This window comes from Vipera ursinii, assembly GCF_947247035.1.
Source record: "Vipera ursinii genome assembly, chromosome: 2".
In the NCBI taxonomy this organism is placed as follows: Eukaryota; Metazoa; Chordata; class Lepidosauria; order Squamata; family Viperidae; genus Vipera; species Vipera ursinii.
Window position 1 is genome coordinate 159939278 of NC_139513.1, and position 141895 is coordinate 160081172.

General features: G+C 41.8%; 1 protein-coding gene and 1 long non-coding RNA gene across 4 annotated transcripts; both read right to left on the reverse strand.

Annotated features, from left to right (window-relative positions):
- Positions 1 to 13061: 13061 nt before the first annotated feature.
- NCKAP1L (NCK associated protein 1 like) lies at positions 13062 to 110327 on the reverse strand. 3 transcript variants are annotated; one of them, XM_083352758.1, is made up of 31 exons: positions 110111 to 110276; positions 105954 to 106064; positions 104769 to 104861; positions 101430 to 101486; positions 96349 to 96491; positions 94086 to 94176; positions 93771 to 93908; positions 89969 to 90017; positions 88471 to 88627; positions 83155 to 83211; positions 80838 to 80934; positions 77439 to 77542; positions 75371 to 75503; positions 74457 to 74538; positions 73610 to 73668; positions 70930 to 71075; positions 68771 to 68903; positions 68041 to 68160; positions 66057 to 66196; positions 60928 to 61059; positions 58998 to 59216; positions 58424 to 58554; positions 56971 to 57068; positions 56481 to 56574; positions 55411 to 55493; positions 55168 to 55248; positions 35552 to 35645; positions 29829 to 29945; positions 26955 to 27064; positions 19002 to 19091; positions 13062 to 13722 (listed from the first exon to the last, which is right to left on the reverse strand). In XM_083352758.1, the coding sequence occupies exons 1-31, from the start codon at positions 110210 to 110212 to the stop codon at positions 13597 to 13599; spliced, it is 3387 nt and encodes a 1128-aa protein (XP_083208884.1). In that variant the 5' UTR covers positions 110213 to 110276; the 3' UTR covers positions 13062 to 13596. The 3 variants fall into 3 exon arrangements, 1 of the variants encoding a protein (XP_083208884.1); XR_014491225.1 differs by lacking the exons at positions 13062 to 13722; positions 19002 to 19091; positions 26955 to 27064; positions 35552 to 35645 and adding exons at positions 49118 to 49390; positions 49594 to 49646 and having other exon boundaries at positions 29931 to 29945; positions 110111 to 110327; XR_014491224.1 differs by lacking the exons at positions 13062 to 13722; positions 19002 to 19091; positions 26955 to 27064; positions 55411 to 55493 and having other exon boundaries at positions 29889 to 29945; positions 110111 to 110327.
- Positions 110328 to 132266: 21939 nt separating this feature from the next.
- Positions 132267 to 135995, reverse strand: LOC310636578. Its single transcript, XR_014491751.1, has 3 exons — positions 135975 to 135995; positions 134635 to 134709; positions 132267 to 132352 (listed from the first exon to the last, which is right to left on the reverse strand). It is a non-coding gene; the product is annotated as an uncharacterized lncRNA (long non-coding RNA).
- Between the last annotated feature and the right edge of the window lie 5900 nt (positions 135996 to 141895).

Genomic DNA, 141895 nt, shown 5'->3' on the forward strand with positions numbered 1-141895 from the left:
CAAAGGCAAGAGTCTTAATTAATTCTCCAAAACTCTCCAAAGCAATCCTGATTTTGGAACCTTTGAGAAAGCAAACGAGGTGGGAGCCAGCCCAATTCCAGAGAGAGGCTATTCCATAAAGTCAGCATCCTCATAGAGAAACACCACCTGTGAGCCTCAGCCTTCCCATATGGTGGAATTCATCACAGAGGGTACTGTAATTATAATCCTTGCCCATTTTAAAACGTTGCACTTTCCCTGTCTCTCTCTCTCTCTCTCTCTCTCCCTCCCTCCTTCATGATAACTTAGAATGTCAAAGACAAGGTTGATATATATGTCTACTTATTTAGATTGCAAATAACCCCCTCTGTGCTCAGATGCTTGGTGATAAACAAATACAGAGTGAGTAATTAAACTCATCAATTGTTCCTGGCATCAGCTGCCTGTATCTGGATAGCAGTGCTTTCCAGTGAACGAATGAAGGGGATGGAGCTGCTGAGCGCCACCAACTTAACAATTTCATTTTTATAGGCATCTTTTTTTTGCATATTTGATTTGATGCACAGTGAGTTCGTTCTTCTGTGAAAAGAGGCTCAAATGTCCCTAAGTGAAAGTAGGTAAGCACTCATCATGGAGAGAAATGGCTAGAAGGTTCATAAGCAGGTAATTCAGAATATCAATTTCCCTCTTTCCTCAGCTCAACCAAACCCAGGTTATAGAATAAGGTTGGGAGTTGAATAAGCATTGGCCCCCTTTTTTAGTTGCTGAAGCCGAAAACAGGGACAAGTTTCTGTGATGACAACATGCCAAGAGCTTATGAAGCAAACATGAGAAGACCTCGGAAATTTTGCAGTTTTGTGGGTGGGACCAAATGCACTCCTCCTTTGTCTACAGAGACAGTTCAAGCGGCAGTTAAATCCTACTGGGGATGAGAAACTATATTTCATCCCATTGAAAATGATTAAGGAGGCTAAGATCAGATGCCTTTCATCTGTAGAATATGATAGCTAGGGAGTTTAGAAGGAACAGTCAGAATTTGATATCCTGAAGGATGTGGTCTATTAGAGAAAGGCCTTACTCTATCTAACAGTAGGGCTGATCCTGGAATTAAACCAGATCACCCTAAATATAAGCATTCCTATCTATTCTTTCTTAATGAAGAATTCCTGTGAAATGAGCTTGACTCCTGAAGTTTCATAGACACATTGTTGTTGTTGTTGTTTTTGACAACTATACAGAAGTGATTTGATAGTGCCACCTTCTCATATCATATTGGCCTTCCCCGTATAATTTAAAGCTTGGGATTGCTCATCCAAATATTAATAAGGCCTAACCCTGCTCAGCTTCCCAGCTCAGACAAAGCTGAGTCAGATGTTGCTGTCTGAATGGTCCTGCTTAGTTCAAGAGTGCATTATTTAATAATAAACAGCAATACCTCTAGATCAGTAGAAAACGCCTACATTTCTTTATCATTAAATAATTTCTATAACCTGTTCATCTGGGATCAAAGAAAGTACTTCCAAATTTTAGAATATGCAGTATACATATATATTTTTTGGGGGGGGGGAAATACCCACTTTCAGAAATACAAGGGCTGACACTGTATTTTGTGCTGAATGAAATGGGGCGGTAGGTGTCAAGATAGTCATGACCCTACAGTAAAAGATCAAAGTCCCACTCTTTTTAAACATGCTTTCAACGCCATTATTGCATGGATACAGTCACGCACGGACACACCAAAACCTCTATGCTGCTTGGGGACATGACAGTGTTGGGTGTTCAAACCTAACAAGATTAGATAACCATTCGAAGCAATTGTTTTAAGCAACTGAAACAATTCGGCAGATTCAAGGTAATCTCAAGAAGATCAAGGCAGTCAAGTGAAGTCCTCATACAAAATCTGCTGACCATTTTCCCAGGCTGTAGGACACAGATTCGTGGTTTTAAATTGTAGGAAGAGAAAGTATTCACAAAACTTTCTAGCAGCCAGAATAGTTCAAAGGTGGAACCAATTACTGAGGAATAGGGTTAATTAGTTCTCCTTCGCTGAATTCATTTCTGGAGAGGATGGGCAGTCACTTGTCAGAGATTCTTTAATTTGGATTCCTACACAAAGGATTGGGCTCAGGTTTTCCAGCTCTACAATATTAGAAAGCAAGAAGCTTTAACTTTATACGGTACTTCAATTTCGGCCCATTTCAACCCTACTCTGCTTTAACACATCTGAAAGCTATGTGCTGTCTTGCTTGCCACCGTTCAAAAAAAAATGAAGCAAATGCTTACAAGAAAAGCAGAGCCTTGTCTGCTACGCACATTTTTCTCGCACGCCTCAGCATTCATGGCAGGTACTGGAGATTGTCTTAAAAATTCACTCTCCGCAGAAGGTGTTTCTTTTCTATGTTGCTTCACACTTCTCCTCTCTTAACATCCACCTGCCCGTCCTCTTCCTTGTCTCTTAGGCAGGACTGCTGGAGTCCACTGCCAGAAAGACAACAGGGCTGTTTCCAGCACTATGAAAAGGCATGCAGGAAAGATCTTTCTCTTCCTCAGCATGTTAGTGGTTCAGGAGTAGACATCAATGAGATGGAGAAATATATGAATCAACCTCAGTAAGAAACTACACAGATACTGTACACCTGATGTTTTGTAGGTGAGCCATTTCCCACAGAAAGACAGCCCTGGATGAGGTTGCTGTCATAATGCTGGGCTCAGCCATCACAATAAAGCCTACTGTCATAGGGTTGGTGACATATTCGAGGATGGGAACTGCCCATCTCCTACTAGCTATTGAAGATTGTAATGGACACACATCTTCAACTGCCTTGCTAGGGATTGCCCGACATGACTATTTTGGCTTGGGCACAGAACAGAGGCAACACCTGGTTCCCGTAGAGATATCTGCTTTCTTATTGCCTGCCCAGTGCCTATAGCATCTTAGGAGAGATCCTAATAATTGTGGGCTCAACTTTCTTCTGAATGAGCAGCAATCCTGTGCTGTATTTGTTTTAACAAGGAAATAAGAGCTGGGTTTGCCAGGTATGTGACGCTGTTTCTATCTTCACATAAAAGGTTTGTCATTGCGTCTGCTGACGCACTTTCCCACAAAAATATTTTTACTGCTTCCACTACTCTTATTTCTGACTCAGGCACGAATTCTGCATTAATGACCCTGATTGCCCTGTACTTCCTTGGCCAATATTATGGAACTGCACTTCTCGGGGCTTACTTGTGCAATGCTTTCTTCAGTTACTTTTGTGTGTGTGTGTGTGTGTGTGTGTGTGTGTGATAGCACTGCCTATTCCATTCAAGCTTTGATGGCACTCAGTGCCATATAATGTCTGTTATTATATGCAGGCCAGTCATGATGATGGCTATCTCCTGGCTATCTCTTGGTACTACCAGCCCCAACGATAGGACTCCTTGGCCACTTGCTGCCAGCGCTGGCATTCCTTTACACCATTCTTTCAGAACAGAGCATGATTTCTGTTGACTGCTCTCTTTCTCCTCCCAGCATTCAGAAATAGACGCACAGATAAGACATAAGGGTCCAGGAGGTGTTGTGTCTGGTAAGGGCATTGAAATTGCCCCTACATGTACACCCTCTTTAGCATTTACCACCTCTTGGTTGAACAACTTGATAGTGTTCTGTACCAGCCTGCTACCGGCCCTGCAGAAAAAGCAGGGACAACCCCTTTACAAACGGCAAGAGGCTGGAATAAAGCCTGCCAAAATTATTAACATAAAACAGCAAAACAAGACACCAACCATGAAACAGGAGCTATAAAACAAGAACTATTCAAGGGGTTGCCTTCAGCAAACCAGCCCTCCCACACATTCCCCTTTTATACAGTTCAGGGCGTGGCTTCTCTCTGCCTCCTTTCGAGGTGCCCCATTGCCTTCCTCTGTTTACTCCTGATTGACTGCCTCCTGCGTCAGGCGTCCTTGAACAGGGCCAGCTGTGGGTCATCTTCATCCATGCTGTCAGGCTCACACAGCTGGGTCTCCGTCGTGACCAGGTGGGAGGGGCCTGGCTGAGGGCTCTGCGGAGCCTCAAGGCCATCATCAGCAAGCTCTTCAACACCCCCCTCCTCCTCCTCTGAGTCGTCCGACCCAACTGCCGAACCCACAGGCTGACCCTGAATCACAACAGATAGGTGACTATACTGTATGTCCTAAGCACCTGCCTGTGGTCATCTAATCCCACCCTACTCAGTGTTAAGGATCAGGAAATTAGTTGGAGGAACTTAAAATAGAGGAATCCTATCAGCCTGATTTTTTTAACTTGGCCAGGAGTCGGTCAGTAAGGACAGAACCATTCTCTGGCTGCATGCACATGGCTGAATTGGGACCTTCAATGAAGCAGTATCCTATATGCCAGCATACCTTCCTAACAGCTACGCTACCTGAAAAAACTGAGACTGAATAGGCAGAACTGGTCGAAGGCTATTCTTAGCCATTTCGTTATAAAGTATGGAATTTACAATAGGGTGAGTGATGGATACAGTGGCCCCTGTTATGTTACTGGCTATATAGGGTTTCAATTTAGCCACTTCTTTACCTTGGGCTGTGGCAAGTAATAGCATAGGATCAAAACATGCGCAGAGTGTTTCATCCCTTCCAAAATATGAACTGCAAGAAAAGGCTTTGAGCAAATGCTTCCATCTTAAGCTTACAGGAAGCTGCCTTATCTTAAGGCAAAAGCCTTCTAAATTTGTTCTGTACAGATCATACTAACAGGCAGAGACGTTCCAAGATTAAGCCAGGAGTCTTTCTTAGGCCTTCTTGGAGAATCCAAAGCCTGAACTCAGGTGTTCTACTCTGCCGTTGCTCAGTTACAGCCCAAGCATCTTTTAGAGGAATTTTCAGTGAATGCTTGGCATCAAGAGGAGAAACTCACAGGCCATCTGTGGTCCCCAGAGCCACCTTTTTGCCTGTCACTGAAATCTGACCCCAAGTTTATTTGCAATCAACATCAGATAGCCAAGTGGTTTTTAGGAATTTTTAAATATGCTTGGAAGAATTTCTGGTTATTAGACAGCAGTAGTGAGGTTTTCATGTGCCCCATGATTATATCCCTTGTGGATATAATCTGAGCCCTCTTTTATACACACACACACATAATGTAAATTTTTAGATTTACACAAATATGAGCTGTCACTGTTGTGACTACTGCCTGTGGATGGCCTTCGTTTAGGCTGAAACAGGAAATAAAGATTTGTCCCATGTTTGGGGCCTAGCAAGGTAATCTAAATAGTTAACAAGCCTTTAACATCTTAATCTTACATGGGAAAAGACCCAAATACGCCAAGACCTACATATATATAAGTGTGTGTGTGTGTGTGTGTGTGTGTGTGTGTGTGTGTGTAAATTTTTTGGATTGCTAACAAAGAATTAAAGGGAGACAGATATGTTAGCAATCCAAAAAATTTACACAAATATGAGCTGTCACTGCTGTGACTACTGCCTGTTGATGGCCTTGGGTTAGGCTGAAACAAGAAATAAGATTTGTCCCGTGTTTGGGGCCTAGCAAGGTGTTCTAAATATTTAACAAACACTTCACACACACACACACACACACACACACACACACACACACACACACACATTTATATATATGTAGGTCTTGGCGTATTTGGGTCTTTTCCCCTGTAAGATTGAGAGTGTCTTGGCGACATTTTGAAGAGGTCCCACTCGTCATCTTCAGGCTGGTCTTACATGGGAAAAGACCCGAATATGCCAAGACCTACATACCTGTATATATATATATAGCATCTTATGACTATAACTTTGTTGTTTGTATCTTATGATTTATGTTGACTGTTTTTATTAGTATTCTATTATGATTGTGTTGATTGCTTTTATTTAGCACCCTATGGCCATCACTGAGTGTTACATCTGATGACCTATGATGATTGTATTTTATGATTATGATTATCACTTGTTGCTTGCGTGTACACTGAGAGCTTATTCACTGGAGACGAATTCCTTGTGCGTCCAATCACACTTGGACAATAAAGAATTCTGCTCAACAAAGAATTCTATTCTATAGGCAGGGCAACACTTGGTGAAAAAGGGTCAGTCAGCTCCACTGAGAAAGTAAGTATTGGGTTGCTCCTTTCAACACTTGGCTTTTGTTTAGCATGATGGTGCATGGCTCTCAAAGCTATTTGCAATCTACAGATGTACCTTTCAGTCTGATGATTCCCAAGTTAGAATGACCTCCTATGCTGATTGTATGCCCAAGAGTGTTCTGCTGTCATTTCTGTGTATGCCAGCTCTGTTTCTTTTGGTCTTCCTGAATGTTTTTCCCCTCTCCCCAAAATGAGTCAGCCTTAAATAGACAGGTTTACAATTCATGTAGAATGGCTTGTTCTGGCTGCTCTGAATTATTGGAATACGGTTGCTAACACCTAGAAGAGTAACTCCACACTGACTGCTGGATATAGTTAGGGTTAGAAGAGAAGGCATGCAAGTTTCTTTAGAGGGTGGACCATCTTTTCTTCTTTGAGTCAAGGACTTTTCAAAAGATAAATCTTCCTGTGTCTGGTAGTTTTTAGTTCATATTTTCAGGCTTTTGTCTATTTCTAGTTGTTCTTTTGTGAATTCAGAGTTTTAAAGGACATGGAGATTCATGTTCTGTTATACTCCAGTTGCCAGAAAGATGCCGGAGGGAGCCTTAGAAATGGAGCATTATAGAGATGTTCCTATCCTGCACCTGGAAACATAGCCTGACTGTCTCTGTTTGTTCTTTGGCAGAATCAGGTGGTTGGGAGCCAAATTAACTTGGGAAAGAGGGCCATTAAGCCAACTACCTTCATCTATTCTGATCCCAAATAGGTTCACTTTCCTGATAGCACCAGAAAGGGATGGGCAAGGTGATGGGTGCTACTATCAGGGTCTGTAGCAGACTGTATGTGCCCCAGATACACAAGAATAAAGACATATTTGTCATTCCGCCGGCTCTCATGCATAGCTGCTGGGAGACAATGCAGTTGTTGGTTTAAAAAATACATGTAAACATGCCGGAAAGTTATCACAAAATATTTGGCATAGCAAGCTGTAAAACATCATTCCGTTAAAAAAAAAAAACCCTCTTCTTTTCTCCAATGGCCTATCCAGTTAAGAGTTCATTTTCAAGTGCTGGAGTACTAAAAATGAAATAAAATGCTCTTGTATATAAAACTCTCTTCTTTTCTCAAGTCTGCTTTTCTACTCTAAAAGCACCAACATCTAAAACAAACTTCCTATGGACGGTATTGATTGCTCTCATATCTATTTTCCCCAGTCGAAATAATATCCTTTTTTCAGACCGACCGACCAAGTGTAACTATAGGCTTTTCAGTGCTTCTGGTTAAGTTTTGTTTTTGAACGATTCATGCAGTTTCATGAGAAACTGGTTCTTTCCTAGCAGTTTTGAGGCGTCCTCAGCCTTTGAGGGGACGCGGTGGCTCAGTGGGTTAGGACGCTGAGCTTGTCGATCAGAAGGTCGGCAGTTTGGCGGGTCGAATCCCGAGTGCCGCGTAACAGAGTGAGCGCCTGTTACTCATCCCAGCTTCTGCCAACCTAGGAGTTCGAAAGCACGTAAAAATGCAAGTAGAAAAATAGGGACCACTACGGTGGGAAGGTAATAGCGTTCCGTGCGCCTTTGGCGTCTAGTCATGCTGGCCACATGACCACGGAGATGTCCTCGGACAAGCGCTGGCTCTTCGGCTTTGAAACGGAGATGAGCACCGGCCCCTAGAGTTGGAAATGACTAGCACGCATGTGCGGGGGAACCTTTACCTTTACCTTACAGCCTTTGAACAGTATAGATATGGAGAGGAGTAGCAGAAAGAGGCAGTATAAAATATTGATGGAGTCACAAAGAAAATGTAATTAAATTCATATTCTATGTAAATAATGCCTGTTCACCAGATACTTAATAACTTACCCATCTGTCATATTAAAAATGATCCAAAATTACAACTTTGAAAAATGATTTATTTGAATGAAACAAATTTTAACAATTGAATTTAGTTTCCAATCTGTTATTTTTTTTAAATAATATATTACTGAATGTTCACAAAGTAAGCTGAATTATCTTTGTACATAGTAACTGCTGCAGAGAATATGCTTCCTGTTAGATAGTAGACACAGTTTCTTCTGTAGAAGAATAGCTAATTAAGTGCTGTGAATGCATAACAATAACCAAAATTTCACAATTTCAGCAGTAAATGAGACAGAATTTAATTTCCTTCAGACATTAATTTTGGATTGTCACTCTATGTAAGGCCATGTATCACACTGAACATCTGAGTTTCTGTTAAGATAGTGTTCAATTGCTCAGGTAGAAATTACTGTGATTCTTAATCTCATGATTGTTAATCTTGTGATATTTTTACTTTTATATCACTTAGATTTTAATAATTTTTAGTATTTAAAATTATATAGTATATTATTTAAAACTAATCAAATATTGGGAAAAATGGTCAATTCCGTGTTTATCCACTTTGAGATATATTTTTCCTTTTAGCCACTTTTCTTTGTATGTGTCAAGGTTCCGATGAATGAGACAAATCAAACAAATTGCTGGCATAATTATTTATCTAAAAAGTCTTAGTAATGAAACGAAACATCGGCACTCATGGAGGGATGCCAGAATCTGGAATCTCCTCCCCACAAACCCATGGTAACACACAGACAAACCCTGCCCTTATCTACACGTTATAAATCACATTATCCAATTAGTTTCACATATGAGGTCTCTCCTCCCATTCTGTACCTGGGCTTCTTATCTTCTCAAAATAGCTATTAGAAAATTCCCTCCCTACAAGATTCAAAGTGAAGCAGTTTAAACAAAAGGCTGTCTCTTACATTGTTGGTGCAAAAACTTGTCAATGTTTGCAGCATTGACAGTCTGCATGTTTGTATTTTTCTTTTCTTTTTTTCAAATGTATCACCACCACCATCATCATCTTAAAATCCAGTAACAATTTTGGGGAGGTACTTAGGATGCCTGTAGTTGTAGACTGACAATTTATCATCTTTTAGGTGAGGAGGACAGATTTCTATTTGGAGCAATGATGGTGAAGCTTTTGGACTCTGCATGTCCACAATTTGGTAAATGTCTTACTTGAATCTGTTGGCATGTCTCACACTCATTCAGACACACACACACACAAACAAAAGAGAAGCAATTCTCTGTCTCTCCCCCATCTAGCCCATCCTGAACAGGGGCATTCAGTGGCAGCACCAAGGCTGGGCCTGAGGAAGATGCCTGAGCTTTGATTTTAGCCCAGGCCCATTGCTGTCCCTCAAAAGGGCTGCCTCACGCCATTTTGCAAGGCACGTGAGCCATGGGAAACAGCGCAATTGGCATGCAATTCAGCACTCCCCAGGATCTGCCATGTGCCACTTACCTTCAGACGATGTTCTCTTCCTGTGGACAGGCCCTGTGGCCTACCTGATCTGGGTCACATGAGGAGACCATGTCTTTGCACATCCTCAGCGACCTCCAAGAATCATACAAGAATGAAGTATGCTTTTACGTGATTTTTGGAACTTGCAGAGGCCAGGAAAGACATTTTCTGAAACAGTTTTAAGAACAAAGCTGTTTCAGAAAATGGTCTATTCTTCCCCAGCCTCTGCAAGCTCTAAAAAAAAATCACATAAAAGCATACCCCATTCTTGTGTGACTTTTGGAGGTTGCTGAGGATGTGCAAAGACCTGATCTCCTCATGCGATGTCTGGAAGGTCCAGAGGCTGTGCAAGAGCACAGCCCACTCTTGTGTGGCCTCCGCTATCTCCAAAATAGCACAACGACGCGGTGTATGTTTGATAATAGTTGCTGCCTTCACATCCTGAATAAATTGTAATAAAATGGTTTTCCTGTCTTGGTCTGTTTCATTGGGAAAATACGCATACTGAGGCACGAATCTAGAGCCAGATCTGTCCTTCAGCCAGGTGTTGGTGAAGGTTGGCATGACACCCCAAATGTCATGGCATGTCACCTTTCACACGTGTCATAGATTCACCATCACTGAAAGCCTGCCATTCTCTTTCTTGCCCTTCTTAAAGCTACACTTACACACTGCTGGGACAAACCAGGGAGCAACGATGACCCATTTCCAAAATCTTGCATTTTTTATCTTAGGGACGGGGTGGGTGGGTGGTGGCTAGGAAGGTGACTATGCAGTGGGACATATTAAGAAAGGATAAAATTATGCATAAGACATATAGAACATTTCCCTCCCTGCCCCCTGCATGACGAGACGCCAAAGGCGCACGGAGCGCTGTTACCCTCCCACCGTAGTGGTCCCTATTTTTCTACTTGCATTTTTACGTGCTTTCAAACTGCTAGGTTGGCAGAAGCTGGGACAAGTAACAGGTGCTCACTCTGTTACGCGGCCCTCGGGATTCGATCCGCCAAACTGCCGATCTTACTACCAAAACTCTTGGGTCTGTATTGGAAGGTATAGGACAACAATTATTGAACCAATAGGCTTACTTACAGAAGAATGCCAGGAGTCCTGTGGGAATGAAAATTTGGGAAGGTTGTGGCCATTTCAATGCCATCATGCCTTCCAATCATGCATTATAGCAACCTGTAGGCCAGGCCTTTTCAACCTTTTCACCCATTGTACCACTTTTAGGATATGGCAACATCCAAGTACCACCAGTTGCCTAGCAAGGTGTCAAAAATGTGATGACCAAAAAAAAAAAAGGAAAAAAGTGATGAAGTACAGGTAGTCCTCGACTTAACAACAGTTCCCTTAGTGACTGTTTGAAGTTATAATGGCACTGAAAATAGTGCCCCCCAAGCAAGCCACAGCCGAGCAAGACACCTGCCTGCCTGCCTGTGCTCTTCCTCCTGTCTGAGGTTTTCATTGTTGTGAGCATTTCTGTTGAGGATTGGCAGGGTGCGGGGGTGTTTGGCTTTTATTTCCCCGCCCTGCTGGGTGATTGCAGCATGTTTTGGTCACTTCATATGACCCTGGGACACTGTGACTGTCATAAATATGAATCAGTTGCCAAGCATCTGAATGTAAATCACAAGACCCTGGAGATGCTGCAACATTCCAGCTGATCGGTGCTTCTTCTGGGCTCAGCAAAAGCACCGGGATCAGTACCGAGCTCCAGCTGGAGCCTGGCACTGATCCTGGCATTTCCACTGAACCCTGACAGCCCCAAAGAAGTGCCGATCAGCTGGAAAGCGGCGCTGATCCTGGCGCTTCCGCTGAGCTGACAGCCCTGCAGCTCCAGCCATCTCTCGCTCAGGCTTGTGCGGTGCTGCCACCAGTTCAGCTCATTCCCCTCCCCGCTACTTTTCTAGGATGGTCGCATACCACCTGCCAAGTGCCAATGTACCACAGGTGGTACCCGTACCCTGGTTGAAAAGCCCTGCTGTAGGCTGCATGGCACAAGGGAAGATGGGAGGAAGGGATATATCCCCACCCTCTCTTCTCTGGATCCAATCAGCTGGTGGCAAGGCCCAGCAGGCAAGCAGTGACTGGCTACTTTGGACAAGCCAAGTCAATGGGGAAGCCAGCAAGAAATTGGAAGTCATTCCCACTGCTTTTTTGTCCCTGGTGCGGTCATTCCATTGTTCCCTTCCCCTCAGCAAAATCTCTCACCAAAATTGGACGGGTGGACCAATTCCACCTGTCAACTGAGGAGTCATTTCCAATGCTTCCTGCTGGCTTCCCACAAGCAGAGTCAGTGGGGAAGCCAGCAGGAAGTTGGGAATTGCTCCAACTCCCGCTACTGTACCCAAATGACTGGCAGCAAGGCCCAATGGGTGAACAGTGGCTGCTTTGGAACAGAGGCTGAAATATGAAATCTCTTACCGGCAGTGAGCATGGATGGAAGAATAAGGGATCGACTGGGATGCCTGCTTGAGAGGTAGGGGCTGTTCTCTTTCTCCCTGGAGAGAAGTGTCCTTTGGGATCTTGCTGGAATGGACAGATGGGATGCAGTTTTCCTCAGGGTCCACAACTCCCTGTTCCCTCTGCTTTCAGCAAAGTGGCAAAAAGTTCCAGCCAAGGATGAGGAGGAGTGATTTATTACACTCCCTGCCAGCTTCCCATGTCAGTGGGGAAGCCGGCATGAAATTGGAAGTTGTTTGCCCTCCCACTCTTTTTTGCCTGCCTGTGGTTCATCCTGTTTCTCTGTTTAAATAAGAAAATATTTCCAAAAGGTTGCCGTGTGTGTGTGTGTGTGTGTGTGTTCATTTCAATGAATTTTCATGTTACACAGAACAAATATTGTTTCTTTTTTTATCCCCAGAATCACATGGGAAGAAAGAGACCAAGAAATTTGAGGGTTTCCACGTTTATTATTATCCAAAGTTATCAAGCATGACTAAAGGATCATTAAGGTTCCTACCATCCTTCTGTTGTGGCTTTTAGATTAGTTTTGTGTGATCCAGCTATGGCTGTTTAAAAAAACTGTTAGCAAGTGTAAACCTAAATCATTACACCCTATCATCAGTTCAGTCTAAATGCTTTGGGCTGCAGCTTCTACCTCAAGCCAATGCATCAATTGTCATTCAGGCTGGGAAGGGCATAAGGGGTAGATAATATAAGGAATGTTTTCCTTTTTGCCTTGTTTACAATTCCCATGACTGTTTTCAAATAAAACAAAAAAACAAAAAGAACAATCAAGCTGATTAAATTTTCTGACACGCTCGGAATACAAGATTCTAGGCTGTTGCTTTCCTCAGGAGGGATTATTGTAATAATTGATAGCTTTATTTGCAGACTGTACTCTTTTTACAAAAATTGGTGCCCACCCTAGCTTACAACCTAAACCCGTGGTAGCGAACCTATGGCACGTGTGCCACAGGTGGCACGCAGAGCCCTCTTTGTGGACACGCACGCCATCACCCCAGTCTTAGGCCTTCAGCTGGGTTTTATAAAACTTTTTGTTGCTTTAGGCCTCCGCTGCTGTGTGCAAAAAAAGAGAGAAAAGGTTCAATCAATCAATTTCAACTTCTCGCAGGAAAAAAAAGATCTCGCAAAGTTGGCATTGATTGATTAAACTTTTTAGTCTCACCCAGTCTGCCGTTACCACCGCAGCCACGCCCACTCAATGGGCCATGCCCACCTGGCACCCGACGATACATAAGTGGGTTTTCGGTTGCAGTTTGGGCACTCAGTCTCTAAAAGGTTCGCCATCACTGACCTAAACTATAGAAATTATAATTGGTGGACTGAAAGAATTAATGTGTGTGGAAAAATATTTAGACTTATTTTTTTCTATAAGTGACTGGAATGACCCATTTTGGGGTTTATTTGAGGGCTGGTCAGTCCAAGCAGACATTTTTAAAAGGCCACAAAAGTGCAGCTGGTAAAACGTAGCACATTCTACCAATAAGTATCCAAAAAAACTCTGATGGCCACCATCAAATAGTTATACGATTTAGACTAGTAATAATACTGGCCAAAACAAAGGTCACCAAATGTTAGCTAAGCACTCAAGAAGCTGGGGTTGGTTCTCCTTAGACAATAAAGTGAAGGGTCAAAGAGATAACTTGGCCAAAACATCTACTATCCTTCCTCTCCACTCCCACCAAATATTCTGCATTTATGCATCAGCAGGGAACTGCAATCTGAGTAGATGACCAGAAGGCAAGACTTTTCAATGTGCAGGGAGACGACTCAAAAGTGAATTTCGGGAGATTTCACGGTAAGCATTTCGCAGCAGCACATAAGGGAAGCAGGTCTCCAGCATATCAATGGTCAAGAAGGATGATTCTTCTACAAGCTGAAAGAGATAAATCAGAAGTAAAGCAGAGAAATAGTTTACTGGGTTACCTAAAATGGCCACCTGATAAAACAGGTCTGAATCAAGCATCCCGCCTAATAAAATATCCAGATTCTATTCTGGACTCTGGAAGAAGCCATGCTATCCCTTGTGTCTATGGAGGTTCTCAATCATCTAGGTCAGGGGTAGGCAACCTTGGCTCTTTTATGACTCGTGGACTTCAACTCCCAGAATTCCTGAGTCAGCATGGCTCAGCTTGGAAACCTCTCCCTTTTCCCTCAGCGTGGCTGGCTCAGGAATTCTGGGAGTTGAAGTCCACAAGTCATAAAAGAGCCAAGGTTGCCTATCCCTGATCTAGGTCATAGTTGCCTCAAAGGTGCTTTTTCAAAGGGCAACTGGACTGTATTTCCTTGAGGAAGAAGAAGATATTTTGCTTCTCATTCAAAAAGCTTCGCAACTGAAGCTTCTTGACTGAGAAGCAAAACCTCTTTTCTTCCTCAAGGAAAAAAAAAACCAATAGTCCGGTTGCCTTTTGAAAAAGCACTTCTGAGACATGTTCTCTCTTGTAAACAAGAATATATATCACATTCACATTCAGAGCTTGTTTCCCGAAGACAAATTCATTTGCTTTATCAGAGGTGAAGGCGTGGCACTATTAAAATATTATTTCAGAATTGCAAAAATCTGTTGGGGCCGTAGACAGTAACATTAACAGAGTTGGAAGGGACCTTGGAGGTCATCTAGTCCAATAACCCACTCATATAGGAGACCTGTGCTATTTCTGACAAATGGCTGTCCAGTCTCTTCTTGAAAGCCTCCAGTGATGGGGCATCCATAACTTCCAAAGGCAATTTGTTCCACTGGTCGATTTTTCTCATTGTTAGGAATTTTCTTCTTGATTAGTTTCCATCCATAGTTTCGTGTCTTGCCTTTAGGTGCTTTGGTAAATAACTTGGCCCTTTCTTCCTTGTGGCAGCTCTTCAGGTATTGGAAGACCCGCTATCATGTCACCGCTGTTCCTTCTTTTCACTAGACTAGGTATATCCACTTCCTGCAACCATTCTTTTGTGTGTTATACCTTCCAGGCCCCTAATCCTCTTTGTTGCTCTTCTCTGAACCTTTTCCAAAATCTCAACATCTTTATTTTTGCCTTGGGGGTGAGTAAAACTGGTTGCAGTATTCTAAGTGTGGGTACACTTAAGACACCAAGCAGGACAAACGAAGTCCCATCTCAAACAATTGCCAACTCTTGTCAATCTACAGTCTTGTTGGATTATGAAATGTATTCCTTATTCCTGGTTTCTATGACAATTCTACAGGTTTTTTTTTTAAATTCTATTTGATCATTTTCTGAAAATATCTAGGCCGGGGATTGAAACTCCCATTTCTTTGTCTGTTGATTTTTGGCTCTGTGTGTGTGTGTGTGTGTGTGTGTGTGTGTGTGATACAATCTGCAGCATTCTTTCTCCACTATGGACACCTCAGGCATTAGAACTGCTGACCCTCCAGTACATCTCAATGATCAGCAGGAGTTACCGTAGCAATGGGGGCCCTGCCAAAAGGTGATGCTGATGAAGCAGCCGTACCTCTTCTCCAAGTGGGATAATGAGTGAATGCCAGGCTAGGCTAACTCGTTCACACACTCTGGAGGGTAGTATTTGCATTTAAATTGATTTGCTGCAAAAGCTATGTGGCCAGTGAAGAATATCGAATCCCACCCAGGAAGCCAGGCCCCACCCGGCTGAGCTGTCTCCTCCCATCAGCAAGAAAATCAATAACCATCTCCTGCTGCCAAGGGAGCTCCTAATGGAGATGCATCACCTGAGCTGCTACAAAGGACTACTTTGCCATCTTTTTTCCAACCATGGTAGCAATTTTTATCAACCTAAGATGTCCAGCCCAGTAATTGTAAACCCCCCCCCACCCCCAAGAAGGAGTAATATTTGCTGATCTCTATCACTGTCATTCTTTCCTGCCACCTATCCTGGAGGAGGAGAAGAGGTTAGTACAACCAAAAAAGAAAAAAAAATGCATAATAACTATTGACCAGTTCCCCTCTTTGTAAACGAAAAGATCTGACATCTAACAACTATTTCCTCCTATTGTAAGTTATGTCATGTGGCTTGGCTTATTTGCTGCAGATTCTATGCTACTTTATGACAATGGAAAATGCTTTTTAAAAAATGGGGCGGCAGTTTCGGGTGCAACAGTTTTCATTACAGATAGTTCTTGACTTGCAACTGGTTGCTTAGCAATTGTTCAAAGTTTATGACAGAAACGCACACGCACACGCACACACGCACACACCGGCCCAAAAGGTTCTTATCACCAATTCTGAAGTTCCAACAAGAGGGGGAGGGTTCTCAGTCACATGACCACATTTTTGGCCCTTGGCAATCGGCTTGAATTTATGGCCATTTGGAGAGTCCCACAGTCAGCTATCTGTGATTTTATGATGTTTTTACGGGTTTTTTTTTGGGGGGGGGGAATTACCCATAGTGAACAATAAATTTGCTGAACAACTGCAGAATTCACTTAACAACCACTGCAAAAAAAGTCATAAAATTGGGTTGGTCGCCCATGATTCGTTTTATCACCATTATAGGTCACCCATGATTCATTTTATCACCATTATGATTAACAGGCTCAATTGCCTGGCTCAATTACAGTCATAAGTTCAAGACTAATATACTAGGTGGATCTCTTTGTGATGATTGAATTCAACTCCATCCAATGGCCTAAGGCAGGGGTAGGCAACCTCGGCTCTTTTATGACTCATGGACTTCAACTCAGGAATTCTGACTTGCTGACTCAGGAATTCTGGGAGTTGAAGTCCATGAGTCATAAAAGAGCCGAGGTTGCCTATCCCTGGCCTAAGGGACTCTTCTCCCCACATCCAAAGGCCTAAGCGACTCTCCTTCACGTTTCTTTCCAAAGTAGGTTTCCTTGAGTAGCTTTCGTTCAATTCATCATTCATTTTATGGTCGCTGATCAAGTCTGTGTACAGTTCATAAAGAGCTACAACACTTAAAGACATCTCTAAACAAACGATGCCGATTAACACCAAACAAGCTCAAATATCTTATTCATGCATTATCTAAAATACTAGGAAAAAGGAATAGAAGAAAATGCTTAAGACTAAATTGTTAAATAAACAAAATACTAACATCCTAATATACCAAATTACTGAAATGCCAAAATGCTATATTAATACACTACTAAATTATTAAAATGTTTAAGGTATAACCAGATTTATCAGCCAGACAATCTGTCTCTTTATTACAGTTACAGGCCAATGTCAATTATTTAAATGTTCATGAAAACAATACAAAAAGCAGTAACTCTTATCTGTCTTGATTTATGTTCCTCCTTATAGCAGCTGTACCTGGCACACTGCCAAACAAAATTAGGCTACTTCCTCTGCCATATTAAAATCTTTATCTACAAGTAGATAATGTACATATAATATATTGAGTACAAAGGGAGGGGGGTTTATATTAGGAGGCTCTTATCTAGATTCAGTGAATATCTCTATAAAGGAGAGAGCTTAGAGTACAGACTAGCTTTTCTAATATTACATTCCCACATGGACAGAGTCTTTCATTGATCAGGAAGTTCTTGTATCTTCCCTCAGGGATTTCTAAAGGAAGAAAGTTGAAATGTTGCAACCTTAAATATCCGTTTGTTGTTGTTAGTCGCGAAGTCGTGTCCGACCCACCGCGAGCCCCCATGGACAATGTTCCTCCAGGCCTTCCTGTCCTCTACCATCTTCTGGAGTCCATTTAAGCTCACACCTACTGCTTCAGTGACTCCATCCAGCCACCTCATCCAGCCAAAGTATTTCAGTTTCCACTTCAGGATCTGGCCTTCTAATGAGCAGTCAAGGTTGATCTCCTCTAGGACTGACCGGTTTGATCGCCTTGCAGTCCAAGGGACTCACAGGAGTCTTCTCCAGCACTATAGTTCAAAGGCCTCAATTCTTTGGCGCTCAGCCTTTTTTATGGTCCAGCTTTCACTGCCATACATTGCAGCTGGGAAGACCATAGCCTTGACTATACGCACTTTTGTTGACAGGGTGATGTCTCTGCTTTTTAATGTGCTGTCTAGATTTGCCATGCCTTTCCTCCCCAGGAGCAAGCGTCTTAATTTCTTGGCTGCAATCCCCATCTGCGGTGATCTTGGAACCCAGGAAAATAAAATATGTCACTACCTCCATTTCTTCCCCATCTATTTTCCAGGAATTGAGAGGGCCGGATGCCATGATCTTGGTTTTCTTAACTTTTGCGGTCTCAAATATCTGTTTACACACAGCCAATTACCCTATGTACACACAGACAAATCCTTACACAGAAATATGATTCTCTGGATCACTTGAATCTAGCTGTGTGGCTGTTAGAACTTGAAAGCAACTTGATGGCACAAAATAAATCAATCGGTTAATCAACGATCCTCTGGTCCTTTAATTTGGAGCATGTGTATTACCATACCAGCCTTCAATGTGGGTGCCACCACCAAGCTCTAATCAAAGGAGGGTGCTAGAAAGTGATCTGAACAGCATAGACGTTTCTCAACAATATTTATCATGAGTATTAATGTCCTCTAAAAATTCACAGCTTTTCTAGAAAGATGACACTTTCATGTGCAAGATGCAAAAAAGAAGGAATGAGGGAAGAGGGAAAAAGAACAAATTATGGGGGGTTTGATGGTATTCCTTAGAATAATTTTTGGATCAGATTTTATTCCTGGTACTCGGCAAACCTGTGCTTTTAGTACAGAAATAGGCACTGTCTGGCCTTTCAGCTAATACACTGCAAATAGCATCCTTCAGCACTGTTTGTAGTAGTTTTAGTTGCTGGGAGATGGTTGAATACATTTTACAGGTCACAAGTTATTCACTTCTACCTTAAAGATTTTTATTTCTCTCTCCAAATGCTACCTTGAAAAACATGGAGCAATCTAACTATATAAGTCTTTATTGATTAGCCCTTAGGCCATATCAAAGTACAAAGTTCCAGCAACAAATTGTTACTAAAATTTGATAAAGGCAATTTAAAATGGAATTTAATAAAATACAATTTAAAATGGAATTTGATAAAATACAATTTAAAATGGAATTAAAATAAAATACAATTTAAGATGAAATAGTAATAAAATACAATCTAAAATGAAATTGTAATAATGTACAATAAGTTAAGGAGCAATCTAATCTGATTTTCATTTATTTGAGCCACAGTATGAAAGAGACACACGTCCAAATACCTAACCTTTCAGACACTCACCAAGTACAGGAGCAATGAGATGGATTCCCAATTCTTGGCTTTCATCCGGTCAACTTCTTGCCCTCCCTGTGAGATGCTAGCAGAAGCCAGCTATGAACATAAAGGGGGAAAAAATAACAAACTTGAGCCAGTTTTCCTATGATAACAATAACTAGAACTATGAGGTTCTAGTTTAATCATTTCAATTAAAGTTTAAACTGCAGGTCTAAATTCTTTTCTGAAAGAGACACTGGTCAAGTTGAGGAAATTATTAGACGTCACAGAACAAGACACTGAAATTACTTTTGTGGGCTACAAAATGCACTCATGCTTAAACAAAAGATAACCCGTCTTCCTGTTTTAAGGACCAAGCATAGCTACAACGTTTGTCCCATTTATTTTCAGATGGAAACCACAAAAGTGTACATTTTATTTATTTGTAATTTGGATTTATAAGGCTGTCCGAATCAACGTTGACTCTGGGTGGTGTACAGATTAAAAATAATTACCTAAAACAAAGAAATAACATAAAAAATAAATGTAGCAGAGGAACAGACATATAACCAAAGAGATACTGCACATCAGCTGGGCACACCCCAACCTGTCCCAGAGGTTGAGGAAATATATAGGTTTTCAGAGATAATTTAAAAGCTTGTATGGGTTGGAAGAATTTAAATTTTTGAGCATTCCAAAGGGCAGGTATGTTTCCTACATCACACCAGATCAGATTGCTTAATAGATGAGACACAATCTGGGCCTATTCTGTTGGATTTGTATATGGTGGGCAGAAATGATAGGACAAAGCTGGTCCCAGGAAGGTAACCAGGTCATGAACGGTTTCATAAGTGATGAAAGCATCCTGAATTCCATTCAGCAATTAACTGGTAACTAATGCAGCTAGAGTAGTGGAAGTGTTGCATGGGCATACCAAGAGTCACCTCTAACTGCTCATGTTTCTATGGATCATCAGCACACGGATGATGCCTGACCTCCTGTCGAGAAATGACCTCACCCAGCAATTTCATGTAAAGGTTGAATAGAGCCCCGAGGCAACCCACAAATCACAGGCTCAGGCTGGACCTCTCTCCACCTGTCAACACCAAATGGAAGCAGGACAATCACAGCACCACTGTAACATCTTGTCCACAAGAATGTCATGATTGATACATTGATTGAGAGTTCAAGAAGAACAAAGACAACTGTATCACTCCCATCCTAACTCCAACCAACAAGAGGATCCCCAAAGGTGTTTTTTCAGGAGGCAACTGGACTTTGTTTTTTCTTTGAAGATGTTTTGCTTCTCATCCAAGAAGCTTCTTCAGCTCTGACTGGATGGTGGGGAATGGGAAAGATTTCTATTCCTTGCAGACAGCTGGTCATTTGCCTTCTTTTAGAGAGTCGTTGAGGCCATTTGGAGGTTTATCTGTGTCCTCGGAGTCACCTGAGTAGTGCAAATGTGTGACCCCGAGGACCCAGATAAACCTCTAAATGGCCTCAATGACTCTCTAAAAGAATGCAAATGACCAGCTGTCTGCAAGGAATAGAAATCTTTCCCATTCCCCACCATCCAGTCAGAGCTGAAGAAGCTTCTCAAATGAGAAGTAAAACATCTTCAAAGAAGAATAGGAAAGTCTAGTTGCCTCCTGAAAAAGCACCTTTGGGACAACCATGACCTGGATGAATGAGAATCTCCAAAGACATTCAATGCCGGGTCTGTTCTGTGTCTTGGCCTGAAAACTGACTGAAAATGGTCCATTTTATCTGTCTCCTCAAGGGCCCTCTGGAGCCACAGTCTGACCCTTTTTTTAACAACCTTCCCCAAAAAGGGAATGCTAGACTGGATGAAAATTATCCAGAAGTGTTGGGTCAAGTGATGGCTTCTTGAAGAGGAGGCAGGCAAAACCACTGAATTTACCATCACAGGTCACTTGTCACCTCCTATGAAGCCTTCAACAACAAGTGACATGGATCTAATAAACATGTGATTGGACTGACAGTCATGAAGATCATTTCCAATTTCTCAAGAATCGCAGAATGAACAATTCCTAGTTAATAGGACAAGGTTGTGTCTTGGCCAGTTTGTCAGGACCAGCCCAGCTGGTATCTAACTCAGAGTGGAACTAAATGACTTTATCCATCAAATGCTATGGTAGTCTTGAAGTACATATTTGGCAACTATTAGTAAAACGTGAAGAGGAAAGCAGGAATGCATTGAGAAAGAAGATTATCTGACCTTGGTGCTCTTTGATATTAAGATGGGAGGAAGGGGAATAATGCTGTCAGACTTTCTGCTATTACACCTGTATTTATGAAGTATACATCTAACATTTCTGATGATGATGTTTTCCAACTTCAGATCATGTCTCAACTGCCCCAAGACAAAAACCACATCTAATATGGGACCACCTGTAAGTAGTAAGTCCTCAGTTCCCTAGGTTGGGTCCCTGGGGCCAAGATCTCCAGAGCTGCATCAAATTCGGTCACGCGAAGACAAACAAAAGTCTCCCAGAACTATAAATCTTGGATAGTTGCCTAGCTCAATGATAGAGTTGAACAACCTAAGCAGGGATATCACTGGGTAGAAGAAAAAACATTAGAGCGGCAACAAAACTCAACTGTTCCCTTGGGCTCAACTTCAGCCCCATGGCCTCACATACATTATCTGCAGCTCAAAAACTCTGAAAGCCACTAAGGCTTCCTAGATGAGCTTTCTTCCTCCTCAGCATTGCTCTTCCCAAACTGCTTTCCTTTCCCCTGGGGAAGAAGAAGAGATCCGTTTCTCTTCTCCTCCGAGATAGGGAAAAGCACTATGGGAAGGGGAGGAAGGTTTTTCTTACTACTCCTGTCCTGGGCTCTGTGAAACCTTTTCCCTCTGCCAGTGCTTAAACCTGCTGATATTTCATTTATTTGCTTATTTTTATCCCACCTTTATAATTTTTTTACAAAAAACTCAAGGCGGCAAACGTATCCAACACACCTTCCCTCCACCTGTTTTTTTTCCCTCCAAACAACAAACCTGTGAGGTGATTTGGGGCTGAAAGAGAGTGACTGGCCCAAAGTCACCCAGCTGGATGGCTTTCGTGGTTTTACAGGTAGCTTTGAAAGCCAGAAGGGACTACCTAGCAACATTCAAACGAGAGGCCAATTGCTTTCTCTCTCGCATACTATTATTCCCTCCAAAGAGCTGTGTGCGTGGGTTTTTTGGAAATCCAGGATCCCATTCAAGCAACTAAAATGTTTGTTAGACGGACTTCGCTGACTGTATTAGAACTTCTCCGTAAGCAAGGGTTGTCTTCCGTTATTTCGAATTAATTCCCTTTAATATTTGAGAGAATTGACTAAATTGAGAGAGTTCCTTTGGGGAGATGGGGAGCTTTATCAATTTAATACCTGCGTAAATTGAAATTTCCCATTAAAGCCTTCCTCGCCATGTAAGACTGCAAGGTGTACTGCTCATTCTTAGGATTACAAGATTTAGTTAGGTTCCCGACTCAGCCTGGCTACTAGCAGCCGAATTTCATTTTTTTCTCCTACTGAAAACATTCAGTCAAAGAATGGTGGAGCAGTGGGCTAATGCCTCCTTAAGTAACACCAGCTGCCTGCAATTAGTGCAGGTTCGCATCCCACCAGGCTCAAGGTTGACTCAGCCTTCCATCCTTCCGAGGTAGGTAAAATGAGGACCCAGATTGTTGGGGGCAATTAAGCTGACTTTGTAATAATGCCGCTTGGGGGGGGGGGAAGCCCTAATAAGCAGGCATATACATAGAATGAAGGCTATTGCTAAGCACATTTCATTTGTGCTTAGATTGTAAGCCGCCCTGAGTCTTCGGAGAAGGGCGGGATATAAATGGGATTAAAATAAAAAAAATAAAAAAAATAAAACCAATTCTTGCTCTGAGTCTTTAAGAGCACCCCACCTGCCCCAGTCCTTAAGTGTAGCCTCCATCAACAAAATATTGCCTATCCCATCTATTTCCCCCCCCCCCCAATCCTTCAAGTGGAGCTGAGTTCAGGCAAAATATGGAAGTTGACTGCTGCTTCCTTCTTGGATGTTTTTCAACCTCCCAGTCTATTGCACAGTATTAACCAAACCCAACATTGCTTAATCCTCAAGCTCAGACAAGTCTCCTGCTCTCCTGCTCTACCGGCTAAGTAGACCTGACCGAGGAACCAATTCACTGGAAGGCTAAAGCTATGTTGACCGATGTCAGCTGTAAAGAGAGAAACTTGCAAGTCCGACTGGGCTGTACCCTGTTTCCTTCTTCCAATCCAGAAAAAATCAAAAGATGTTCCTGCCTCAGCTATTTCCAAAAGCAATCTCATTTGCTTTGGGCTTGAAAATGCCTCAGCCTCTTTTGCCTAGGCAACAGTTTCTGCATATCTCTGACAAGGTCATCTGCTTTTACTGCCGGCCACACTTGAGATACTCGGTTCACCAAGTAGGCTGATGCAGAAACACATCCCTTTTCTCCGTTGCTGTATTTCCAATCTGGTCCGTAGGGAAGGCACTTAGCTAGCACTGCAACGGAGCTGATCCGTGAAGACGGAATGGAAAAACCTGCTCTTCCTCTGTCAGTCCTTCCGTTTGCTTGCATTCCAGGTGGCTTTTGACGACCAGGTAAGTTGCTAAATACAAGGCTGCATTTCCCAAACATATTCAGAAATCAGCAAGCGCCTCAGCTCAGGAAAGTCAAGGCCTGTGTCTTTTCCCCCCCCCCCTCTTTTTAATTAATTTAAAAGGTTCAATGCATGCACATTTTTTTCACGGGTGTGATTAAAATAATGAAAATCACTTTTCTTTAAACAAAGAACATTTTAAAAAAAAACACGGTAAATTCTGAAGGAAAAAAACACACACACAACCCATTCGTCTCCTTTTCAAAACCCTGATAAAAAAAATCGCTTTTCCATTTGTGTGATACGTAAATTTAATCAGTTAGAAACTAATGCATTTCTACTTGATTGGGGTAACCTCTTCAGGGGTTCATCTTTTCTCACACCCTGAAACAATTAATTACAAAAGCATAATATCTCATGGGGGAGGGGCGTTTTAAAGGATTCACAACAGAGACTCAACTGGTGAAGAATTTTCCTTTACTGTGCTCTCCCAGTTGAATTCCAGTCTCCTAGGGCAGAGGTCTCCAACCCCCGATCCGTGGACCAGTACCGGGCCGCAGGAACAAGCAAAGCCCCATCCGTGGGATGCAGGCAGATCACAAAACCACACACCTTCCTGTCCACGGAAAGACCTCTCTCCATGGAACCGGTCCCTGGAACCCAAAAGGTCGGGGACCTCTGACCAAGGAGAAAAGGGGTAGCAACGTTTACCTGCAAGGTGCCAGCTCAGGAACCGCGTAATAAAGCTGATTGCCCACAACTGCTTTCCTCATTTCCGTGACCCCCTTTCGCCTGGCAGGATGGCAGAGTGAAAATCCAGCCTGCCCTGGCATCTAATCAACAGATATACCGATTCCCAGAGGCCAGAAATATGGAAGCGATCACGCTGAGTGGCACCTCTATCCATCACTAATAGCCAGTGGGTTTACCTTTTTTAAAAAACAAAAAAACATTTGTGTGGGATGACACAGTTGCGCAAGGTGTGAGCCACTTGAAATATTAGCATGGAGAAATGTCTTTGATCAAGGAGTATTTGCAAGACCATGGAACTGGTCCCTGAATAAGGGGGTGGTAGACAATCATATCCAATTTGCGAATGTCTGTCCTCTGGGAACCGGAAAACAAATCTCAAGAAGATCATTTGGTCGGACCTCTCCATTCTTTGTTTTCTTTTATTAAGTAGCAGCCCAAAATGTCTGCCCTGTGTAGGAGGCAGTTTTTCTGAGCATGGCCTGCGGGAATTCTTCCTTTCACAGATCGGAAGGAATCAGAAATTTAAAGCAGTTTCTTATCAGAAAGACATGAGTTTGAGGAAGACCAAAAGGGAATGGCCAGCTGTTAACAGGTGATAAGGAGCACTAGAAAAGCTCAAACTCTTCTTGAGGCAATATTGTTATGACAGCAACTGGAAATCTACAAAATAGTTGCGCACGTTCAGGTGTTCCAAGAATTCTTTATCAGGCAAGATGATCCAAATAAGAAAAATGGACAGAGGGCAAAAGTCAAATTGGGCTTAATGTTCGCGGTGTAGATCTGGCTTTCACTTCAACCGCGTTTCCCCTCCTCCTTTTGTCCTCTGGATTTTTAATCACCTTGATTGATGAACAAAACATTGAAACTTGAAAGCCAGAACATACACAGCAATTGGCACAGTAAATCTTCAGGTGGAGAATAAAAGGTGTGCCTCTTGGATTTTTGTTTTCCTCCTAGCTAGCCTGTCTATAGTACTATTGTTCTTCACATGCAGTACCGCTGTAAGCAATATTGAACAAGCCACAATGACTTGGCATACAATTAAACAAAAGTCGTTCTAGACATATATACAATTTCAAGTATTAGGTCCTTAAAAAAAACTAATGAAATTGATTGACAACGTATTTTCCCCCCTAACCATAAGAATCAGATGTATATCAGATGTAATAAATAAATAAATAAATATATAACTTTTGTTGCAGTGAACATAGTTTATAAAATGGAATCATGATTATCAGCCTTAAATCTGACCAAATAGGTTTCTCTCCATCTTTCTGCAGCAAATGAAAGAGAAATTACTTTCTCAGTAAACAAATTATTCTCACTAGCAGTAAAAACAGAAAGAAACAAACCACCAATTTTCCATAGAGTAAACCAAAAGTGGATGCAAGGAGACAACAAAGGGAGCAATTCAGATATTGCCCTTTTATAAAAAATGACACCGATAATGAACATTGTGTGCAACCGAAGGGATTGGCCCACAGTACAAATGCAGTATCTTTAATCGTACATTATTGTATATTTAATCGTATATTATTGTATATTTCGATCTTCCTTCCTTTAATCGTACATTATTGAACATTTCGATCTTCCTTTCCCAGAATGATTTTTAAAAATCAGACAAACAGCATTCATGAAAATGAATTGCCATGCTCCAATTTTTCAGAACATGATATGCAAGAGCGTATTTTTAAAGGTGAACAACATTGCAAGTGTTTTGTTATGAAACAGGTATTTTTTTTATTTGATTTTTAAATCAAGCTCTAGCAAAAACTAGTCCTTAGGTTATTTTTAAAAGAATAAACACAATACAAACTTTGAGAGAGAAAAAATAAGGAAAGTAAAGAAAAATTAGGAGGAAAAAATGCAAAGAAAGGAAAAGGAGAGGGGAGGGGAGCTGAGGGGAGATGTTGAGGAGAGGAGACAGGAGGAGAGGGGAGGGGAAGAGAGGGGAGGGGAGGGGAGGGGTTGAGAAGAGAGGGGAGGGGAGGAGAGGAGACGAGGAGGGGAGGAGAGAGGGGAAGGGAGGAGAGGGGGAGAGGAGCTGTTGAGGAGAGGAGAGGAGAGGGGAGGGGAGGTGTTGAGGAGAGGGGAGGAGAGGAGAGGAGGTGTTGAGGGGAGAGGAGGGGAGGGGAGGGGAGGAAAGGGGAGGGGAGGTGTTGAGGAGAGGGGAGGAGAGGAGAGGAGAGGGGAGGTGTGAGGAGAGGAGAGGAGAGGAGAGGGGAGAGGAGGGGAAGAGAGGGGAGGAGAGGAGAGGTGTTGAAGAGAGGAGAGGGCAGGGGAGGAGGAGAGGACAGGGGAGGTGTTGAGGAGAGGGGAGGAGAGGAGAGGGGAGGGGAGGTGTTGAGGAGAGGAGAGGGGAGAGGAGGAGAGGAGGGGAAGGGAGAGGAGGGGAAGAGAGGGGAGGAGAGGAGAGGTGTTGAGTTGAGGAGAGGAGAGGAGGCTCACAATCTAGGGACCTTTGTCTTCCACTAAGCTGTGGCCCTCCTAATGTTTACACAAATAGTTGTACTGATCTAGAGAAATGAAGGAGAGAGAGTCAGGGAGTCCTAGAAAACCCATGGAGGAAGAACACACGCAGGAAAGACCAAGAGTTCCACTCACAACTAGAAATTCCTTGAGATGGCCCTCAATATTTTTGTTGTAAATAGTGAAGAGGGCAGCCGACACCTGGATGATAGCTTTGGCAAGGCAGTGGATATTGTTCCTATAACCTGCAACAAAGAGATAGCAAGAGCTGAGTTCAAACAATATACTGGACCACGGTACCCTTAGTAATGATGGACATCCTACAGCTATTTGGTTTTGCCCAAAATACTAGGCTGGGAGGGGGCAATATTTCAGGGCCTGAGGATATAACCAAACCTCCTAACAGTCTAAAAGGCTGCAGGAGGTCATTTGATGATGATCTTCCCCTTGTGTCAGTACAGGTAGCCCTTGATTTACAACCACCATTGGGCCCAACATTTCTGTTGTGAAGTGAGAAATTTGTTAAGTGAATTTGCCTCGTGTTACGACTTTTCCTGCCATGTTTGCTAAGTGAATCACTGCAGCTATTAAGTTAGTAACATGGTTGCTAAGTGAATCTGGCTTCCCCCATTGACTTTGCTTGTCAGAAGGTCGCAAAATGTGATCATGTGGAAACACCCCACCACCAGGGACGCTGCAACCATCATAAATATGAACCAGCTGTCAAGCATCCAAATGTAAATCATGTGATCCTGGGGATGCTGCAATGGTCATAAGGGTGAAAAATAGTCCTAAATCACTTTTCCCAGTGCCTTTGTAGCTTCGAATGGTCACTAAATGAGCTGCTGTAAGTCGAGGACCACCTGTAAGGTTGTAGAGGTTCTTTGCGTTTGTTTTGAGAGGGATATTCCTGGACTGCAGAAAGAATTCCAGGTACTTTTGCAAAAGTAAAACTGTATTCTGCTCTGTCAAGTGGACTTTAAAATTGGAGGGGGCACCTGTACTGCAGAGCAATTACAACAGTAAGCGCCCAACAATGCAAGGATGTTTCCCAATTTACCTGTCTCCATAACGCAGTTACAATCCTGATCTTTGGCTGCTTTTGCTAAAGAAAGGGAGGGGCCAATGTCATCGGCTAAAAATTGTACTGTTGCTACCCTCAGGCAGCATTTAAGAACAATTGCTCGGACCAACGTGACCTAATTCAAAGCTATCCAATGAACTTCCATGGTACAGCCAATGAGGGATAAGGAAGGATGAGTAAACTTGGTCTCGAACTCAAAAGAAATGCAGCTTTAGACTTATAATTAGAAGTGTTCAAATCACCATCATAAAAATTATATTATGGCAAGGGGGCATCAAATGCTGGAAGGAGCCCAGAGCTATCTCTGACTATATCATTGCCTAACGCTGATTCTTAGTGAAAGCCTTTTCAGCTTCAGCCAGCAATATTTTTTCAGGCTAAACTTACTCCCTAACCCTGGTGATCCCAGATAAAACGGCTGTACTTTGGGCTAAGATCTGCCTCCTCATTTGCTTAGCCTTTAACATGTTGGGAAAGAGATGCTGAACTGCCCCAAGGAGAAAGGAAATCTCATTTCATCCACCCTCTGGCCATCGCTTTCCCCAAACAGAGGCCTGGTTCAACCAGAAGAGGAATTAGCACTTCAGGTATTCTCAGACGTCAAGATCTACAAACATGGTTTTTGTTTTAAGGTAAAGGTAAAGGTTCCCCCGCACATACGTGCTAGTCGTTTCCAACTCTAGGGGCCGGTGCTCATCTCCATTTCGAAGCCGAAGAGCCAGCGCTTGTCTGAGGACGTCTCTGTGGTCATGTGGCCGGCATGACTAGACACCAAAGGCGCACGGAACGCTGTTACCTTCCCACTGTAGTGGTCCCTATTTTTCTACTTGCATTTTTACGTGCTTTCGAACTGCTAGGTTGGCAGAAGCTGGGATGAGTAACAGGCGCGCTCACTCTGTTACACGGCACTCAGGATTCGACCCGCCAAACTGCCAATCTTCTGATCGACAAGCTCAGCATCCTAACCCACTGAGCCACCGCGTCCCTTGTTTTTTGTTTTTGTTTTAGCTAGTCTCTATATGTGAATCAGATCTGTGACGAAGGAGAAGGGAACAAAGTATGATGAGGAGAAATGTAGCTGCAGGAGTAGAGCTATACTTGTGTTCTCAGAGCATAGATAAAGCTTAACTATATGTAGACCTCAACCTAGATCCAGTCATCACATTGGACTGTGTTTTGAGTATTATATTAAGTACTCCCTAATTGCTTATCTCATTAGATCTGGCAAGAGAGGCATGCTACAGGTCCTGTTTCTCAGAGAACTACGCTTGGCAGCCCGAGGAGGTGGGCTTTCTCTGCTGTGGTAGCCATCTTATGGAACATTCTCCCCTCTGAAGTGAGGGCAGATCCATCCCTTCTTATTTTCTGGACTACAAGACCTGACCTTGTCATCAGGCCTGGCAGTCTAAGGGGACTGGTGACATCTAGAGATGCTATGTTGCTGACTGAATCTCTCTCTGTCTCTCTTTCTCTGTTCCCCCCCCCCCCGTGTGTGTGTGTGTGTGTGTGTGTGTGTGTGTGTGTGTGTTCAATATGACTGTGTCTGACATGTTTATTATTTTAATAGGTGTTTTTCTGCTGTACAACAACACAGGTTACTTCTTGTGAGATGGGCAAGACATATAAATTTGATAACTAAATAAATATGCAGGCAAGCAAGCTTAAGTCTTCCACAACATGCTGCCATAATCCAGGCAACCAGTAGATGGCAACAAAAAGTCATTTCTGGCTCCCTGGATTTTTTGCATCTTAAAACAGCGTTAGGGAAGCTGCGCCAAGTCAGGATACAGATTGTGTTTAAACTGCTACAACTTGAGTCAAAATACAGTACAAGTTAACATGTCATATAAACCAGACAGGACAGCAAACAAGCCTATTAGCAGACATTGGGAGAGGTTGCTCCATGCTGGTATTATGTCTCTTACCATCTATCTCCGTGAGGTAAATCGAGGAAGGATCCGAGACCAGGAGTGGCAGAGACACAGCTACGAAGACGAGGAGCAAGCAGGCTATCTTGTAGTCTTCCTCGGGGGATGAGCTGTCTATCAGGAAGACAAAAAAAGGGATGATGTACACCAAGAGATTTCAGAAATAAGTCTGATTTACATTGGCAGTTTTGTCTCCAGCTCAGCTGCTCAGAAGGCTTGCCCCCCCCCGCCCCAAGAAGGGGGGGAAAAGCAAGGAGGTGAGAATTTTTTTAAAAAAAATGGTGGTTCTGACAAGCCAATAAATTAACTGATGGAAGGAGTTGGCTAGCTGAACAGAACTGACACTGCTCAGCTCTGCTTCAGTCAACACGTTGTGCATCATAAAGAAATAAATAAAAAGAAGACACTATTAGAATAACGGGTGGTGGGATGGGAGGAGAGGAAAGGAGAGGAGGGAAAAAAATCCCATAAATTCTACACATCTCATTATTGTTCCTTAAACTAAGAGGGAGACCAACGTGTCTCTCTGGTGCAAATTATATATTTGTAAGCATGTATATGCAAGAAGGAAGAGAAAGCTGTTTTGATTCAGTTCATAATACGGTATAAAATGAATATCAACATTGCCCTCTTCAGGCCTCATTAATCCTTAATAGGCCACCATATTATACAGAGCAAAGCCGTGAAGCCTCAGGGAAAAAAAGAGGCTGGGTTCACAGGCCCTGCCAAACTTTAATGTGGATTGTGCTTTTTTGAGACAATGTGTAAACCCACTCATTGGAAAACCTCAGGGTTTTTTTTTTCTTATTGCCTGTTCCAACGTACCATAGTTTAACCCAAGCATGCCATTGCACTATGTGTGTGTGTGTGTGTGTGATTCTTGGGAATGTAATTATTGTGGCAGGAAAAGATGACTTCGACTGAATGGTGCCACATAACTATGGTTTCCTGAGCCAGCAGGAAGAGGAAGGAAGGAAACTTGCTGGGATTGAAAGTGAGATGCATAACAGACTACAACGAAGTCAAAGTTTCAGCTTGAAGCTAGCATTGTAGACACCAGGCAAATAATAACTTGCTTAGTTAATACAAATACTATACATCTCAGTAAAAAGGAAAATGTTCAAGACAATTAAGGTAGCAAGAAGATGGCAGTCCCGATCTAGCAAATTCACAGTTTTGCAGGTCATTTTGAAACAGAGATGATCCTCTTATAATTCTTTACATCCTCATGCAGAGAAGAAAGGCATACGCAACTGCAGCATCAGATGTTGCCCTTAGTTAAGCATTATCCCTATGCAAAATGTCTTTATTTTCTCGGAAAGGGTCACAAAATTGCATGCAAGCTTTCAAATTACTCTTCAGAAATTTTCACCCAAGAAAATGCTAAACAAAAGAAAGAGGGAAAGAGGAAAAGTGACGGATACTTAAGCCACGGAGTCTGCCTTTACAGTAATTAAGGTCTTCAGATGGACTAGAAAAAAAGCCTGCAGACTTTCAAATTAGGTTCAGTCAAGTATTGAGGCAGTTTGGGATTGCATTGGGGACTCTTCCCAAAAGCTGGAGGGAAGCGAAGGAAACGCAAACAGAAGCAGTAGAATGCAACTTCCAAGATCTGCAAGTGGACATCCATCGCCCACTGTCCAGAGACTACCATGCAAGGACAAATCATGTGCTACAAGGATCGTTTGGAAGTGGGAGAAACTTCAAACATAATTTGCCAGATTCCCTGCATGGATGGCTCCTGCAGCTATGTGGGAAAGAGGGGGAGGAAGCTAACCACCAGACTGCGAGAATAAGAGTGAGCTGCTAAAAGAGGAGACCCTAACTCATTGGTAGCCTCACACTGCAAGGAACAAGGACAGGCATTCAATTTTGCAGCTACTAGATTGTTGCCTGAATAGGAACAAAAATAGCCTGGGAAATGATGGTAGCCTGTGAAACCGGTTCCTTGTCAGTCAACAGCAGTGTTGATTTACCACCAACTTATCAGGTACATTGGAGCTGAGGGGGAAATGGCACAAGGAAATAACAATCAGTGACTTGATAGCCAGCCATCCACACCCTAATTAAGAACTAGAAGCTACATATAACCAAGCACCATATAAGTACAACAGCCCAGTGGACATATTCTGGAGAGAGAGAAGTTCCCTGATGATGGGCTCCAGCAGAAGCCCAACAGCTTAGAAGAATAAATCTATAGTTCCAGTGTCTGACTCAGACTGGACCTGGCAACATTATCCTGCGTCGTGTATATTTATCTTCATTTGCAGAACACAAACTGTAGTAAATCTTCGTTTTTTTTAAAAAAAAATTCTAAACTGAAAAAAGTTATAGAACAGGGATCAGGAAAATTTTTCATCAGGGTATCAAAATGAAGGACAGATCAAGGCTGTTGCCAGAAGCTGGCTTAGATGCAGTCACTGTCTTTTTGGACACCGATAGAATGATAGGAGGAGTGTAGTTTTGCTTAGACACTTTCATGATATGAAAGCAGCCATCTTTTTGTGGAGAAAGCAGGATTTATGGGCACACCAAGAAGCTGCTGGGTCTCTGCTCCTTTTTTCCTGGCCACCAGCTGAGCTGTTGCATTCACAAGATGGAATATGAAATGGAACCTTCTTTATTGTCCAAGTGTGATTGGACACACAAGGAACTTGTCTCTGGTGCATATATATATATGTATGTATGTATGTATGTATGTATGTATGTATGTATGTAGGTAATTGGGAATTCTACGTGGGGAAAAACCCGAATGACCAAAGATCTACATACGAACACCCGCGAAAACCTCAGAAAACATATATATATATATATATATATATATATATATATATATATATATATATATATGCAAATTATTCAAATTGCTAATAAAGAATTTGTCATACCCTTTATCTGAGATTCGAACCCGGGCTGATTGTATATCAGGCAGTGTTTTAACTTCCTGAGCCACGGGGTTCTTTCTCTCTTATATTAGCTGGAAGGCAAGGCAAATGTATGTTTAAGTATTTGTCAAGGCTTTTTGAATGGACCTTGCTAATTAACTCTTTCATTCCTGTTTTGGCCCGGCTCAGGGCTTATCCCCAGGAACTAGTCAACTTATGACAGCTCATTATTTGTGCAAATTATTCAAATTGCTAATAAAGAATACAATATACAATCAGCCCGGGTTCGAATCTCAGATAAAGGGTATGACTAACTGATGAGAACATAAATGAGTTCGAAATGATCATCTTAGCCTCCCAAATTCTTTATTAGCAATTTGAATAATTTGCACAAATAATGAGCTGTCATAAGTTGACTAGTTCCTGTGGATAAGCCCTGAGCCGGGCCAAAACAGGAATGAAAGAGTTAATTAGCAAGGTCCATTCAAAAAGCCTTGACAAAATACTTAAACATATATATATATATATATATATATATATATATATATATATATATATATATATATATATATGTGTGTGTGTGTGTGTGTGTGTGTGTGTGTGTGTGTGTGTGTGTGTGTGTGTGTTTGTGTGTGTGTGTGTGTGTTTTCTGAGGTTTTCGCGGGTGTTCGTATGTGGATCTTTGGTCATTCGGGTTTTTTCCCCGCGTAGAACTAAAGGTGTAGGAGCAACGTTTCGACGGAATCCCATCCGTCATCCTCAGGCTGGTGGCTTCAGCATCCTTCTTCTGGGAGAAGCATGTGGTAGTGGCTGTTTGTTCCTCTTTTTTAAACTGCCAGAGGGGGTGTGTTCTGTGGGTGGAGGTGTGCTCTGATTGGGTGGGGGATTAGGTGTGTTCTGATTGGGTGGGAGTGTGTTTTGAATGGTGGGGGTGTTCTGATTGGGTGGGGGTGTGTTTTGAGTGGATGGGCTGGTCTCAGCTGCCAGCCTTAGACCTGAGCTGGTGAGTTGTGCTGCTTTTGTTCGGCTTCGTGTTTGTGGTGGTGCCATGTTTTTATAGTGGGTGTCAGTTTGCTTATTGTGTGCTTTGGAGGGGTTTAAAGTGGCTGATGTTGCAGCTGTAGTTAGGTTTCTGTTTTGTGGTTGTGCATCGTTATCATTGTGGGTTCGGATTTGCTTTTTGAATGGTTGTGTGGTGGTGATGTCATGTGATGTTATCATGAGTTTGGATCTGGTATCATTCTTGGTGGTTGGGACTCGTCTGTCAATCAAGGCGGGTTTCCAAATGGCTGGTAGGTGAGAGGTATCATCTCGTTTGTTCATGCTGTGGGGGTGTTTTTCTATCTCAATGGCTTCTCTGATTATTCTGTTGTTAAAATGTTCAATTTTGGTGATAGTTTTGGTTTTTTTAAAATCAATTTCATGTCCCGTGGCTTCAAAGTGTTGGACCAGGGATGAAGTTTGTTCTCCCTTTCTGAGTGAGTTTTTGTGCTCTTCAATGCATGCACTTATTCTTCTGTTGGTCTGTCCGATGTATGTGGTGGGGCAGGTGGTGCATGGGATTTCGTATACTCCTTGGTTTTCTAACCCAATTATATATATATATAAATCTTTATTTCCTGTTTCGGCCTAACCGAAGGCCATCCACAGGCAGTAGTCACAACAGTGACAGCTCATATTTGTGTAAATTTTAGATTGCTAACAAAGAATTAAAGGGAGACTGATATGCATTTCAAACTTATTTGTTTTCATCATATATATATGCAAAATAGCGGATCATAAGTTTTCTCTGTGCAGATCAAAGAAGCTGCTGTTCATCTCTGACCTACGTTGCAGCAAAGGAGGATGAAAAATAGACTGCTGGTCATAGAATTAATCTGCTGATCAAAGAAAAGTATGCACTTCCATAGCAATTGAATTTACTTATTGTAGCAATCTAGTGCCTTGAATTATTCAAGGCGTGCAAATGGCAACTCCACTCTGATCTCCTCTACCCAAATTATCTAGGTTTTGAAAATAGGAAAGAGAGAAGAATTTTTTTTTTAAAAAAAGCGCTCGTAATGTCTCTAATATCTATTAAATAGGTTAGTACCAATGAAGGAGAATATTTGTAGCTCAGGATTGAAACGAAGGGTCCTTGGTGCTCTCTGAGCTTGCTTGTTTACTTGCAAGAAAACGAGCAAGCTCAGAGAGCACCAAGGACCCCTGAAATATATCAGTTTCTAATTAGACATGAAGCCAGCCGATAACCTTGGGCCAATAACTTTTTTCTCGGACTTAGGAAGGAGGCCATGGAAAATCACAAGGGACTTGTCCAGGCAATCCGCACAAATCTAACATGATTGAACGGAAGAAAAAAAAATCTCTTAAGTACCAGACTGCATACATCTCACCCACAGAGATGTTCAGAACCCGTAAATACTGTTTATTACACATACTAGACTGCCCCTGCCAACTGAGAAAGGCACAGGAAAAAATGCTGGCTAGCTGCATTTTCTTCGCAAGGATCTGGCGGTGGGCCCTTTCAGTACAAACAAACCAGCAACGGCATCCAAGCAGTGACAGTTCCTGGAGACAAGAGATGAAATATTTTTTTGCCGAGTTGATGCTCAGCTTGCAGAGATTCCCTGAAAGAGGATCTTTCCCAGCGCTAGATGACACAGGATCTTCCTGTATCATCTCGGCAAGTTTCCAGATAGGGGAATCTTTCCCAGTGCTGGGGAAGATGCCCTATCTAGAAACGTCCCTAGATGATACAGGACGGCATGGTGCAGCCTTAGACTTTTATCTGAATGGGGCAAGACAGATCAATGTTAGTAAGGTAAGTATCCTTACCTTTTTTCAGGTTGCAGAGTGCAGAGACCAGGGCTGGGTCAATGTCACAGGGAAGCCCTGCAGCTGTGGCCAGTTCGAAGATGCTCAAGGTCACCTAAAGAGAATGGCAGAACCAGGTCTTATGAGAGGGACAGAATTGCTGCTGGACTTTGTTCCTCTCTTTTTCTCTTTCTTATAACGTTCCCTGTCAACATGGTGGACCTGGTCTACACCTCATTAAGTAAAGAACACGGTAGAATTCCGGTAACTGTATTGCTTCTGACTGCAGATGGGCCATAGCATTTTCCTGTATTGCTAGAAAGAAAGCAACATAACTCTTCATTATTAAAAAAAAAAAGATCAGGTATCTTCACCTCCCGCTGGTAGGGTTTTTGTTTTGTTTTAGTTTTTTACAAAAAATGGATTCACGCTTTTTATAAAATCAAAATAAGGTTTGTTCAGTTTTGATGTAAGCTCAAACCAGAGTAAAATTGAATCTGATATAAGGCAATGTGTGATCCTCTTACTTAAAGGAAATAAAAAAATGAGACACAGAAGAATGAGAACTACTTATATTCCCTCAGAACTTTGCTATTTCATTTCCACTTCGTGCTATTTAATTTTTTTCATTATAATAAATGTACACACGTGCAAAACGTATACAGTATCTGACACTCAGCCATTTCCAACACATTATAGCTCTGGCTGTAGGAAACAAAGAGACTCATGGTGTAATGACACAACATCACAAATGGAGATTTGATCAGCATCACTTTTTGTCACTGAGAAAACACCTCACCTCACATTAAAATGAAAAGGAAATATTAGATAGTTCAACATTGCTTTGTCCATGGTTAATCTAAGACAGGTTGTCTCTATTGCTCCATCCTTATTAGTCTTTTGTCTCGGTAACGTTTGCAGATTCAGGAACTAAACCAATGAAGCAAAGCAGCAGGAAGCAAAACCAGAGATATCCATAGTAATTGCTACGGTAGACCGAAAATAAAACGTCATGTAGGTCAGTACTATTTTTACTGTAAAACTATAATAAAGGAGGCTTGCAAGTCTGAATCTTCATGACAACTAAGGAGAGTCTCATTTACTCAGGTTACATTCCTGTCCTGGACACAGTCCTCTTTTATCTGACCACTTTCTTAGTCCTCCTGTCCTTCAAGGCCATTCTCCCTTCCCTCTACAGTAATTAAATATGTGTGGCTTTGTAATTTTTATCAAGAATCGGCCCTCTGAGAAGCACCAAAAGCCAAGGGGCAAAAATTCAGACTTCCAGGCCTGTGGTGGAGTTGGGGCTGAGCGGAAAGTCATGCCAACTCACAGTTTGTCCAGAGTTCATGACCAGCAATCCCGTTGCTCAATGAGGCACCAAATCAATCATCTGGGTCTTTAAAATGCATGAAGCACTTCTGCCATAAACTATCCCAAGTGATCCACCCATTCGGCAATAAAATGCTAGCATATGTTATACAGTGACTACTGTATGTTACCCAGTGCTTTACAAGAAAATATTACCCAAAGCAAATAGAACGAAGGCAATCCGTGACCCTGTCATCCCAGTTCAAAATCTAATAGATATTATTCAAACAACCAGGCTTGGGCAAAATAAAGCTGGGGCCAAATCTCTGATAAGCGATTCAGGAGTCTCTGTGCAACCAAGTGAGTTATAGAAGTAACGAAGTTGCTTGTAGTGTGTTGACCTTCCCTTTGGAAAATATGTCAGTGCAGCGTTAGAAGAAAAGATGGCAGCTAAAAAAACAAGCTATCGACATAAGTGCCATCACAAAGGGCAATAATTATAGCAAGAAGAGAAATAACATTGGAGAGAAGCCAAGTGTGATACTGATCTAGAGAAGACTGTAAACATGGAGGAATTTGAATCGAGGTTTAAAGAAAAATGCAATGGAAGCGGAAGTATTAACACTTTCTTCCATACATACACATGCTCCTGCCACACTGTCTTCCTCCATTAGAGTTTCCTAGATTGAAGTCTTCATAAAACTTCTTTGCATTGTCATTTATTTGCCACAGAAATTAAGACAATTAATACAGTGGAAAGTTCTCAAATCAGAGGAGACCCCCATGCACAAAAGACAGATCAATGACGTTTCTTTTTACTGCACCCTATGGAAGCCCCTTCATTTATTTAACCATCATATCTATGGAGCTTCTCAGTCATCCAGCTCATGGTGTCCCAAAGGTGCTTTTTCAAAAGGCAGCTGGACTTTGTTTTTCCCTGAAGATGTTTCTCTTCTCATTCAAGAAGCTTCTTCAGTTCTGGCTGAATGGTGGAGGATGCTAACAACCGGATGACTGCAAGGAATTTAAATCCTTCCATCCTCCACCGTTCAATCAGAACTGAAGAATCTTCTTGGATGTGAGAAACGTCTTCAAGGAAAACAAACTCCAGATGCCTTTTGAAAAAGCACCTTTGGGTTTAAACATCACGGCTGCTTCTTTCTTTCCTCACCTTCGAACCTACTTCTATTATAAATCCCCAGTGATGCTTGCTTTCAACCAGTATTCAATTTCTAAGTTCTTTGGCCACAAAGGTCTAGAATACTGTGCTGTTCTACTTAATATGCTCTGCCTGGTTTGTATTAAATGGTGAATATATTCATAGAGTAGGAGGAGGAGTGGCAACAATTTAAACCTTTAAATAATAAATTCAAGCAAATTCTCAACCTTGAGAAAAAGCAGATGGCATTCTATTGTACTTTTATTACCCTGAAATTCCTCCTTGCATGATATAATTGTCCTCTCCACACTTTGCATATAACCATATGATACCCATCTCACACACATACACACACACACACACACACACACAGAGAGAGAGAGAGAGAGAGAGAGAGAGAGAGAGAGAGAGAGCTCTAAATGGGGAGGACTTCAGAGCGACCCAGGATATTATTTCTTCAGGATGAAGTCCTGAAGGTTTACAGCATCCAGGAAGAGATACAGTTTTTAGTTTGAATTTTAATGTAGATTCATTATATTAATTCTCCCAAATATATGACTATGACTATCCAGTGCCTTGTGCTGAGGACGTCTTATAAAAGTAAGGCAAATAATGTGTCTGTACTTCCTTACTGCCCATGTTGCTTCCCTGCTGCACAAATACAAGATCGAGTGGGAAGAGGAGGCAAGATAGATGTGGTTAATTCAGGATCAGTGGGGGGAAAAAAACACAATTTCCCCTATTACAATTGTTCAGGCAAGATCTTGCCCCTCTAGGATGCTATTTCAGTTCCCTGTATCTCCATCTTCCCAGAACCTGGTCTCCACAACTACAGCTAAATGCAATTCCTTTTCTTTGAGGAGGAAAAAACATGGTCCTTTGGGCACAAAGGTTGCCTGCCTGCTCACCTGCCTTGTGGCAAGGCCACTTTGCATTCCTGCTGCTCTATTACTGAAATAGGGCCACTGACTCTCTCTAAAAACGTATGAACTGGATTTAAATTCCCAGTTACTTCCAAAAGCCAGAAGGGAGAAGAGAGGAGAAGAGGAATTAACTGGCTGTGAAAGTCTTCTGCTGATTTTATGTAAAGCTGACAGAGAAGGCAGCTGGGAGCTAAAGAAAGTATTAAAACATTTACGGTTGTTTAAAGCAGAACAGGTTGGCTCCTGCTACCTTATGCCCACTCTATCAAGCATCTCTATGATATACACAAGCTGGTTTAAGTGGAGAGGCTTATGAATGACAGAGCATCCACACTCCCACCCATTTAAGCAACCTGTAACAATTCAGCACTCCTGCAGCAAACACAGGGACTTGTTTCTACAGATTTTTTTTCCAATTCTTAATTCCTGGCTGTTGGTTATATTCTATTTTCTACAGCTAAAACACAAGATTAGATAACTTTGTAGACTGGAAGGGTATCCTTGTGCCAGGAATCCAGGGCAAATTAAAATGAGATCCCCTTTCATCTTCTTGGAAACAAATAAAAGAAAGGCTATATCACAGCTGCGAGGCTCAAAAACATATGGCCCTCTGTGTGCTTCTCACCACTGTGTGTCCTGAAATAAATAAAAGCATTGTGAAATCACGTGTCCTATTAAGCCATAATTTATTGATCAAATCAAAACCAATACAGAATACAGATGAGCAAAGTAATTTTCACTTGCTTGGACCATTTTTGGCTGTTATCCTTACTCTTATCATGATGCAGTTCTGAGCTGTTAGAGGTCTGGATAGAAAACAAACCAGGAATAAGGTTGAAAGCTGCAAACAGTGTGCTCGGCTTATATATCACACCAAGCTACAATTATAATTACATTCAACAAATCACAGTTGCAAATATTGGTTTTGTGCTGCAAAATTAAATCTTTTTTTTTTTACTGATTCCGTTTGCATATTGTGTTAAGAGAAAAATAAGGAAGTCTGCATTATGTGTAAATTGTAAGTATCTTCTCTTTGGAAATTTCAAACCAGAGCATTTTAAATGTTGGTTCCCCAAAAGCTTGGTTTCCAACTATCCAGTATCACATAATAACATACCCACCAAATATATTAAAACATAATCAACCTAATAACTTACAGATAGTCCTCAACCTACAGCCACAATTGGAATCAGAAGTTTTATCACTAAGTGAGGCAGTCATTAAGGGAGTCGTGCCTGATTTTACTACTTTTTTTGCCACAGTTGTTAAGCAAATCAATCAATCAGAATAGAGCTGGAAGGGACCTTGGAGGTCTTCTAGTCCAATCTCCTGCTCAATGAATGAACCTTTAATGTCAAAGTACAACCATGTATACATTGAGATTGGCTGAGTCTCCCTTCGTGCTCCCCACCACAACAACTCACAGTGACGACAAACCCTCCATCTTGTTACACCATGTGAGCTAATTGCATAACACAGTGGCCTCGCAAGTCAATCATACATAAAGTTATTTCCCGTTCAAGAGCCTGACAGCCCATGGATAGAAGCTGTTCTTCAGCCTGTTGGTTGTTGTTGTTGTTAGTTGCGAAGTCGTGTCCGACCCATCGCGACCCTATGGACAATGTTCCTCCAGGCTTTCCTGTCCTCTGCCATCTTCTGGGCTCCATTTAAGCTCACGCCTACTGCTTCAGTGACTCCATCCAGCCACCTCATTCTCTGTCGTCCCCTTCTTCTCTTGCCCTCAATCTTTCCCAGCATTAGGCTCTTCTCCAGTGAGTCCTTCCTCCTCATTAGGTGGCCAAAGTATTTGAGTTTTAGCTTCAGGATCTGGCCTTCTAAAGAGCAGTCAGGGTTGATCTCCTCTAGGACTGACCGGTTTGATCGCCTTGCAGTCCAAGGAACTCGCAGGAGTCTTCTCCAGCACCATAGTTCAAAGGCTTCAATTCTTTGGCGCTCAGCCTTTCTTATGGTCCAACTTTCACTGCCATACATTGCAACTGGGAAGACCATAGCCTTGACTATACGCACTTTTGTTGACAGGGTGATGTCTCTGCTTTTTAGTGTGCTGTCTAGATTTGCCATGGCTTTCCTCCCCAGGAGCAAGCGTCTTTTAATTTCTTGGCTGCAGTCCCCATCTGCAGTGATCTTGGAGCCCAGGAAAATAAAATCTGTCACTACCTCCATTTCTTCCCCATCTATTTGCCAGGAATTGAGAGGGCCGGATGCCATGATCTTGGTTTTCTTAATGTTTAGTTTCAACCCAACTTTTGCACTCTCCTTCTTCACTCGCAACAAGAGACTCTTCAGTTCCTCTTCACTTTCTGCCATTAGAGTGGTATCATCTGCGTATCTTAGGTTGTTGATATTTCTTCCAGCAATCTTAATTCCAACTTTTGATTCATCTAGCCCTGCCTTTCTCATGATGTGCTCTGCATATAAGTTAAATAGGCAAGGCGACAGTATACAGCCTTGCCGGACTCCTTTCCCAATTTGGAACCAATCAGTGGTTCCGTGTCCAGTTCTCACTGTTGCTTCTTGGCCCGCATATAGGTTTCTCAAGAGACAAATAAGATGTTCTGGTACTCCCATCTCTTTAAGAACTTGCCAGAGTTTGTTATGATCCACACAATCAAAGGCTTTAGCATAGTCAATGAAGCAGAAGTAGATGTTTTTCTGGAACTCTCTAGCTTTCTCCATGATCCAGCGTATGTTGGCAATTTGATCTCTAGTTCCTCTGCCTCTTCGAAATCCTGCCTGTACTTCTGGTAGTTCTCGATCCACATACTGCTGGAGTCTAGCTTGTAGGATTTTAAGCATAACTTTACTAGCATGAGAAATGAGTGCAATGGTGCGATAGTTTGAACATTCTTTGGCACTGCCTTTCTTTGGAATTGGAATGTAAACTGATCTTTTCCAATCCTGTGGCCACTGTTGAGTTTTCCAAATTTGCTGGCAAATTGAGTGTAGCACTTTTACTGCATCGTCTTTTAAGATTTTGAATAGCTCAGCTGGAATACTGTCACCTCCACTAGCTTTGTTGTTGCTCAGCTTTTCTAAGGCCCACTTCACTTCACATTCTAGGATGTCTGGCTCGAGGTCAGTGACCACCTCATTGTGATTATCAGGGACGTTAAGCTCATTCTTGTATAGTTCTTCTGTGTAATTTTGCCATCTCTTCTTAATCTCTTCTGCCTCTGTTAGGTCCCTGCCATTTTGGTCCTTTATCATGCCCATTTTTGCATTGAACGTTCCCTTCATCTCTCCAATTTTCTTGAAAAGATCTCTGGTCCTCCCTATTCTATTGTTTTCTTCTATTTCTTTGCACTGTTCATTTAAGAAGGCATTCTTATCTCTTCTAGCTATTCTCTGGAATTCTGCATTCAATTGGGCGTATCTTTCTTTTTCTCCCTTGCCTTTTGCTTCCCTCCTTTCCTCAGCTATTTGCAAAGCTTCCTCAGACAGCCATTTTGCTTTCTTGCATTTCTTTTTCTTTGGGATGGTTTTGGTTGCTACCTCTTGTACAATGTTGCGAACCTCTGTCCATAGTTCTTCAGGCACCCTGTCTATCAGATCTAATTCCTTAAATCTATTTGTCACCTCTACTGTATATTCAACGGGGATATGATTTAATTCATACCTGACTGGCCTGGTGCTTTTCTCTACTTTCTTCAGTTTAAGCCTAAACTTTGCAACAAGAAGCTCATGGTCTGAGCCACAGTCAGCTCCTGGTCTTGTTTTTACTGACTGTATAGAGCTTCTCCATCTTTGGCTGCAGAGCATATAGTCAATCTGATTTCTGTGTTGACCGTCTGGTGATGTCCATGTGTAGAGCCGTCTCTTGGGTTGTTGGAAAAGAGTGTTTGCTATGACCATCGTATTCTCTTGACAAAATTCTATCAGCCTGTGCCCTGCTTCATTTTGTACTCCAAGGCCAAACTTGCCTGTTATTCCGGTTATCTTTTGGCTTCCTACTTTAGCATTCCAATCCCCCATGATGATAAGGACATCATTTTTTGGTGTTAGTTCTATAAGGTGCTGTAGGGCTTCATAGAACCGGTCAATTTCATCCTCTTCAGCACCGGTGGTTGGGGCATAGACTTGGACTACTGTGATATTGAATGGTTTGCCTTGGATTCGAACTGAGATCATTCTGTCATTTTGAGGATTGTATCCCAGTATTGCTTTTCCTACTCTTTTATTGACTATGAAGGCTACTCCATTTCTTCTGAGGGATTCTTGCCCGCAGTAGTATACCTGATGGTCATCTGAATTAAATTCACCCATTCCTGTCCATTTTAGTTCACTGATACCTAAGATGTCAATGTTCAGTCTTGTCATCTCTTGTTTGACCACGTCCAGCTTGCCTTGATTCATGGATCTTACATTCCAGGTTCCTATGGAGAAAAAATCTTTACAGCATCGGACTTTCCTTTCACCACCAGACATATCCACAGCTGAGCGTCCTTTCGGCTTTGGCCCAGTCGCTTCATTCTTTCTGGCGCTACTAGTACTAGCCCTCTGCTCTTCCCCAGTAGCATATTGGACGCCTTCCGACCTGAGGGGCTCATCTTCCAGCGTCATATCGTTTTGCCTTTTGGTACTGTCCATAGGGTTTTCATGGCAAGGATACTGGAGTGGGTTGCCATTTCCTTCTCCAGTGGATCACGTTTTGTCAGAACTCTCTGCTATGACCTGTCCGTCTTGGGTGGCCCTGCACGGCATAGCTCATAGCTTCATTGAATTACGCAAGCCCCTTCGCCACGACAAGGCAGTAATCCATGAAGGGGAGCCTGTTGGTACGGATGGCTATACTCCTGTATCTCCTACCCAATGGTAGGAGAGTAAAGAGATACCGACCAGGGTGTGAGTCGTCCCTGAGAATTTTCCTCACTCTTCCAAGGCAGGGAGCCCTGGCGATGTCATCCAGTGGTGTCAGGGGACAGCTCACAATGTCTTGTGCTGTGCTCACTACCCTCTGTAATGCTTTCCTATCCACAGCTGTCAGACCAGCATACCAAACCACAATACAGTATGAGAGGACGCTCTCTATAGTAGACTGGTAAAAGAGGGTCATAAGCCGTTGTTCTCCCCTGTTCTTCCGCAAGACCCTGAGGAAGTGGAGTCTCTGTTGGGCCTTTCTGGCCACTTGGGTTTTATTAACTGTCCAGGTAAGATCTTCACAGAGGTAGACTCCCAGAAATTTAAAGGAGCAAACTCTCTCCACACAGCCCCCTCCCCACGATGTTAAGTGGGGCAGGTTCCTCTTTTTTCCTCCGGAAGTCTAGCACCATCTCTTTCATCTTACCGATGTTCAGGTGCTCCCCCCTGTATGCTGTTTCACCTCCAAGCAGGAGAACCTATACAATTTGAGACAAATGGCTGTCCAGGTCTCTTCTTAAAAGCCTCCAGTGATGAAGCATCCACAAGGTCTGAAGGCAAGTCGTTCCACTGGTTAATTGTCTTCACTGTTAGGAAGTTTCTCTTTAGTTCTAGGTTGCTTCTCCCCTTGATTAGTTTCCATCTACTGTTTTTTGTCTTGCCTTCTGGTGCTTTGGAATCAAAGCACCAGAAGGCAAGACAGAGTAATCAGATATTGTGATTTAGAATCGAAAATCAGAAATCAAATCATGTGAATCAAATCACATTGTTGTTAAGGGAATTCAGCTTTCTCCATTGACTTTGCTTGTTGGAAACTGGCTAGGAAGGTCACAAGTGGTGAGCTAGGATGCTGCAACCATCAAAAATGCATGCCAGATAAATGCATGATTTAAAGGGGATCCAGTCACGCTTGAAAGGCTGAAGCCTGAAGGGCGGGCCAAAAGTTCCCCATCCATAACATAAAGGCTTCTTCCATCTGGCCCTTTTGAAAAAGGAAAGGGCACTCCAAAGCCATTTTTATGGCACCATGGAACTTTACCTGATAATGTGTGTGCATGTGTGGTGGTGGGGCTTGAAAGAGGCTTAGTGTTTTTCTTAGAAAGACAACCTGTCCCCCGCTGCCACCAAATAACTCCCAGAAAAAATCAGTACCATGCTGAGATCCTCACGTACTACTTTCCACACTTTATTTATTTTTATCCCGCCTTTGTTATTTTTATAAAATAATTCATAAATTCACAATTCATAAAGCCATAGTTTCACTTGGGAAAATGTGACAATCCTAGACCAGGCCAAATCTCAAAATGCTAGGGAATTTCTAGAAGTCTGACCCTCTAACAAATCAGCCATCAATAGACACATAGACATTAGCAATGTCTATAGACTATGCAAAAGAGACAGTCAACCAACCCCAAAGAGAAAAAGACTCCAGCACTTCTCCACCAGTAATCAGCACTCAGATCAGCATAGAATAGACTAACTCCAAGGTCAACTTCACAGGGACGCAGTGGCTCAGTGGGTTACGACGCTGAGCTTGTCGATCAGAAGGTCGGCAATTTGGCGGGTCAAATCCCGAGTGCCGCGTAACAGAGTGAGCGCCTGTTACTCGTCCCAGCTTCTGCCAACCTAGCAGTTCGAAAGCACGTAAAAATGCAAGTAGAAAAATAGGGACCACTCCGGTGGGAAGGTAACAGCGTTCCGTGCGCCTTTGGCATCTAGTCATGCCGGCCACATGACCACAGAGATGTCCTTGGACAAGCGCTAGCTCTTCGGCTTTGAAACGGAGATGAGCACCAGCCCCTAGAGTTGGAAACGACTAGCACGCATGTGCGGGGAAAACTTTACCTTTAAGATCAACTTCAGACCAGCAATCAAGTAGTAAGCAATACCCCAATCAAAAAACTGCCAAAGAGCCATTAGTAAACAACCCAACCAAAGAAGCCCTAAGACCGCCCCCACCCACACAGACAGGCAAGACACCAGAATATAAACTGACAGCAAACAGCACTCCTTATTAGCACTGATGATGTTACCTAGTTAGAGTAATGAAACATCTACAAGTAAACAAGCACGCTCAGAGAGCACCAAGGACCCCTCAAAATAATTCAAGGTGGCAAACATATCCAACACACCTTCCTCCTCCTATTTTTCCCCACAACAACAACAACAACCCTATAAGGTGAGTTGGTCTGAGAGAGTGTGAGTGGCCAAAGTCACCCAAGTGGCCTTCATGGCTGAGGCGGCACTAGAACTCATGGCCCGGTTTCTAGCCTGTTGCCTTAAACTAGTAGACCAAACTGGCTCTCAGTACCAGTTATCGGTCCTGGCAGAAGTAAAAATGGCTTGCTTCAAGGCCTGCAAAGGCCTGCAGAGTGCCCAATCTGCCTGGGATCCTGATTTTTCTCCACCTGTGCTTCCCTTGTTTCTTGATGGCTCCCGATAGCCTGTGATTTGTGCCTCCATTTGTCATTCCGAAGAAATGTTCAACAGTTCAAATTTCTTTCTTCCTATATTCAAACTTACCAGCTGGAAATGGGAAGTCAAGATTCCTTCTGTTTATTCATAGGAATCCCACTACTAGTAATGATTGCAATTAAGTCTAATACAGCCGGGGGGGAGGGGGGAGAGGTAGGAAGCAGAGAACAACACTAATTAGTTGAGCTATGAATTTAAATCAGTTTCATCATTTACATTCTTCGTGTGCACTGCCCGCTGCTGCTGTCCTTATCAAGGCAATAGAGGGACAAAAACAGGATTGTAGTTAATACCGTAGTGAATATCTGCCCTAGCTGGTAGGACTAGGCCCAAACCACAGGTCTGCAACCCGCGGCTCCGGAGCCGCATGGGGCTCTTTCAGCCGTCTCCTGCGGCTCCCAGTCCTCTGCCATGTGCAGTCCCCCCCCCAAAAAAGTAGGACTAAAAAAGTTCAACCAATCAATTCAAATATGCAGGGTAGGTGCATATCTCGCCTTGGCTCCACTCTTCAGTCAAACCCTGTTCTGCGCATGCGCGCATGTACACGCATGCGCACACATTTTTTGCAGCTCCCAGTTTTTCCTTTTGTGAGGGAACCGGTTCCGAGTGGCTCTTTCACTGTTTCAGGTTGCTGACCCCTGGCCCAAACCAAGAATATGTGTTCCATGGAGTGCACACAGAAAGAAATCCATGACATTCAGACAGTTCCTCAATTTTGGAATTCTTTCAAATTACAAAATGCAAGGTGGTGCCATTGTGAGTAATCTCCTAAAATGGGAGCCTCTATGCCAGAACACAAAGGAGTATTAGGTTTGTTTGCCAATTTGAGTTACCTCAAAGGTGCTTTTTTTTTTCTTCAAGAGGCAACTGCACCATTTTTTCCTTGAGGAAGACCTATCCTTCCATTTCCCCCTGCCCTCAGAACTGATAAAGCTTCTTGGATAAGAAGCGAAACATTTTCTTCTTCCTCAAGGAAAAAACAGTCCAGTTGCCGATCAAAGAGAAAGAAAAAAAGCACCTTGAGACAACTATGACCTGGACCAGCGTTTCCCAACCTTAGGAACTTGAAGATGCGTGGACTTCAACTCCCAGAATTCCCCAGCCAGCGTAGCTGGCTGGGGATTTCTGGGAGTTGAAGTCCACGCATCTTCAAGTTCCTAAGGTTGGGAAACGCTGACCTGGACGACTGAGAATCTCCACAGACACCCTGAGTTATTTATAAAAAATAAAAAGGCGGGATAAAAAGAAGGAAAAGAACATGGACAAATGGTTCAAAAGAACAATTGTAGTTTTAAAATATATATTCCTGATTTTCTTTTTTTTAATTTTAATTTTTATTCACTTATAAAATATGAAAATACAAAAGCAAATAATAAGGAACCAAAGGCAAGAGAAAGGGGGAAAAAAGAAGCATGGAAAAGTGGGGGAAAGGGGGGAAAAAGGCATTGACTTCTGACTCCCTCCGTTGCAGTAAAATAAGGCATTAACTTTGAACCTCAACCTTTTACATTTCTATAGTAGGTATAAATTAGCCATTTTTTATCAACAAATCAATCCAATCAGTAAAACTCAAAATCAAAGTATCATTTTCTCCACTTCAAACACAAAGTCCAGAAGCAGTTTCCAAGTAGAAACAAAAGTACTTATATTCTTTTTTTTTTAAATCAAAACAGTGAATTTAGCCATCTCTGCTAATTCCATCAACAACCACAATAGCATGGGATTTAGCTGAAAACTACCTACTTTATTCCACATTTTGTTCTTCTACGTGCAACATTTCCAATTATTGTGAACATATTTATTGCACTCGGGAAAAATATTTTCCTATTTTGCAATATAGATTGTTCATAATTGTGGGTCTTTTATTTATTTATTTATTTTATTTTTATTTTTATTCCATTTATATCCTGCCCTTCTCCGAAGACTCAGGGCGGCTTACAAGCTTAGCAGTAGCCTTCATTCTATGTTATATGCCTGCTTGTTAGGGCTTTCACACACACCCCAAGCGGCATTATTACAAAGTCAGCTTAATTGCCCCCAACAATCTGGGTCCTCATTTTACCTACCTCGGAAGGATGGAAGGCTGAGTCAACCTTGAGCCTGGTGGGATGCGAACCTGCACTAATTGCAGGCAGCTGGTGTTACTTAAGGAGGCATTAGCCCACTGCTCCACCAAGGCTCATTGAGCTAATAATGCTATTTTTTATACCTAGTTTGAAGTGTCATACCAATAAGAACTGAAGCAAAATCCTCATATTTCCATCGGCCCCTGTGTGGGCATACGCTTCCAACACAATATGGAAAAAATATCTAAATATCCCCTGAAACTTTAGCAAAATAACAATTAGGTTGCAATCTATATCAAAAATTAATTCATAAACTGAACAGCATTGGGGAAAAAAATCCCCATTTGGGGATTATGGTGAGAATGAAAATCAAGCCGCAATGCTTAAAAATCACCATTAATATCAGAGAGCTATATTGGGGCATGGATACATGTATCATGTACAATATAGCTCATTTTTAAGTTATACAATGGTAGTTCCATGTATCAAAATATGGGGTGAGAATTTTTATTGCAAAAGGGGTGAAGGTTTGGTAGAAGAGACTTTTAGTGCTAAGAAGAACAACTGCAGTGAGCACCATGTTCCAAGGAAACAAAAAAGCAAGTAAACAAGGGACAGGAGACATGGCTAGGTAATTTTTTGATAACTGAGAGCACCCTCCCACTCCTCCATCCTTTTAAACCTTGTCCAGTAATCGTGTGCCTAGAGCCACACTATAAACACAGAACGAATTGTGAATTTTATGAATTGTTTTAGTTTGTTTTACTTCATTTACATTATTTATTTGCTTAGTTTGCTTTTATACCAGGAGCTCTGGTGGGGCAGTGATTAGAATGCAGCATTGCAGGCTGACTCTGCCCACAGCCTGGAGTTCAATCCTGACAGGCTCAAAGTTGACTCAGTCTTCCATCCTTCCAAGAATGGTAAAAGGAGGACCAGATTGGCTTCTGATTTGCGATTGCGGCGCCAGCGGATATCCAGGGCGATCGCTCTCTCCGCCATCTGGTTTTCTCCCGCCAGGGGACCGTGAAAAGGGTCAGAAGTCGCCCTGGAGGGGTGACGAGCGTGAAAAGGACCCCCAACTGATCACAGAAGGGTGGCAGCCCTTCCATTTGATCCGGGGCAGTTCTTCGAACTGATGGGGAAAACATTGGCCATTAACATGGCCCATCACTAAGCCGCTACCAGCACATCACTAAGCCGCTATCAAGCACATCGAAAGCACCGTGGAGGAATTGGATGAGATCCTACCTTCTTTGTATCACAAGTATTTTCCTGTAAAAGCTTCTTGAAACTCCTTCCCCCTGTGAGGAGTGAGGGAAGGGAATGTCTTCTTCCCACCCTCTAAAATGGCAGCGTCTGACTACCTAGGGGAAATAAAGCCTTGAAAAGAACAACTAAGTAATTGTATTTGCATCTTCTTGATATTTGGGGACCCAAAAAGTTCTTACTTCCATGGGGACTTGTTATCTACTTGTAAAAAAGTTGAAAAAGAATTTAAATTGGATAAAAGCCTAGCTTGGATTTTGAAAAAAATTTTTAAATGCTATTGGGGACATGTTGTGGCAAAGCTTGGTACAGCAAGTGAATACTCTTGACTAAGAGACCTGCTTACAGCCCAGAACTGTCCTTGGTATTATCTAAAAGAGATAAAAAGTTGAGAGAACAGCTGGGTGGTGAAATTGCCTTTTAGGAACTGTGGAGGTGAACACTTACTGACTTTTGTTTAAAAAACAGCCTCCACTAAAGGACCATTTGTAACCATCCTAGAAATGGAGGAGTATCAGCAACAATTTTCGGCTAATTATAAACTTATACTTGAAAAAATTCTTGAAGCTACTGAGATAATTAAATCCAGATTGAAAACAAAGGCGCCAGCTTAAATCTATAAAACGAAGCCTTGACTCCAACTAAAGAACTTATAATCCAAAAAACAACAAAAGTGGAAGAAATTAATACCAAGACAGAGGATTTTAAAGAACAATAAGTGCAATGTACTGAGAATTTTGACAACCAAACCCTGACTACAACTAAAGAACTTACAACCCAAAAAGCAACAGAAGTGGAAGAAAGTAATACCAAGACGGAGGGTGTTAAAGATCAACAAGTACAGGATACTGAAAACCTAGACAACAAACAACCATAACAATGGACATGACTTTTTACTTAAACCAGAAGAAACTTGAGGAAGAGGAAGACCTGACCGAATTGAAGACAAATATACTAGAGGAAATATGGAGATCTAAGCCACCAGGGCAACAATTTAATGATTATAATTGGGCCAGTTACTTTGGAAAATTGATAACTAGATGGTCTTCTTTGATTCAAGTAACATGTACAAGAATGAAGGGAGATCTATCTGATGATTTAAAGGAACTGGTATGGAAGCCTGGTTGGCATAAAAAGAAAGCTAGAGTTAGATTTAAAAAAATGGGGTCCTTTGATTTATGACAGAAGATCTAAAGTCTCAACTAGTGGGCTAAAGGGAGATTTTGAGATGAAGGGAAATATGAATATCGATTTAAATATTGTTGAAAATGATAAAAAAATAAGGGATTAATTGGCTTATTTAGGATTTAAATTTATAAGGGAAATGAAAATTAACTATTAGGAAATAGTTTGAATTATTGTTTAGCTCAGATAATATAGAAGAAGACAATAAAGGACACTTTATTAGTAAATGGTAAGGTACTAGGATGAGAAATAGAAAATGTATATGAAATAAAATAAGAATATATTTAAGTAAGTGATATGTGTATTTTAGATATGATAATTTTTATGTAGTGAAATAAAGGAAATTTGGATTACCTGAAACTTAAATATTATGGATACTAAAGGTTAAATTGGAATACTGTAATGAAAAATTGAAAACTAGGTAAAACTTAAAAACAGGACATGGATATGTATAAGCAAAAATATATTGATAAATGTTTTAAAAAGGGACGCGGTGGCTCAGTGGGTTAGGACGCTAAGCTTGTCGATCAGAAGGTCGGCAGTTTGGCGGGTCGAATCCCGAGTGCCGCGTAGCAGAGTGAGCGCCTGTTACTCGTCCCAGCTTCTGCCAACCTAGCAGTTCGAAAGCACGTAAAAATGCAAGTAGAAAAATAGGGACCACTCCGGTGGGAAGGTAACAGCGTTCCGTGCGCCTTTGGCGTCCAGTCATGCCGGCCACATGACCACGGAGACGTCCTCGGACAAGCGCTGGCTCTTCGGCTTTGAAACGGAGATGAGCACCGGCCCCTAGAGTCGGAAACGACTAGCACACATGTGCGGGGGAACCTTTACCTTTACCTTAAATGTTTTAACTGAGCGTGTTAGAAATTAGAAATTTACTAGCTTAAATATGATATAGCAAATGTTAAGGGAAATAGAGAGGGAATTTTTGATGATGTAACCTGAGATATGTACTAAAGATTTTGTTATTGAACTATTGACTACCCAATCACCACACTGCTTTCCAAACACTTACACGTAAAAGTGGAAAATCAATAAAATTTGTTATTAAAAAAAAAGGAGGACCAGATTGTTGGAGGCAATAGGCTGACTCTGTAAACCGCTCAGAGAGGTTTAGATAAGCACAATGAAGCGGTATATAAGTGTACGTGCTATTGCTATTTCAGATATTTTAAACTATAAATATATTGCCTGTTAGGGGCCATAGATGCAAAGACATTTACCAGAAGAACTCCAACTCTTTATGTTATGTAGCTTCTATTGTGTAGAATGATATTTTCACGGTTTTCATCCCTTTTTTTCCTCTCTCTCTGTTTTCTCTCACCTCTGTACTTCTGGTCTTTTTCTGACCCACTCTTTCTACATGCTGGAGGATAGCATACTAGAGGCTCTTAGCTAGAGACAGAGTGAAGAAGCTGAGGCCTTATTATTTCCAAAATAAAACATGTCTGTTATTGTTTGATGCAAGCACTAGCTTCCAGAATACATTTTTTTGCAGAAATTATATTCCTAACTTTAGCATTTCTCTCATTGTGTTTTCTTTTCAATGACTAAAACTACCTGGTATTCCAAACCCAGAGAGCCTTGAGGCTACAAATGGCCCACCACCTCAACTGCATCAGTTTCCATGATCTGGCCGAATACTGCGATTCAGGGATCACTGTTCAGGGAAGACTGTCTAAGAACCCGGCCTCTTCCCAGAGAATTCTGAAAGTCCCAGTTCATCCGAAAACCTGATTCACTTACTGCTTTACAAACTTGCAAAAACTGATTGGATTTACAGGGGGGGGGGAAGAAAGGGAGGAAGTGGCAAGCTGTGTTAACAAGAAACCAAGGACACACAAACGTGGGAAGGGGAAAATTAAGATCTAAATTTGCTTCCATGGCATTAAAACAGATCAAGCTGCGGGATCTCCAGAGACGCTGGAGAACTTCTGCCAAACTCTCCAAGTAATGGAAAAGCACAGTTAGTAGTACAGCAGTTCATGCAGTCCATCTCAATCAGGAATGAGGATTAAGGGATTAACCAAAAGATATAAATAATGCTTTGATGTAGCTCCTTCTAGAGCAGGGGTCTCCAACCTTGGCAACTTTTAAGACTTGTGGACTTCAACTCCCAGAATTCCTCAGCCAGCCTACCTGGCTGAGGAATTCTGGGAGTTGAAGTCCACAAGTCTTAAAGTTGCCAAGGCTGGGGACCTCTGTTCTACAGTACAGATATTGGGCTCAGAGAGCACTGTCGGTAATGTATGAAGACAATGCTCATGACCGTTGCTCAACACGCGCATCTGCTCTGCATAGGGAATGTCCAAGAGTCAACCCCTGGCATGTCCAGTTAAAACCAATCAGATCTATTTATGCATCTATTTATTAAACAAATATATGTGGCTGTCCAACTCACAGACGGTGCCTCCAGGTGGCTTACAAATTAAAGTTTCAGTGGAAGAACCCATAACACCTCACCCCCCCCCCCAATATTTAGCAAATATGGCTAAGGATCTTGGAGAGCTACTGTCAATCAGAATAAAATGCCAGATTGAGAAAAAGAATCTCCTTACGTTCCACTCATAGCCTGCAACTGCCTAGAAAGATTCTCAAAGCAAAATCAAATGGAATAAATGGAGCTGGTGTAGTCGTGAAGATGCTGGCCTAGAAACCAGGAGACTGTGAGTTCTAGTCCCAGTTTAGGCACGAAAGCCAGCTGGGTGATTTGGGGCCAGTCACTCTCTCTCAGCCCAACCTCCCAGGTAGTCCTTGACTTACAACCACAACTGAGCCCAAAATTTCTGTTGCTAAGTGAGACATTTGTTAAGTGAGCCTTGCCCCATTTTATGACCTTCCTTGCCAAAGTTATTAAGTGAATCACTGCAGTTGTTAAGTTAGTAACGCGGTTGTTAAGTGAATCTGGCTTCCCCCATTGACTTTGCTTGTCACAGGGTCATAAAGGGGGAAATCACATGACCCCGGGACACTGCAACCGTCATAAATATGAGTCAGTTGCCAAGCATCTGAATTTTGATCACATGACCATGGGGATGCTGCAACAGTTGTAGGTGTGAAAAAAAAGTCAGAAGTCACTTTTTCCCAGTGCCGTTGTAACTTTGAACTAAACGAACTGTTGTAAGTTGAGGACTACTTGTAGTTGTGGGGAAAAAAAGAGGAGGAGGAAAGAGTATTATGTATATTTGCTGCCTTGAGCTACTTATAAAGTAATAAAGGCAGGATAAAAATGTAATAAATGTAATAATCTAATAGATAACAGAGACAATTTGCTCAATTGTGCCTCCTATGTGTATGTGTGAGAGATAGTATATGCCTCAGCACATCACCTGCCAAGACAGACCGATGCTCCAGAGATGCTAAAAATGCAACGACACAGCCATAACATCAACGGAGACTGAAGAAAGTCACAATGCGTTTAAAAGATAGCAGACAGTATTACTGAGAGAGATGCCTCATTAACCCAGCAGCATGGAGAGAAAAAAGGAAAGTGGACAGAGACATAGAAGGATGGACCTTAAAGCCCAATATAGGAATGTGAGCCAGTGTGCTACACTCTTCCATCTTTTCCACTCTTTGATGCAACGATTGCAAATACGTAGAGAATATAGATTTGGGACACTGAAATAATAACAGTTCCTAAATTCGCCACTTTCAGAACTGTGCCAGTATCTTTAGCATTACTTCAAAATATATATAATATAATCTAAATCTTTTGTTTTAGATTAAGTGTGGACAGTGTTTGAGGGCTTGGGAGCTGTAATTCAGGCTTTTAACCTCTCAGAAATACACAGGAAGTGATTTCGAGAAATCATAGAAAGAGTAGGCTATCCTATTTTCTGTTAACCTTAAGATGCCCTAAGATATATTTTAAAACATTGAAATCGGCTCCCGAAGGGCATTCTGACAGGGAAGGAATCAAATTCTGACAGCGGGAACTTGAGGTACTGGTTGGCTCAGCTCCCAGCCCCTCAAATGCTGCCCATACCTAATCTATGCTAAGAGATTCACTAGCTCTTTTGTAAGGTATGTATTGAATTAATGCTAAAGATACTGGCATTCTTTGTAACATCTTTAAAGGCATTTTTAAAGATAAAAGTTAGCATTTAAACTTAATCGGCAGACCCCATATGAAGTCTCCCTTTCAGGTTATTGTCTACGTGAGCATAATGTACACACATTCTAGGCACCTGCAAAGTAAATTCTCTTCTACACACACAGACACACACATATTTTCTCTGCATACTGATTCAAGTGAGGACAATGGTGCTCGTAGAGTCAGTATTGTTGTCGATACGACATTCAGAAAGTGCAGGGAATGGACCCACCCAGCCACATGCTTCATACAAGAAGAGAAAGAGAAAATATTACCTTTATGTCCATCTCAGGGTTGACAAATTCTTTCAGATACTGAATGGGTCCCATCAGGAAAGGGCAATGATTGCTGAACACCTGTCCATGTTAGAATGCAAGAGGTGATGCAACAAATAAAATCTACCCTTTTTTCTTGTAAGCTCCCATTTAATTGCCTTCCCTCCACCAAAAAACACAAAGCAAGGAGCAGACCATTGTTTGAAGCTGTGTGTGCACAACTGTCAAGGTCCCACCACTTACCTCTTGAAGCCCCTCCAGTGCCATTGACCGGAACCACAGAATTTCCCCAATAATTGTCATCCTTTTTAGAACGTTATCTATGCCTGGACAGAATAGATTGCGATTATAGACACAATTTTCCAGGAGCCACAAGACCTTTAGCTTAGCTTATCCCAAGCTGGTAGCTGATCGTGTTTGAAGTATGACATCCATAATCACTACCGCCCAGGTTGGGAATGATGGTCATCCCACAAATGGGACAAACTATCCAAGATCAACAGAAGTTGTTATTTCTATGAAAACCAACCTCGTCTAAACAGAGTGAGAGCATAATACAGTTGCAATATTTAGAACCAGTGTCTAGAACAGCAGAAACTTCAACAAGGCTGCACCTGCTGGCAAGTTTCTAATGATTTCAGATATATTTAGAATCTGAAACCTTTTTTGTGGAAAACTCTGCACAGAATTTCCATTCCATTCCCTCTCCAGCCCCTCACCCCACTCAAATCTATTGGCCAGTCTCAGGATATATCCAGGCAGCTTGCCCAAGCTGCTGTAATGCACGACAAAGCTATGCCATCATAATTTGCTCTGTCCCCACACCCAACTTCCAGTCTGCTTTACTAAAGAGTTTGGTAAATCGTGCTGTAGAAGGGGGAAAATCCAGTTTCAAGTTCACATTGCAGCTACAGAAACTCCCTAGATGACTGGAGGATGGTCATAGTCTCTCAGCTCATATTATGCCCACAGAGCTCTTGTGAGGAAAAAGCGGGGGTAGAAATGTCATGCTCACTATCCTGAGCTCTTGGAGGAAAGGTAAGTTATACCTAGTGAATTTGTTATTTCTAATATATAGTGGGAAATGAGACATAATACCACCCATTCTAAAATTAGGTCAGAAAACGACGCATTTAAAAGTCACTAATAAAGCCCATGGTGAAAACAGATTTGACTTCTTTAGTTGTGGTTTCTCTGTTTTCTTTTAAGAAACAAAACAAAAATTTTTCCTGAATTTGCTATTATTCTCACTGCTGAATACTGCTGAATACTCGAGGCAGAGGACAGAAAAACAAGCTTTACAGAACTATTACCTGATAGGCGGGGCATTAGCGTTGCCATCTGCTCTGGATGGCAGAAGTTGGATCTGATCTGAACCAAAATATCCATATTCTCAGTCACAAGTTTCTGGAAAGAATGAAACTTGGTGATATTGTATGAAGACTCTGAAGATGGCACAAAAATTATCTTGACCAGCCTGCTTCTCAGTTTGCTCTGAGAAACAGCCATATGCCAATCTTCGAATCTCCCCCTAAGAATCTTAGCAGAGTTTCTAGAACCAGACCTTCTGCTCGGTGCCTTTTCTTCAAATCCGAAAGGCAGGTTTCATGCACTGCGCTAAGCCACTGTTGACCAGATATCAGAGTCGCTCAATTAATATACTAGACTAGAGCGTGAAGAATGGCAGGGGACTCACAAAGAACTCTGCCCAAACCAAATAAATTATATTATGGCTTCATGAGTCCAGAATAAGTAAGGAAATAACTGATTCTAATCTGTTCTCCTCTCAACGGAGCTTTATACCTTTAGCTCCACCATCTGTGAGGTGACATGCCACATGAGGTTATCACTTAGGAACTTCATTCCATAAGGACCAAGGAGTTCAGCCAACGCTCTCATTTCTGCAAGGAAACCAAAAGGTATTCATCAGCATTTATTACAGTGCAATAATATAGTATGCACACCTGAAGCGGCGACAGCAGGGGCAATTTTTTTGATTTCTTTCTCCCATGGACATCTGGGAAAAGGAGACACCAGATGCCGGTTTATCCTCTTCTAAGTATAGAAACTGCGGCAGAGATCTCAGCCTTCTCATTTAACATATTAGTAGACTTTTTAAAAAACAAAAAATAGCAATAGTCAAGACTACAGGGCACTAATGTTGAATACAATTCACTCGAGAGACCACAACCAGAATTTTCATCTGCTTTTCTGGGGTGAACAGAGTTAACCGAAACAGTTATTTTAAATCTAGTGGAGATTTGTCATACGTTCATATTTACCCTTGTTTTCGAGCATACTGTTCTTTTTTTCAACACTTTGCTGCCAGAAATTAGTGGCGTAGTCTTGGAAAGCTTCAGGGACATTCAGAAAAAGGACAGGAAGGATACGGAGGGCCCAGGGGCTGACCTTTGTCCATTTTGACTTTAGTAGGCAGAGTTTTATCTCAGTTTTGTATGATGTCCCAAGTTTATACCTGTCTTCTAACTGGTTGAAAAACAGCCAAGAGTCATTTCCCTGCTACTATCTGCCACTGCTGAGGCTAGAGAGAGACACAATTGTGAAACTTTCATTGTTCTAAGATCCAAACTCTTATGACATACTGAACATTCTAACTAGGATAACCTCATGCCCAAAGCATGTCTTTCTGTCTTGTTTTAAATTGTGTCTTTAAGATCTTACATTTAAGGCCAGGATTTTGTATATTGCTGTGAGTGTGTATGTTTGAAATGGATGGCTGGGTGTTAAGGTTCCCTGTGTTGATGCTGTCCTGGTTCTAAATACTTTGGTACTAAACTCAAGTTGAGCTCAATTCCTGGTCCATGTAGTTTGCCTATGAACAATATGGAAGTGGCTTGACATCACCTTCATTTGGAATGCTTTTTTCAACTTCCCATTTCTTCTTCTTCTTCTTCTTCTTCTTCTTCTTCTTCTTCTTCTTCTTCTTCTTCTTCTTCTTCTTCTTCTTCCTCCTCCTCCTCCTCCTCCTCCTCCTCCTCCTGGATTACTGAAGATTACCCCGTTATTCTCTGCTTCATACAATTTGCTACATCTTCAGATTTAAACCTCAGCTGCAATTCACATGCTCAAAATTTGCCTTATCCAAGCTAGGCTTGGCGGGAATTCCACAGCTTCTCATGGACAATACAATTCAAGCCTATCAGCCCATCTACTAACACTAGGAATTAAATTCAAATAAGGTGACCCAATTGTAACTCAATTCTGAATGGTTCAGTCTAGGCATTTTGACATCTACCTAGGACATCCGAAAATTCTTCAGCACTGAAGATCTGCTCCCCTTCTTTGGGAACACTGACAAAGGCTTGCATTAAAGGTGAAAGGACAATGGATCCCATGCTTGCCTGCCGCAGAAGTGACTCCAGATACCTGGGAAGAGAAGCCAAGAAAATCTATTCCATTTATGAACAACTTAGTATTACTTTATTAAACCTGTGGCAGGGCGGCTATGTGGAAAGAGGAAATAACAGAAGCAGGAATTCTTACTAGCAAGAAAGTCTTCCTAAGAAGGCTTTGGCTCACAACCATGATATCCTTTCTCCCTCTTTCTACAGGAATGTACTAATGGAACAGCTCATGCATACCTGGAAATAGGACAATATTTTCAGCACTGGCAACCCTCAACGTAGTCTCAACTCTTCAGAGGAATTTTTAAATGAGTATCTCAGATATTCCAGGGCTGACTCTTGGAATTTCAAGGAGATAATAAGACTTGCTATCTTAGTGACCTTGGGACAAATTATACCCAGGCTCTTACAGTTATACAGCAGTATTTTCTCCCTGCAGGTCAGCATTATGCCATGGCCACATACCAGTTGGTATAGAGTGTGGTGATTGTCTGCTCCCCACTTGCATCCAGGGGCTGTGTGTGCTGCAGTAGCACTCCACGGAGGAGGCGCAAAGTATCTACTCCTACGCGATGCATCAGGGACACCAGGAAAGTAGCATAGGCCTGCACGCCTGCTAGCACTTCTGTGGGACGCACCAACTCTGGAGAACTTGGGTTTGGTTTTGCCAGTCGCACCAAAGACCTGTGGGCAAGATTGAGAAAGCGAGCAACACCTGAAAACAAGGGCAAACAACGAAGAAACGCACATACACAGATCAGCTTGCAACCCTCAAGTCACTATTCGGCAGTACAGCATTAAGTTATATAGCTCCCAATGCTTTAGCAAAGAGCAAAGAGAACGGGCAGGTGATATTTCTGTCCAAGGAATACAAGCCAGGCCTGACAGTACATTTGCAACTAGATTAGAGAACTGCTTATGGAGAGAGGGGTGGGGTAACAGCAAATGTTAAATTTTAGCTACCAAAGGAGACTTAAACCATCTGGCTGAACAAAGCATATGTAGGAACAACATCAAGGTATGAATGCTGTGGCTTATGGGACAGTGGTTCTTCTCCTTTGCATCACTGACTGCCCTGCACAAGTTAGCTTAGCTCCTCTTCAAGAGGAGGTCAGATATTTAGTGCATTTTCATGATCTAGAAAGCTCAGTTCTGGGACTGAAACATTTGCAGGTTATTTTTATTCATTGGGTTCACATAAGCTTCAAAGTGGCATTTCATTGTCTGTTATGTCTACAAATGCATTTTGGTTCAAACTGAAGGGCTCCTCAAAGCAAGACAAAACAAAAGTATAAATACAATCTACTGTTATTTGTAGTATCTAAACCAAAAGCAATTCAGAACAATTATCTAAATAAAAAGCTTGGTGTCAAAACAAAACAATTGTTTCCCAATATGTTTCTGGTTAAGAATAGAGTGATCTAACAGATGGTAAAGCAGATGCAGCTCTACTCTTTAAAGAGCTACAGAAGGAGGCAAAAGCCAGTCTGAAGTTCCAGGCAGAAACATCATCTGGATTAGACAGTACATAGCATTTCTCTGGGCTGATGGTCAAAACCAGCTGCCAGCCTCTGCTGGAAAAGAATTAAGGAATTTCTCAGGGCAAGACCAAAAGAGAAAGGTCTAGCATTGTTCCACGAACCAAAATAAGCTTTCTTAAAGAGGTAGTTTAAAAAAAAAGTTTTGCAAGTTTTGTTAAAGAAGCACACAACATTCTAAGGCACTGATTTAACCATTAATTTAAACCATAATTGACTGGGTTTAGGACCTTTTAGCAGGCAATGAGAACACCTGACTCATACTGTATGGTGGGTTCCCTGTCTAAACCATGGACAAGTATTTAAAAGATTACATGAAGAAGTATTTCACACCGTACTCAAGGTATCACCTGAAGAATTCAGTACTGGGTCTCCCTACACGCACCAGTAGACTTGACTGCTGACAGACAAAAGAAACACTGTAAAACATTAACCTTGATTTCATTGCTAAATTTGCCCTAGGTTGCTCAAGAGTCTTTAAAAGGCTTGAGAAACAAACACACCAGATCAGGGCTTAACACGACGTGCAAACCAATGTTGGTGTAGAAATCTTAATGCAGCCATCTAGCAGATGCCTGGATTTTTTGCAATCCAGATCTGGGTATCCTAACAAATCCAGCTATTCCAATTCATAGGCATGCCGAGAATTAAATGCATGGGAGAGTTAATAAGGCTGAAGGGAGGCAGACCATGCTCAGTTCACTAAACTGGGATAAATTCACAAATGGGACCCACGCTATCACCTGTACACACACACACACACACACACTTTTCCAATCTTCAAAGAAATGTGCAAAAGACATGCACATTGGTGGCTCACTTCTAGAACAACCACAGTCTCCCATTACTTCCTGTACCTGCTGAGTCGTATCTCCAGCTGGCTACTGAGATACTCCACGGGAGTTACTATATGCTCAAAGACAACAATGCTGTCTACTTGGTTTATGCTCCAGCACAGCTCAGACAGGGTCAGATGCAACTTGTCTAGACTGGAAAAAGAAAAAAATAATAGATCAGATCAGAGTTTTTATAACGTAGAAGGCGTTTCCCAAAATATTCTTTGTAGGAAGCAGGGGAGGGCAGAGAAAAGAGAGTGAAGATCTGGGGAAAGCTTGGGTTAAACCAACTCTACAAGATTTATTTATTTATTTATTTATTTATTTATTTATTTATTTATTTATTTATTTACTTATTTATTTATTTAATTTGTATACCGCCCTTCTCCCGAAGGACTCAGGGCGGTGAACAGGGCAATACATAAAAACAAGATACAAAAATTAAAAATTATTAAAAGGTAATTAAACAGTGCCCGTAATAAATTAATACAGATTAAAAGTTAAAATCCATTTATAAAATCCAATCCCATCCCATCAGGCCAGGCCAGCTTGTTCAAAGAGATGGGTTTTAAGATCGCGCCGGAAGGAGCGGAGATCGGGCGCCATCCGGAGCTCGACCGGAAGATGGTTCCAAAGATCCGGTGCGCCCACAGAGAACGCCCTCCCCCTGGGGGCCACCAGTCGGCATTCTTTGACCGGTGGCACCCTGAGGAGGCCCTCTCTGTGTGAGCGTACTGGGCGGAGGGAAGATACCTCTTTATCTCTCCGAGTCCAATACACTTTGGGAATATTAGTAAGGTATCTGGAGAAAGCTTATTTCTTCTTCCACTAAGCCTAGATGCTTCCACCAGATATTTTATGCATTTTTGATCATATACTGTTAAATCTATCCTGAAGGTTCTGGGTAGCTGGCAGACATCAACAGAATAGCTGTGCGCAGTTTCAGGTTCCAAAAGGGGGGGGGGAAGTGCTTCAGAACTCCTGCAGGCACACCTGTAGCACATCAGCAATTCATAAACTGTAAGATGTGTCTTGTGTTGGGATTGTGCTACCTGCAGCTATAGAGGACAGCTATGCAATCTGCGAAAAAGGTCCCGTTGTTTTAAGGAGTTGTCAAAAAGCGGCACACAAGCAATTCTTCTATTTATTTTTCCCCTCTGCTAATTTTGTTACTTTTACATTTTAAGAAGAAAAGTTTCCTTTCCCCTGTATTGATTGATTGGTTGGTTACATGCCACTGAGTCAGTGGTAGCTCCTAGCAGCCACACAGATTTTTATCTGTGACGATCTTATTTCTAGCCTAGTCCTTCAGGTCTTGCAATGTACACCCATAGCCAACGTAACTGAGTTTATTCACTTTGCTGCTGGTCATCCTCTCTCACCCTTCCCTTCTACTTTTCCTTGCAATAGGCCCTTCTCCAAGAGCTGGGTCTTTCATAAGATATCTGAACTAGGATCATTTGAGGGACGTGATGGCTCAGTAGGTTAGGATGCTGAGCTTGTCGATGAGAAGGTCGGCAGTTTGGCGGGTCGAATCCCAAGTGCCGCATAGCAGAGTGAGCGCCTGTTACTCGTCCCAGCTTCTGCCAACCTAGCAGTTCGAAAGCATGTAAAAATGCAAGTAGAAAAATAGGGAGCACTACGGTGGGAAGGTAACAGCGCTCCATGCGCCTTTGGCGTCTAGTCATGCCGGCCACATGACCACGGAGACGTCCTCGGACAAGCGCTGGCTCTTCGGCTTTGAAATGGAGATGAGCACTGGCCCCTAGAGTCGGAAACGACTAGCATGCATGTGCGGGGGAACCTTTACCTTTTACCTTTACCTTTAGGATCATTTGAACTCTTGTTCAACTTTGGTTTTCTTGGCTGTCCATGCTACTCTCAGGAGTCTACCCCAACACCAAAGTTCCAAAGTGCCTAGTATTCTTTCCATCCTGCTTCTTTACAGTCCAGTTTTCACATCTATAGACTGTCACAGAGAGCTACATAGCTGCATTATTCTGATCTTTCTAGGTATGGTCCTCTTGCACCTGAATCTTCATGGCTCCTCTACCAAGTTCTGGTCTGTGACGTATTTCTTGACTGCTTGTTCCCTTAGGATGGTTGTGTCAGAATCCATTTATATCACATTCATAAATGTATGTTTAAAATACTGTGCCTTCCCTGGATTCTGCTATTTCTCCGAGGGGGAGAGGAGAAGACGTTTATTCAGCCTGGCCGGGAGGCTGCATTCAAAGACCAGGGAAAACCCTTTTGATCTTAGGACAACAAAGGAGGGGAAGGGAGGGAGGATCTGGTTTGTATCTCCATTTGAATCTGAAAAGGAAGGAGGCAATAATCATAAAGACACGGGAAGTTCCCTCTTTCCAAGTTCCCTCTTTCCCACGAAAGGGTTGATACCGAAGTTTAATTGATGTGGGTCTGACCAAATGGGTTTTGAGGGGAGGGGGTTGAACCAGGAACTCTTTATAAAGTATCAAGTTGTAACACAATGCCAGATCCTGTCTTGTATTTCCACAACCGTTCACATCCTAGTAAAACCTCCTTTTGGACAAGCCCTGGCTCCAAGAGTTCTTTATTTTCCTAGGATGTGGATTGGGGTGGGTCCTGACAGGTTGATCCTAAAAGGCTGAAACTATCTACCACTTCAATGTCTTCATTGTCAGTTCTATGGCTGGTGTCCTACTGGTGTCATTCCTTTGGTCTTCTTTACCTTTAATTTCTAGCCCATTTTTTCACTGTGCATCTAGATTTTTATTACTTTCTATTATTTTTTATTACTTGAACTTGCAGTGCCTTTTGAGTTTTCAGCTATCAGGCTAGTGTCGTCAGCAAACTGTGGGTTATTGATCTTCCTCCAATTTTAAAACACATTAATCTTTTTCCAATCCAGCTTCCTTTAATAACTGTTCAGTGCATATTTAAGAGCATACAGCCTTGCCTCTCAGCTTTGCCAAGGTAGAACCAATCTGTTTTGCCATGTGTTGTCTGTACTATGACTTGCAGATCTTTACATAGGTTTCACATGAAAAGTGTGAGATTCCCATTGTTCTAAGTACATTGCACAGCTTGACATGATCAACACAATCAAAAGCTTTTGATACTCAACGAAGCAGATGCTGGTATTTTTAATATATATTCTTTGGCTTTCTCAATTATCCAGCATGTTTTGGCAATAATGTTCCTTGTTCCTCAGACTTTTCTAAAGCCAGCTTGAACATCTGGCATGTTGAGCTCTAATCTCCTCAGGGAAGATCCTAAGCATTATTTTTGCTAGCGTGTGAAATTAAAAACAAAGTACGATAGTCTGCACACTCTGTAAAGTCTCTTTTTTTTCCTTTTTAGGGAAGTTGGGGTGGGGATGGGGGTTGAATATAGATTGATCTCTTCCAATCTGATGGGCATTGCATCATTTTTTAAGATTTGCTGGCGTAACTTGGTTACAACCTAGACCAGGGGTAGGCAACCTTGGCTCTTTTATGACTCATGGACTCCAACTCCCAGAATTCCTGAGCTAGCACAGCTGGCTCAGGAATTCTGGGAGTTGAAGTCCATGAGTCATAAAAGAGCCGAGGTTGCCTACCCCTGACCTAGACTAACACTTCTTCTGTTGCTTGCCTTGTTTCTTTAGATATTCCATTAACTCCTTTAGCCTTCTGGCTTGATAAATAACTGGAATACTGATCACCTTACAGTATTAGAAGTCCTTGTAAATAGGAAATATCTTTTATGTTTGGATATTGCTATCTCTACACTCCTTTCCATCTGTATTGCTTTTTGTGTTCCTTGTGCTCTTTTGTGACCTAGGAAGATGGAGTCCTCAGAGCTTGATTCCTGGTGGCGCAGTGGTTAGAATGCAGTACTAACTACTTCAGCTACTTCTGCTGACTCCCGGCTGCCAGCAGTTCAGCAGTTCAAGTCTCACCGGCTCAAGGTTGACTCAACCTTCCATCTTTCCGAGGTTGGTAAAATAAGGAGTCAGATTGTTGGGGAGAATAGGCTGACTTTGTGAACTGCTTAGAGAGGGCTGTAAAGCAATGTGAAGCGGTAGATAAGTCTCATCGCTATAAGTGCTATTGCTATTGATTCAAGACTATTTGCAGCCCCCGATTTTAGTTCCATTCCATTAGGAAAGCCATATCCAACCTCTCCTATACATTACAAAATGTCTCCTATCCCACCCTTCAAGGCATAAAAATATACAGCCCCCTCCCTTACCCTGAAGAAGTGTATCTCCTTCATCATAGCTGTTTGGGTTCTGATTATATACAGTTACAAACAAAATACAGAACAAACTTAGTGCTGAATAGCATATGTAATCTTGAAAACACTAGATCAGAGGTCCCCAACCTTTTGGGCACCAGAGACCGGTCATGTGAAAAGAGGTTTTTCCCACGGACAGGAGGAGTGTGTGGTTTTGTGTGCTGCCTACATCCCGCCGATGGGGCTTTGCTTGTTTCTGTGGACTGGTTGCTGGCATGCCATGGCCTGGTACCGGTCCATGGACCAGGGGTTGGGGACCCCTGGACTAGGTCATCTTTCAAAATGCCATCATGATGAAAGATGTTTCAGGATATATTAGGATTATATTCAGGATTATATTAACTGTATCATTATGATAATATTAATCCAGGGTTATATATTAGGATAAAGGGACGCAGTGGCTCAGTGGGTTAGGATGCTGAGCTTGTCAATCAGAAGGTCGGCAGTTTGGCGGGTTGAATCCCGAGTGCCGCGTAGCAGACTGAGCACCTGTTACTCGTCCCAGCTTCTGCCAACCTAGCAGTTCGAAAGCACGTAAAAATGGAAGTAGAAAAATAGGGACCACTATGGTGGGAAGGTAGCAGCGTTCCGTGCGCCTTTGGCGTCTAGTCATGCCAGCCACATGACCACGGAGACATCCTCGGACAAGCGCTGGCTCTTCGGCTTTGAAATGGAGATGAGCACCGGCCCCTAGAGTTGGAAACGACTAGCACGCATGTGCGGGGGAACCTTTACCTTTACCTATATATTAGGATATATTCAGCATTAAATTAACACTTTAAGATACGTAGCTATGTGCTCTCTTATAACAGAACCATCAGGTTCAAAGTTATCTAAAAGGTAAATCAGTTTAAGAAATGTAAACAATTTGACTGTTATAATCTTACTTTGTGACCAGACTGCGGTCCTTCCGGATGCTCTCTGCTCCAGGTTTATCCCTTTCGGGCTCTCCCTTTTTGGAGATTTTTTTCTGAGCCCTCTTGGTTCGGGCCTTGCTGATGGTGGGTGCAGAGTGCTTGGGTAAGAGCTGGGAGATAAAGACACAAATGTAAAAGGTTAAGGCATGGAATGATGGGCTGTGTCTGTATCTGGGAAATCACCTTCAAGAAGAAGCTTTTCTCCCACCAGCATGTAAAACCAATTAACAAAATCAAGGCTACCGTGGCTATCAGTCAGTTTATATGAAGTTTCCGTATTGATCATTTGCTTCAACCCCGTCGACCCTCCCCCAGAAATGCTTTGGTGTAACCAGCAACATGGTGAACGATCTTCAGGTAAATCCAGGCTGACGTCTACGGCTTATAGTTGGGGCAACTGGAGAACCCAAGTGCTTTTGTCGGTCAAATGTGTTGAGGGGGTCCTTGGTGTTCTCTAAGCTTGGTTGTTTGCTTGCAGACATTTTATTTATTTTATTTATTTATTAATGGGATTTATATCCTGCCCTATCTCCCGAGGGACTCAGGGCGGCTAACAACAACAAAACTTAAAGGTCTCTGTACAGTAAATTAAAAATAAAAATTTGAAATAAATTAAAATAAATTAAAGAATAGAGTTAGAATTGTAAATATAACTAAAATCCCTGTCAGTCTAGGTCAGCCAGGTGGAAAAGGAGTGTTTTGAGGCCGCAGTGAAAGGACTGGAGATTTTGGGCCATCCGAAGCTCAGGGGGGAGCTGGTTCCACAGGGCTGGCGCTCCCACAGAGAAGGCTCTTCCCCTGGGGGTCGCAAGCCGACATTGTCTAGCCGACGGTACCCTGAGGAGGCCTTCTCTGTGTGAGCGTACTGGGCGATGGGAATTCGTTCCCGGCAGCAGATGGTCCTACAAGTATCCCGGGCCTAAGCCATGTAGGGCTTTAAAGGTAAGAACCAGTACCTTAAATCTCACCCGGAGGGCAACTGGTAGCCAATGCAGCTCACGCAGGAAGGGTGTAATATGGGAGTATCGGGATGCTCCCATCACTACCCGTGCAGCTGCACTCTGCACCAGTTGAAGCCTCCGGGTGGTCTTCAAGGGCAGCCCCATGTAGAGGGCATTACAGTAGTCTATACGGGAGGTAACGAGTGCGTGGGTGACTGTACGTAGGGCATCTCGGTCCAGAAAGGGGCGCAACTGGCGTACCAGGCGAATCTGGGCAAATGCTCCCCTAGCCACGACTCCAATATGATCTTCAAAACTGAGTCGTGAATCCAGGAGGACGCCCAGGTTGCATGCTCTATCAACGGGAGGTAATATCTCTCCTCCTATAATCAAAGATGGAACCTCTTGGACTAAACGAGATGTCGGTACGTAAAGCCACTCAGTTTTGGCCGGGTTGAGCCAGAGCCTGTTCTTTCCCATCCAAATCTGTACCGCTTTTATTATTATTTTATTATTATTTTATTACCCAAACTAGATAATATCTAGTACTGATAACTACTAGTACTGATGATGTTACCTAGTTTGTCTGCAAGAAAACAAGCAAGCTCAGAGAGCACCAAGGAGCTTTCATTTCAACCCTGAGCTACAACTATTCTCCTTCATTGGAATCAGTGTATCCCCAAGCTGCCTTTTTTAATTTTATACCAATTTTATGCCTATCATAGCCCCAGTCATTTGCCTATCCAGCCCATCCATAATTTGTATTCTCCAGTTCTACCAGAAAGTGACCAGAAAAGTGCACACGGGCTCTAGTGTCTTACAAAAAAGATATGCTTTGATCTTACTTTCAGTGGAGCAGAATGCATATAATCTATAGTATTATTCCAACATTCCATCTATCTCAGATCAATCTTTTTTCACCCTGCAGATTATTACGCCTTCTTGGATTCCTTGTACTTGGTTTACCTCTGGTGTCTGGTCCTCAGGGTCCCATATGGAGTTGGGTTACTCACTTGCTCACTCAGATTACAGTGTTCAGCACAAGCATCAAGGATGCAGGTTGAAGTCTGCTTTGCAATCTCTTCCAGGAAGTTGTTGCATATGGCCAAGGCACAGGTACGCAAATGGGGATACTGGAATAGGAAGCAAAAATCACCTGAGTTCACTACATGGCTTGTGTATTATGACTGTGATCAACTCCTTGGGCAAGTGAATATAGCATTTGTTCATTAAAAAAAATAAATTTCATTATCCTCAATAGGGCTTGATTCCTAGTGCATGTGACAAGGTTTGTATCTTAAATTATGTGCTCATTTCCAAAAGTTAAAAGTTATGTATTTTAGCTAATCCTTCCTATCTATTCATAAGAATTTAATGCTGACTGTCATAAAATATAACAACAATCAGTTAAAACCACAGTTAAAGTCCCATCACAGCCATCTTACTTCTCCATATTAAAGACCCTTCAAAAGACCACCATTTGCGCAGTTTCTTGAATCACATATGCAGTTCAGATAAAATATCTGGAATTTTCCAGTTTGTGCAATGTAGACAGGATCGAAGACTTTTTTCTAGTTGTGGAATTTGAAACACAATGGGACAGCACGTTGTTTTTTTAAAACCAGATAGGCCTATAGAAATTATAGTAAAGGGCAGAAAAAGCAAGCTTATGTAGGCTGGTAAGAACCTCTCCATCCAGCTGTTTTTCTTCCTTTCTCCCATGAGTGTCAAAAATGTACTCACCTCCTCGGGGCACATTGGATGGATCGTATTACTGAAATCAGCACACAGAAGTGGGAAGGCAATGACATAACGCAACATGGATGATTCCTCTAAGGTGGAGGCAAACAACTTCTCCAAATGGCGCACGTAGAAACTGTCAAAAGAGACGGAAACTTAAGAAGCCCAAACAAGTGGAAGCAAACAACCTCCAGGCACGTGTTTCCTTTCCATTCATTCTTCTAATCAGCAGTATGATGAATGCTGTGTACAATTTCCAAAAAGGATAATGGTCCCAATGATATCGCCTGCAGAAGCACTCTTTCTTTATTTAACGGATTTTATTTAAAAAAAAAAAGAGTAATTTGAATAAAATGCCCATCAAGGCCATTAGCAACAGATGGTACTTCCCTGACTTTTGATTTAAGAAATGTTTATCTCCTTCTCTCCTGCAAAGCATCCCTGTAGTTTGGCATAAAAAACAAACGTATATCAACAAGTTACAAACAGAACCCAAAGCAATATGTGCAACACCATCCCTAGCTAAACTGTGAAAAGAATTGAGGAATGTCAAAGGTTTAAAAATGAATCAGTTATGGAGATCACTCCTGGAGAAATATCTTGGGAATATCTTGGAAATGCTGTACAAATGTCATCTGAATGCATCCACCTGCTGTATTCGACTTTACGTGCAATAAAGGTATTTCTATATGATAAAGGTGTTTTCTACGAGTTCAAAACTATCTGGAAAGACCTGTTAAGGTTAATTATATCTGCTTACATAGACCATAGAAGTCTTAAGGTAAAGGTAAAGGTTCCCCCGCACATGCGTGCTAGTCGTTTCCGACTCTAGGGGCCGGTGCTCATCTCCGTTTCAAAGCCGAAGAGCCAGCGCTTGTCCGAGGACGTCTCCGTGGTCATGTGGCTGGCATGACAAGACGCCAAAGGCGCACGGAACGCTGTTACCTTCCCACCGTAGTGGTCCCTATTTTTCTACTTGCATTTTTAGGTGCTTTCGAACTGCTAGGTTGGCAGAAGCTGGGACGAGTAACAGGCGCTCACTCTGCTACGCGGCACTCGGGATTCGACCCGCCACACTGCCAACCTTCTGATCGACAAGCTCAGCGTCCTAACCCACTGAGCCACCGCGTCCCTTTTATAGAAGTCTTGCAAGAGATTAATTAAAGCACAACAGCAGAGCCCTCTCGTTAGTGGCTTTGCTGCTAATGATTCCTCTGGTCACAAAACTGAACCAAATTCAAGGGTTGTCCAGCAAGAAGGTAAACCCTTGTTCTTTAAGCTTCCCAAGTAATTCTCTCCATACGATCAGTTTTAAGGACCTTTCAGTAAGAGAGCCAGTTTGGTGCAGTGGTTAAAGCATCAGGCTAGAAACCAGGTGACTGTGAGTTCTAATTCCACCTCAGGCACAAAGCCAGCTGGATGACCTTGGGCCAGTTCCTCTCATTCAATTCTAGGAAGGAGATAAGGACAAACCATTTTCCAAACATTGACATGAAAACTACAAGGACCAGTCCAGGCAGAAGCCAAGAGTCAAGGCGAACTCGAAGGTACACACACGTACATAGGCAATAAGATATGACCTGCTCATCACCTTGAATCAATGGGTGGGTGAGAATGTGCACTGCCGTCAGAATGTTGCTGTGAATTGGCACCTCATTTCTATCACTTGCTTGTTAAAGATTCTGCCTCTCTGGAAATTCTGCCCTAGCCTTCCTTTTCAAAAAGTGGACATTTTTAAAAAGAGATTGGACAACCATCTGTCTGAAATGGTATAGCATTTCCTGCCTGAGCAGGGGGTTGGACTAGAAGATCTCCAACTCTGCCTATTCCATTCCATTCCATTCCATTCCAATATTTTATTCCATTCCAATATTCTATTCTATTTTCTATTCTATTCTATTTTCTATTTTATGTTCTATTTTATTCTATATTTTATTCTATTCTTTCTAGTCTATATTCTATTCTTTCTAGACTATTTTCTATTTTCTATTCTATTCTATTCTATTCTATTCTATCCTATCCTATCCTATCCTATCCTATCCTATTCTATTCTATTCTATTCTATTCTATTCTATTCTATTCTATTCTATTCTATTCTATTGCAATCTGCATGTCGCAAATCTGTTGGGCAGTCAGAACTGTCTCCTGCTATCCATACATACCCAAAGAAGGAGAGGTCGGATGTCTCCACTATGAGCTCTTCCACAGAGTCTAGCATCTTAGTATGAAAGACAATGAGGTTCATCACCTTGGCAAGATCATGATTCTCCCGCAGTTGCAATGGGGCCTTAGTGACACTAGTGTATGCCTGATGGAAAAAGTACCCGTTACTATGGACATATCACCTTAAATTGTCAGAATAGGGCACGACTGCTATAAATTGTAGAACGGTAGGGGCAACATACATGCATATGCCCATTATCTGATCATATGATTATGGGCTATAGCTTTGCAGGGTAATGTAACATTTTGAGAGAAGATGCTAGAAAAGCCCCATTTTATTTATTATCTCAATATATAAAGCAGCCCACCTCACAAATTATGAATCTGGGCAGCTAGCACAGGACTGAAAAATCAAAACAATTCTTGTCCTTAGGCTTGTCAGGATCTTCTAATCTCTTCAGGTATCAGATAACCCATTTTTTAAAATCCCTTTATGTATTATATAGATTTATATAGCCACCACTTTGCAAACTGTAAGTCTGGACGGCCAATATTGGAGTAAGAAAGAAGAAAAAAAGACTTATGATGATGATGATAGCGATAAAACAACATATTGGTAATTGAGGAAAATTAGTCTAGAATAGCTCACTCATATGCATAAAATTTATCAATGAACAGAATAGTCAACCAATGGAGAACAGGTTGATGCCTTAAGCTAGGCCAGGGCTTCCAATCTTTTCAAGTTGCAGGCTACTCTCTCCCCATCTTTTAAAATGCCTAAAAAATTAGGAGACTGCCAATTCTCGCTCTTCGTCTAGAAATCTCTCACAAGAATGCTGAAATCTTTCAACATTTTATTTGGAAGAATGCTATGGGTGGCTTTAAGGCATACCCAATGCCTTGGTGCCTAAGGCTACTCTTTGGCCAGTGTATTAAGCAAAGAAGTACAGGTATGTTGTGACTCAGGGCCAGCCTGTGGGTCCGGCAGCCGGCTCAGATGTCTCGGATGACTCAGATGAGGGGGAGGAGGAGGGTGTGGAAGACGAACTGGCTGATGACGGCTTGGAGGCTTCGCAGAGCCCCCAGCCGGGGCCCTCTTCTCAGCTGCGTGAGCCCGAGAGTGCGGAGGATGATGACCCACAGCTGGCCCTGTTCAAGGACGCCCGACGCAGGAGGCAGTCGAGCAGGACCAAGCAGAGAAAGGCTGTGGGACTCCTCGGGAGGAGGCACAGGGAGACCACGCCCTGAACTCTAAATAAAAGGAGTGTTTGGGGAAGGGCTGGTTGCTGAAAGCAACCCTTCCGTTTGAGGATTCAAGTTCCAGTGTTTTTGTTTCTTGTTCTGTTGTTTGAGTAATAAATCTTGGCAGACGCTTTTCAGCCTCAGACACTCTCCAGTCTCTACTGTTTGAACAGGGGTTTGCCTTATTGCAAGGCCGGTAGCAGGCTGGTTCAGAACAAGGTAGTCCTCAAGTTACAATCGCAACAGACCCCAAAATTTATGTTGCTAAGTGAGACATTTGTTAAGCGAGCTTGCCCCACTTTACGACTTTTCTTGCCACAAGTTGCTAAGGGAATCGTTGCGTTTGTTCAGTTAGTAGCACGGTTGCTAATTGAACCTGGACTTCCCATTGATTTTGCTCGTCAGGTGGTCACAAAAGCTGATCGCACGACCCTGGGACACTTTCCTCAGTGCCGTTGTTACTTTGAACAGTCACTAAATGAACTCTTGTAAGTCGAGGACCACCTGTGTTTACCAATGGAAATGCTGGTAGTGCGAGCAAAAGGCGTTTTCTCCACTGTGATATCCAAATTCTCGGCAAACAACTGGAAACGATGCAACTAACTACTGCATCAGTTTGTAACTGCCAGGAGCGGATAGACCAGTAACTTTTTATTTCCTCCACAAATGCTTTCTCAAGCCAGCATCAATACGAACAACATGTTTTTAAAGCTCCTTTAGTGTAAACTGCAACCAAATGCTTGCAGTTTACCAGGTCAAAGTGTCCTGTATTCAAACTTCTGTTAAGTCCCTCCTCTCTGCCTGCCAGTGGAGATAGCAAGAGTTAAGGATTTGAACAATGGGAAGGAGGAGACCCTTTCCCCTTCTTCTTGTTGTCCATCATCTCCCTTTCCTTGGCAGCAACTTCTTTCCCTGCTTCTCCCCTACTCAAATGCTAGGAAAAGTTACCTTTTGTGGGAAAAGATCAATAAAAGAGGGACTACCCAGTTGGTTCTCCTTCTCTGCCTGCAGAATTCTCATTATGTGATGAGCGCAATGTGCAGCACCCCAGTTCTCTGTTAGGTAAAGGTAAAGGTTCCCCCGCACATGCGTGCTAGTCGTTTCCGACTCTAGGGGCCGGTGCTCATCTCCGTTTCAAAGCCGAAGAGCCAGCGCTTGTCCGAGGACGTCTCCATGGTCATGTGGCCGGCATGACTAGATGCCAAAGGCGCACGGAATGCTGTTACCTTCCCACCGTAGTGGTCCCTGTTTTTCTACTTGCATTTTTACGTGCTTTCGAACTGCTAGGTGGGCAGAAGCAGTTCTCTGTTACCCACTCCCAAATGAACAGATGGAATTGCAGGCAATGCAAAATCCTAACAGGGCATAAAACATCCCAAACATCCTAGGAGCCATTACGGGAGAAAGGGGAAGAAAAGCCAACTGGAGAGTTTTTACCTGTAGTCTGAACCAATCTAATCGCAGTCCCTTGAATTTGAATTTCTCCTTGACGTCAACTGCAAAAGACAAGCATTAAAAAAGGCAACACTTACTGAAAGAGCCTCAGGGATTTTCTTCTTTTGTTTAAGAATGGGGGGGGAGTCAAGGTCAAATACAGTGAGGCTTTGCTACTGAAAGAACTACTTGCTGTGCAGAGCTCTCTCCACAACAGCTTACAGACTACATAAGGATTTCGCACCTGGAGGTAGTATATCTGTAGTTTGGTGTAGTCCAGGGGTAGGCAACCTCGGCTCTTTTATGACTCATGGACTTCAACTCTTGAGCCAACTTGGCTGGCTCAGGAATTCTGGGAGTTGAAGTCCATGAGTCATAAAAGAGCTGAGGTTGCCTACCCCTGGTGTAGTCCTACCAGCACCCAATCAGTCCCCCTTGGAACACATGTAAGAAAGTATAGTCAGATTAAAAAAAAACCCTACAGAAAATCTGAACAAAGTTTCTTTCAGTGTCTAAGGCAGAGGTGAGGAACTATGGCTGCTTTATGACTTGTAGACATCAACTCCCAGAATTCTTCCAGAATTGCTGGCTCAAGAATTCTGGGAGTTGAAGTCCACAGGTCATAAAAGGGCCATTAGTTCCCTGATCTGGTGAGGCAATGTGCAACACAAAGCAAACACACAGCTTCCGTAGTAGTATGTGCCTCTTATAAAATCCCAAACGTTTTTTCTGGCACCGTGTTTGAATTACTCTTATAGAGGGAGGTTTATATGGACCTCTTGAAGTATGAACCTTCTGCCTGAGGGCAGGGAAAAGAGACACAGAAACCTCTAGCTGACAGCATAATTACCCTGTTTGACAGTCAGGGATGTGAGTGTGTTGACAAAAGCTGACATAATCACAGATTCCTCTTCAGGGCACACAGTCAGGTCCTGCATGAGACAAAAGGGCTTAGAGTGAAGACAACAATTTGTTATTTGGTGGTTTGTTTACACTGAACTTTATAGCATGCAATTATTTAAAGGAATTGTGCTGTCCGATTTAATGCTGTATCTCGCCTGAAGTGTCTTCAGAAAGAGAAGCAACCATCAATATAAGTAACAGACGCTTCAAGGCAAGGAAATCATTTTAAAGGGCTATACTGACTCCCGTTTGTAATTTGTGACTTGCGAAGCAGCTTCCCTTCTGTTGAAAAAATAAGACTGCTTTCATCTAATTCACCTACTCTGACAGCAGATAAAGATTTTTGCCAGCATCCAGATACTTTTTTCTTTCTTCCGTTCAGTCGTATTTGATTCTCATAAACTGCCTGGGCAAATCCCCGCGGTTTTCTTGGCAAGGTATCTCAGAAGCGATTTGCCATTGCCTCTTTCCTAGGCCTGAAAGAAAGAGACTGGCCCAAAGTCAGCCAATTGGCTTTGTGTCCAAGATGAGCCATCATCTTCTGGTTTCTAACCTCATGCCTTAGCTTTTGTTTATATACCACCGTCATTATTTTTATAAGCAACTCAAGGCAGCAAACATATCTGATACTCATTCCCTCTCCTATTTTCCCCACAACAACAATTTATGAGGTGGACTGGGCTGAAAGAGAGTGACTGGCCCCAAGTACCTCAGCCAGTGATTTTAATACTTAAAATTCTTTCACATTCTCACTTTTTTCCACCCAATCTTTTGTATCTTTTTAGGACGGAGGCTATTCAACAGGTCCTGTTCCCCCCATACACCATGCCACTGGCCTCACTTCCTGTGCTGTTTCCATACCTGTATGACGTTACCAAGCACCTGGGCATCAAAGCGTGACAAATACTGTACGTGGTACCGTTGGATGACATTTTGGTATTTTTTAAGCAGGTTGCGGAGTCTTTCCATCAGAAAGAGCAGCTCGGCCAAGCAGCTGTGAGGGAAATAAATGGGGTTTTGGAGGAAGCATATCAGTCTTGCCCTGAGGTTCTTTTTGCTGCTGCAAAGCTGGCTTTTGCCACTACCAGCATCCCACACAAACACACATGAAAGAGATCTGCCAAACTGTTCAGACCCTTACTACAAAAATTTATTTATTTTATTATTTGTTTCGATTTATATACCGCCCTTTTCCCGAGGGACTCAGGGCGGTTTACAGGGCAAATTAAAACAGTGCAATGTACAAATTAAAATAAAATTAAATTAATAGCCCCAAAACAGTTTAAAATTTAAAATTTAAAACCTTAAAACCCCTCAGTCCAGGCCGGCTAAGTCAAATAGCCAGGTTTGTAGGTCCCGGCGAAACGAGCAAAGGTCAGGGGCGATCCGGAGTTCCACAGGCAGCTGATTCCATAGGGCAGGCGCACCCACCGAGAACGCCCTCCCCCTGGGGATCGCCCGCTGGGACTCCCTGACTGGCGGGACCCTGAGGAGGCCCTCCCTGTGGGAGCGCACAGGACAATGGGAAGTAGATGCTGGCAGCAGGTGCTCCCTAAGATAATCCGGACCCATGCCATTTAGGGCTTTATAGGTCATCACCAGCACCTTGAATCTCACCCGGAGGGCAACTGGAAGCCAATGCAGCTCACGGAGAAGAGGCGTTACATGGGAGTATTGGGAGACCCCCATCACAACTTGCGCGGCCGCATTCTGCACCAGCTGAAGCCTCCGAGTGGTCCTCAAGGGCAGCCCCATGTAGAGCATTGCAGTAGTCTATCCGGGAGGTCACAAGTGCATGAGTGACTGTACGTAGGGCGTCTTGGTCCAGATAGGGCCGCAACTGGCACACCAGGCGAACCTGGGCAAAAGCCCCCTTGGCCACGGCTCCTATATGATCTTCAAAACTGAGCCGTGAGTCCAGGAGGACGCCCAAGTTGCGGGCCCTATCTACGGGGGGTAACACCTCACCCCCCATAGTTAATGATGGAATAGACTGGTTGATCTGAGATGCCGGTATGTACAGCCACTCAGTCTTGGCGGGATTGAGTCGAAGCCTCCACTCTCTTGAAAGAACTAAAATACAATATTTGTTTCTCCTCACCCTTTCCATGCCTTGCCCAGATGTGAACAACTTAACAAACAGATGCACAAGCTGGGTGCCAAGGGATACACAAAGTGGGTAAGGGGGCAGCCCAATAACTTTCTCCGTCCTATTCCCCAACAGCAAACATTCCCATGCAGATGCTGCCTCCCTCTGCCTCATCTTGCCTTCTCTGTTTGCAGAGTTTGTGTATCTTTTCCACATGCAAAAACTGGGTCTGTGTTTTGTTCGCATGCTTCTTAATTTACTTTAAACCTGGTAATTAGCTGTGATGTGAGGGGATAAAAATTGCATTACAATTCAACAGTTGAAAGATGAGTATCAATAGGATAAATCTTAAAATAATTCAGCTCAGTTCATCTCCCATCTACTTTTTGCAGTGATGTTTATGATATGGTATAAAAACTGCTGCAGCCTCCAGTATGCAAATCTACCCTAAAGTGGAGTGTTCTTTTTGTTTCCTAAGCTTAGCCAATAAACACTGAACAATTTAGCATGGACAGGCACTACAGAACTATAAATGACCTCAGGAATACGTGTGAGGGGAGATTGGTAAAAATAGCCATGCGTGCTCCTGAAAACAAGGCTGAGGATAAATGGATGTGAAGACAAACCCACTCCAACACAAAACTCTCCTGTCACAGCCATGCTAACTAGTGGTTTGTTTCTATTTTAGAACTATTTTGTCCTAAGTCTTATTCTGTAAAAGGACATTTTGGCAGCTACATACAGTGAACCACACAGATTCATTAACTTTGAAAGCTTTAGAGTTTACCTTAACTCTAAACTTCCAGTCCTTGGATGATACTTCCCCAACCTGATCAATACCTGTCAGTGAAATCCTCTTGGTTCTTGCCTTTGTGCTCGCTGTGTCTGCACAGCCAGGCAACTTCATCCCGGCAGAACGACAGAGCCATGAAGACATAAATAGCCTTTTGATATTGAAAGAGAAGGAAAAGCATCAGACAAAAGAGAGCTGAGCATCTCACTCCAAGTAGAATTCCGAGTTTATGAAAATTATCGTTCATTTTCTCCAAAGATTTCAGGGTAGACAGGGGAGGCATATCTGAATACTACAGCTTACCCAAATCTCTGTTCTCTTGGTAGATGTCCTTGAATTCAGGGACAAAATAATGGAATGATTTAAGCGTGCAAAAGAACATTGAAAGAGGTGATAAACCTCAAATCGGCAGACCAATTATTAAAATTGCCGGAATCAGTATAAAAAGCCACATTGAGTTCTGGTTCATGTTCTCTCCGTATATCAAAGTTTTTTTTCATGACTAAAGTGATGAAGGAAGGAGGGGGGGAGGGAAGCAAGTAGGTGAGACAGAAGAGGAAATAAGTTTAAGGGAAAGAATGAAGAAATATTTGTAAGACAGAAATGGTAGGCCAGGCCAGATTCCAGCAATGCTCATTATTATAGTAAGGTTTCTTAAACTTCTTTCTCTTTCAGAATCTCTTCCCAATTTTAAAAATCAAGGAGGATCTCAAAAGAGTTTTTGTTTGTATGGTTTACATTTATCAATATTTATCATACTTGGAACTAAAATTTACGCATCTGCTGCCGCTATTGCTTTACACGATGGTTTGATTGGACTTCTATATTATATGGTTTTTCAGCATAAACTGGCAAATAATTTTGGTTCTGAAGAGGGGGAGAGGTAGTCCTTTGACCACACTTTAAAGAAACATTGAGGTAGAATAACAGAATCTTGAAAGCTTATCAAAATTTTGCCAATCTTATACTAAACAAAATCAACATGGTATTGTTTTGACTTTATACTAAAAAAAAAATCAAGGTGGAGTTATTTTAAATTTCTCAAATTTCCTTCTATCCTAAGACTATGCAATTCTTCCTTTACGTTCTCCCTTAATGACTCACTCCTTTCTTTCCTCTTCAATGGCTCTCTCATAGCTTCCCAAGATCAGCTCAACGTTCCTTTACTGCAGGGGTCTTCAAACTTGGCCCTTTGATGACTTGTGGACTTCAACTCCCAGAAATCCTCAGCCAGCGTGCCTGGCTGTGGAATTCTGGGAGTTGAAGTCCACAAGTCATCAAAGGGCCAAGTTTGAAGACCCCTGCTTTACCAGATACGAATATGTATGTTCCTTGGTAATTATCTTCAGTACCACTGTTGTTACATGCATTCTAGAGCAGTTTATCAGCCAGGTGCCTTTCCAGGGTTCATACCAATTCCCATCATTCTTAGAACAGCTGTTTGGTAGGATGGTGACAGAAAGGGTTAACTGGAGAAAAGCAGCTAGGTAGGGCCATACAGAAAAAGACAAAAAGCAGACAGGAAAAGGTGGGGATCCACTCCCCAGCTCTTTTCCACTCTTTAAATCACTTCATTATTTTTCCCAGGATTCCAGCAGAATGAGTTGAGGAAAACTTGCCATCAATAAGTATAATGTATCACACAAATAGGAAAAATGCGTTTAGGATGACCAAATGTTTCATTAAGTTAATTCAGCCAAGAAACCGAGGTAAATATTTTTTTTATTTTGTTTGCTTCTTAACACTAAGGGTGTAAAACAGGGGTGTCAAACTCAATTTCATTGAGGGCCGCATCAGCATTGCAGTTGTCCTCAGGGGGCCGGGTGGGTATGGTCAGGGTGGGCGTGGCCTACTGGGTGGGCGTGGCTAGAGTGCGTATGGCCTACTGGGTGGGCATGGCCAGCTCTACATCGTTCGCCTCAAGGGTGCCTATGGGGGCCTGGGCAGGAGTGGGACAGATCTGAGGGTCTCTGGCAGAAGGAGGGTCTCTGGGCCAGGGCCAAGGCAGTGGGGGCCATTCCCTCACTGTTTCCAGAATGGCTTCGCGGGCCACATGAAACCACTTCGCGGGCCGGATCCGGCCCCCGGGCCTTGTGTTTGACATGTCTGGTGTAAAACCTCAGGCACCGACAGCCCAAGGCTACTGCTAAGCTTGTAAGCCGCCCTGAGTCTTCGGAGAAGGGCAGGATATAAATGGAATTAAAATAAAATAAAATAAATAAATGGAATTAAAAGCCTTCTCTTTTTAAAATGTGTTTCCATTCCACTGAGGCCCTATTAACTGAGCATCAGTTACTGACAAAACACAAGCCATTATTAGAGACAGAGACTGGAGCACGTCAAATCGAGAACCATAAGTCAATGCAAGTGTATGAATACAGATAGTCCTCAACGTACGACCACTACCACACCTGATTTTATGACCCTTTTTGCATGACTAAGAGAATCACTGCACTTGCAAAGTGAATCATGTGGTCACTGAGCTTCCCCCATTGACCTTGTTTGTCAGACGCTGGCTGTGAAGGTTGCAAATGGTGATCACTTGATCCCAGGATATTGTAACTGTTGTAAATATATGCCGATTGTGATGGGCCATTGATTTTCTTTTTACTGCTGTTGTAATTTTGAACTCTCGCTGAACAAATGGTTGTTAAGTTGAGGACTATTTTTACTTGCTCTGGGTTCATCCTTCTCACATAAAGAGGTGTGTGTGCATTTTATGTACACAAATCTCTCTTGTGCCTGCATTGGCCCAACTCTAACTGCTCATGCACAGCATAAATTGTCAAGGGTGAAACTTTGGCAGCTACTTGCTTCTGCGTTTCATCTTGCCTTTAGATAAGGGGGGGTATGTTACTTTTAAGTGGGTTAAGAGTTCCCCAGTCTTTTGGGCACCAGGGACCAGTTCCATGGAGAAAGTTTTTTCCGCAGACCAGAGGGTGCACGGTTTTGTGTGCTGCCTGCATCTTGCGGATGGGTTTTTGCTTGTTTGTGCGGACCAGTTGCTGGCATGCCATGGCCCGGTACTGGTCCACAGACTGGGGTTGAGGACCTCTGGGTTAAATGGAGAAATGAAACCTCTTCAATTCAGCTGGAGACTGTGAGAGCCTGAAGCCTTGTCAAGGCCACCATAACAGATGTGGATTTGAAGCAGATAGTTCCCATAACAAAGTGAACTTGTTAATATGTATTACATAAGATGTTGGGGGGGTTGGCTAGGAGAATTATTGTTTAAGTCTGTGAATTGGTGTTGGAACCCCAGAGTTAGTTTTTATTCGACATAATCATGCTGTATAGTCAATAAACAATAAGCTTTTCGGAAACAAAATGAACCTGGAGTTTTATTTGGATTCTTGAGCTGGATGTTAACATACAGTAGATAAATCTGGTTACACCTTCACAGCTCTTAGTTCTGGCCTACTTCTACATCTCCCTGACCCACTTGCCTTGGGGCCCAGCAGTCCAGGTTCATTGGCCAGAATAGCCTCCATCTCCCGCACAGCATTCCTCAAGAAATAACGCCGGCCTTGATGTAATTGCCCACTGTCAAGAAACCAGCCAAAGAATTCAAATGAAAAGAATCCTACCCCTCCCGATGCCCTGTGTGCATGTCATCAACATCAGAAGAAGAAAAAAATGGCCAAAGCAAGCAGCATAAAGAAAAGATTGCACTACTGGGTCAGTCAAAACAGGAATTTTCTCCCGTTCCTTTCTAGATCAAGGTAACTAAATGTGTATTAGTTATCTATTGCCCAGCTAGGTGGTAGCATCTGGCCAATGCTGACTGACCTCATAAAGCTAAGAAGGCTGAACCTGATTATTACTTGGATGGGAGCCCACCAGGAAACCCAAGCCTGTAAGCTAGACTGGGAAGGAGACAATGGCCAAGCCCTTGTATATTCTTGCCAAAAAAAATAGTATGAATGTGTCCCATAAAGACATCAGAAGCCAAAGCTTGACTTGAAAGTTTAATCTTCTGCTGACATGCTTTGTACACGCTGAAAATCTGCCCATTCATTCAGAACTTGAATCTTGAATCTTCCTACATACTAGAGCTGTTACCTTCCAAAGACTGCTGAGCTGCAACTCTCAATACCTAACCATGATGATGAAAGGCCTGCAGATTTCTCTCCATTTGCAGTAAAATTATCTCAACACTCACCAACTAAAATAAAAATGCAATTTCCCTTTATCTTTTGACAATCAGTACTTCTATAAAAAGGTAAGGCCAGGAGCATCTGCAGTTACAATGGAGAAAAGACTGCAGAACTGGGTAATACTGCAGAGCTATCAACTGGATAATGTCATTTAAAGCTACAGTCCAAAGGAGAGAAGTAGCAGCAGGGACTCTATGTGGCAGTTCACTCCATCCTTGCCTTTTGGGTTGTTATGGTTCATTAGAACTCCACTGAATAAGACAAAAGACCTATCTAGGCTGGAAAACTGCTCCTCTCAATGGTCCAAAGGATGCCTCTGGGTTCCAGACATGAAGACAACCATCTTTCCCCCACAGCTATTCCGTCACATCTGGCACACAGAGGGATGTTCCCCCTGAGCCTGACCGTTTCCCCTTTCATGATAGGATGAGATCTGCCAAGTTACTAGTTGTGATGCACCACACATGGGGGTGGAAGAAGGAAGCAGAACAGGCTGCTACTGATCTGCCATTATCAGCATGTGAGGTTTCAAACATAATTCTAACCATGATCTTAGAAGTTCATTCTATTGGCTGGGACCATACAGCAAGCCAGGAACTAGCAACCTTTAAGGGTTTCGAATGTTTGAGCCAGAAAAACAATGAACTAAAACACTCAGTAATTAACAGAAAATCTGGAATCCAGCAAGATTGTGACCATGTAGTTTTCTTTTCTTCTTTATTTAATTAATTGGGAAGCCAATGGAAACCCTCCCATGTGCCTGTGTGGCGTCTTGTGCTAAGCAGTAGTGAGAATAGCTTGATTTTGGCTCAGTATGCTGGTAAACCCAGCCACTGTGACTTGTAGATTCTGATTTATGGCTCTCGCTAATTTACAAAGAAGGATCTTGTTCAACAAACCACGCTAAAGCAAAACACAACTTAGCACGAACTGTAAACCTCAAAGGGATTAGGGAGCTCGTTGTCAGGGAGATAAATCAAAACCTCCCTATCAGAGGGCGATGAACCGTGGTTCATTTGATGCATGATGAACATCAGGTAAGAATAAAGAAACCCCGAAGCATATATTCTACTGTAAAAAAAACTTTAATCAGGAAACGAAAGAAAGACTCAGAACTGACTACATGCTCTCTTTCACAGACAGCACAAAGAGAAAAAGAAGTAATAAAAAGTAAACTTTTGTCTGGACATGCGCACATCATAGTAGTTCTAGACATGAAACCATAACATGGCTGGACATGTGACAATCACCCTGGTTACAATGATAAGATTACAATGCAGCTGGCAGAAAAAACAGAGTGAGACGTGCTGAGCTGACAAAACAGAAAAAAACGCAGTGACACTCGTACCATGTCATAGATAGGGCTGCAACCACAGAAGAGAATGTCCAGTGTACAAGATAAGAGGGCCGAGATATTTGCAGGGCAATATGAAGAAAAAAGTATTATCAAAACTCTGGTTAAATAGGTCTGGAAGGGAGGTGGCAGACAGAAGGGAAAGTTGAAGACTGAAGAGAGTACTGCACGGAAGCAAATAAAGCAGAGCAATGGATGTACAGGACACAGCAGAGAGTCACCCAGAGCCAGAGAGGGAAGGGGCATTCCTACCTTTGTTGCAGAGCATGTTCTTTACACTCTTTAATATCAGTGATACGTTTCCCATAGCTGTAGAGAGAGAAAGCACAGCTATCAGGCTCCAAGAACAGACAGAGTTTCCTTCGTTGTTCTTTTCCTATAGGCAGAATCTTGCCAGACTAAAGCAACTATTTACATTACTACAGATATATTCTGGGGAACGCTAGGGTAAAGCTGTTTTAATCCTCTTCCTGCCAACCAAGCTTTCTAAGCTCCACTGCCTCTTTGCCCTCTGAAAAGCAGCTCCAGGAATCCAGACTACATTCCACCACAACTCCATTGCTTCGTTCTCCCAAAGCCAGAGTTTCTCAAAGAAGTATAATCCTTCGTATTATACTTGCATTTGTATGTCCCCTTAAAAACTAATGATTTCATTGGGACTACAGGTGCTCAACTGTAGTTTCAATAATTATATCACTTACTTTTAACAATTCAATTTTAATCCCTATTTTACAGAAAAGTATGATAGATATTGCAAGGTTTAAAAAAAACCTTCGTTCCCAATAAAGAAACTAATTTAAAAGCATATTTTTCATGAGAAGGATAAGCTTGCTTAATTTTACGTCATTTTTGAACTCTAGTGATTTTTTTTAGATAGCTGCTTGCATTATTCCTTCCACATTTATTTTGAACTGATGTGTGGTTTTCATAGGAGCAAAATGGGAAAATTCTGTTGCTCAAAAACAAGATGTTGCAAATTAAATCAGAATGATTATAGTTGGCTCAATTAATTTTTTGTATTCCTTTTACACACTGGTTAGTAATTCAGGGAGAGAAATTATTAGGAATTATTTTCAAAGAAATGTTCCTTATTAGTAGTAATATCCAGTTATATTTCTATTTGTTGCACATGAGAATTTGTACTGAAAGTGTATTTCAAATAAAGATGAAATATAAAACATCTTTACTAATCTCTATTTACTGCTTTCAATAGTTTCAAAGCAAGAAACATGTCTAAATTTGAGTCTTTCAGTTTTACTCTTCCCCAGTTTAACTTTCCCATTCATTATTTTTATTTGTCGCCAGGTTCAAGGAAATTGTCACCTTGGAATGAGGTCTTAAGAATCTTCAGCTTGTCAAAAGTATACTAAATAAACACTGAAATCACAGTTGATAAACATGTACATAACTATGTTTTTTCACAGTTAAGAGTTTATTTCTCCATTTGAAAATGTGTGTCAAAATCTTGACTCACAGTGATACAGTGAAAAAATATATTTGTCAGCCATCTCTTCACACAGTCTTGCAAATATCTATCTTTATAGGTCTAGTTTTTATTCAATTCACATAACAGTTTGTAAATTTCGTGAATGTTGGACTCAACTTGTTGTCTTCCGAGTGAGATTCAAGGTACTGGTAATGGTGTTCAAGGCCCTACATGGCATGGGTCCGGAGTACCTTAGGGAGCACCTGTTGCCGGCGTCAACGTCCCTCCGCCCTGTGCGTTCCCACAGAGAGGGCCTCCTCAGGGTGCCACCGGTCAGAGAATGTCGACTGGTGGCCCCCAGGAGGAGGTCCTTCTCTGTGGGCGCCCCGGAGCTATGGAATCGGTTGCCGGTTGAGCTCCGGATGGCGCCCGACCTCCGCTCCTTCCGATGCGATCTGAAAACGCATTTGTTTGAACAAGCCGGCTTGGCCTGATGGGGGTGGGTTGGGTTTTTTATTGCTCTTAATATTTGTATTTATCGTTTTTACTTGGGCATTATGTTTAATTCCTTTTAACTTTTGTATTTTTTGTATTTTATACATCTGCCCTGTTCACCGCCCTGAGTCCTTCGGGAGAAGGGCAGTATATAAATAAAATAAAATAAATAAATAAATAAATAAATAAATAAATAAATAAATAAATAAATAAATAAATAAAATAAAATAATAATAATAATAATAATAATAATAATAATAATAATAATAATAATAATAATAATAATAATAATAAACAACTCTTCCAAAGCAAGAGCTTCTCTACACCAAATCCAACTATGAGATTTTGGCGTATTAAAACTCAAATGTTTTTATGCCATTGTGATATAGAACATACTCCATCCGTGCATATCACAATGTAATTTGTCCACTGTTTCTGAAACAAAATAAATTACTTGCATTCATAGTTACCCAAATCTTCAAAAAGGCCCTCAGCTTTACTCATCTTTATCATTTCTTTACATGAAAGTAAATTTTCATTTATTTTGGTTTCAAAAACATTTCTAACATGCTATTAACATAGCTTCCTTTGCCCTATTTGTCACTTCATCAGTCTGATAAGCAAATGATCTACTTCTTAGTTTTTCATTTAGTTGAACATTTGTATCTTCCACCATCTCAGTAGTTTGATGGGAAATAGAGAAAATTCCTATTGTTTGACACTAGATGCCCAATATAGCTGTAACCATATTGCCAGAATTGTCAACCATATTGATAATTGCCAAACAATTTCCTCCAGTTATCTGGAGATTTTTTTCCCCCTGGCTGATTCTGTATACCATTTGATGAGAAGCAATTTTGCAGGGATGGTCATATATCTAATCAAAGAATGTTCTTTTTCTTCAGTTCATCTTCCTTTGAATGGGAAAATCTCATGTTTTGTTCACTAAGTCTGCTTGATTTGTTTCCAGGTATTATTTTGGTTTTGCTTGGCTTTATACTCTGAAGTGACAGGGTTTTTTCTGACAAACTATATACAGTAGTGATAACATTCTTCTCCAATAACAAAAACCCGTGTCAACCCCAAAGGTATACAACGTATCTCACGCTTTTTTGGTTTAATCTTACTTTTATCAGCATAGCTTCATCTTTTCTTTTGCCATGCCAAAAAAGGCCTTTCTCTTTTTAAAGGTCAGAAATCCAAACTAATGAACAGAAACACTGAAATTTGCTAATACAGAACTACAGAAATTGTCAACATGCTAGGTGTCCCACCAGGAGTCATCAGCCAGCAAGAAACCATATCTCAGTCACCGTGCTGCTGTGACTGGTAGACGATTTTGACAGACAGCTTAACCTATGGGATTATCCCTCCCTCAAATCCAGCTGTAGGCTTTGCTGCTTGCTTGGCTTGGGCAAACCCAAAAAAACCAGGAACAAATTCGGACCTTGTTCCTGCTTTGCGAATATAAGCCTTCGCATCAATGACTCCTTCAAATTTGCTCATGGACTTTGAAGGGGCATGATTCACAATTTAAGAATCTTTGCTCTAAATCAGGGGTGTCAAACTCAATTTCATTGAGGGCCGCATCAGCATTGCAGTTGCCCTCAGGGGGCCGGGTGGGTATGGCCAGGGTGGGTGTGGCCTACTGGGTGGGCGTGGCTAGAGTGCGTATGGCCTACTGGGTGGGCGTGGCCAGCTCTACATCGTTTGCATCAAGGGTGCCTATGGGGGCCTCGGCAGGAGTGGGAGAGATCTGAGGGTCTCTGGCAGAAGGAGGGTCTCTGCGCCAGGGCCAAGGCAGTGGGGGCCGTTCCCTCACTGTTTCCAGGATGGCTTCGCGGGCCACATGAAACCACTTTGCGGGCCGGATCCGGCCCCCGGGCCTTGTGTTTCACATGTCTGCTCTAAATAAAGCCACTGTTCAGTGAAGTAAAAAAATCCAGCAAGAAGAGTTTTACTTATAGAAGATGATTAGTTTAGTTCCTGGAATCAGGATTTTGAAAAGAAACCACAGGAAGCCACAAACTGAATCCTTGGGAGAGGTATTACTAATCATTTATTAATGCTGGTCAAGTCAAAAAATTAGAAAGTTCAAAAACGAGTGGGATCCTTGAGTACAACTCCCTGCTGGGAATCTAATTCAAACTCTGTTGATTGTGGAAAGAAACGTCCTAAGAATCTACTTCTCTGTAAGTGTATCTTGATGCTCCATGGCCTCTGCACTGCCTGGGCACCTCTTCAAGTAGCTGAAAAGTGCAATCACAGATATCTACCCCAACAGGGTTTTTCCCCCCCGAAGGATCTTCTCTCAACCTCTCCTTGGAAGAGCTCATTTCCAGTCACCTGAGCATCCTCACTGTCTTCTTTGGACATTCAGTTTATCTGAGTCCTTCTTAAGTTGTACTACCTGGAACAGGGTGCAGTATTTAAGATGGTAATTTGATCAATCAAGAATGGAGTGAAAAAAGAAGTGCCCTGTATCAAGTGGGCCCTCTTATGGTACTTGTCAGGAGCTCCTTTAAAATACAGGGAGGGTGTACATAGCAGATCCAAAGCACCTTTAGCCACTTTTGATCTGATTACTGCCTGTTTCTAGAATGGAACCACTACTTCCAGTAAGTTATAAACTTTTTACATGCAATTGGTTAATAATTATACAAGAGTTTGGAAAAAAATTCAGAGAAGAGCAACTAAGATGATCAAAGGCCTGGAGGCTAAAACATACGAAGAACGGCTGCGGGACTTGGGTTTGGCTAGTCTAAAGAAAAGAAGAAATAGGGGAGACATGATAGCAGTATTCCAATATCTGAGGGGCTGCCACAAGGCAGAGGGGTTTAGGTTGTTCACCAGAGCACCAGAGGGCAGGACGAGAAACAATGGTTGGAAACTGATCAAAGAGAGAAGCAACCTGGAATTAAGGAGAAACTTCCTGACAGTGAGGACAATCAACCAGTAGAACAGCTTCCCTCCAGAAATTGTGGGCACCCCATGACTGGAGATCTTTAAAAAGAGACAGAACAATCACCTCTCTGCGATGGTGTAGGTTCTCCTGCTTAAGCGGGGGGCTGGACTAAAAGACCTCCAAGGTCCCTTCCAGATTCTATTCTATTCTATTCTATTCTATTCTATTCTATTCTATTCTATTCTATTCTATTCTATTCTATTCTATTCTATTCTATTCTATTCTACTCTACTCTACTCTACTCTACTCTACTCTACTCTACTCTACTCTATTCTATTCTATTCTATTCTATTCTATTCTATTCTATTCTATTCTATTAAGCAGCCTAATCCAGACAGAGCCAGGAAAGTAAGATCAGCCTACCCTATCTGGCATCCTTCATCTTGGGTCATGCCGATTGGAAATTCAGTGATCTGCATTCCCAACAATTCTGGAACACACCAGATGAGAGTACGACTAGCCTAGGAGGGCCAATTATTATTTGGTATAAAAAAGTTGGAGACGACTTTTTAAAAAAATAAAATAAAATAAAATCCTGAAATGACCAACTTCTCTGACATCCTTGGCATCTGCTTTCTCTTGCAGTGTCCCTTCCCCAGTGGATGAAGTGGATATTTGCCTAGTCTAACCGGTGCAGGATCATTAACACACAAGCTCTTGCGTACTTCAGAACATTACGTACCCTTTAATGCCACTGAAGGCCTCTTCTGTCACCTTGTGAATACAAAGCACTTCATCTCGTATCAGAGTGACATAGAGTGAGCCACGAAGAGCCATCCGCCAAAGTTCCAGGCAGCTCTGGGTAGAGCTCAGGCAACTGTGGCAGAGCAAGAACCCCACTGCGGGGGGGGGGAGAGAAAGGGGGGGGGAGAAATGTTACTGAGGTAGGGTAAAAAAAAGGAAATACAAACCTTTGGTGCTTTGAGGTATTGCCAGCAGGGGTCCCAAAATTGCTGGGAGCAGAATGAACAGGGCAAGTTAAGTCAAAGCATCACGAAGTGCAGCAAATCCTGACATCTTCTCTGAAGTGAGGTAGAGGCAGGTGAAAATGCATGGAGCATAGTTTTGCCAACTGTAATGCTAGACAAGCAAATCTACCCTAGCTAAAATAATGGAGGAGTATTCTCCTATTTTCTTAGGAAGTGAGGGAAGAGAGATCTATCTTGCGGGTAAAAAAATGGCTAAAAAGTGCAGAGATGATTCTTGTCAGGAGGAAAGGTTTACCTCTTCCTAATAATGTTCGGTATGGAAGTGTTTTGCTCTTAAAAGTCTGGGCTGAGGAATGAACCTCCTGAACCCTGAGCTGAGTTTGGGGAATAGAAGGATTTCCATCCCATTCCTTGTTTACAGAAACAGGAAAACAGGGAGTAATAATAATAAAGCGCATGGACAAAATCGGAATGGAAACTTTTTCACTCATCCATTACAAAAAGTTGCGCTACTTCGGACAGGGCATACAATACAACGAAATCATTAAACATCTTAGTTCCTTGAGGAGGATGCAATAATCAAAAGTACTAAAGCCAGTCAGAAATATTTTATAGATTATGTATAAACAGTAATAAGAGCAACAACGATAATAATTTGTCCAGCAAGTACAATAAGAAGGGAGAAGTTACTCTTGACTCCTGCTTTGTATGTGTTCTTTGGTCTGTACCATCCTTTGCCGCCCCTTCCATCCCTTTTCCTCCTTCTATCACTTCTCTTGTCTTTTACACCCTCTCTGTCCCTCTTGTTGTATCTCTGAGGTTTTCACATGAGCTCGTTCCTCTATATTTCTGCATCCTGTTCTTGCCCAACTACTACAACGGAAGGAAAAAAGCCGAGGAAAGTCAAGAGCTTGCTGCTTGCCTCCCAGATGTTTCATTACCAAACTAGGTAATATCTTCAGTAGGGTTTGGAGTGAGGTGTCTTGCTTGTTTATATAGATTCTGGGTGGTCCTAAATAGGTGGTCCTGGGTGGTTCCTTTATATAGGTCCACCCAGGACCTATATAAACAAAAAAGACACCTCGCCCCAAACCCCACTGAAGATGTTTGGTGACAAAACATCCGAGAGCCGAGCAGCAAGCTCGGAGGACAAACCTCTGTCTAAATAATGAACGTGGCTAAAAGTTGCCTATCGGTCCTCTAGGCTTAGGATCCAGACTGGAGCTTAAAATTAAAATGAGGGTAACTTACTCACAATCCATCGCTCGAGAACCTCCCATGAAAGGTATTCACAGGCCATCTGGCGAAGAAAAGGGATGGACAAAGAAATTAAGACTTCTCTCCACAGCCACATACACAACGATTCAAACCAAGTCTCACCTTTGTAGGTGAGTGTCCTTTTCTGTGCCCTTGTGGTTTTCAGACACATAATTTTGTTATGTACAAGTGAGAATTGTTATTGGGACATCCATTATCGCAGCCAGTCCTTTCTAGCTTCAAACAATTGGACTTTCAAAGAGAAGTTCTGGCTTGACCGCGGTGAAAAAGTTCTCCTTTTTATGTCTAGAAGTGCACATTTGTCTGGTTTTGTTCTCTCTCTCTCTCTCTCTCTCTCTCTCTCTCTCTCTCTCTCTCTCTCACTTGCTTTAACTGGAACGTCTTCTCCTCTCTTTGGCTGCTGTCACAGACACTTTTCTCCGTTTTTGTCCTGTCCTTTTCCTTCACAGTCTGAATGACCTTCCGCTCCTCTCCAGTTACTCTAGTTTACCTTCTTCTTTTTTTTGTTACAAAACTGGCTGGCCGGAAAACTCTGGCCTCTGGTGCCACCCTCTTTTCGTTACAGCAGACATGTCAAACACAAGGCCGGGGGGGCAGATGCGGCCCACGAAGTGGTTTCATGCGGCCCGCGAAGCCATCCTGGAAACAGTGAGGGAACGGCCCCCATTGCCTTGGCCCTGGCCCAGAGACCCTCCTTCTGCCAGAGACCCTCAGATCTGTCCCACTCCTGCCCAGGCCCCCATAGGCACCCTTGATGCGAACGATGTAGATCTGGCCATGCCCACCCAGTAGGCCATATGCACTCTAGCCACGCCCACCCAGTAGGCTGTACGCACTCTAGCCACACCCACCCAGTAGGCCACGCCCACCCTGGCCATACCCACCCGGCCCCTTGAGGGCAACCGCAATGCTGATGCGGCCCTCAATGAAATTGAGTTTGACACCCCTGCGTTACAGGCTTGAATGGGCTTGGCAATCATATTGCCAACTCCCGTCCAGCTAGTAAAATGCTCCAGAAAATTAGAACCAGACTTTTTCGCCCTATCGAGTTAAAAGAAATATCATCCATTCTTGCGTGAAATAATGCCGTCTTAAAACTGGCCATCTCCACCATCTCTTCTAGTTCTGCCTGTCCTGTGTTTTGTTTTGAATCGCTGCTGCATCACGTTGGCCTGGCCTCTGAGTTCTACGGTTCATTAGAGGCAAGGTTATTGGTTTTCTTCTCTGGATTTGCTATTGTCCCTTTTCGGCGTATTCTCAAGACAGTGATGAAAACATCCTCCAATCAGAGAACCGTCGTAGGAAGAGGGCGGGACTGACTCTGTCAGAGCCTTTCGATTAACTTGTTTTCACACTGCATTGAAGCATCTCCCACATACAAAATAAAGGAAGACAACGGGGAAAATGCCAGGGCAGAAACAGCCTCAAACTGAGGGATGCCATAATTGGGCATGATGGTCCTGTAGAATAAGATGACTGAACATCAATAGCTGCATTTATTCTTATTTCATAGGGAAAAGGTTATTAAAACTGACAAATACAGGAGAACCATAAAAGAAGCAATGAAAAGAAAACTGCCTGACACTTCTGGTTTGTTTTTTTTTTAAGATTCTGCAGTGCGGGATAGAAAGCTGCTCCATCTATAGAGAAAGATCCCCAGTGATGCCACTTCAGAATGCTGTTAACAAGGAAGAAGCTGGCTAGCGCAAGACTCTTGTTTTACAGCTGAGAAGCTGCAAACGGGTCCCCTCTTCTTCGCCAAACAAAATGGAGATTAGATCACTTCAGAAAAAAACATTGCTAAAAAGGAGTAGTGTAAAAACTCTCCTCTTCCTTAAAAATAGCATAATGGAGGTTTGTTTTCTTTTTTCCATTGCTGGAAACCTGGATAAGAGTTTGGATGGAAAATAATTTCTAGGGAAATGAGAAGTGATGGGTACGAAAGATAAAAAGTAAAGTGCTAATACAGGGGTCTTCAAACTTGGCCCTTTTATGACTTGTGGCATGCCTGGCTGAGGAATTCTGGGAGTTGAAGTCCACAAGTCATAAAAGGGCCAGGTTTGAAGACCCCTGTGCTAATAGATGCAGCACATACTAGGAGCAAACAGTAGGCTACCTAGTCGGGTGAAAGGAGGAGAAAGCTCACACATCCCAACACAAGTATTCCTCGACTTACAACAGTTCATTTAGTGACCATTTTTCACACCGTTGCAGCATCCCCATGGTCACGTGATCAAAATTCAGATGCTGGCCAACTGGTTCATATTTATGACGTGTGGAGAGTCATGTGATCTGCTTTTGCAACCTTCCGACAAGTAAAAACAATGGGGAAATCCAGATTCATTTAAGAACCGTGTTATTAACTTAATAAATGCAATGATTCACTTAACAACTCCGGCAAGAAAAGTTGTCAAATGGGGCAAAACAAATGTTTCACTGAGCAACATAAATGGGGGGCTCAATTGTGGTTGTAACTCGAGGACTACCTGTAGTCCCAAAACCCACCCTTGATCCTGCCTGCAATATGTTAGCTGACCTCACCTCAGAGTTAATGGGTATGAACCCACCACGGACTTTGCTTGAAGGCTGAAGCTGCAGGAGGGCAGTATTGGTTTAAAAGGGGGGGGAGGGGTTATTTTTATATAATTCACAGTGACTTAAGGCTATGTCCCATATGGTGTGGTCTGTGAATGAGGTGAGGACAAGTTGGGTAACCAAGGGCAAGACAGGATTGCTGGAGCTTAACAGTGCCATGAAAAACCACCAGTGGGAACAGAGCCTAAGATGGACATCTGGAGTAAATTTATCCTTTCTGCTCAGCCTCATAAATCAGGAAAAAACCTGAGATGGGTTGAACACGAGGCCTCCCATCTACTGCAGACTTGTTACATTTACCAATAACTCTCTGTGCACGGGGGACTTCCAGAAGAAAAAAAAAACGACGGACTGAAGATGGCTCTTCAAAAACAATATAATAAAGAAACATGAAGAAGCAATTCCCAACCCTCATTACAACAAGCATAAACAATTTTAGTGATTTTACACAGGGCTGCCATGAAGAACAACACAAGGAAGCTTTAACTAGTCCAGTTTGCTTCAAGTGTGATTCAAGTTACCAGCTATGCCCTATAAAGCCCTACAAGGCACAGGGCCAATTATCTGAAGGCACTGATCTGCAATGTCTACCCAGGTGATCTAAGTTAACAAAGCTAGCATGCTCCAGGTTTGATTAAGCAGTGCCATCTATCAGGACTTCAGAAGCATGCCTCTCCTGCTGTGGTACTCGGCCTCTGGAATTTGGTTCCCCCAAGAGCTGAGTGGCTCCTACCCTGATGGGGTTCCAGATGCCTTAAAGACTTGGCTGTTTGGTCAGGTCTTGTGCTAGTGTGGCTCGATCCGTTTGCACAACTCTCTGTGTTCTTGACCATGTTCATCATTTTCTTATTTATTTACACTACATGTTTATCCTGCTTTGTTACATTGTGAGCTGTCCAGAATTCCTCTGAAGTTGGTGGTGCCTAGATTGACTGATTGACTGCATGGATGCATCCGTGCATGAATGAATGAATGAACAAATGGTGTTTGTGTAATGTGTAATGAGAGAGAATGGCTGTTTTATGTACATGGGGATATATTACTCCAATCCATGAATATTTTATTTTACAGACAATTTCAAAGCAGCACACTAGAAGAGCCATCTCTAAGGCATCTCTAGTACCAGCCATTCAAAGGGGTGACTGCTGAACATACAGTCATTTCCCACACTCATACTCACAGTGTCCGAACTGGCAGGAGACAGCATGCTAGCAGGATTGCTGATCAGACTGAAGAGCTGGTCACTTCGCCACTGGTCAGCAGAATGGTTTCGACGGGCAAACAGGAAGTGCAGTGAAAGAAGTGCATGGCTCACAGTCTGGGAAGAAAATAATTGATTAGCAAGTTTAGGAAAGAATAGGAGAGAGAGGCGGGGAGAGAGAGGGAGGGAGAGAGAGAGAGAGAGAGAGAACATAAAAGCTGCCTTTACAATTTAAACTTAACCATGGCTTGTTGAATAAGTGCCTCAAACCACATACCAACATACCAACCTCACCTTGGTATGAGGTCCAAACTCCTCCATCAGCTTGCGCAAGGGATTCTCGTACTCAATGATCATCTGACCCAGTCGACGGAAGCTGGCATCACTAAAGTAAGACAAGCAATACATTGTTTTATCCTACCAAACATCAATGTAGCTCCAATTGTAGACTCTGGGCAGTCAATCTGTTAAAACTGCCTGTCAGATACAGACCCAGTGCCACCTCCCCACCTCAGAACAGTGTCCACCTTGTTGCTAGACAATAGAGAATAACTTTGTTTAAATATTGAATAAAGTCAACTGAAGTGCGCTTCCCCAACATTGCCAAGCCATAAACTGTGTTTCCTAAACCACAATACATAAGTTCATAGAATGCACTAGGTCCAAGTGATATAGCAGCTAAGGCAGTGCTTGTCAACCTTGACAACTATAAGATGTGGGGACTTCAACTCCCAGAATTCCCCAGCCAGCAAGGCTGACTGAGAAATTCTAGGAGTTGAAGTCCGCACACATCTTAAAGTAGCCATGGCTGAGAAACACTGACTTAAGGTATTAGACTGAGTGGAGACCAGGTTTTAAGTCCATCCCTGGGAATGGAAGCTTTGGATAACTTTGGACTATATACTCTCTCTCAGCCCAACTTACCTTGCCATGTTACTGTTGTGTAGGAAACTTGAAGAGGAAATATTGTACATATCACCTTGAGCTGCCAGAAGAGAATGGGATATAGAGCTAACCATTAAAATCACACTTGTTGTTGTTAGCTGCGAAGTCATGTCCGACCCATCGCGACTCTATGGACAATGTTCCTCCAGGCCTTCCCGTCCTCTACCATCTTCTGGAGTCCATTTAAGCTCACGCCTACTGCTTCAGGGACTCCATCCAGCCACCTCATTCTCTGTCGTCCCCTTCTTCTCTTGCCCTCAATCTTTCCCAGCATTAGGCTCTTCTCCAGTGAGTCCTTCCTTCTCATTAGGTGGCCAAAATATTTGAGTTTCAACTTCAGGATCTGGCCTTCTAAAGAGCAGTCAGGGTTGATCTCCTCTAGGACTGACCGGTTTGAACACCTTGCAGTCCAAGGGACTCGCAGGAGTCTTCTCCAGCACCATAGTTCAAAGGCCTCAATTCTTTGGTGCTCAGCCTTTCTTATGGTCCAACGTTCACAGCCATACATTGCAACTGGGAAGACCATAGCCTTGACTATATGCATTTTTGTTGACAGGGTGATATCTCTGCTTTTTAGTGTGCTGTCTAGATTTGCCATGGCTTTCCTCCCCAGGAACAAGCATCTTTTAATTTCTTGGCTGCAGTCCCAATCTGCAGTGATCCTGGAGCCCAGGAAAATAAAATCTGTCACTACCTCCATTTCTTCCCCATCTATTTGCCAGAAATTGAGAGGGCCGGATGCCATGATCTTGGTTTTCCTAATATTAAGTTTCAACCCAACTTTTGCACTCTCCTTCTTCACCCGCAACAAAATCACACTATCCACATGTTAAAAGGTAAATGTAAAGGTTTCCCGTGTCCAGTCATGTCCAATTCCAGGGGGTGGCCAGCATGACTATATGCCGAGGGGCACAGAACGATGTTACCTATCCACAAAGTGGTACCTATTTATCTACTTGCATTTGCATGTTTTCAAACTGCTAAGTGGACGGGAGCTGGGGCAAATAATGAGAACTCACCCCATCGCACAGCACTCAGGTCCCAAACCTGGGCTGTCAGCTTTCTAGCCGACAAGCTCCGTGTCTTTAACCACTGAGCCACCACCCTCATCCAAATGTACTTTAGCACAACAGATGAATCCAGCCTATTATATTCCTCTTGACATTGGTTTCTATATCACATTGCCTCCAAAGAATGAGAGAACAGCTTTGCAGATCAAGAGTCAGCCATACTGAATTGGCCACACCAAGCTTCATGCTGGAATTGCTTGGGGTGTGTGTGTGTGAGAGGGGGTTAGCAACAGCCAAAGAGCACTCTAATGCCGGAGAAATGGGGGTCACCTATAGCTTCTAAATAGCAGACAAATCAAAGAAAAGCATGGCTGGCAGCTGGGGGGGGAAAGGAAGTAGTTCTCATTTTATTGAATATCTATTGATTGATTTTATTCACTAGTGCTTGACTGTTATTTATCTACCCCAACAATAGGAAGCTAAATGAATGCTCCCGGCAGAATAAGACAACATGGAAAGCAGATATTCCACCAAAATTGGCAAAAATACAATGAACCCGCTCCAGGTCACATAATTTTAGCCTGAGTAGACAGGACTCCAACCTGGTTCCATGGATCATTTCATGGGTACAGTGATGCAGACCAATCAGGACTTTACGATCATCAATACGGGAAAGAAGTACAATGACAGACGCATAGGTGACAATCAGCTCCAGGTAGTTCTCGGTGAACTCATAATTCACATTCTGCAGAAAAAAAGAATACATATAGCTGAATTGGAGGGAAGAAAGGGGGAAGACTGAGCTAGCACTTCCTCGCGCTTTTCACACTTTCTCTTTCCTGCCAGCAAAACAGAGACTCCTCCTCCTCCTCCTCCTCCTCCTAATTCCAGCAGCATGTGCTTAGGTATTCTGAACTCACATACTTTATTAAGCCATAATTCTTATTAGCCGTGGTTTTCTGTACAAGCTACAGTAGTCTCTTTCACTTACAATATTAAACTAGGAACCCGCATTTACAGGGACAATGGTCGGGTGCACATTTTGCATTAACTCAAAGCAAAACAAATCACATTAGGGCAGAGATCCCCAATCTTTTGGGCACCAGGGACCGGTTCCGTGGAGACAGGTTTTTCCATGGACCAGAGGGGAGGTGCGTGGTTTTGTGTTCTGCCTGCATCCCGTGGATGGGGCTTTGCTTGTTTCTGCGGACCGGTTGCTGGTATGCCGCAGCCCATTACCGGTCCACGGACCGGGGGTTGGTGACCCCTGCATTAGGGCACAATACAAGCATGTCAATCTTACTAGTTCCTCAGTTCAAGCACTCCCCCAAATCATCTGGAATGAATGTTCTTTGCCAGATGAGCAAAAACTATACTTTGTCATCCTGTTTAAATGGGCAAACCTTCCATTGGGATGCAAAGTAATAGCGGGTGTTATGCTGGCTAAGGTGTTAGACTTAAGGGAGACCCAGGTTTTAATCCACTGGATGACTTTGGGTCAGTTCTCTGCAGTCTAATCTATCTCACGGGAGAGAGTGCTGTGGAGAAAACAGGATAGGAGACCAGGCAAAACCACCTTGGGTTCCTGTACAAAATTTCCACTGATTTAAGAATATCCATATAAATTTAACAAACAAATTAGTATTACTGGGAGGTCTCTGCGTATGGTTCCAGGGATGGGAATGGTCAACAGTATAAGCCTTCTTAATGATGTGCCCCAAAATAAGTATTCAGCTAGCCCCCAAATCTGACTTCATTTAGAAACCAATTGAAGCCATGCTTATTTCCCTGGGTATTTATGTAATAATAACTACTGTTCTGCCTATAAGATTGCCTGCCACTGATGGTTCTTTTTTGTACTTTCTTAATCATTTTTAAATTTTGTATTTTTAAAGCATTATTGCTTTACTGTAATGATTTTAATACTTTTTTCCCCCCTCCCTCGTGTCTTAATCTCCTTCAGTGGTCCATGGAAAGGAAGAGCAATATAGAAATAAAATACATCCGTACATTTAAGCATCTTTTCCTTTTCTGATTTCTTTTCTGACTATTCAGAGTTTGGGGCAGTAGCGGAACACCAGTTTCACAGTTTCAGATACTCATCAAGTCCCCTCCTTGCTTCCCCAGTTATTGAAAGCACTTTCCATTTCTTTTCTAAGACCGGAAAGCAGAGTCTCCAAATGTCTATACCAGAGGTCTCCAACCTTTCCGGGTTCGAGGACCGGAGGAAAGGAGAGCAGCTTCAAAATTGGTGTGTCCGTGCGCGCACACCAGGCCACGCATACTGGCACGGCACTAGCAGCCCCGTTCGTGCATGCGGCATGCACTGGAGGCTAGCGACCCATTCGCACATGTGCAAATGGGCTGCGGACACCCGCCCCACACTAGCATTCCCGTTTGTGCCCATGCGCATGTGCAAACAGGGCTGCGGGTGCTAGCGCGAGTGGGGGGGGAAATGCGCACCCACGTGTGCGCAGACCGGCCAGCCATTTCCACGGCCTGCTGGCCAAGAGCCCACAGCCCAATCCCAGGCCGCAGATCATAGGTTGAGGACCCCTGGTCTATACTATTCCCTTCTTTTCCGTTGAGCACAGCATGCTTCCCGGTAGAAAGACAGAAGTCGCCGAGTTCTTCTGAGGGACACCGCTAAGCTATTTATTGACTGAATTTTTTAATCCTCCCTTTATTGTTATTTTTTAAATAACTTCAGGTGGCCAACTTACATAATACTCTTTCCTCCTCCCATTTTCCCCAAAACAACAACCCTGTGAGGTGGGTTGGGCTGAGAAAGAGAAGGACTGGCCCAAAGTCACATGGCTGGCTTTCATGCCTACAGCAGAAGTAGAACTAGGTCAGCATCTTAACCATTATACCAAACCGTTTCTTTTTCCCCCCCTTTCTTAAGAAAAGCTGGGGAGAAGAGAAAAAAAAGATGGGTAGAGATAGGGAGATCATGAAAAAAAAAGATTTGGGATAATGGAGAGGGGCAAAAGAGGAGTTTGTAGATATCTATTTTGGAGGGGTGGGACTGGTGTCTCAATGCCTGCTCACTCTTGGAAGAGTAGAGCTCCTTCTACTCCCTAATTAGGAGGTAAGAATATTTTTTATTCTCTGTCTGTCTGTGAACACATGTACACAGGTAATCCTCGAATTAGTGACCATTCAAAGTAAGAATGGCACTAAAGAAATGATCGTTTCTCCCAATATGACTGTTGCAGCGTCCTGATGGTCACGTGATCAAAATTCAGCCACTGATTCATATTTATGACAGTTGCCGTGTCCTGGGGTCATGTGATTAACTTTTTGACCTTCTGACAAGAAGCAAAGTCAATGGAGGAAAGCCAGATTCACTTAACAACTGTTTTGCTAACTTACTGTAACTGCAGCGATCCACTTAACAACTGTGGCAAAAAAGGGTCATAAAATAGGACAAAACTGTGCTGGCTTTCCTGTATTTGAGGGTTCTTTGCTTGTGCTAATGGGGACAACTACTATAGGTGTTTACAACTTTAGTCTTCACTGAAGATGATATAGCAGATATGTCAAACACAAGGCCCGGGGGCCAGATCCGGCCCACGAAGTGGTTTCATGCGGCCCGCGAAGCCATCCTGGAAACAGTGAGGGAATGGCCCCCACTGCCTTGGCCCTGGCCCAGAGACCCTCCTTCTGCCAGAGACCCTCAGATCTGTCCCACTCCTGCCCGGGCCCCCATAGGCACCCTTGATGCCAATGATGTAGAGCTGGCCACGCCCACCCAGTAGGCCATACGCACTCTAGCCACACCCACCCAGTAGGCCACGCCCACCCAGGCCACACCCACCCATCCCCCCTGAGGGCAACCGCAATGCTGATGCGGCCCTCAAATAAATTGAGTTTGACACCCCTGTGATATAGGAACCTTTCATGAGGATGGTTTTTTGTGATTTTTGCGAGCTGCCATTTTGCGATGATGCCCATGAACACCCTTCAGATTTCCAAAAATGTTCCTTAGTCTTAAAAGCACTAGTGAGCTGACTAACAAGCCTGGCCAGATAAGTTAATTTCTCAGTCAGTCAAATTTGTAGCTAAAGGTAAACAGAGAAACATGGAATTAAAAGGCCAATTTCTGAACTTGGAATAAGATACTTTCCCCCCACCCCCACCCCCACCCCCTCCTGAACTTTAATCACAGAGGCAACTCCCAACAGGAATGTCAATGTAATGTAACACCCATCCAGGCTTAGATTCTACACATCTTACAAACACCTTAGGACCAGTTTGATTAGTCAGAGAAAACCAATCGTTTGATAAATTGCTTGTAACCCAGGGTCTTTGGTTCTTAGAGAAATGGAGTATTAGAATATATTAATCCCAATCCTAGGCCAATCAGAAGCTTGCAAGCCCTCCAACCTGGCGGAAATGGCAAAGATTTCAGCGTATTTGAAAGACCATTCGCAACAGAGATATATTGTGGAGTGGAAAAAATGGATTGATTATATCCAGAATAAATATGGGACTAAAAAGTTTCACTTAGCATTTGAATAAGTATTGATGTGATATTTATATTGCTTGTAGTTACATTATAAGAGTTAAAGTGCGATAGATTTAATAGTTTATTGTTGTTTGCATATGGTAGATTATGATTGTTTCTATTTTTATACCTTGTATCTAGCTCTGGGAAGTCGGGGAGGGGGGAGGGGGAGGGGGAGGGAGGGAGGTGTTGGGGAGGGTTGGGAAGAGGGGAGGGGGTTGGGAGGGGTTTTGTTTTGTTTTGTTAAAAATAAAATGTACTGTAAAACTTTTCAATAAAAAAAGAAGCTTGCAAGCCCAGAGCTGGGAACATTGGGACTTAAGGGTCTACCTCTCCAGGGAAATGGTATAATATTTATTTGTTTGTTTGTTTGTCAAATTGAAATGCCATTCATCTCGCAGTTGGAGGCGACATGGTAATATGGCTATTACATCCTTCCCATGGCTATTACATCTTCCCAAACGTTGGGTGACCTGTGGGTCAGGTAGCCTGCTGCTATATTATGAAAGGAAAGCCTGTGAAAACGTTTGGTTAGTTGAGCTTTTACTTGAGCACCTAAAACAGCCACCACCTTTTCTGCTACATCTACTGTATGTTGATTCAGTCCAGGCCCAACAAACTCCAGCTTTCCAAACTACTGTTTTTTTCCCCACTCACACTGTGAAGAAACTGTAACGTACTGCTCATAGTTTAAAGCAAAGATAGAGAACCTCTAGCAGCTCTTCAGGTCCTGGTGAGCATGCTCTGCTAGCTATGTAGCCAGCAATGTCAAAAGGGTTGAAAATTCTTCACCTCTAGTTTAGAACCTTAGAAAAGTAGACAGCTGTTGATACTGTACTAAAATAGGTCTTTTCCATCCCCATCTCAAAAGTAATGCCTCCTTAAGTAACACCAGCTGCCTGCAATTAGTGCAGGTTCGCATCCCACCAGGCTCAAGGTCGACTCAGCCTTCCATCCTTCCGAGGTAGGTAAAATGAGGACCCAGATTGTTGGGGGCAATTAAGCTGACTTTGTAATAATGCCGCTGTGGTGTGTGTGAAAGCCCTAATAAGCAGGCATATACATAGAATGAAGGCTACTGCTAAGCTTGTAAGCCGCCCTGAGTCTTCGGAGAAGGGCGGGATATAAAATGGAATTAAAATAAAAAATAAAAATAAAAAAAATGACACTCACAATGTCCAAGTAGCACTGGCTTGCATCTATGGTATTCAGCAGTTCGTAAACATGGTCCTACAAGGGGAAAGTAAACATTAATGAGATAGTTCAATTAATAAGTAATTTTGTCACCTTATATTATTTAGCATTACCTCCATTATTTCATTACACAGTCAGCTCTGGACAGGATCACATGAAATACATTACTATACTGCTGATCCAAAACCAGGCAAACCAGGAATATCAAGTGAGAATAAAACAGGTTTCTTTCATTCGTTTTGTTGGGTCTGTAGCTTGCACCGGCTACTCATTCACAGAATGTGCATCTTCTTAGGATGACTGCATCTCCGTCCACAAATAGAACATGCCTCTTGCTGATATCCATGGGGTCAGACTTGTGGGGCCTGCAAGTTCTTTTACAATGAGGCAGAAGCTATTGGATAGAGGTTGGAAAACAAATGGGGTGCTGTGTATCATCTCCCCTGGAAGTCTACTGCTGAAATTTCCAGGAGAGTGAGAAGGAGACATGGTAGATTGAAGCAAAGGGAAAAAATCTCCTCAAAGAGCCTTCTACTTTTGCAGGAATATATTAAAAAAAAAGTTTAGTTAGAATTCTGCACTAGATAATTGGTTTTTCTGAGTGGTACTAATTGTCTTAATTTCCTGAAAGATTACAGGACTGGATATTTAAATCTCAACTTGCATCTCTTTCTCAGGTTGTGTGCCTGAAGTTATAATATTTTTATAGAGCTCTTTTGTAATCACAGCTTGGGATTCCTTCTTAGGCTCTGGCTGGAAACAAGTCATTTTATAACAGACCGCTATCATCTTACAGTTTGCGTGGATTTTATTTATTTTTTTACTTTGAGAATTCCCTTTTAAGTTGCTGTTCCTAATTGGAATAGCTCTGCTCATCTTTATCAACATTAAATATTGAAAATAAGAGTTCGAATTAAAAGAGAACTTTAGCTTTTTAATCACTTTTTTTTTAAAAAAAATAAAGCTGATTTTATTTATCTCCCAAGAAAGAGGAGAAAGAATGACTGGCACTTCTAATCACATACCTCAAAGCTATGCAGCTAAAAGATGGCATTTATAGACATTATTTCGTTTTCTCTATTTTCATCTTTTAAATGTCAGAAAAGCAGTATGGGAGACTTATCTCTCTTACACATCAAAAGCAGGGGGAGGACAGTAAAAGAGACACCTTATGGGAGACATGCATAGTAGTAACTGCAAGCAGCTATGCCAAAACAGGATCAGAGTCAGGGTATATCCATCCATTGTGCTTTTGAAAAACGACATTTAAAACTTCCAAAACCTGAATGCTAGAGGCTCAGCCTTGCTACTGTATCCTTCCTTATTTATCGGTAAAAGGTACATGAATCATCTCTAATTTTACTCAAGACTGACAAATCTTTGCTTTCTGGCTATAGACATAAAATCTATAGTAAACATTACTACTTTTTCATTTCCATTATCATTTTCTACGCGATAGGAACATTCAGGATTTGGGGGGAGGGAGGGGAAGAAATTCTGGGAAAGTTTTATCCCTATTTATTTGCAATTTTACGTGCCAGTTGTACAATTGTACTTATGCCTCATAACAAACCAAACGAACATAATAATAAACTGGGCTACGAGCCTTCAAGGTCAAGGTCAAGGTTCCCCCGCAGATGCGTGCTAGTCATTTCCAACTCTAGGGGCCGGTGCTCATCTCCGTTTCAAAGTCGAAGAGCCAGCGCTTGTCCAAGGACGACTCCGTGGTCATGTGGCTAGCATGACTAGACACCAAAGACGCACGGAACGCTGTTACCTTCCCACCGTAGTGGTCCCTATTTTTCTACTTGCATTTTTACGTGCTTTCGAACTGCTAGGTTGACAGAAGCTGGGACAAGTAACAGGCGCTCACTCTGTTATGCGGCACTCGGGATTCGACCTGCCAAACTGCCGACCTTCTGATCGACAAGCTCAGCATCCTAACCCACTGAGCCACCGCATCCCTTCTACGAGCCTTAGTCACTCGTTAATCACGTGTAGCATTTTGTGCTAACAGTAAAGACAATGTCAGCCAGTTTGAGCATATGTTGGCCAGCGTGCTGGAAGCACCGCTAAAGCCAAAATTTTATCCCAAGCATATTCAGGCTGTTTTTGCAAGTTAGTTCTTTAACCTAGAAACCATTTTGCAAGCCGACCAACTATGAGACAGATACAAACAATTTATTATCACTTACTTAGATACCAAAATATTGTGTTTAATTCTTTTTTAACTTTTGTACCTTTGTATTTTTATATGTTTGCCCTGTTCACCGCCCTGAGTCCCTCGAGAGAAGGGCGGTATACAAATAAAATTATTAAATTAAATTAAATTAAATTTATTTTGACCCACAATAAGCACACTTTATGGGAAAAATGATAAAATATGACTTCATTCAAGGCTGAACACAGTGATAGCAAGAGGCCAAAAACTTGTGATTAACATTTTAACATTTTCCAACAAGTAAACAAGTTCTGAAGGTCACTGAAACTGATTTAGTTTGGGCCATGCATATTAAGCTCAAGGCTATAGAATTCTGCCATCTCCAGAATGAAAGCAGAGAACTTTACTCTCTCTCCTTGCTTCCATAATTCATCAATAGCGGGGGCAGCTTCAACTAACATGAAAAGCAGTACTTCCACTACAATAAGAGCCGTGGTGGCGCAGTAGTTAGAATGCAGTATTGCAGGCTAATTCTGCCAACTGCCAGCAGTTCAATCCTGACCAGCTCAAGGTTGACTCAGCCTTCCGTCTTTCCAAGATTGTTATAATGAGGACCCAGATTGTTAGGGGAAATAGGCTGACTCTGAAAAACCGCTTAGTAAAGCACTATGAAACACTACATAAGTCTAAGTGCTCATGCTCTTGTTATTTGCTACAGCAGAATCCATGCCATACTATTTGAAGGCAATCCCCATAAACTCAAAAAAAATATTACTGATACAATCCAAGACAAATTTTCTGAGAGGTCAATGCAATGGGTTCATTGGAGCTTATTTCCAAAGATAGTATTGCAGCATCGAACACATTAAAACAAAATAATGTCCACTCTTATGTTCCAAATACAATATACCTACTAATAGGGAAAATAGTTTCAGACTCATTGGGATTCCTAAATAGGATAGGCGGCATTAAGTACATGCAATTATCTCTTTAAGTGCCACACAAGAGTGAGAAAAAGAAAGTGCTGACTGTGTTTTCTGCATTTCTCCAGAATTTTGTTTACATAAAACAAAAAATTCTCCCCCAGTTCAAACCGAGCAAATGCGAAAGGCTCAAGCTGACACATAGCATGTGTCAAACTCTGGCTTAACACTCACCCGGAATTCCATTACATCCACAAAGGTCTGATAATAGGGAGTGAGTGCCCGAAACATGTCTGCTTTCTCTTTGTGTACTGGACCCAAGTGTTGCTGTAAGGAGAGAGAAAAAAATAAAAGCAGGCATAAGGTAGTGAGTAAGCTCTGCAGCAGCAGCCTTAATAGAACCCCATTTTATTTTATTTTTTGCCGCTTAAGGGTAAAGAGCAGTCATAATGGGCAGAGATCTGCTTGCTCTTCCTGAATCTTGGTAGCTCTATCCCAGAGTAGTTTGAAATTAATCTTTTTTAAAAATTGCTTTTGAAATAATAACAAAAAAAATATTTGAAGTTAATTTTGCGCTTGATTAAGGTAAAGGTAAAGGTTCCCCCGCACATGTGTGCTAGTCGTTTCCGACTCTAGGGGCCGGTGCTCATCTCCGTTTCAAAGCCAAAGAGCCAGCGCTTGTCCAAGGACATCTCCGTGGTCATGTGGCCGGCATGACTAGACGCCAAAGGCGCACCGAACGCTGTTACCTTCCCACCGTAGTGGTCCCTATTTTTCTACTTGCATTTTTACGCTTTCGAACTGCTAGGTTGGCAGAAGCTGGGATGAGTAACAGGCGCTCACTCTGTTACGCGGCACTCGGGATTCGACCCGCCAGACTGCCGACCTTCTGATCGACAAGCTCAGCATCCTAACCCACTGAGCCACCGCGCTTGATTAGAGATAGACTCTACTGGATTATTGAGTATGATTTTCACAGGTATTACAAGAAGACAGAACAGCTAGTATTGCTTTTCCCTTTTCCCTTCTGTAAATAAGACCAACCTCGATGGTGAAAAACAGAGTTAGGAAGGTAGCAGTTTTCTGCATGCAGAAATTGCTCTGGCTGAAACTAGAATAACAGTTCCTGAGAAGCCCCCAAAGTGCTTTTTCAAGAGGCAACTGGACTTTGTTTTTTTTTCCTTGAAGATGTTTCACTTCTCATCCAAGAAGCTTCTTCAGCTCTGATGCTTCTTGGATGAGAAGTGAAACGTCTTCAAGGAAAAAAACAAAGTCCAGCTGCTTCTTGAAAAAGCACTTTGGGGACGACCATGACCTGGACGACTGAGAATCTCCACAGACAGTTCCAGGGAAGTGTCTTTCTTTTCCAAGAGGATAACACGTCCAACTTTCTACCCTGCTCTTAATTCAGGGTCCCACCGTGCTGCTCCGTGTGTCCAAGTTGGGAAACTTTTTGTTGATATATTTGATAGAGGACTCCATTGTCTTCTCTGTGAGGAAAGGAAGCTTGGTCTGGGAATCCATGCATGTCTGCAAAGATAACAAAGCCAAGTCAAAATCCCATTTGTTTATGTGCATAATTAAGCTTTTCATAATCTCACACTCACTGCAGCATGCAGCTAATCTCTTTCTTCTCTTAGAAATGAAAATGAGAAATAGCAGAATAAAAAAAAAACCCACATGGGAATGAACAGTGTCATTTACCAGGAAAAACAATAGATAAACATATTTTCAGAGGACTGATCCATTTTTGCTGTCAGGACATCCTCTCCAGCTTTGTTCTTTATTCATTTTCAATGGTTAATTGAGCAAGGTGAAGGGAACAAAAAAGAAGTTAGCTCTGTATCTTTTGTTCCCTTAGCTGCTACTCTGAGGTTTTGATGGTTTGATGGAAATGGAACAAGCTGCCTCAATGTTATTGGTCAATTATTACCAAGCACAGGCAAATGAGTCCTTTTTAAAGGTATTAACTTAATAGAAGATCATGAATCAACCCATTAAAATGACATCCTCAAAAGTGGTACTCTAAATGCAACCTTTCTCAAGCTGGGGCCCCTCTATTAAGATGTGTTGTTCAAAACAACAGTAAAAGCATATGTGTCACAGGGGACATTATTGCATACTCCTCAAAAGCATTAAAAATGTTTCAGAAATAGCACATTAGGCTTAAGTTTTCCCCAGGTGAGGGATCAATGGAGATTTTAAATGCCTATTAGTTGTTTTATTTACAACCAGAACATCAGTGGAGAACAGCAATAGGCATTTCTACAAACAAACAAAGCTGCAGTTAGATCCTTATTGGATTCCTAACATCCTGAAATTCTTTCTCTCTTCATCTACACATGACAATATATTAAACCACAGCAGATGGAGAAGAGCTGTCAGAGCTGGGAGGAGTGGAGTTAAGTGAGTCATCAGCCTAGAGTCACTACGTTCCCACAAACAGTACAGGTTCAATCCCTCTTGAATTCCATGGACCCTTATCTGGCACCAATTTAGTACTATATGTTAGTTGACTAGATTTTTGTGTACAGGCTTGAGCAATAAATCTTCTCAACGAGGACTTATGTGTGATCCTGATCCTTCTAGCATAAAAGTGCATAATTTCTCTTGTTTCAAAGTCAGCACTAGACTTTGCATGGCCACAATTGAATTCAGTGGAATGGAATAATTAAATGCGGGGGGGGGGGAGATGCCAGTTGGTCCCTAAATCACCAGTAAAAACAAAAAAGAAAATGAAATGAAGCCCTACCCACCCTGAAGGCTGCAAGAGGACACTAGTGAGATGATGCATCGGCCTAAAGTTACACTTTGAGTAACACTCATCTACCATCATCAGTGAGCAAACCCTCAACAGAAACAAGAACTAATAATGATAATGATAACTTTATTGTCACTTTGAATGTACACCAATCGGCATACATCAAAATGAAATTTCATTGCATACAGCTCTCAAAGGGTCACCACCTCCAATATATACTCCTTGTTCGTGGCCCACTCAAATTTCACATTGTCCATTTTAGTCTCTAGGGAGTGAACGATGGCAAACAGGACAGATGGAAATGGGGCTCCATGTGGATCAGTCCTCAAGTTAGCTTGTATTCTGACAACCTCGCCTTCTTTCCTTTTTCTGATCCTGACTCTTCCACCTTTTCCTTTAAGAGGCCTTGCTTCTTTTCGCCCCTGGAGCACGCTGCTGCCACTGCCACCAACTCCTCCAAAAGCCTCTCTCTCTTCCTCTGGGCCTGCTGACAGCCTCATCCAGTTCCTTCGCTCCATAAGCTCCAGGTCCTCTCCTCCTCTGGAAACAGCCCTGATTTGCAATACAATCCATCACTGGGCCAGCAGTCAGATCTTGCTGCTGGTAGAACAAATTCAAACAGCACCAACGACTTTTAACGGTCTCACCAACAGTTCCAAAACAACTAGAAACTCGCCATGCCAGCAAAGATTTTCGGTCGTATGTCGTATATTACCTTAGTTCCACCATGTTGCTCAAACACATTAAAATCTTCCTGATCATGTGGCCTATAGCCCTTACTATCCCTCCCAAAACTATTCGCCTTCAAGAGCCAATGCAGCCGCAGCCATTCCAGGCGCCGCCATCTTAAGTAATAGCATATATAACTATCAAAAATTCTTAACTGTATTAATATATTGCCATTTAGTACAAGGGGAGATAATTGCTACACCACAAGGACAGATTATGATCGCTATCAAAAATATGGTCTGAAGCCAGAAGTGGGGGTAGGGAGGAATATAAATACTGGTGCACAATCTAATTTGCATAAGATGCCACCCCCCCCCCAAAAACAGTTCCAAACAGGAAGAGGAAGCAGCTACTTCTGCTGGCTTCTTCTGATCTGAATTACTCTAAAGCTGCTTTCTCCTTCTTTCCTCTCAAGCCTTCTTCAGTCACTATTAGTTAAAGCAGCTAAGAATAAGGTATAGTACTTAGCAGTTTAAGCACTGGTGTTTCCAAAGGCATATTAACCGCCCTGAGTCCCTTAGGGAGAAGGGCGGTATAGAAATCTCAATAAATTAAATTAAATTAAATTAAATTAAATATTAGCTTAAATCCTCATTTGGTCCAAATATCCATAGTCAACCTGCTTGATTTTAAAGATTTATCCTATCAGGTTTGGCAACCAATCCAAGGAGAAGGGTTGATATGGCCAGTAAGGGAAGTCAAAATGAGTTTTCAAAATGAGTTTTCCCTTTCTCAGGGAACTTTAATCTTACCTCCACCAGATATGTGTAACTACAACTTCCAGTATGTGGATGATATATTGGGGAGGGAGGAGACTGCCCTAATTTAGCTCACAGGACATTTGTTAAGATGGAAACTTCCCTGTCAGGCTTTTAGGCTCTTTTGAAGAAATTTGGGACATGCTCGAAACATTTGAAAGTCCTAGCATGTTATCCTCTGCTTTTAAAATTAAATAAAATGCCTTAATTCTGTCACTTGAGCACTGTATAAGCAAGACATGGTCCCTGCCCAGATAGAGGAAACATTAGGCCACAATAGAATGTACGCATTAAAGACAGCTCAGAAAAAGCAGCATTTTAAAATCACAAACTAGGTCCACACATTGCACTAAGCCATAATTTAACATAGAAAGCCATAAACTCATGTTAATTTAACATAGAAAGCCATCAATCCATGTTTTATGTTTAAAAAGAAACATAAGCAATAACACTGAACCAGGTGTGGGGAACTATGGCTCTTTTAATGACTTGTGGCCGTGAGCCATGCTAGGTCAGGAATTCTGGGAGTTGAAGTCCACAAGTCATAAAGGGGCCATAGTTCTCCACCTCTGCAAACCATTTTATCAATGTGATTTTGAACCAACATAGTCTGAGCAGAGATACTAAAAAGGGAGGAAGAAAATGTCTGCATAAGAACTATGTGCAACAGATTAACCAATGATTTACAGCATTAGGTTTGTTGCTACGCACAACACAATGAACCGTAAACTGTTCATCAGGCTGGGATTCTCAAAGCACACCAAATCACATTCGGTGTAATGTGTTGTGAAAACTACTTAGATAATGAAAAGGATATTTTTTTTCCTGGCCTAGAAGAAGACTTAGGCTAGGTTACAGGAAGGAAAGCAAGTCTGAAGCTGGAGAAAATTAGAATAAAGCTGCAGATTGACAAGGGAAAAATCAAGCTATTTTCTTCTGAAGCATTACCCATGAATCACTCAATTAAAAAAAAGGGCTCACAGGCCTTTATCGAGACTTACTTGCTATATAAGAACCATTCATTTCTTAATCTTTCTTTCAACTAGGGTTTCTGGGTGGTAGTTGTAGGTTGCACTATTTTTTCTCTTATCTACTCTAGCCCAGCAGTTTCCTCAAACCAAGTTTAACAGATCTTCTCTATAGCTAATTGGGCCTCCAACCTTTGCTGTAAGCCAGAATAACAAAACAGGAGAAACCTCTAATCAGATAGATACACCCACACCTTAGACATACACCACCCCCAGACATTACTATATTTCTTCGTGAGGATCAGCTGGAAATCTGTCAGAAGAGCAGAACCACGTCTCCTGGGGCAGCTCAGGGCCTACCTTCTTGATGTTATATACGCGGATGAGCACCCCTTTGCCCCTGTCATTAAGAATTGTCAGCTTCTCGGAAAATTTGTGCTCGTACACGGAGGACAGGGACATCTTCCCACAGGACCGGCAGCGCCCTGTGGGGCTTCCAGGCGCGATGAGGGGAGCAATTCAAAAGCAGTCACACCCAACCCCAACTCCGGTCACACCCAGCCCCAACAACTTGCTCTTTGGGCTTTCAGCTTATCGTGCAAACTTCACTGCAACACTTCCTCTTCTGGCAGTGGAGAACGTAGCTTCCCCTATGAGGCTGGGACTTCCTGTAACCAGGCTACACCAATGAACAGAGCAGCTCTGAGGCGAAACCACACTGCTACCCTTTCCTGTGGCTAAACATCGACTTTCACTTCTGCCCAGCTTGTTACTTATACTGCTCTGTTCCTATGACATGACATAATGAACCACAGTCTAGTCAGTTGCATTTTAGCCTTGCGAACCCATGCCCTGTCAGAGGGTATCACGTGAACACCCATCCCCGACGCCCATGGGTGGAATGAACAAACACAGGTAGTCCTCGACTTACGACAGTTCACTCAGTGACCGTTCAAAGTTACAACGGCACTGAAAAAAAGGGACTTAGGACCATTTTCACTCTTATGACCGTTGCAGCATCCCCACGGTTGCGTGATTTACATCTGGCTGCTCGACAACTCGTTCCTATTTATGATGCTTGCAGGGTCCCGGGGCCATGTGATCCCCTTCTGCGACCTTCTGACAAGCAAAGTCAATGGGGGAAGCCTGATTCACTTAACAACCCAGTTACTAATTTAACAACTGCAGGGATTCAGTTAACACATGTGGCAAGAAAAGTTGTAAAATGGGGGCAAAACTCGCTTAATCAATTTCTCACTTAGCAACCTAAATTCTGGGCTCAGTTGTGGTTGTGAGTCGAGGACTTCCTGTATTGAGGTAACCAGAATTATGTCATGGGAATACAATCACTTGGTGGTCCACATTTAGATGGCTTTTTGGTGCCTTCAGGTTAAGATTGACAACTAGCAACTACCTGGCCCAGTCCCTGAAGCTTTCTTGGCAATGTTTTTCAGAAGTGGTTTTTGCCAATGCCTCCTTTCTAGGGCTGAGAATGAGTGGCTGGCCCAAGCTCACCCAGCTGGCTTTGTGGCTAAGGTGGGACAAGAAACCATGACTCCTGGTTTTTAGCCTGGTGCCTTAACCACTATAGTATAGCAAATTGGTTCTCTAATAACTAAACACCTAATACTAAACTCTATAAGTGAGATAAGCTTACCAAGAAAACTGCAGGACTAGTCCAGGTAGCCAACAGCCGTCAAGATTGTCTTGAAGTCATCAGGAGTCAAAAACTGACTCATAAGGCACAACTAGCCCAAACCAAACCATCTGTATTAGCCATAACCTAAGGGTCACAAAAGAGTGTACAAGCTTTCGAGTTCGCTAAGAACTCTTCCTCAGGGATAGAGTTACAAAAGAGAGATAATAGGGAAAAAGCAGAGAGGTTCCCCCATTTCAAGCCCAAGGCTTTCTGTTCAAGGTAAGATGGAAAGTGCAAACTAGGAATCCAAATTGCTATAATGGGTTTTCCTCCTGGCTTGAATAAGAGAGTTGCCAAAAAGGCTACTGGCCCTAAAAGGGTTTTTCAGGTGCCTTTTGATTACAAGAGGTTTCACAGAGGAGTACAAAAGTCGTTATGTTAGGCCAATTGTACTGATGAATAAGCAGATGAATTCATGGCTCTGACATCACTCTAAAAAGATGTACTCTCTTTACTATCTCTTCCCGTTTTACCCGGAACCAATAATCAGCAGAGTTGAGGTGGGATGTCTGCCAACCTTAGCTTGGAAGTTATCGTTGCTGTACACGTCAAACAAGGTATCCTGCCTTTCTTCAAACTGGGGTTCTTTTCCCAACTATGAGTCTCTTCCTGGTGCATTAAAAAACAAAACACCTTGTTCTCTACAGCCAGGGTTTTGGATCTCTTAGCTTGACTACAGTACTAACTCTTGGCAAACTTTGAGTCAAAATGAAGATGAAATTTAGAGGGACGAGCAAATCATGCAACAAACTAGTGGTCGTTTTTGGAAAACAACCCAGTCCATGGTTAGTTGATCCATGGCTTACTTAAATTGCCTGGGTTTGCCCAACCGTGAACCATTAACTAGACCACTGAGCCACAAATTAGCCAGCCACATTATTAAGTAGTTAGCATTTAGTGAGAAAGGAACTAATTAAGACCATTAACAAGTATGCTATCTAAATAGTTCTGTACTACCACTATTATTTTGTAGTTGAGAAACTTCTTTATATTAGTATGATTTTTGAAGTAGCCATAATATTTTTAAGGATGTATATGAGGGTGAATGCAGTTTTAATCCCCTCAACCCTTTGTAATACAATGGTTTCCTTGGACACAATGATGTCAGAAAGCTCTTCAAGAAAGTTTCCTACTCTTGGTTCACTCTACATTTCAACTGCTAGGAAAAACCTGTGTTCATTTGAAGTTAGCAACTGTTTAGGTGTTAACTCTTTGCCCTGCTAAACACAGGCACTTGGAGCAAATGAGCAGAGAGACAGGCAGGTGTTCCCATCAATGGCCAGCTTTTTTATAAAATAGGGGCTGTCCTTAAAGAGCATTCAGAAGCTTTAGCTGGTGCAGTGTTAAGCTACAGAAGTTGGTTACTTGGTTACAAGTAAGGCTGCTGCTTTTGGGGGGGGGGCTGTATTTGGTTACAAGAGGAACCACCTTCTTCCACTTGTTTTTACCTGATCAGTCTGATCTTGCAGGACAGGCATGCTGTGGGTTCTTGCCAGCCAAGGAAATTTGGCTGGTGGGGACCAGGTGATCTGCCTTTTCTGCCATGTCTCTCTGAAATTAGCTTCATTGGCCTTTGGAAGACCTTGAAGATGTGATTATGTGTCCAAGTCTGGAGGGCCAAGTGGGTGAAGGGTCCCATTTCCTGGCTATGTTTACAGCGACAAATAGTAATATCTCCTGGTTGATGTGTGTATTTAATTTTTTGTTGTTGTTGTGTGTTTTGATTGTTTTGATTGTCTGCTGGAGTGTTGCTGGTTCGAGATGGGTGGGTATGCAAATTGAATAAGATGCCATATGAAATGCCCTTCCTTTTTCACATGTGAAAACTTAGCTTTTTGTTTTTTAATTCAACAGTCTGTTGGAGAATAAGCTGGAAAGTAAGAACGCAAGGTAAGTCTCTTGTTTTTTGTTACTGCTTTAATTATACAGTAAATGTTTGTGGCTGGATTCATCTATCCTACTAAGCCAGTTTGTTGAATAAAACAAAATTGTGTTTCTTCAACACAATAAAATAACACCACCCCTATGCATTATGGAATGGAAAAATAAGTACATCTAGTTTGAGTTGTATCTGTGAAGAAACCTAATGGTTGTGTTCGCACAACATAAAGAATTCAGACTGTAGCCAATGTGTTTTGTAAGCCATGATGTAACTTACCTTCTGCTAATATAAAATTTAACTCCATGTTTAGTTGAATTAAACATTGTTACATTCATACTTCAAACTGAAGTATCAATTATGGTTTATAAACCACAATATATACTTCCCCAAAACACAGTAAACCAAACAATTACATTTGATTTATAGAATTCATGAAAAATATAGTTGGCTAGATATATATTGTAAACCCAGAGTAAGGGTTAATTAACTTAAAACCTGCAGATTAGCCAATTTGTGCAAACAATTTGTGCAAAAAGTAGCTTAAGAAAATGGGGAATTTGTAATTCACTCTGACTTGTATAGGTTTTGGGGAACAAATGAAACATCTGAGACTTGGAATACTGATTTGTATGCCATTTAAATTGATATCAAACATGGTTTAGCTAGCTATGTGAGGAAAGCCACTGTACTTTATAAACCATATTTTGATTTCTGATTTAATAAACCAGAAATGAACCATCTGAACCAGTCCCAATTGTTCTGACCACTAAACAGTCTAACATAATACATATAGTCAGATTAACATATGAGCAAACAAATCACATGGCTTAGCATGATATATAGACCCAACCTATTATGGTTTGTTCAACAAACGATTTAACATCCATGTCAGTGCAGTTTGTAAACCATCCATTAATAGGCTTAGCTATCACTAGACAATCCATGCCCTGTTGGGTCATCATAATTCCCTTAGCAGCTTCCTCAATCTCTTCAGCAACGATACATATAATATACTGCCTTTACTGGAAAAGTTGAGATACAGAAATGCATCTGTCTTGAAAATAGCCCAAGCTGAACGCAGTCAAACATCAGCATAGGCATTTTGTACTGTCATAAACTGTTTTATGATCATTTTCACATCACAAAGTGTCTTATAAACTTTGCCAAATTTCAATCTTATGAGAGTCATAGGCCCCAGATTTCAAAAAAAAACATTAAGTTGGCCAATTTGAAAGGGTACCTTGGTTCAGAAATTGTTGCCCTATGATGCGCAGTTGAAGGTTGTGGGAACAAGAGTTTTAGCAGTGTACTAGCCCATTGGATCGTTTCAGAGATCTTTTCTTTCTTAAACAGGGAAACCAGAAATGACCATAGGTGGAAGTGGCTTCTGACTTCCTGCCCATTGACCTTGTGGGAAATTCTTCCTTCTAGTTCCTCCCTCCCTTCCTTTTTCCCCTCCTTCCTGTCATTCGGGATATAAATGGAATTAAAATAAAATAAAAATAAAATTCTGCCACTGTCTTTTTTTCCCTTCCTCTTATCCTTCCCTCCATAGAATTCCTGCTGGCTTCCTACTTAACTTTGCTTGTGGGAAGCTTGCAGGGAGAAAGTCAGTGGAGTAGCTAGCAGTTAAGTTGCATGTCCAAGGCCAGCAGGCAGGTCAGTGGGAGCTCCCGGGTAGAAGAGAGCGAGGGGATGCCCAGGGTTGTGGGTCAAAAATGGTATATGGGGGCGCATAAGAGGTGCTGTTTGGATCAGGAAGGGTGCACAATGTGCACAGGAGATGCTATGCAAGTGAGTGGTGTGGGTCAGGAAGGGGGGCACGGAGGTGTGCGAGAGGTGCTGCCTAGGTTGGTTAGGGTATGGGCGCAGTGCCAGTCAAGGGTGTGTGGGGTCATGGAGTGTGTGAGAAGTGCTTACAGGTCACAGAGGGTGCATAGGTCAAGGAAAGTTCAGGGGGGGGGTTAGATCAGGGAGGGCTCATAGGATATGCAAGAGGAGCTGCAAGGGTCAGGGAAGTGGGTGGCATGGTCCAAGAAGGTTGGACAAGGCCTTTCCCTTTCCAGCAGGTAGCCAACTGGCTACTAATGGGTGGGGAGGAGGAAGTGATGAATTGTGTGAACGTCTGAAAGTGTCACTGAATGCTCAGAAGGAGGACAGTGTGGCTGCAGCAACAACCTGGCAGCACCGAAGCATCCGGAACTTTCCTAAATTTCATTCCCTCAGGAGTCACATGCATCTACGTTTATTCAGAAGCAATTCAAATTTCAGAAGAGCTTACAGCCTGCAGAACACTGAAAGCTTTCTAAATGCTGTTTACTAACTCTTTCAGCAAGCTAATGTATTAGTCATACTGGGTGAATAAACCTCAAAGGGGCTGGGGCTTTTTGTGTGAGATATTTCAATTCTGAAGGCATGGTGTAGGTCAGGGGTAGGCAACCTCGGCTCTTTTCTGACTCATGGACTTCAACTCCCAGAATTCCTGAGTCAGCTATGCTGACTCAGGAATTCTGGGAGTTGAAGTCCATGAGTCAGAAAAGAGCCGAGGCTGCCTACCTCTGGTGTAGGTCTTTCATGACTTCAATTATTTAAAGCTTGTCATAGACCAGGAACCTTATTCAGAAAAATGGTCACCAAATGCCGCTTTAGCAAACTCTTCCATAACTTTCGACTTTTACCCAAGACATCTAACTTTAGCCTTCTACACGTATGTACAAACAGGTTTACAGATCATACTAAGTTATGGTTTGTTTAATTATGGCCAGATGGAAAATTGAATGGTGGATATGACATGTAAGCCAAAGCCAACCAAATCACATTATGGTTCTGCTATTTATATTTCACTTTTTCCTCTTGGAAACTTAAGGCAATAACAGTGTTTCTCTTACTGTTTTATTGTTCCAGCAGTCGTGAGGAAGCCCGAATTGAACTGGATTCATATTCCATGATGTCATATTTTGATTGGTTTATGGCTTAACTTATTGTACACATCCAACCAATTGTGGTTTATTTAAGAACAAAAGTTAGGCAATCATGTATTGCAAAAGTTTAAAGCCAGCCATTGCATACAGAAAGTTAAACAATGGTCAGAATGTGCAAGGAGAGGGATATAGACAGATTTTCTGGATTAAGTAATATTCTCTCAACTGATCAGGAAATATTTAGATCAGAAATTGACGCATTCTCCATAGGCGCAAACAGAAGTATACGATTATAAACTGACATGGAATGGAGCATAAAATATAAGCTGTGGAAATAAAACCTGAATGTATTAAATCCAAGAGTTCATCTCTGTATTTTTGTTTTAATGGACAGCATAATACAGTAAGTTATAGGCTGCTGAGCAACATGGTTTCATGGTTTCTAAAATTTCTAGAATCTAAGAAATAAACTTTAGTGTTAGAATGGTTTTGGACATAATATTAGCATCAAAAGGGTCTCTTTTTTATCTGTTATGCTTTCTACTGAGTCTTAGCATATGTACCTGTGTACCTTGCTATTTAATAGTACCTTTCTAATTCAGTAACTTATTTTTAAACATCTTTAGGAGCGCAACCACACAGCAGCCTTCCCACATCTCTCATGGATCCGGATCGGCTGGTTCAGTGTCCCTATGACAAAAACCATCAGATCAGAGCCAGCCGTTTCCCTTATCACTTGGTGAAGTGCAAGGAGGTAAGGAGAAAATGAAACCTTAGTAGGCAAATGCTTCTGACGTTTAAAGCCAAGCTAGACAAAACTGGAAAAAAAAGAGATTCAGAACATTTAATTACAGAAAGTTCCACCTCCGAAACCAGATGTACTGTCCTCAATGTGAATTCTTCTAGTGTTTCTTAAATTAGTCAACGGGTCAAAGCAAAATTCATTCCAAATGAGTTCTTGGAATGAAAACACACACACAAAAAAACCCCAGATCTATTCCATATCATTCCACTTCCTGAAAACTCAGGACTGCCCACAACAGAACATATTGCAGGTTCCAAAGCAGAATGTTACTCAGTAAACTCTGGATGAAATAAAAATATATGAACAAAACAGCAGAAAACGTATACTGGTGGTGTGCTGTGATCTTGTCATAGTGTTCCCATAGAGTTTCCTTTGGGAACAGACAGTTGTGGGACTTGACTCAAACCCTTTTTCTAAACTATTGAGTTTTTTTGTTATTGAAATTTACTATTGCCAAGATCTATTTTCATGTTCCACATGCCACTGCTCCTTAGGAAATTGTGTCAAACGATTGTGAAGTCCATTAATTTTCCATTCCTGAAGTATTAGTGGCACTGTGAAGACTCTTCCAGGTGTAAAAAAAATGGATTGCCAATTCCTTTTATTTATTTATTCAATTTTATTTTCCCATTTCTTCCACAAACAAGTCAACAAATATATCGCCACACATAAATACATACACGTAAGTTTGGGTGCTGCTCGTCCATTTCCCCTTTCACTGTATCCACCCTCCTTCTCTCTCTTCCCTCTTCTCTACTTTCATTCTCCCTTTCTCCTTTCTTTCCTACTTCCCTCTTCTTCCTCTCCTCTCCTCTTTCCCTCACCACTCCCCTCCCGTTTCTCCCCACTTCTCTTTCCCTCCAACCTTCCTACTTCCTTCCCCCTCCTCTACTCTCTTCTTCCTCTCTCCTCTCCTTTTCTGCTACATCTATCTTTCATATTTCAAATACTTCTTTTCTGCAGTATCACTGATGACAGGATTCTGGGAAAAGCCATAATTTTTACATTATAATAACTCCTTGGGTTTCTTTCTTCTTTGCCTAGAACAATGAGAAGATCGCTAAAAAACTAGCAACATGCCCCTATAATGCCCGCCATAGAATTCCCAAGGAGGAGCTCAACTCCCATCTTGAAATTTGTGAGAATAAAATTGCTCTGGATGTGGCCACTGGTAAGAGTTTGATTCTCTTGTCTACTTAAATGCTTTTGCTATGACTCTTGCACTGTGCAACAGATTGGGTTATTAACAAAATTTGTGAACTGAGGTTATGCTGTCTACAGAAATCAGCATCCCCAAATATTTCGGCCCCGAAAAGTGTGCTGCCTGAAGCACATACTGAATATTCAAACGGTTGGAAAATTAAGGTGCAAAGAGAAGAAATGAATTTGTAGTGCGCAAGAAGGGTATAAAAAGGATTGTGAGTTCATTCTTTTTTAAAAGGAAACATGAAAGGTTCAATGAACTTTTAAAACTTAAGAAATGTGACCACTGTGCATAATTCGCTGGGTAAAGAATACAAAATACAGTTAGGAAGTAGAGTTAAGTACAGGAACCTTCTGGAAAAGGGTGTGATTCCCCTCTATTTGATTTTATGAAATGAAATTTAGGAACATTTTATGCTCTGTTCCTCCAAACAGAAGTGAAAAAGACACTTTTATTCATTTAGCTTGATAGAGCAGCTACCAAAGTCTCCTGACAGTTCAAAATGAAGCATGCATTTAAAATTGACACTAAAAAAAACATTTTAATGACACTAAAAGCGAGCACAGCAAATTTAAAATCCATTAAAATTAACCATTGTTGTCCGCGGTTTAAAGCCTAGGCAAAATTTATGTATTTCAAGAGCTTGCTTAAAAGCTAATAAAGATACTGGTGATCAGATCAGATCGGATCTGTTACCAGAGACGAGGCTCTTACCCTTTGCTCTGCCTTGCGGCAGAGTTGCTTTGAATTTCAACTTCTCATTATGGGAATTCACAAACATGAGATCCAACTTCTTGAAAGAGATACGCCCAGCCCTGGAACTGAATATCACTGTGTGTAACTGTGTATAACTCTTAGATATCTATATCGCTGTTCATAACTCTTTCTGAACATTTTGCTAGCAGGGGCTACCAGTCTAAACATGGGGATCAAAGAGGAAACTGGCAGGCAAAGCCCACCTTCGCTGGAAGACTGGGAGGCTGGTGAGTTTTTATTTCCAGAAGACAGCACCACAGCTATACACACATTTTCCACATCGAAACACCTTATAATTGAGCTGAATGCAATTATCTTTTCTACAGCAAGGCAAGTAACTCCTTCCCTCTTAAAAATCCCCAGCTTAGCAGACCTTCTTTCTCAAAAATTGTATGTGTTCCTGCTGATTTAGGCCAAAGAGGCCTTTTACCACTCTTGAATTGCAACCACTGAGAAACAACTTTAGATTGAGATTATATGAAGACTGAGGGGCATCCTTTGTTTGTTTGTCTGAGATGCTCTATGAAGTTTAGTATTGCCCTTAGCAGCCTTTGCTGAGGAAAATGTTCAAAACGGCATGCAAGCGTGCTGCCCTAGATGACGATGAGAACAGCAAGTTCATTCATCGATGAGCCTTGGTGGAGCAGTGGGCTAATGCCTCCTTAAGTAACACCAGCTGCCTGCAATTAGTGCAGGTTCGCGTCCCACCAGGCTCAAGGTTGACTCAGCCTTCCATCCTTCCGAGGTAGGTAAAATGAGGACCCAGATTGTTGGGGGCAATTAAGCTGACTTTGTAATAATGCCGCTTGGGTGTGTGTGTGTGAAAGCCCTAATAAGCAGGCATATACATAGAATGAAGGCTACTGCTAAGCACATTGGTTTGTGCTTAGATTGTAAGCCGCCCTGAGTCTTCGGAGAAGGGCGGGATATAAATGGGATTAAAATAAATAAAATAAATAAATGAGACAAGAACAATGGTTTCAGAAAGGGTTTAAGTAGACCTGAGACTTAGTGAAACTGATCAAATAACTCCACTCCCATCTTTCTCCTGACTGGAGCTTGATTCAGGCAGTGGTACTGGAGAAGAGCCTAATGCTGGGAAAGATTGAGGGCAAGAGAAGAAGGGGACGACAGAGAATGAGGTGGCTGGATGGAGTCACTGAAGCAGTAGGCGTGAGCTTAAATGGACTCCAGAAGATGGTAGAGGACAGGAAGGCCTGGTGGAATGTTGTCCATGGGGTCGCGATGGGTCGGACACGACTTCGCAACTAACAACAACAACAACAACTTGAATTGTATTATATTTTCTTTCTTCTTTCTTTCTTCCCTTCCTTTTATTTTTGCTTAGGCTGTCCCCGTTCTTAAGATTCTGAACCAATGGGAAGGATTTGAATAATATTTTTGTATTGGTATCTAGAAGGCTTTTGATGCTTTGGTAAAGTAAGATAATTCTGTTTAATACTGCTATTAAGCATAACTATCCCACGAGAGTATATAGTTCACGTCTTGCCTACTTGAGCGCTTCTTGCAAAAAACCGAAAAAGAGGTTCCCGGCTATGTAATTATGCAAATAGCCTCTAATACTTGTTTACTACTGTTTTTTTTTAAAGATGCTGATAAATCTCCTGCTCCTCTTTTTGTTTTTGGGAAGAGGTGAGTCAACAGAATAACTGCTTTGCCTGTATTTCACATGTTAATTCAGCATCAAAATGGTTTAACCAATGACATGAGGTCGATAGTGTTTCTTAAATCTGGGACAATCAACCTTTTTTTATGTCAAAGGGGGTCTATGTTTCATGGTGTAGAAGAGCTTTGTAATAAGAAGCCATATTATGGGGGATGGAGGGAGAGTAAACATAGTACAGTACTACAATGGGTGAAAATTGCATACTAACATTGTTTTTGCTTAGACGGCATACATGCAGCTTCCAAGTTGTCTACAAATGAAACTGCACATATAGAGTGCACTGTAGTGGAAGCATGTTGATCAAGGCAAGAGTCAGTATTGACAGGCATCAGTCTCCTTTGGGTAGTTGTGCTTTTGAAGAATTCGTTTATAACAAAGTTATCAAAGGCATCTAAACGTTATCAAACATATCTGTGACAGGGCAAATATACCTTCTGGCAATTTCTAGATAGTATATTTTTTTCTATTGGCTCTGGTAGGGAATTCTTCATAGAATAGTGTATCAGTTGCACTAGCGCCTGTTACTCGTCCCAGCTTCTGCCAACCTAGCAGTTCAAAAGCACGTAGAAATGCAAGTAGAAAAATAGGGACCAATACGGTGGGAAGGTAACAGCGTTCCGTGCGCCTTTGGCATCTAGTCATGCTGGCCACATGACCACGGAGACGTCCTCGGACAAGCGCTGGCTCTTTGGCTTTGAAATGGAGATGAGCACCGGGCCCTAGAGTCGGAAACGACTAGCACGCATGTGCGGGGGAACCTTTACCTTTACCTTTACCTTTGCACTAGACTCAATTCTATTTTGGAAGAAGGAATTACATATCCAATCTTCCCTACAAACTAAAGCATGGAAACCAGCACTGTATCCTTCCAGCCCTTTTTGCATGAATGAAAGCTGTTCTGCTGTTAATTTGGAAAACTCTTTAGGCCCTTTGATTTTTTTTTAATATTAGAAAAAGAAAAATTCTTGGAATATTAGTAGAGGCTAATTTAAGACATTTATAATTACTGATGTTCGTATTTTTCTTCCTGATAGCTATTCTGAACAGAAGAAGTAGAATCTACAACTACGAAGGTAGTGCATTATAGAATTAAATAGTAGAATTTCTATTTTTTAGCTTGAGATGAACCAACCAATCCAGTGCGATTTATAAACCATGGTTCCTTGAGATAAACTGAGGCGCAGATTGTTTAAGGCCTACATATCCACAGAAGCAAGCAAATTTCATTGCTAATGAGTAATTGTAAAAGCTATTTCTCTTGGGAGATGGCACTTTAAAAAATGTTTGGCCATTACAAAGGCCATCTTAATTTAATTACAACAGAAGCAACCAAAAAGGCTCATTTTTTTAGGTGAAAAAAAATATTGGGAGCCAATAAGGTTGCTACCACAAGAAATTGACTCACAGAGTACGATGTGAATTGAGATCAGCCAAAAACTGTTCATACTAGAGGTTAAATGTGGTGAGAGGTTATAAAGTTTTCCCATTATATCTGAGCTGCTACACGGTTATGTTCATATCGCCCTAGTGATAGCTGATTGAATAAGCTAGAATTGAATTAATTAGCAAAGTCCTGAAGCTAGACATTTTTCCTATTTGAAATGGTGCCAATGTAGTCAAAGTGAACAGTGAAGAGGGCAAGGAAATGGGATTAGAGGCCATGCTAGGAAGGGCTAGCTTAGGATTTCTTGTCCAGATAAACTAATACTAGTGTTGCGGGCAGGATTTTTTTCACATCTCAAAATCAATCATTTTGGACCTTTATCAATGTTGACAGATTGCAAGCAGTTTGGGGGAGTAGTAAGAGCCATTCTGAGATTATTAAAAATTAACTGACTCCTAATGTTGTTCCAGATTTTATCATGAAGAGCCCATCGGAAGAAGAAATCAGGACAAATTATTTTAAACATTCAAGACGATCCTTTTAAATGTTTCAATTTTTTAAAAAATGTGTTTTATCAAAATGTTTTAATAAAGATTAAATAAAGTATGCTACAAAAGTATCTCCAACTGTTTGTCTGCCATTTTTTAATCACACGTTCTCAGCTCTTTCCAAAAACATGAGGCTGCAGACACATGACTCCTTAAAACAAGACAGCCCTAACTAAGGGGGGAATGAGTGCTTCAAAGTCGTCAGTGATCTTGTTAAGTGGGGAATTTGAATTTTGCTTGGTCCTAAGCATTCGAACCAGTTCACCACACTGGCACTCATCTGCTGCTGCTGCTGCTGCTTAGCAGCCATTTTGGGGAGAAACCTCTAGGTTTTATCTCCCTATATTGGAATAGAAGTGATCATCTTTAATTTTGTAAGAAGTTTAAGGATGACATACTGGTCAGAAGAACTACACTTCATGAGCATAAGATGCCTCTCGGCCACAGTCCCTTCCAAACTACCATACAGGGCAAATGAGCTACTACAGAATGCACATTTGCAAAGCTACCTCCAAAAGTATTTCACGCTAAATGACGACTCAAGGGTAAATCCCTTTGTAGAGCTCTTGCCAATCTTGGTTGTGTCTATTTGCATAAACTGTCACATCAGCCAACAGCCAAAACCTAAACAAAGCATCTTTAGGTTCATTTACAAGAGGGATCATATGCACCAGATGAACCAAGAACCTAGCCAAACCTATCCCTTTTCTGCACCTAAAGGGCGGGGGAGAGAAAGTGAAAGGATAAAAGTAATAGGTAAATGTCACTAGAAACTTACCATCTGGCAAAGTGTGACTTTTGCAAGGTTTTTTTTTAAGCTCTACTCTTTACAACAGCAAGGTATCTCTGCATATTTTTACCCATTTTTACTCTTCATTTCTTTAAGGATCACAAAACTGAATCAAAAGAGGACAACTCTAGCATTTTCCCCTTGCCTCCTTTCTATGCTCCAGGCATTCTTTGTTGGCTGGCTTACCACACCTTCCTTTTCACTGGTCACTCACTGTTTGCCACCAGTTAAATTTCACCTCTTTTTTTTTAAAAAAAAATTAGTGGCTACCGAGCATGCATAGTCCCCCACTGGGCACTTCCACAATTCAAGATCCCCCTTAAATTCTTGAAGGAAATTTATACCAGCTTTTTAATAGGCAGCAATACTGAACTAAAGGTAGGAATTAACTGAAGATGTACTACATGCACAGTATCCAGAGAAGACACTGTTTGGAACGTAACAGTTGTGTTTGTTCACTTGATGGACTGTATTACCCTAATTTGTATAACACACTGAGACCCTAGCCACCCAACTGCAAGTTAACCATGGCTGTGTTCACACAATGCATTTCATTGTAAAGTTCAGTGACGAAGCCCTTCATACTACCATCAGCTGCATGAAGCTCTTTACCTGCCTTTTTGCAATGTATGGCACTGCATGGATCTAAACATTTTGCCACCTTGTCTAGAAACACCCAGACATGCACGACAGGGAGCAATATAACAGTTTACACAAATTATCCCCAAGTTATAGCTTTGTATATTGTGGAGATAGAGCCAATGCCTGCATTCATATAATGTACGACAATATGCTATGGTTGCTATTATGCTGTGTAAACCTAGTCAACTGTAAGATATTAAATCTACCCTAATTACAACCGGCTGGGTAGCAGCTTTCAGGGACCATTAGCTGATCTCAAGAAATTAACTAAGATCAGGATATTACTAAGACGCGTGACCATCAGGAAATCCTATGGTTGTAAACTGGATTAGAAAATGAATCACAAAGCAAAACATCCTATGGCCAATCACTTCTATTCTTCTGGCCAGAAATCCATGTGGATATGACCATGAAATCACTAGGTGAAATTAAAGGAGATTTGCCTTAGTAGGATTATACAATTATGCTTAGGGAGTTGCATTAACACAACTAGTGGCTTCATACTTTATTAAATTACTCTTTTGTTAGAGCTGCTAAATTAAGGAAATCACAGCTGGGTGGTTTCACACTAACCCATTGCATGCCTTTGACTTAGTATAATATCTGAAGCCAATAATTACAGTTAGACATAGTTTAAAGCTAATGGCTACATGAAATGTAAGAAGCCAGCTAGTGGAAATTATGTCTGACTAAACCAACTGTGCAAGATCGGATATTATGGCCATTATCCAAAGGTGATCTTTATACAGCAGGGGGGGAAATCCTTGTGAATGCTTTCTGTACTGAAGAGTCTATAGGAAGCCATACTTGGTTGCAAAGCTCTACCTAATATTTCTGACAGTTCATCTCATATCTTGACAGAAAAGATCTGTCAAGATATTTTTGAATGGCACAATAGCCTCCATTTTGTTCCAAGTCTGTCTGGATATGGGGCTCTTTTGGCTTAGCTTTATTCCTCATTCATATTTCTCATGCTGTATAATACACTTAGTCTTATTCTTGACAATACAGCACTTAGTTTTAAATCTGTGTAATGACAAAAACAGTCTAAGGGTAAAATAATCTCCCATTTACTTGGTAAATAGTACAGGTGAAACTCGAAAAATTAGAATATCGTGCAAAAGTTCATTTATTTCAGTAATGCAACTTAAAAGGGAAAACTAATATATGAGATAGACTCATTACATGCAAAGCAAGATAGTTCAAGCTGTGATTTGTCATAATTGTGATGATTATGGCTTACAGCTAATGAAAACCCCAAATCCACAATCTCAGAAAAATAGAATATTGTGAAAAGGTGCAATATTCTAGGCTCAAACTGTCCCACTCTAATCAGCTAATTAAGCCATAACACCTGCAAAGGGTTCCTGAGCCTTTAAATGGTCTCTCAGTCTGGTTCAGTAGGAATCACAATCATGGGGAAGACTGCTGACCTGACAGTTGTGCAGAAAACCATCATTGACACCCTCCATAAGGAGGGAAAGCCTCAAAAGGTAATTGCAAAAGAAGTTGGATGTTCCCAAAGTGCTGTATCAGAGCACATTAATAGAAACTTATGTGGAAGGGAAAAGTGTGGAAGAAAAAGGTGCACAAGCAGCAGGGATGACCGCAGCCTGGAGAGGATTGTCAGGAAAAGGCCATTCAAAAGTGTTGGGGACTTTCACAAGGAGTGGACTGAGGCTGGAGTCAGTGCATCAAGAGCCACCACACACAGACGGATCCTGGACATGGGCTTCAAATGTTGTATTCCTCTTGTCAAGCCGCTCCTGAACAACAAACAACGTCAGAAGCGTCTTACCTGGGCTAAAGAAAAACAGACCTGGTCTGTTGCTCAGTGGTCCAAAGTCCTCTTTTCTGATGAGAGCAACTTTTGCATCTCATTTGGAAACCAAGGACCCAGAGTCTGGAGGAAGAATGGAGAGGCACACACTGCAAGATGCTTGAAGTCCAGGGTGAAGTTTCCACAGTCTGTGTTGATTTGGGGAGCCATGTCATCTGCTGGTGTTGGTCCACTGTGCTTCATTAAGTCCAGGGTCAACGCAGCCGTCTACCAGGAGATTTTGGAGCACTTCATGCTTCCTTCCGTAGACGAGCTTTATGGGGATGCTGACTTCATTTTCCAGCAAGACTTGGCACCTGCCCACCTGCTGCAAAAGGGGCCCAAACCAAGTACTGAGTACATATGCATGCTTATACTTTTCAGACGTCCGATATTGTTCTATGTACACTCCTTGTTTTATTGATTGCATGTAATATTCTAATTTTCTGAGATTGTGGATTTGGGGTTTTCATGAGCTGTATGCCATAATCATCACAATTATGACAAATCACAGCTTGAACTATCTTGCTTTGCATGTAATGAGTCTATCTCGTATATTAGTTTCCCCTTTTAAGTTGCATTACTGAAATAAATGAACTTTTTTGAGTTTCACCTGTAATTGGGCTTATCACAAAAATGTATTATAATGAAGGAAATACTCAAGATGTCCTCTCTAGATTAGAACTATTGGCAAAGAAAATATGACAGGAAATAAACTTTCAAGAATTAAATTATCCAATCAAGAACCATTTACAAAAATATGCAAAAATATGCCACCTGCCCAAAGGACTCGTTAGAACTAATTATGGAATAAACACAGCAGGGTAATTCATTATCTCAATATCAATTTAATAACAAAACTCAAAATATGACACATGAATGTCATCTGAACCTCTATCTGATAAGGAAAAACAGTGTTTTTAGCAAAGAACGGCTTAGAATGAATAGATGAATTTGGGTATTTTACAAAAAATAATAAAGGCTTAATCAAGAACAATTATTCCCAGACTTAGAAAAGTAAAATGGTAGACATTTTAAGATAGAGAAAACTGAAATTGTCCTGTTTGGAAAAATTGCAGCAGTAAAAAATGAACATTTTACCAAGGCTTAATTTTTAGTTTCAAATTATTCCACTAAGAATTGAAGACAAACAGTTGGGGGGGAAAATAAGCTAATCTTATATGGTCTAATAACAAAACACGTCAGGTAAAGATTAAGTTTGTAAAAACGTAAAAGATCAAGTTGGGCTGACAGGACCAAAGTTTATTGTGCTTGTTGCTTAACTCCAATAACAAATTCAAGTATAACATTTTTGGTCAGATTGTTTCTACGAACTTCCAGATAATCTGCACAAATATCTTGGATGTGATATAAATAGAAAAGCAGTTATATATATAAAGGATATGCAATAATTAGTAGCTTTCCAAAATTATCTGATAAATATGGACTAGTAAAATAATAGTCCAGGTTTATCATCTCTTGCTTCAGTGCTATTTATCTTTATGAACAATGTACCAAGAAAATGACCAGTGAAGATATAATACTTCATATAAAGATTTACATGATTTAATCAGTAATAAAGAAGAAATCCTTTGAGACTGCCTCATTGGCATGGCCAGAATCCCACCTCACTGGTTTTTGTAGTTACATCATGGGATGTGGTTGCTTCATTTTCAACAGTTTTTAGAAAATAAATTGGGACAATGGGAATGCTGCAACAGTCATAAGTGTGAAAAACGGTCATATGTCACTTTTTTCAGTGCCGTTGTAACTTTGAACAATCACAAAATGGACTGTTGTAAGTCAAGGACCACCTGTACTGCTGGTTTGTATTTATGAACAGTTGCAGTGTCCCCGTGTGTGTGTCATGTGATCACCTTTTGCGACCTTCTGACAAGCAAAGTCAATGGGGAAGCCAGATTCACATAACAACCGGGTTACTAACTTAACAACTGGAATGATTCACTTAACAACTGTGGCAAGAAAAGTCATAAAATGGGGCAAAACTCACTTAACAAATGTCTCACTTTACAATATAAATTTTGGCCTCAATTATGGTCATGAGTCAAGGACCACCTGTATACTGCAGTCCTAAAGAAATTACAAAAACAAAGTGGAACACCTAAGAGATTTCACCAAATTCAAAAAAACCGTATTCATATAAAATTCAGATTACTGAAGTATGATTCAGAAATTTAACAAGGATTTATAATCAAATGTATGCAAAATCTGAATAGAACAATTGACATTCAATGAGGGGGAATATCAATATCAAGAAAAATATCAAATTTACAGTTACTATGACTCTTAGCGGAAATTTTCTACTGATGGTATTTACTGCAGTAGGAATTGCCCAAAGAGACCATTTATTTTCTAAAAACTGTTAAAAATGAAATAACCATGTCCCATGTTGGTTGTGGTGAAATAAGCAAGCTGGTGACGGTGTTGTGTGGTACAACAATTCTACAAAATAATTAATAATCAAATGAAAGTTATTAAAGGTAGTATTGGTTCTTAAGTTATTGTAGGTGATGGAATGGCAGAATCTGGAGCCAGAGCGAAATGAGGGATCAGCCTAGAATCCCCATGTAGCCACAAGTGAACTAAGTCCAACACCCTTCAGTGCTATTGATCTTTATTTAACTCTAACCAAGTGCTGATGGTTAGTTAAGAAGATTCCTGTGCACAGGGTTTTATTTATTTATTTATTTATTTATTTATTTATTTATTTATTTATATTCCATTTATATCCCGCCCTTCTCCAAAGACTCAGGGCGGCTTACAAGCTTAGCAGTAGCCTTCATTCTATGTATATGCCTGCTTGTTAGGGCTTTCATACACACCCCAAGCGGCATTATTACAAAGTCAGCTTATTGCCCCCAACAATCTGGGTCCTCATTTTACCTACCTCGGAAGGATGGAAGGCTGAGTCAACCTTGAGCCTGGTGGGATGCGAACCTGCACTAATTGCAGGCAGCTGGTGTTACTTAAGGAGGCATTAGCCCACTGCTCCACCAATACAATACATTAGCTTAATTGAAACTTCATATATGGATCTGGTCTTTTGCACCTAATAGTTATCTTTTTACTAAGTATTACTAAACCTTATATTCCTACAAAATACAATACTGGCTTCGTAGATGGTTAACAGCTTGTACACAAAAACATGAATATTTCCATCCATAGAAAAATAGCAAATTAAGTTATGGGAGTATGCATTGGTTATCAAAAACAAGCTTCATAGTTTAAAAACAAATCTAGTTAGAATTTAATTCAAGGCGGAAACCACTTTTACATTATCATCTTACAAACAGGTTCCTGCCATGTTCAAAACAATGGGTTTCTCCTTTCTTTTTTCCTGATTTGCCAAATCTGCTAATTGTTTTCAGACCAGATCGAACTTACATTTTTAATGTTTGCAAATCAAATCTTGCTGATTCAAGCTGTTAATTATTGTACATTGTTCAGATTCTAATAGTTGTTTAATACATGTTAACATTAGTTTCAATTTATTATTTATTCAATTTAGGATATAAAGAAATACATAAATAAGATACAAGGTTTGTGTGATCTTTTGTCATTATTACCATCCTGCCATCATGATGATTTCAAAAATCACCACTGCATTTTGAAAACAAAAAATCATAACTCTGTATCATGTCCTTTCATATAGCTGCCTTGAGCTCCTGTCAGCCAAAAGGCAGATATAAATATATTAAATATTTTATTGGAATCAGATGATGCATCATGAAATAATGAGCAAGTACCTGAAACCACCATAACTGTTATCCAGATTTAATCTAAATAAGACTCTATTCTATCTGGCCTATGACATATTACCACACTGTAGCTTGGCTCACCATGCCATCCACCTTAACCCAAGCTGTGTTTAGAGAACCATGAATACAATCTGTTACTACAGCTTTAAAAAAAAATAATCTACCTTAGCTGCAGTCTGGCAAGTTCTCCATGCCTCAGTTCTTATCTCATACCTAGTTAACCATCCATTAGTCCTTCTGAAACATAGGTAGGCATAAATAACAATTCCTAGCTATGTGTGTATTACTTTCCTCTCAAGTGAAAACAAAAGGTCTAAAAGCAGGGGTGTCAAACTCGCAAGGTCACGTGACAAGTCACGACATGTTGCAGCTTTTTTTCCCATCGCCAGCAATGGGGTGGGCACGGTTTCAGCATGACGTATCTGGCCCATGGGCCAGCAGTCTGACACCCCTGGTCTAAAGAAAGATTAGCTAGCCTTCCTTTACCTGATACAGGGTGACTCTGATATTAGTTAGGCCAAAGTGATTGACAAAAACATTTTAATCGATGGTTATGTTTGCACAACACAATGGACTAAATACGGTCGGTTAGTCTGTACGAACCCAAATGATATGGTTAAATTGTGGCACAAGCGGTTGTGCAAACTCATACAATTGATTTAATTAACTTAGTATAAGTTAACATCATTTATAACTTAGTATAAGATATATGAACACAGGGAAGGATTGTATTAAGGGAGATTCTTACTGTTTGGTTTCATTGACAGGTTTGTAGCTGGAATGCTAACAAAAAATTAATCAATTCAGTGCACTACTTTGGGGGCGAACGTGATCCTTCACTGTGAAACTAAAATAATAATTCTGTTCTCAAGGGTTGCTCCTTGAAGGCAAGTCTCTTAAGCACATGACATCACTTCAGCTAGGCTTGCTTATCAAGTTTTCCTACCACAACACCAATGTTTTATATACAGAAGGGCAGTGTGATATCCCAAATCTAAGGAACATAGAGCGAGGCTTTTTTCTTACAACTAAAATGACAGCCTATGCTTGAAATGAGAAGCTGCACGTTAGCTTCTAACCTTGATCTTGCCAGTTTGGTTACTATATGTAGTGGAAATATTTTGCGATTGTTCCTTCCATTAAGTTTGCTTTTTGACATCAAGTTCTAATCTAGGTTCAGACCAGTCCCTTCAAAGATTCACAACTGGCAAAGAAACCCACCGCATTGCTCTTCTAGTGGGTATTTACCCATCCTTACTATTCAGCACTACCTTCGTCCTGTTTTTTACATTCTTTACTTATTGCAGTGGTTTAAATGTGGAAAGAAATATTAATTTTGTCCAAACTCTAGACAACACTCCCACCATGTGGTCAGGGGACAGTTCTTTCCATTGATTAAGCAAATATGAGCGGTCATGTCTAATTCAACTCTTTTTACCTTTTAAGACTTTTATTTAAATGTGAGCATTCTTACATTCTTCCTTCACTCTCACGCGATATTTGCATTTTTGAATTGTGCTAGCAGCAGGCTCCCTGCAAGAGAAGACAGAGCATTTTTAAAACCAGTGATGTGGAAAAGAAGAAAATTACTGTACGCAGACAGCAGTCCCCCTGTAATTTTATTTTGACATAAGGCTGTCAAGGTTTCTTTTCTCCTTCTTTAGGTTTTATTGAATTTCAACACAAGTCTCAGGAAAAGTGCACCACAGCAAGAGAGCAATTCACTTTTCAAGCACTTTAAAAAAAAACTCTGCTGCAAGGATTTATCTCCTTTTCAAGGATGGTAACCTTGAGAAGGTCAAAACCAAAATGGCTCAGGAGCAGAATGGGTATTCTCACTTTGGTAAAGCTATTATTTGCAAAAGTACTTTTGTTTTTCAAATGAGCCAAGCAAAGTTGTATTTTTTACTCCAATACATTCAAATGTGTTAGCATAAATTCCATCATTGCTCACAGCACTTTAGGAAATTGGAGACATCTCTCTAACAGGTATATACGATATATGTTTTATGAGAAATTACAATGCTATGTTTTTTTGAAAGATTATATTCTCTATTCATTTCTAACTAATGAAGGATGGGATGGTAGATGGAGAATTATAGGTAAGCCTGGATCCAAACATTAGTAAAGGCACGGATGCATCGTTTGATTTTATCAGCCATTCTTTTCAATACAGTATTTAATAGATGGGCTCCTAATAATGCTAAACCATACTTAGCAAAAGCCAGAGAATGAAAAAAAAGTGTCCTGCTTTGCATATAGCAATAGCACTCAGAATTATATACTGCTTCACAGTGCTTTACAGCCGTCTCTAAGCAGATTAAAATGTCAACCTATTGACCCCCCAACAATCTGGCTCCTCATTTTACCAACCTTGGAAGGATGGAAGACTGAGTCAATCTTGAGCTGGTGAGAACTGAACTGCCGAACTGCTGGCAGCCATCAGTCAGCCATCAGACGTAGTTTGCGATACTGCACTCTAACCACTGCACCACCACGGCTCAATAGCACTGCACAATATGGGCTATTGTGAATTTTAAGCCACAAACTATTCATTGTGGCTTAAAATTCACAATAGCCAATATTGTGTTGCGATAAATTAGGGATACCAGAATAAGTAACCACGAGGTGCCATCTGGAATGCTATACGATCTGCTGTAGCAACATACAGGGAAACTCCCTTGTTCTGCAACATGACAGAATGAAAACTTTGAAGTCACAGCTGGTGCAAAGGAGACAAATACAAGGGCCGACAAGCAAGCAGAAAGTACCGTAATAGCTGTAGGAAACTTAAAAACAAGACTCAACTAGACAATCCTATATATGGCTTCTGCAATGACAAGATTACTCTATGCTTATTATACCCTAATTGTTGTGATTCAGTGTCAGCCTGTGATACTGGCAACTGAGTCTGATGATTCTGAAGAGGAGGAGGAGGGGTTTGGAGAGCCTTTGGTGTCAGAGGGAGGCTCTGATGCACTGCAGGACTCTCAGCCTGGCCCCTCCCATCATGTTCCTCATCAGACTCAGCCGTGTGAGCACGAGGTATTGGACACAGCTGATTCACAGCTGGATCTATTCAGGGATGCTAGGAGCAGGAGGCAATCCAGCAGAGTAGAACAGAGAAAGGCAATGAGGCAACTCGGTGAGAGGAGGAGAAGGCAATGAGAAGCCACGCCTTGGGACTGCTGATAAAAGGGGAAGGTGTGGGAGGTGCTGGTTGCTGAAGGCAACCGTTTGAAGATCTTCTGCTAGAGTCCTGGTCTGTTATTCCTGTTTAACTCTTGTTTGAACTTTTGGTTTAACTCGTTTGAACTTTTGATTTCTTTGTAAATAAATTTGGTTGGGTTTTTCCAGCCTGTTGACTATAAAAAGGGGTTGTTCCTGACAGTCAAACAGGGCCGGTCGTAGGCTGGAACAGAACACTAATTTATTCTGTAATAAAGATTTTAAAAAAAACATCCCTGATCTTTGCAGCAAACACTGGCCATATAAATAAGAGTCCTAAATGAATGTATTATCTCCAGTGAAAGTTACTTACATGCATGCTATTCATTTCATGCAAATGGCAAATAGCCAGCCTGCTCTTCATTTCATCTAGCTTATTTTTAATATTCTTAAGACAGCTGTACTTATACTTTGTGCAAGAAGGAATAATACATTTTAAGGTGAAAAATCATCACCGGCTTAATTAGGCATGCACGATCCGTTAGGCACGATTTATTAGACATAATTCTTCATGATTTATTTTCCAGGAAGAAAACAGGCTGGTTTAATCTAAAGTCTACAGAACAGAAATCCATTCAGAAGGCATACAATCTAAAAGACTACAGACCATTTACATGTAATTCTAATCTACATCTAACATTATCCATAAGGAAAGCTCAGCCATGTACACACTGCCCCAAATAACACATCAAACCGCTTCTGGTATGGTTAGCTGGTCATTCAACTCCCTGGCTGATACCCAGCCAGCTTTGTGCTAGCTGGCCAGTTGACATATTTAATTTATATGCCGTGTTTCTCACTGTCAAGCGACATCCTACATTCACTTTTTTTTTCAAAAAGAAAAAGAAAAAGAAAAAGAAAGAAAACTGGCACATGGTTCTTAAGAGTGGAGCATAGCCAGGTTTTAGGGTTAAGGAAGGCTAACTCTTTCACCCATCGTTTTGATTTTTAAAATATTCCCACCCCACTCTGCAAATCCAAGCACAGCTGCAAATACCACCATTTGCTCTCTCTCTCTTTCTCTCTTTTTTTTCATCCATCCTACCATAATCCAGAATGCATATGGGATAGGATTCTCCCATCTTAGCTCAGGCTTAGCACAATTCCTGATCAAGAAATCTAATCACAGCATGCTCTCCACCTCCTCCACAATGTGAAACCTTGCCTGAGTTGTTTAGAGAGCCTTTTCTAATCAAGTTGAAATGAGCCGCCCTTCAGTTCCCATGATATTCAGCCAGCACGGCCAACTCATTGAGAGAGTACCAGGTTATGGCAGGCTGCTATTTCCTCTATGAATTAAGTTTATCTTCTCTCTATCTTCCCTTCCATTGATATTGACATCCCTAGCATCACTGCTGTTTCTCAGGTCGGCCACCAAGTAGCCCACTGACCTCTGAAGGGGCTGAAATACAGGTAGTCCTCAACCTACAACTACAAGTGGGCTCAAAATTTTCAATTGCTAAGCGAGACATTGGTTACGTAAATTTTGCCCCGTTTTACGACCTTTCTTGCCACAGTTGTTAAGCGAGCCACTGCAATTGTTCAGACAGTAACGCAGCTTGTTAAGTGAATCTGGCTTCCCCATTGACTTTGCTTGTCCGAATTTCACAAAAGGTGATCACATTATCCCAGGACACTGCAACCGTCATAAATATGAGAATTGCCAAGCCTCTGAATTTTGATCACGTGACCGTGGGGATGCTGCAATGGTTGTAAGTATGAAAAACAATCATAACTCACTTTTTTCAGTCCCATTGTAACTTTGGTCACTAAACAAACGGTTGTAAGTCAAGGACTACATGTAGATATCCTGTCCTGCGAAAGGAAGTAGAATGAGAACTAGATGGTTTTCATTTCTTTCTTCCAAATCAAATTCAAGGCTTTCAGGCAGGTAATTTATTCCCGGGACTTCCTATCCCATGGGTGTCAAACTCGCAACGTCATGTGACGTGTCGCGACGTATCGTGACTTTTTTTCCCATTGCTGGAATTGGGGTGGGCCTGGTTTCAGCATGATGCATCTGACCTGCGGGCCAGCAGTTTGACACCCCTGTCCTAGCCCATAGGGCAAATTGTACAACATTGTTAATTTCAGATCTAGGGTTTTAAAACAACTTCTTCACTGAAGGCAGTTTAGCTGGACAATTTTCTAGTTTAAATATCTACAGTAAAAATCTCACTCTGGCACTTTACTGATATTGGTCTGTGTACTGTAACAGATGGGGGCACGATGGATCAGTGGTTAAAAACGCTGAGCTTGTCAGCTAAAAAGCTGACAGCCCAGGTTCGAGACTCAAGCGCCATGCCACAGGGTGAACTCCCGTTACTTGCCCCAGCTCCTGCCCACCTAGCAGTTTGAAAGCATGCAAATGCAAGTAGATTAATAGGTACCACTTCAGGGGGAAGATAACAGCATTCCATGTGCCTTTAGCATACAGCCAAGCTGGCCACGTGACCACAGAAAATATCTTTGGACAACGCTGGCTCCCTCAGCCAAGACAGGGAGATAAGCACCACACCCTTGACTGGACAGAGAAACCTTTACTTTTTTACTGTAACAGATATCTATTCACTTTCAAATTATTCCTCAGAGAAATTGCTTATTAGGTAAAGATTCCCCCGCACATGCGTGCTAGTCGTTTCCAACTCTAGGGGCCGGTGCTCATCTCCGTTTCAAAGCCGAAGAGCCAGCACTTGTCCGAGGACGTCTCCATGGTCATGTGGCCGGCAAGACTAGACGCCAGAGGCGCACGGAACGCTGTTACCTTCCCACCGTAGTGGTCCCTATTTTTCTACTTGCATTTTTACATGCTTACAAACTGCTAGGTTGGCAGAAGCTGGGACGAATAACAGGCGCTCATTCTGTTACACGGCACTCGGGGTTCGACCCGCCAAACTGCCGACCATCTGATCGACAAGCTCAGCGTCCTAACCCAGTGAGCCACCGCGTCCCAATTGCTTATTACCCCAAAGCAATTGTATCAATGTGATTGATGTCTTGGCCAATCTCCCACAATAAAAAAAAATAGATTATAATTGGTAGACATGCCAGGGAACAAAGATATACAACAATATACTTACATAATCCTTTTCATCTTCTCTTTCAACAGAGAACTGCTACAGACATTTCTTCCATTATCCTGTTTAGGGAATACATCTGCTAATAGTTCAATCAACGTTTGCAACTTTCAGTACAGTAACACCTTGATAAGAAAGCATTAATATGTAATAATGTTTATGGAAAGGCTTAGCACAAGGGCTGTGCCCAAATATTGGAAGGCTAGACATCTGAAATCTTTCCTTCTCGCCCTGAAACCTTCTGGATTTTTGTGGTTTGGCCAGTCTCTTCCTTTGAGGCAATGTCTTAATAGTTGTCTCTTGTCCATTTGTCTTCCCTAGCATGCCTCACCCGGTGTATGAGAAAAACCTGCATTGCCTTTCTGCAAAGGAGAATATTCGGTGAGATACAGGAAGTCAGACAATGCAACAAAGAAAATAAATTGATACTTTGATACAAAATCCTGGCTAAACTTTTTAATTATTTTTACAGAAAACAGGGGGCTCTCTGATGTTTGCTTCCTGGAGTCATTTTTCAGAGATTGACTAGGGACATGCTAAACTGTGCACTTTTTCAGTCTTAATCAGCAACTAGTCTCTAAGTTTCTCTCTGAGTTCTATCACTTCTTTTTAATTACAGCAGAGTAATCTGACTTTGTGACCAAGAGCCAAGCTTTACTAGTGGAAATGGGTTGACTGTCCAGCTAGCTTTTAATGCCAGAATTACAGCCTGCACATTCACAATGCCTTGATTTCTGCCCAATTAGGGAAACACACCTAGACAACTATGGCTAATACAGAAATCTAAGCAGGGACACACCTAATATTTGGATGAGACGTCACAATGAAAAAAGCACCGTACGTTAGACTGAGGGGAGAAAAAAATCCTGGAAGAAAGTAATAGCAAACCATTTTGTGATCTATTTATTTAGACATACAATTATTATCATATTTATATTCTGCCACAAACCTAAAGGGCTTCATATTGTTAAATGAATGTATCCACCACCGTTAGGAATTGGACTCAACAGGAATGAGATTTGTTACTGATTTCTACATTTCGTACTTTCCTCCAAAGCACCATGATAAACAACCGAGCTCCCCAGATATTCCACAACCAGGTTATTTACCTCTTGAATCTTTCTCATGCATCTGTTTAACATGTTATAATCCTTTGGGAACAGCAGGCAAAATGCTAATCCAGATACAAATGTATTACGGTACTCTTTTAAAAGCTAATTTCAGTTGCAATAGAGGCTAGTCTGAAAATGACCAAGCAAAACTGATGTTTGAAACAGTTTCATCTTAAACTGACATTTGTTGATGTTGAGACTCTAGAAAGAGTGCAGAGAAGAACAACAAAGATGATTAGGGGACTGGAGGCTAAACCATATAAAGAACAGTCACTGGAAATGGATATGTCTAGTGCACAGGTCTGCAACCTGTGGCCATGTGCAGTCCCCCCCCCAAAAAAAAGTGGGACTAAAAAGTTCAACCAGCAATTGAAATATGCAGGGTAGGTGCATATCTCGCCTTGGCTCCACTCTTCAGTCAAACCCTGTTCTGTGCATGTGCGCATGTACACGAATGCGCACACATTTTTTGCAGCTCCCAGTTTTTCCTTTTGTGAGGGAACCAGTTTCGAGTGGCTCTTTCACTGTTTCAGGTTGCTGACCCCTGGTCTAGTTTAATGAAGAGAAGGACGAGGGGTGACATGGTAGCAGTGTTCCAATATCTCAGGGATTGACACAAAGAAGAGGGAGTCAACCTATTCACCCATGCACCTGAAGGCAGGACAAGAAGCAATGGATGGAAATTAATCAAGGAGAGAAGCAACCTAGAACTAAGGAGAAATTTCCTGACAGTTAGAACAATTAATCAGTGGAACAACTTGCCTTCAGAAGTTTTGAATGCTCCAACATTGCGAGTTTTTAAGAATAGATTGGACAACTATTTGTCTGCAATGGTACAAGGTTTCCTGGTTGGTCTAGAAAATCTCCAAGGTCCCTTCCAACTGTTATTTTGTTACTCGGACAGTCTTTCAAAACGATGAAGCTAAATTGCACAGCAACAAGTTTTTTCTTAAAATAAATGATGGTAAATGAACAAAGACTGTCTTCAGGCTGATTTTTATTGTGTTTTGGAAGGCTTCCTATTTTTGATTAAAAATTTTAGTTGGTTAAGTTCAGAAAAAAAATGAGAGTTATGGATCACTGAGTATCAGTGAAAGCAATTTTATTCTGATTATCGCAGCTTTGAAATTTGAAAATGGGTTCCATCTGATGATTGGAATAAATGAGAGGTGGAACTGCAATACAAAATAATCAGCAAGTGCAATGAGGAAACTACAGTCCAACAGCTTCCCATTCCCATGACAGGGTAACTTTAAAGGAAAGGCAGTTAAAAAGGTTTGATCAGTTGGCTTGGGGTTCAGTCTAACACACTCCTAGGATTTGGGGTACTTCTTCTGTGAGGGGCCCATTATTAGTGCTTCTCTCTACTAGAGAGAATTTATTTATTTAGCATATGGCTGGTCACACACAGAATTAAAAGCACTTCATATTTACAAGTTAGAACAGTTAAAACAATATTTTTTTAAAAAAGAAGCAATTATAAAACCTAAGAGGAAAGCAGAAATAACATTTCAGAGTTTAATGTCGAGTTTGGAGATCCAGTCAGTAGCTGCCGTTGTTACGCAGAGGAAGCCCTTAAAATCTCCTGGGTATCTTCTGTTAGTGCATTCCCTCACTATAGGTTGGATAGTCTGTCGGGGAGCCCCGCAATCACATTGTGCTGAAGGTGTCTTTCCCCATTTATACAGAGAATCGGCACACAACCCCATGAGTCGTTCTAATTCTATTGTATGTCACCCATATGTGTTGGGGTAGATTAAATCCTGGAGGTATACTATTAGGATTAATATGCTCAGAAATATCTTGGGAGGTATAGCTACTCCATGCTTCCATCCACTTTTGTATAGTGCTCTGATGTTCGGCCAGCAGCTTAAGCGCTGTGAGGAGTGGTGGATTTCTTGACTTTAATCGACATCTTAAGAGATCAGAGGTATAGGCATGAATGGGTAGAGAGGAGTTTAGCAGGATCTTACTATACTCCCGAATGAGAGCTTCTTGTCGTCGTAAGTGCGGGGGAAGCATGTGGCTAAGAACTGGTAGCCAGCGAATAGGTGTAGATTTTATGCACCCAGTAATCTCATCGTATGGTTGAGTTGAACATCAAGTCTTGTATGTGAGCTGTTTATCCATACAGGTGCGCAGTACTCCGCTACAGAGTAGCAAAGCCCAAGGGCTGCGCATCGAAGAGTTGGAGCTGAAGCTCCCCAAGTTGTTCCACATAGTTTTTGCAGAATGTTGTTTCTGCTGTTAACCTTGGCAGCCATATTCTGAATATGTTTTTTAAAAGACAGGGTCCTGTCTAAGGTGAACCCCAGATATTTTGGAGTTGCCTCATATGGGAGCAATTTGTTATTTAGGTATACATTGAGTTCTCTTTTTGCCAGTTTATTATTAAGGTGGAAACATGATGTGACTGTCCTACCTACGCTTGGGATTAACCTCCATTGGTGGAAGTATGTGCTCAGAGTTGTAAGGTAAGTACACCTTCTGTCACTTCGATGTCCTTGTGGCTATATGCTAATGCCAAGTCATCAGCGTAAGAGAACTTTGTTGATAGCGTGGGTGGTAAACATAGAGAGAAAAATCTATGTGCTGACATACCAGAGCTACAGTACACCAAGAACACCCTAAGGATCTTAGGGCCTAAGCCATGCATTTCTGAGGTGCTTGCCTTCCCACAAAGCAGGGTGCAAGATGACCAAAAGAGAGAGATGATAAGGGGCTTGGCCAATGACCAGTAGAATTCGCTGACAGCAACAGCGAATGTAACCTTGCCATCGCTAAGCAACACAATCGTGTGACATCATGCTTTATGACCATATCACTTACAGACAGAAATTCCAGTCCCAACTGTGATTCTAAGTCGAGGCTTTTCTGTGAATAAATTATGCCTCAGAAGTTCTGTCAAACCATTCTGAGTGTTCTGAGGTTCGGCAGAACTGAAATCCAGAACATTTTCAGTATTTGAAACAAACTCTTGTCTCTTTCTCTCTTCTTGTGTCCTCCATGGCCAATGTGTTGGTTTACCTGCATTTTATTATCTCCACATCTGTTGGGAGACAAACCCTGTAAACATTCTTTTTCCAAGATTTCCTGTCTTGCTGACAAGAGATGTAGAAGCGGATGTCAAACCCTGCTAAGTATGGACATTCTAAGTAGAAATGAAAGACCTGTATTATTGACTGGTCTTATTTACTTGCTAGTTTCTCCTAATAATTAGGATCAAATCAAGAATGTGAAGGGGATTCAAAAGGTATTTTTGATTTGATCCTAATCATTAGGGAAAACTAAGTAGGCAAATATAAGTAGTAGGAACTGGGAATGGGAATGAGCATCTAATGCCACAATTTTTGATGTTACGAAAAAATGAAGCTGAGTGTATACTGTATTTTGAACTTTAAAAAAGATGTACTCAAGAGCACTTATGGACCAGATTATACCACAAATAAGCTAATGGGAAAAAGAGCACAAAATGGGTAGGAATTTCTAAAAAACGAAATACTGAAAGCACAATCACAAACAATATCAATGAGGAAAAATGGATGCCCATAAAAACAGGACACTGTGGCTATCCTGAAAGATTTGTGAAAAACATAAAATCAAATGACACATCCAAGAAGTAGAAAAAAAGACACATCACCAAAAAAGGGCACATGTAGGAATTTGGGTTTGTAGAGGGAGCTAATGCCTGGAAAGCAAATGCTTAGAACAAATCCAACTTAACAAAAGACTTTGTCATGCACTGTATGTATTTAAAAAATAAAAAAGGATGAGAAGTGAAACTATGTCAGCTGTTCATTGAAAATAGCAAATGGGTATCGGATCACAAAGAAAAAGCATAACTCAATTGTTGCTTTGCAGTCTTTTCTGAGCAGTGTTCTGACAATTTAATTGATTATTAATAGTTCAAAGGGCAGAATTCCAACTTGACAGGAAGGCAGTCCAGATAACCAGGACCAGATGGATTGCATGCTAAATGTCCAGTTCTTCACAGCAGGAAGCAAGTATTATGCAACATTCCCTAAATTTACCCCAGGATCAGCAGTAAAATATTGCAATATGCGAGAACTTCCAGCCCTCCTTATTAAGTTTGTTAAAACAGAACCCTAATGATTTGAAACTCAAGCTTTTTGCAACCTGGCCTAAGCTACGATTTATGGGGTAACCTACTCACAAACTCTTATTTCTTTTGCCTCTAATACTCCTCTCGTTATTTTTCCAGTCTCTTTATAAGCTCCTATGCTAAGATACTGGGGGGAAAAAATCTAGGGTAGGCCAAATTTCTACCATTAATATTACTATCCAGAAATCCTGGAAAACCAGTGAAGTGACAGATGCACCCCTTGCTACCTTCCAAAAGAAAAAAAAGAGGTTTCAGTTGAGTTTGACCGCAAAAAGAAATCTGGCTCAGTTAATGATGAGTCAGAGCATCTTAAAGAAAATAAATAATAAACCTTTTATTGTCAAAAGTACAACATGTGTACATTGAGATTAGCTGAGCCTCCCCCCCCCATGCTCTCTCCCCCCAACACACAGTGACAACAAACCCTCCATCCTACCACACCATGTGAACCAACTACACCACACACCGGCCTCCCAAGTCAACTCTGCATAAGATTATGTCCCATTTAAAAGCCTAACAGCCCACGGATAAAAGCTATTTTTCAGCCTGTTGGTACGGCTGGCTATATTCCTATATCTCCTACCGGATGGTAGGAGAGTAAAGAGTGTGAGTCATCCCTGAGAATCTTCCTCACTCTTCCAAGGCAACGAGCCCTGGCGAGGTCATCCAGTGGTGTCAGGGGACAGCCC

What these genes read in the sequence shown, in the direction of transcription:
- NCKAP1L (XM_083352758.1), bottom strand. Translation starts at nt 110,212, where the DNA reads ATGTCCCTGTCCTCCGTGTACGAGCACAAATTTTCCGAGAAGCTGACA. An exon ending in GAACATGCTCTGCAACAAAG is followed by an intron (nt 80,935 to 83,154) that starts GTAGGAATGCCC and finishes GTTTCTTGACAG; the next exon opens with TGGGCAATTACATCAAGGCC. An exon ending in TAGATTGGTTCAGACTACAG is followed by an intron (nt 71,076 to 73,609) that starts GTAAAAACTCTC and finishes TTTTTCCATCAG; the next exon opens with GCATACACTAGTGTCACTAA.